This window comes from Amblyomma americanum, chromosome 2 (assembly GCF_052857255.1).
Source record: "Amblyomma americanum isolate KBUSLIRL-KWMA chromosome 2, ASM5285725v1, whole genome shotgun sequence".
Lineage (NCBI taxonomy): Eukaryota > Metazoa > Arthropoda > Arachnida > Ixodida > Ixodidae > Amblyomma > Amblyomma americanum.
In genome coordinates this window covers 171487508-171631686 of record NC_135498.1, presented here as the reverse complement: position 1 = coordinate 171631686, position 144179 = coordinate 171487508, and the positions used below count along the sequence as shown (strand labels likewise).

The following is a 144179-nucleotide window of genomic DNA, read 5'->3' as shown; positions in this document are numbered from 1 at the left end:
ATGAGGGTAATGTTGAAGAGTAGTGGACATAAAACTGAGCCTTGGGGTGTGCCCTTGCTTTCTAGGGGGAAGGGGGAGGATTCCTCGGACCCAAACCTTATCTCCGCCGTCCTGTTGTTCAGAAAGGCGGTTATATAAGCGTGTGTTCTAGTTTCTACGCCTAAGTCAGATAGGGCGTTTGAAAGGCTTCGTGCTGGACGTTGTCAAACGCTTTCGCGGGGTCTAGGGCTAGAAGTGCTCTCGTGCACTTGCCGTGTCTGGGATGCAGAATTTCTTCCCAGAATAGAAGCATAACGTCCTGCTTGGACAGGTTGGTTCTAAATCCCAGTATCGTATGGGGGAAGAGGTTCTGTTTGTGCATGAGGGTTTAGAGACGGCCGAGAATGACGTGTTCGAAGAGATTTCCTAGATATGAAGTGAACGAGATGGGACGGAGGTTCGCCAAGTGAAGTGGTTTTCCTGGTTTTGGAATAAAGGTTACCCTAGCGTGGGTCCATTCCAGGCCGAGGGTGCCTTCCCTCCACTGTTTGTTGAACAGTTTGGTTACGGCTTGGATCGATTTTTCGTCAAAGGTCCGTAAAGTTTTGTTGGTGATTTTATCTCCGCCCGGCGTCGACGGGGTGCGCAATTTGCGCGTGGCTGCTCTCATGTCTCACGTCGATATGTCTTCGTCGAGCTCTGTGTTCAGAGGGCCTGCGTATTGAGGGAGTGGGGTCCTAGCTGTGGTTGTGAGATACCTGTCTTTTAAGTATTAGGTCAGGGTGCTGTCGTCCACATCTAATTCTGAACGAAGCGGGTGACGTTACGTTGTTGGATGTAACAGGCAACGTAGAAGTTTCCATGTGTCTTTCCGTCCCATATTTCCTTCCATGCGGTGGCAAATCTGGCCCCACTGTTGACGGGTTAGGTGGGCTGCATGTGTTCCGATCATTTTTACTAAAGACGCTATCTTCGGTTTGATAGGCCTGTTGTGTTTGTTTTTGAGCCATCTTTTTTGCATACCGGAGTGTGCTTCCCACATGTGGAGAAGTCTGCTGTCCACGATTTCCGTTTCCCGATTGCTCGGGACTTGGGATGTGGCACTTCCGACGCCCTTCGTGAGCGTAATCACCCGTTTTGAAAGGTGTTCTATCTCAGCAGGGGATTCCTTCCGGAGATTCCTGAATTTATCTCTGTCTTTGACTATTAGTTGTCGTTTTACAGAGGGGGTGATTGACTTCAGTGCGAAAGTTGTTTGAAAGCTATAGCGGTAGCTGCCTAGGGAGATCTGCGTTTTGGTCCATTGACATTGCGCGATGTTTTTGGTGACCGTGAGATGTTGGTGACCGGTGGTGTTGAGATGCACGCTGTTTCCTATGCATGTGTGCCGTTGCGTATCGTTAACGAGGGTCAGGCCCTCGTTTTCAGTTAATGTTTAGAGTTGCGATCTTTTTCTTCAGTTGTGCTTGTAGCCCCAGCTTATATGCCTCGCGTTAAAATCTCTTAGGATTAGCAGAGGGTTTTTTGCGCTAGTCTTTAGCGCTTTCCTAATGACTGCAAGGAGAGGGGCTCCGCTGCTTTTTGGTGGGCTGTGCGTGTTGTGGATGCACCAGCTTCGGCTTCTTCTAGTTTTGGCAGATATCCTTTCAATCTCTCTTCGAGCTGAGTTTTGTGCTGTTGCGACTGAAGGAAGGATGAAAAGGAAAGGACGCGGGCTTGCCCACTGGCTCAAGCTTAGCCCCAATCGCTGCCACGTGCAGACAGAGGAGAGTTGAAAGATATGTCAGAGGGAACAGGGAAAGAACAGACGCGCGTCGCAATAAGCGCGTCCGCCGAAGCGACGACGCCGGTTTTAAGATACAACCGCCATCCCTCGAGCTGAGGCGGCTAGTGATGGCGTTTATTCAGCAAGAGTGAAACACGTGGCTAGTCACGTGAAAAAACTGGCGAGAGCGAGTGGTCGGAGTGGCGTCGGCGCAGCGGCCGAACGAGCGGCAACAGCTGCGACAAGTCACGTGGTATGACGTCACAGCCACACATCCCTTAAGCCTCCCTTTAGAGGGCAAATCCAAGCGTCACTGATTCCCGCTAGGGGGCCAACGGCGACGCATGTGCTTCGTTTGGGCTCCGTGTTCGAGCACCTGCTGCAAAGAAAAACACCAGGATACGCCGACTCCGACACACGGACAAGAAGCGTGAGTGTATAAGGCACCTTTCAAGACCTCTTTTAAGCTAATCGGAGCTCGGGCGACCGAGCTGCTGCGGTCTCAAGCCAGCGTCGCCTCGGCGCCCTAACTTACCCGAACGCCAGGCCTAGCGCGGCGCGAACACCTCGGCGGCAGTCATGGAGTACGCCGTAGTTGGGACTAACGCCTCCCCAGTCGCATTCAATACGACCGATTGGAAAACGATTGTTTTCTACCGCAATAAGAACCCCAAAGCTGAGTCATCAACAGCTCAGACGCCAAATAAGCAGACCGAGAAGCCGCAGGCGCAACCTCTCCCTCCACTGCATCCTAAGAAACCGCTTCCCCGACTCCCGGAGGAGGGCTATAAAATCATCTACAGACCAACGGGTGGCGTCGACTTCACGCACTACACCGAGTAGTCTATCAGGCACGCGATCGCGACAGCGAGCGGCATCACCGCGACCGAGGCTGATAAAGACCAATCTCGAACAAATTCTGCAAAAAATGTTTTCACCATATCGGCGCCGGTGCAGGCAAACGCACTACGCTACGTCGCAGTCAAGCAAATCAAGTTAGAAGGCAAAGACGTCGTCATGACGTCGTACATCGCCCCTCCGGACAGGGCCCTGCAAGGCATCATCTATCGGGCTTACGATGGCGAAACTTCCCAAGAAATGACAGAATTCCGCAAAAGAAACCCTGACATCGTACAAGCACGAACCATGGGAAGAACATCGAAGTCCCTTCTGCTCCACTTCGACGCGGACGAACTACCAGATAGCATCGTCTACTTCGGAGTCCTGTACCCAGTCTACCCCTTCATTCCGAAAGTAGAGGCGTGCACGAACTGCAGAAGAGTTGGACACAGAAGAGACGTATGTCCGGAGCCACCGCAACAACGGTGCCCGTACTGCGACAACCAGCACCTAAAGGAAGAAATCTGCGACCCAGTTTGCACTGTCTGCGGAGGAGGGCACCGCACAGGCGATAAAAGTTGCAAGAAACGATTTCAACGACCCCAAACGAAAACATCGGAGCACCAGTCAAGATCCAAATCCCGGACCTGCGACGACCCACCATCCGCCAGAAGGAAGGACCGCTCGAGCTCCTTCCAGTCCTTTGACAGCGGACGCAGCAGCAGCCGCAGCGGACGCAGCAGCAGTCGCAGCTTAGGTGGCAACGGCACCAGCAGCCGGACTCAGAGTCCCGGACCGAAAAAGATGAGCTGGGCGGGAGTGGCCTCTCACGGAAAGGGGACGGAGCTGCAGTCAATACAGTCTAAACTCTTCATATTTGAACAGCGCAATAAAACAACGGGACACAACGAAGAAAGGACACCACAAGCGCTGACTCGCAACTAGATTTTTAATGCCCGTTCAAGCATCTTAAATACTAAGAACGCCAAACACAAAAAAGAGGGAAAAATCCAAAAGAAAAACGACACAAAGCTCCTAATCATGCCCACAAAGGTGACAATCAGCACGAGCGCGAGACTACACATCTTGGCTGGATAAAAACATCATCTCTTTATCAGTTAGTGTGACAGAAGGATCACTAATGCAGCTATCAGGTTCCAAGCGGATGTGAAAAGCCTCCAAAATTTCCCGCGTTAGGCTGTCATTATGTTTTCCTAGGATGACGGTGTTAGACAACAGAGTGTCAGTCTAAACTCGATCAGGCATTCCACCACATTCAAATGCTCACGGACAGCATTAAACACTTGGAACAGGAAAATAGTAAACTAAAAGCCCCTGAAAAATCTAAGGACCCTCTTCCAAAACCACTCCTAATGCCGGAGGTCATACAAATGGAAACTACTGTGGCCGCATCAGTCGAAACACCAGTAAGCGTAGTAAGCAAAGAAGAAACACCTCGCAAAAAACGAACAGTAGCTGACGTAAGAAATACCTCACTGGAAGATAGAGTCCCAAAACTCGAACAAAAAGTGGAAGAGCAAAGCCAGAAACTCGATAATCTAACCCAAATAGTTGACAATTTAACACAAAGCCTCGAACAACACATACAGGATGTAAATCACAAGTTTGGAGTACTCGACACTGTTTTACAGGAAATTTTACGTCGCCTTCCCCCGTCAGCTCAAAGGGCGCCAATCGATCAATCCCAGCAAAATGGCCAATCCTAAAACCATAACAAATTGGCAGTGGAACTGCAGGTTTATGCGCAACAAAAAAGCACATCTGCAGTTAAACATTTAATTGCAATCCGAAAAACCTGACGTAATTGCGATCCAAGAACCCAGAATATGTCGACTAAAACTGCCAGCGCACCGGGCAGTTCTGCCATGTCATATCGCAGAACAGCCATTAACCACTGCAATGGTACATAGAAACCTTACCGTGGTTAACTACGAGATTGAAGACGTAGAGCTCGATTGTATATTTTTCGAAATTCTACCTAGCAAAAGAAACTCCTCTTCTCTGTTCATACTTAACGCATACAGCCACCCCAGGGCACAGGCTAGACCAGCGAAATCCGCTATACTCAAAGCCCTACAAATTGCAGGCCAAAACCCAATCCTAATTGTGGGCGACTTCAACGCTCAACACGTGCAATGGGGACACGCAACAATATCCAGGGAAGGCACGGCCCTAATGGATTTTATCCAGCAAAGAGGGCTAACCCAATATACGGACCCCACGCAGCCTACCAGGATAGGCAACAGCGTGAAGAGGGACACGTGCCCGGACATCACGATGGGCAAAAATCTCCCAGACTTAAGCTGGAGCAACACCAGACAAAATCTGGGAAGTGACCATTATATCATAATGTCCAAAATAGTCATTGGCAATCTCAAACCCCAAAACAGAAAAAAACGTAATCACTGACTGGGACAAATTTAGGACGATGCGTGACCAAAATCAGGAACTGATCGCAGACCTAGCACAGTGGACACAAACCCTCCTATCAGACGTGGGAAAGGCCACTAAAGACGTAGCGCATGACCTAGGAGTAAGTATGATTGACAGCCGCCTCACACACATGCGGGAGGCAAGGCAAAGCCTAGAAAAAAGATGGCTTAAGCAAAAATGCAACAAAAAGCTTAGAAATAGGAATGTCACACTCACGAAAGAAATTCAACACCACTCCGCAGAACTCGCGAGACAGCAGTGGAACCATATCTGCTAAAATATAAATGGCAATCTAGGCATGAGAGAGACGTGGAATCTTCTGCGGCATCTCCTCGATCCGGAATCGAACAAAGCTACGACTCAAAAGGAAATCACCAAAATTCTAAATACAGACCCAGGCACGGATCAAGATATTATAAACACGCTCCAGCAGAAATACTTCTGCACAACCCGAGAGACGCAGTCCCTACCCGATTATAAAGGACAACCTAACCCCATCCTGGACGCTGAGATAACGATGGCGGAAATAAGAGCAGCCCTCCTTAAGATACGCACGACATCCGCTCCGGGAGAGGACTGCATTAACAATAAGACACTCAGAAACCTAGACGACGCTTCCATCACAGCCCTCACGGACTTTGCGAACGGATGTTGGAGGGAAGGAAACCTCCCAGTGTCTTGGAAACACGCCATCGTTAAATTCATTCCAAAACCGGGCAAAAAGCTCGCGCTCGAAAATCTCAGACCTATTTCGCTTACTTCTTGCTTAGGAAAAATGGTTGAGCACGTCATACTCGAGAGACTGCAGTCCCACATGCACAAAGAGAATTTATATCCAAACACTATGGTCGGCTTTAGACCATATTTATCAACAAAGGATACGATGCTCTGACTAGCAAACGAGGTCCTATCTCAGGAGCAAGAAAGGAGCACAAGGGCAATCCTAGCTCTAGATTTAACCAAAGCATTTGATAACGTCAAACACAAAGCAATCCTAGATTCTCTTTCACCGTTGAATGTAGGCGAAAGAACGTTTAACTACATCAAGGACTTTCTCTCCGATAGAACGGCTAAAATTCAAATTGGCACAATCAAATCCGACACCTTCACTTTAGGAGACAGAGGAACGCCGCAAGGATCGGTCCTCTCCCCCTTCTTATTTAATATAACCCTCATCAAAATGGCACGCGAGCTCGCCAAAATTCTAGACCTAGAACACTCCTTGTACGCGGACGATATCACCCTTTTGACCACCAAGGGGAGTATCGGCACGATACAAGATACGCTACAACAAGCGGCAGATGTAGCAGTAGAGGAGGCACAAGCCGCGGGACTTGCGTGTTCCCCTCAAAAATCTGAACTCCTCATCCTACAACCAAAGCGTCAAAAAAAATAAAGCGCCTGAGATCAAAATATACGCGGAAGGGGCAGCCATCCCAGAAGTGGAAACACTAAGAATCTTGGGAATGCTGATACAGTCAAACCGAAAAAACGACACACTAATTAAAAAGCTGAGAAACACCGTCAACTAAATCTCCTTCCTCATCAGACGCATCGCAAATAGGCGAGGAGGAGTTAAAGAAGCCGAGACCAGGAAACTAATCCAGGCCTTCGTTCTTAGCAGAGTCATCTACTCCACACCATACGTCACCCTCACTGTCAGAGAAAGGGACGAAGTGGATTCTCTAATTCGACAATCCTACAAAATTGCGCTGAACCTCCCTCGTCACACCCCAAATGAAAAACTAATACAGTTAGGAATTCATAACACATTAGCGGAAATGATGGAAGCACACCTCACCGCACAATACGAAAGACTATCAGGCACTGAAACGGGATGTTTCATCCTAAAGAAGGCAGGAATACAATATGAAGGAATCCGTGCACACACCTTGCCAATTCCAAGACTCGTGCACGAACACTTAATAGTCCATCCTCTGCCCAAAAACATGCATCCACACTATGATACAGACAGAAGAAAGGCTAGGGCACAAAAACTTCACGAAATATTTTCAGTTCAGAAAGACACGGCGCATGTGGACGTGGCAGAACATGCGGACAGAGACGCCTTTTCCCTGGCAGTTGTCGATCATCGAGGTTCTCCCTTCGTATCGGCGACAATCGATAAAACAAAATTTCCGGAGGAGGCCGAAGAAGCTGCCATAGCTTTATCAATTACCTCCACCACTGCCAAATACATCATCAGCGACCCTAAAACCGCAATTCGAAATCTTTGCAAAGGAAGGGCCCACTCAGCATCCATCAATATATTACAAAAAACCTCCAATACTCGCCAGATCACATTGATCTGGGTCCCCGGCCATTCGGGCCATCCTGGAAACGAGGCGGCGCACCAATTTGCCCGAGGATTCCTAGTTAGCCTGGAGGTGCGTTACCCCTAACTCAGGTCAGCCAAGGAGCGAATGACGACCTACAAAGAAATTACTACCCATTTCAAGAAAGAAAGACAAATCTTCCCAGATCCACATAGATCTCTAAGTAAAACACAAGTCAGTTGGCGGCAGCTCCAAACAAACAGTTTCTTTAATCCGTACATGTACTCCATATGGTTCCCAGAGCGGTTCAGCCCAATCTGTTTTCTCTGTGGTCACCATAAGGCAGACACACCCCACATCCTTTACTCATGTCCACAAGACAAGCCGTCGAACAGTCTGCAGCTCTCTACCCAATCCCAGTGGGAGGCCGCGCTGCTCCGCTCGGACCCTGAGGTTCAACTCCGAGTCACGGAGCGGGCCGAAGAGGTCGCCGAGCGACATCGTCAGTCGGCCACCTGGCGTCCGGCCTAGAAGAGGTGCCCACCGCGGGGAGGGGAACGTCACCCCAACCCGCGCCAAAGACCTTTTCTTTAGTAAAGTTTACCTCCTCCTCAAGCGTCATTTCACCATTAGCTTTGCAGGCGAGAAGAGGACCTTAGCTCCGAAAGTCTATGGATCTCTGAAGCCTCGACCTGTGGCCCTTGACCTTTGAGAAGAAATGACTTGGGTACGGTATGGCTAGGGTGAAGGTCACGTGGTAAGAAAGTTTAAAAGTGACTGTCCTGAAGGACAATGTAAGGCGATGTCTAGGCAAGAGCCAAGCGATATTGAAGGGCAAGTTAAGGCAAAGTTTAGCCTGTAGTCAAGCTAATTCAAAACTAAGCGCTTTAGCACGCCATACTCGCTATAAATATTAATCACTTTTTTCTTCCTTGTGACCTGCGAAGACCACATGCCTTCTTGTATGTCAGGCCCTGGGTGTGAGAGATGGTGGTAGTAGTGGTTTTATTAAAAAATAATAGTAAAAAGGAAGGAAAAGATTTTTGCTAGCCCCGGCATCTGCCATCGATACTGAAGCACCTGAGCTAGGGCAGCGGAAATAAAGGATAGCAGGCAGAATGGAGAAATGAAATGAAAGAGGTGAGGGGACAGGAAGAGAGGATAGGCGGAAAAGTAATATGTACAAACTATTTACACATTAAGAAATGTGTCCAGGTTGTGCGCGTTACTTCGTTTTCGAGGAATTAAATCACACACGCGCACAGCACTGTGTTGGTTAAAACTGGAGTGGGGCGCCCAGTTATTAATAGTTCAAGGTAGAACTCGCGGAGCGTTCGGTCACTGCGTGTAACTACCTGACGGAGAACAGACAGGACGTCAAGCCCGTGTGTTCGAGGAATGCACAGAGGCTCACCAAATTTCGCTCACGAGTGCGCGCACTGACCTGCGGCCACAATAGCGCCTTGATGGAGTCTGAGAGATAGAAATTGGTTTTGAGAGAAAGGAAATGGCGCAGTATCTGTCTCACAACTCGGCGGACACCTGAACCACGCCGCAAAGGAAGGGATACAGAAGGGAGTGAAAGAAGAAAGGAAGAAAGAGGTGCCGTAGTTAAGGGCTGCGGAATAATTTCTACCACATGGGGATCTTTAACGTGCACTGACATCGCACAGCACACGGGCGCCTTAGCGTTTTGCCTCCATAAAAACGCAGCCGCCGCGGTCGCGTTCGAACCCGGGAACCACTGAGCCACCGCAGCGGCTACCGTTCTTCGTTCTCCAATCTCGAATTCCGGGCAACTCTTGTTTTAACTGACCGCAGAACGGTAAGTCTTTATGCCCCAATTTTGTCACAGTACTGCTCTTATCTTGTTCGCATGCATGGGTATGGCTGCATTCTCTTCTTTTATCAAGTTAGTATACAAAATCAGCTTTCGCTTTTGCTAAGAAATTGGCTCACCATGCTTATGTACTTTCCTCACCTTCGAAGGCGAAGAGACTACATAAGCACGCTGAATGAATATCCGGATAGACGAAGAATTCGCGCACATAATATTTACACTGCAATATGACTGGTTTAAGATGTTAACCACCTGAAAACTGATTTTCCACGCACGTTTTCTGCCCATTTATTTCGTTTTGGATAGTTCATTTTAAGAGGTCTTATATATCTGTTTGTGCTACCTGGGTATCATCAACCGCTACCGCTCTAAAGAACACCGCTCCCTGCCATGCCCCACTTTTTATCGCGAGAATGTACTTCTTTATCATGTTTCTAGTGCTGTAACAGTTACACCTCCCATAGGTAGAGCGGTATTTGTATTGTGTTATTATTGTGTTCACGTGGCCTTGGAAGCCGAATACTCTGAGGTAACGCTGACGGCAGTCCGGCAGTCGAGAAGACTGCGAAAAGGCTACCGAAAGGAACTGTTTATTGAGAGGACCTGCGCCCACAAGGAACTGAGTGACTCGGCGGCGACGTATAGCAGCAAGTGAGTTCGCAGGCTCTCGAAAACGCTGCCTGCCGCTCTGGGCTACGCTCTTAAAGCTTGCAAAGAACAATCGCGATAAAGTGCCAAAGCAACTTTAATCCACTGAAACTATGTGGAAGAAGTTGCGTGTGGCTGCTATCATTCGAGTTAAATCTTGCGTCACAAACAAAATGATAAAGCCGAGTTCCGGCGGCTGTCAGCTTGAACCAACAGTGCACAAATTCTTAGCTAAAGTGGTCGCGACTTTCCAGATGATTTTACTGGCTGTAGCTAAGCAAAAGAAGCTGCACGGCTAATGTTTGTCCCCAGTTGGTTACTCTTTACTGGCGACCGACAGTTATCCCCATCCTCGCCGGCTTCCTGCTAAGGGTCGCTTAATAAAAGTTTTTCCACCGCTCACTCCGTCGCACGAGGTCTCGCAAACCGTGCCGGAGAGAGCCACGGTGAAGACCGGGCGAGAGATAGGCTGACGAGCTTCAATGAATTAACCAAAACCTGGCCCGCCGGACCTCCCCTCCGCCTAGCAACAAACTATGTAGAGTTCAGGCAGTCGCCTGGAGGCAATTACAAATGAACACGTACCCGAACCCGCCACACTTAACACATACTCTGAGAGTTTAACGCACACCTAACCGGTTTTAATCCCGAAACCGTCTCGTCCAGGTGGTCCGCCGCCCTGCGCAGCTCCAGCCTCAACGACCAACTCTGGGCCGTACAGCAGGCCCTTGAGGCGGCGAAGAAACAGGACCTCGACGTCCTCACGTCGGAGACCTAGGCCCGGTAGCGCTATACCCTGCCGGATGCTCAGTAAAGTTATTACTCACTCATTCACTCATCACCAGCGACCATTATAAGGACTTCAGTAGGGATGTTACATTCATTCTAAGTCTGAAGCCAAATGTTACGATGAAGAGAGAACAAGTCCCGCATAAAGAGAAAAGCACAGAGTTTGTGCTTTATGCAGATCTCTGCGAGGCGCGACGCAAGAGAACAAGTAGGGCGCGCAGGAAATAAGGAGGGTGCGACATAGTGGCGCCGACGCACAGCGATGGGACGGTGCACAGCAATGACGTCGTGTCGAAGGGAATCTGCACATAATAATGCCTTGAGCGAAGCGCGTTCATTAACTGTAACAAATCGCGCTTAAGCGAAAACGTATACTCAACCAAAGCTGGAGGGCCCCGCGAGGAACGCAGGTGTAAAAAGCGAGAAAAAAAATCTAGGTGGTCACGTGCCGGCTAGCCGCACAACGCTGATCATCACGTTACGCCAGAACATGATATCTCCGCAATCATGCCGCGAAAACAAGACCAGCGTACGCAAATTCAGAAATTGCAAACTCAAACAACGGCATCGTTGGATAAACACATTAGTGAAAGCATAGTCGCTCTGACAATATTTAATAATAATAATAATAATAATTGGTTTTTGGGGAAAGGAAATGGCGCAGTATCTGTCTCATATATTGTTGAACACCTGAACCGCGCCGTAAGGGAAGGGATAAGGAAGAGAGTGAAAGAAGACAAGGAAGAAGGAGGTGCCGTAGTGGAGGGCTCCGGAATAATTTCGACCACCTGGGGATCTTTAACGTGTACTGACATCGCACAGTACACGGGCGCCTTAGCGTTTTTCCTCCATAAAAACGCAGCCGCCGCGGTCGGGTTCGAACCCGGGAACTCCGGATCAGTAGTCGAGCGCCCTAACCACTGAGCCACCGCGGCGGGGACAATATTTAGTGCGAAAACACTATTGCCACCTGCCCAGTAAAAGCAGCATGTGGACGTGAGGCCTCTGAGATAGTCATGAAAGGGAAAGCGCATAACTGGCTCCCTGCGTAAGTGGACAGCTCAATCACGATTTCAGCTATGTGGCGGTAGTGACCGAGAGATGTGGGCTGCATGCATTGACGTTGACAACGTTGTGGCAGAAGCGAGGCACTGGATCAATAGGCCTCCGGTGTTCATTGTTTTGAAGCGAAAATCTTCACTGCGCTAGGTAAAGCAGCCTTCAGGTAAGCAGCACAACGATCTTGATCGACCTTCAGCCCAACCAAGGATAGCTGTGTGTGACCATATGGGGCACAGTTGTGGTGTCCATCCCTTGACCCCTTACCTCTACGCATGACCTTTAGTTGACATTTGATCTTTGACCTTTGACATTTGGTGACCTTTGACCTTAAGAACACCAGATGGGGTGATGTGACTCTATGTGGCATCCGATGGCGGTGTGGTAAGACCATGTGGTACACGTCGTGGCCACGTGGTCGTGTGGTTATGTATAGAACGGCTGTCGCAAGCATGTAGAGGAGCTGCCATGGACGAAACCATACGCTTAGCAAGCGTGCTTGCTATCCGCTGAATTCCAAGGTTAGCCAATTTAAGCCACTGACAATTTTTGAACCGAAAGTTTGAATACGCTACCTCAAAAGGATTTCGCGGTGCTTGCGGATTTGACCTTCAAGTGAGCCAGAGGCCAAACCAAGACTAAGGCAAGATATAACTATGGTGTCCTACCACATGCTAGCCCCGGCACTTCAAGGTCAAGGTTACAGAACAAGGGTCAAAGTATACAAGGTCAGCTACTGCTACCCCCCAGACACTTAAAGGCCAGGTCAAGGTGAAACTACAAGGTCAAGAGTCAAAGGTGAAAGGTCGAATACAAAGTTAAGAGACATTAATGAGATTTTGACGTGCACATTTCCATTGCCCTTCAAGCTGCGTGGCAGTAGCGACACATCTGCTTTGCATGTGTTGGCATTCACAATGTTGTAGCAGAAACGCGGCCCTGAAGCTATAGACCGTCGGCGTTCTTTGTGTTCATTGGCATTAGCATTGCCAGCGTTCAAGATTTCGAAGAAATTAAAGCTCATCACTGGTTCCCTAAGGCAGTGGACGCCTCAAACGGGCTTTGAGGTACGTGGGGATCCGTGGGGATAGAGAGATGTGGGCTGCATGCATTAGCATTGTGGCAGACACGCGCCACTGCAGCAATGACCGCAGCGTTTTTTGGGTGACGAACCTCATGCAATCAGCCATTAATTTATCCGATACCTAGCAGGGCGGGCGTGTTGCCTATCCAGTGTGCGGAACGCACTTGTGGGATGTCATTTCTGCTGAATGACGAATCCCAACATAAAATATAATAACTGTTCATTGGCGACCGCACCGGACGAGCATACCAACGCTACTCTCGTGTCGGTAGCGCAACGAAAACAGCCGTTCTTCCCAGCCAGGCCGCCTGTTTTAAAACGAAAGCTTCACTGGCCGCAGGTTAAGCAATTTCGCGTGATTCCTGGAGAGCCGTGCTGCGCATACTCGAGGAGCAGCGACGACTCAAGGCGCAGTTCTCTCTCTTGTTGACGAGAATATTCAATGGGAAAATACAATTAAAACCTTAGGGAGCGACCACTTCATCCCTAGCTTAGAAATAGCCGCAGGATAAACGAAGAGATGCATAGGGACTGCCAAAATCACATACTGGGAAGCCTTCAGAAACCACAGCGACGAAACCACAGAACCGATAAACAACATAGAAGAGTGGTGCACGGAATTTACGAAGGGCAGACAAAAATACAGAAGATAATCGCTCGCACGGAACAAACCCAGACGTAGACAGCCACTTTCTTCACCTATGGGAAGCACGAAGAAGCCTTATCAGGAGATGGAGGCAGGAAAAATACAACAGAAAACTCAAGCTGAAGATCGCCGAACTAATCAAGAAGGCATCAGAGCACGCAGACAACATCGCCACGCAAAACTGGCCACAGTTCACGGAAACACTTAGAGGAAGACTAGGCATGGCGTGAACTTGGAATATACTAACAGCCTGAAAGACCCAACAAAAACCAAAACGGAAAGCGGCAAGCTCATGAAACGACTAATCCACACCTTCCTCGGAACGGAAGACCAATTAACGCAGGCACTGAGGGAGAAATGCTACGGCACAACCACGCACCCCAAACAAGGCCAAGAATACACAGGAGAAGACAACCCGAGAAGAAAAGCCGATCACCGAGGTGGAAGTAAGGGCAGCCATATGGGAATTCAAAGAAAATACGGCAGCCGGAAAGGACAGAATAAATAACGCTACCATTAGCTCCATGGGAGACACGGCAATCGCCGAACTTACCAACTACTTAAACGAAATCTGGGACAAAGGAACCGTGCCGGCGGAATGGAAACATGCAGAGGTAAATATAATACACAAGCCGGGCAAGAGACTTCAAATCGAAAACCTCAGACCAATCTCCCTAACCTCCTGCCTGGGGAAGATATACGAGAGAGAGGTCAATGAAAGGTTCACAAACTACACGAAGGACAAGGAATATTACCATAATGTCATGTTTGGTTTCAGAAGGGGACTGTCCATGCAACACGTACTCCTACATATAAAGGAGAAAGTTCTCACTGAAATACCAAGAACTGGAGAACACATAGTACTAGCGCTCGACATAAAGGGAGCCTTTGACAATGTGGGACATGTGGCCATCATGGAAGCTCTCAATAACATAAACTGCGGAAACAGAGCCTTCCGATATGTCAAAGCCTTCTTCACGGAACGAACGGCTACGATAGGCATCGGAAACACAAGATCTGAGAGCCTCACGGTGCCATACAAGGGCACCTCGCAAGTCTCAGTAATATCACCGCTACTATTCAATGTAGCAATGATAGGACTCACGAAAGTACTCGATGAAATAGAAAACATCAGCTACGCAATGTATGCAGATGACATAACAATATGGACAACCACAGGCTCCCTAGCAGCAAAAGAAGAGCAGCTACAAAGAGCGATCGACCATACTGACCAATACGCCAGGGCCAGAGGACTATCGTGCTCAGCGGAAAAATCAGAATATGTAAGAATAAAAAAGGTACACAGAAATATGACACCCAAATAACCCTGAAACTCGGAAACGAGACGCTACTCGAGAAAACGGAAGTCCGAGTGCTTGGAATGTGGCTGCAAAGCAAAGGACGATGTAGCAAAACCATCGCCTTTCTTAAAAGCACAACAGAGCAAATTACCAGAACCGTGCAAAGAGTCAGCAGTAAAAAGAAGCGGATGAGACAACAAGACACCCTAAGATTCATAGACAGTCTCGTCACGAGCAGGGTAACGTACAGTCTCCCCTATCACGAACTAAACAAGCAAGAGAAACTACAAATCGACACCATACTATGCAAAGCGTACAAAACGGAGCTCAAATTTCCAATGTTAACATTAACCGAAGAGCTAATGGCACTGGGAGTATCGAACACCTTCGAAGAACTACGAGAACTGCAACGTAGTGCGCAACTAGACCGACTCACTCACACCAGAACGCGAAGACACCTAATGGGAAAATTAGAGCTACCCCTGGGCACACAGAAAGACAAGGAACAGATTAATAATGAAGACAGAAACAACATCCGGGTAATACTCATACCCAGACACATGAACCCCAATATACACCATGAAAGACGACAAGCCAGAGCCCGAGAACTCAGCAAGGAATTCACCGCCAATCCCAGCGTAGTATACACAGACGCAGCAAAGTACTAATACCAACGTGAAACGATCGCCGTTGTAACAGACGATGAAGGGAAAGAAATAACCAGCGCAACGATAAACAACTCAAGCATAGAGGCAGCTGAACAGGCCGCCATTGCCCTGGCAATATCGCACGGCAACGCAACAGCACAGAACCTCACTATAGTGACGGACTCTAAACAAGCATGCAGAAATTACACGAGAGGCAGGATCGACAGCATCGCCAATCAGATTCTACACCCGACGAGAAGACACATAAACACTAAACATAACATAGTATGGGTTCCGGGACCTGAGGATATGAGGAGCAACATGGCAGCAAACGAGTTAGCTCGAAGGTACGTCAACCGAGCAGAATCAACACTTTGCACCACGGGCACCTTTGACCCTGTTAACCCCCCCCCCCCCCCCCGTACTCAGACTTAATCATTACAGGGGTCAGCGGAAACGCTACCCAACCCCACACAAAAGGCTATTGGAAGATGAGGCGGTACACTGGCGTAGACTACAAACCGCTACCTACCCGCTACCTACCCGCACCTGCGCAAACTACACAAGATTTTCCCTACACAATATGTAGACGAATGTCCGTGGTGCCAGGGAAAACCAACACTAGAGCATGTCACATGGACCTGCCCTAAGGCAGACTTAGAGCCTAAAATATACCACCCCAGTGTGACGCAGTGGGAGCACTTGCTGGCCAGCCAGGACGAGGAAGCGCAACGATTCATCGTAAGCCTAGCCATGCTGGCAGCTGTCAAGTTCGGCAACATGGGCCGATGATTGACCACCGCGCCCATTGACTCGTAAGGGTTACGAACATTTCAAATTTGTCGCCATTAAAGTTTTTTCCACCTATCCACCACTCTTTCGTTCCCTAGTCACAACTGCGCATGCGCAACTAGTAGCCCGAGCAACAGGTGTTCCGCCGCTGCGCAGCGCCGCGCCTTTCCTCAAGATTCAACTTTCAATTTTCAGTTTTCTTTTTCTTCTTTACCTCCCTCCTTTATCCCTTCCTTTACGGCATAGTTCGGGTGTCCACCGAGATATGTGAGACGATTTTTTTTATTCGAGAAGTTTCGTTATTTCGTTATTTCTTCTTTCACTCCCTCCTTTATCCCTTCCCTTACGGCGCGGTTCAGGTGCCTAACGATATATGAGACAGATACTGCGCCATTTCATTTCACCCAAAACCAATTATTATTATTATTAGGTGAGACGATTACTGTGCTTTGCGTGCTCGCCGCGTCATCTGGCATGACGTCACACCACGTGGCTCGCCGCCGCCGCCGCCGTCAGCTATGACGTCGCACCACGTTCCTCGTCGTTGCGCTCGCCTCCCGCTCGCTTCGCCAGCTGCGTCGCATGCCTGATAACATGTCGGAGGATTGAAAAGGAGAGCTCGAGTGCGCCGCAACCACAGTTGTGTCGTCTTTAATGCGACAACAAGATAGCTAGACAACCAGACTAACCTGGACTTGCAGTGAAGATTACCCAACGCTAACCATGCTATCGCTTTCGCTACGTATATCCTGGCATAGCCGAACTAAGCCACTGCCAATTTTCTCTCTCTCTCGCTCCCTAGTCACTACTGCGCATGCGCCACTATAGTAGCACCGAGCCACAGGTGTTCTGCCGCTGCACAGCGCCGCGCCTTTCCTGAAAATCCAACTTTCAATTTTCAGTTACCCGCCGCGGTGGCTCAGTGGTTAGGGCGCTCGACTACTGATCCGGAGTTCCAGGTTCGAACCCGACCGCGGCGGCTGCGTTTTTATGGAGGAAAAACGCTAAAGCGCCCGTGTGCTGTGCGATGTCAGTGCACATTAAGGATCCCCAGGTGGTCGAAATTATTCCGGAGCCCTCCACTACGGCACCTCTTTCGTTATTTCTTTTTTCACTCCCTCCTTTATCCCTTCCCTTACGGCGCGGTTCATGTGCCTAACGATATATGAGGCAGATACTGCGCCATTTCATTTCCCCCAAAACCAATTATTATTATTATTACTATCAATTTTCAGTTTGCTCTTTCCCTCCCTCCTTTATCCCTTCGGTTACGGCGCGATTCCGGTGTCCACCGAGATATGTCAGACGGTTACTGTTCCATTTCCTTTCTTCAAAAAACAAACAAGTGAGCCGAAGGCATTCATAGAGTTCATTGGCGTTGACAACTTTGCAAAGACCGTTCAATTTCACAAAAATAAAGCCGCACAACTTGCGCCGTGGGACAGTGGAGGCCTCAATCTCGCTTTCGCTTTGTATATCCAGGATTAGCTGGGCTAACCCACATTATTCTTTTTTTGTAGCCACCGCCGGTGACGCATGCCTGGGGTGACGCAGCGGTGGTGCGGTGTTTTGTCGGTGACGCAGACCTGCGAGTGGAAGTGTTACGCTGGGCCAGATAACAAGGTGGAGGCTGCGCGGAAATATGCGCAGAGTGTGTCGCCACATTACCCCCCCCCCCCCACCCCTCCGCTAAGGGGGGAGCCCTCAGGGCTTGTAAATATCGTCCATCGTACCCGACGTCCATAGCATGTAGTGACAGAAGCAGGCTGCGACGTCGGGGGTCGTGGATGGACGCCTGTGGGTGCACTGGTATTTCTTGGTTCGACGGAATCGATGTAGGCTGGCTTCAGCCAGTCGATGGAGACGCGGACGTCGCTCCCGTTAACGCGCAGGGTGGAGCTTTTGTCGTCACGACGGAGAACTGGGTAGGGTCCGCTGTAAGGTGGCTGGAAAGGCCTGCGGACGGTGTCGTCGCGGAGAAACTTGTGCGTGCACGTTGCCAGATCCTTGAAGACGAAAGGGCAGTCTTACAGCGGTGAGCTGCAAGTGACAGCCAGGGGGCAGCGATGGTGCGTCGGAACCGGGCGGTCACGAGGCGTGTTGAGGCGCGTATGCCGGGACGGCTGATATTATGCAGCAGGTTGAAGAGGCCACGGCGATGGGGAAGGGGCACGTAAGGCCTGCTTCGTGCTATTGACATGTAGCAGTAGATACTCGGTGTCGATCCAGGTATGGGGAGTTGTTGCAGCTGTAGTGAGCACCCGCCCTTAAGAAGCTCTCGCAGTTCGACGTCGATAGTCTGAGCCTCGGGGAGGGCGTCAGGTGTTATCTGCAAAGAGCTGAAAGCTGAAGCACGTGAGAGCGCGTCGGCGACCACATTGTCTTTCCCGCTGATAAGTTGGATGTTGGTGGTAAACTGGGCAATGAACGAGAGCTGGTTCTGTTGGACCGGCGGGAGTTTGTCGCGGCGTTGAGAGAAGGCGTAGGTCAGAGGTTAATGGTCGCTGTAGATCGTGCCGTGATATGCTTCGAGAATGTGATATAATAATAATAATTGGTTTTTCGGGAAAGTATATGGCTCATATCTGTCTCATTTATCGTTGGACACCTGAACCGCGCCATAAGGGAAGGGATAAAGGAGGGAGTGAAAGAGAAAGGATGAGAGAGGTGCCGTAGTGGAGGCCCCCGGAATAATTTCGACCACGTGGGGATCTTTGACGTTAACTGACATCGAACAGCACACGGGTGCCTTAGCGTTTTGCCTCCATAAAAACGCAGCCGCAGTCGTGGTCGAACTCGGGAAGTCTGGAGCACTAGCCGAGCGCTCTAACCACTGAGCCAGCGCGGCGGGTTCGAAGATGTGACGAAAGTGTTGAACTGCTTCGTATATCGCCAGAAGTTCTCTGTAGTAAGCTGGCGAACTCGACGGGGTGGTGGTCGGGGTTTCGTTGGTGGGACTGGCCGCAGAAGGGGTTGTTTTCCGAGCTGACAGTTTCTTGGAGATGAACGCCAAGGGATGCTGCATCAGGTGTTGTCTACGCGTTGCATAAGTGAGGCGCTGACGGCGAAGTTAGAGGCGTCTGTGAAGAGCGCCAAAGGAGCGTCTGGCACGGGATGGGAGAGAAGTGTCTGTCTGTCTGTTGCTATCAGAAAGAAAGAAAGGAAAGTGCACAGGCCTGCTCACTGGCACAAGCCGAGCCACAATTGCTACCACGTGCAGATAGTAGGAGAGTTGAAACATGGGATAGAAAGACAGGATAGTAAAGGCGCGCTAAAGACAAGGCCGATCCCGGAGGCAGTGCAATACCAGGCCAACCGGTGGCGGGAGTGAAGCATCCTTCAAACTCTCCGCCACTCTTCCAAAAATAAGTCCAATTGGACCCGTAACAGATACTCTACGGGGTCCGGACATTCGCGCCACGAGAAGTGTGGCAGTGCAGAGAGCAGTTTTATAATAAATTTTTAAATTGGTTTTTGAGGAAAGGAAATGGCGCAGTATCTGTCTCATATATCGTTGGACACCTGAACCACGCCGTAAGGATAGGGATAAAGGAGGGAGTGAAAGAAGAAAGGAAGAAAGAGGTTCCGTAGTGGAGGGCTCCTACACTCGATGACCACGGCCTGCATTCACGAGTAGACCATGGTCATCGAGGCGTTGGAAACGTAGACTAATTTGCGTGTGGTGTACGTCGGCGTTACAGGAAAAATACCAATATGTCGTCAAGATAGACGGAGCAGAAGTCGAGGCCGCAGTCGACTTCGTTGATGAAGCATTGAAAGGTTTGTCCAGCGTTACTCAGCCCAAAGCTCATGAAGGGAAACTCGAACAAGCCGAAAGGGGTAATGATTGCAGTTTTCGGGATGTCGTTCGGATTGACGGGTATCTGCGTGCAGGCCTTCGCGAATTCTAACATGCGACGGGCGATGGGTGAAGTCCTGTATGTGGTGAACGGGGTGTACCTGTCCGGAATGATGCGGGCGTGGGGAGCACGGTGGTCCCCACAGGGCCGCCAGCCTTCGGTGAAGTGGGGAGGCCCATGGTCCGTCGGAGCGGAGGGCGATTCCCTCACGGAGAAAGGCTTTGAACTCTGCTTTGGCTATGCGCATGCAGTCCGGGGCAAGGCGACGGGCGCGGCAGAAAATCGGGAGGCCTGGGGGGGGGGGGGGGGGTCCGGATGTAGTGCACAGTGTGCTGCACATCACGCGGCAACCAGCTAGGGCGCGTCAAACGGGGAAATTCAGCGAGGATAGCGTTGTACGGTGAACGATTTTCAACATCAGGTACATTGATGATTGGCTGGTGGATGGTGGTGGTAAAAAATTTTATTTTCGTCAAAATGCATTCAAAGATGCTCTTGCGTAGATCTAGTTTGGTCTCCAGTGCGCTTTTCTTCTTTCCCTGCTTCACTGATGGTCGTATGGCGTGGCCAGGAGCCCTTGGCGCTCGTCGACTTCCAAAGCTCGGCTCACGGTCCGGAATTGAGTCCTCGGGTCGGGTCTGAGCACCGAAGCCCGCATTACGCCTGCCACAGCGGACATCAAACGAAAAACTATTAGCCCTAGGGATACATAATATCTTTGCCGAGCTAAATGAGGAAATATTGAGCAACCAAAATCAAAGACTAAAACAAACCGATGCAGGCAGGGTACTGTTAGGAGATACTGCAGCGAAGGACTAGTAAACGAACTCGAGGCCACAAAAGAGATACGTGAAGAATATCGGAGCACAATACATGTCGCGTCGATTGCAAAAAATATGGTTCCTAATCTACATAGGGCAAGAAGAGAGGCTAGGGCCGAACACATGCAAAAAAGGTTAGAGGAGAAAAGCAACGTTGCATACACCGACGCTGCGAGATGCGACCACATCATCGGTGCAGCAGCCACAGTTGTAAACGAGGACCTACAAGAAGTGACAAGCGCGTCACTAAAGGACTGCACGGTAGTGGAAGCGGAAGAGACGGCGATAGCTCTGCCAATCTCGGAAGACAACCGTACCGGCAGATCCCTGACAATCGTAACGGACTCCCACACGGCAAGTCGAAATTACATGAATGGTAGGATAGAAAGCACAGCGCTAAGCATTATAAACACCCACCCAGCCGACAAAGCATTAAAGACACGATTATCTGGAAACCAGGGCATACAGCGGCCAAGGGAAACAAAGTGGCTGATAGAGTGTCTCGATATCATACAAGCCGGTGGTGGTGGTAAACTTTAATAAATATTGAGCCATATCTTAAACTATTCTTGGCTTGGCTCTTAGTCGCGTGAAGTTGCCGGCAGTCGGTGACGTCCGGCAACTTCCAACGCCCAGCCCACCAGCTGCTTTTGGACAGCTGGGTCGGAGCTGGACACCGCGACCTCCCATCGCTCTAGGTCAGTGAATTGCCACTCTGATTGCGGCTGGAACTCAGAGAATGTGTATAGTATGTGATGGAAATCAGCTCTTGGGGCTCCGCATAAGGTACTCTGGAGAAAACAGCCCTGGGTGCATTAGTGCTGAAAGGGCGGGGGAGAGAAAGGTGCGAGATTGTAGCTGGCGCCACGTCACCTGCTCTAATTTAGTGAGTGATTTGTGAGGCGGAGGATAGTAGAGTCGTTGCTCTCTCTAGTGAAGTGAAATTTCGTGGTTTGTGATCATTCGGTCATGGGCGCTCCCTGGCTCGGCGGCTTGCCCTGCTCGGTTGACGTACGCTCGAGCGGTGTCATGGGCGGCTTCGTTGACTGGATGGCCCGCATGCGCGGGGACCCATATTAGTTGAATGGGCCTAGTGGGGGGGGGGGGGCTGAGAGGAGTTGAGAATTTTATGGCGACGGCATGCGTCCGCCCTTTTGCAAAGTTTCTGATCGCGGTTTTTGAGTCACTAAATACGAGTGTGGCAGTGGTGGAGGAGATCGCAAGGGCAATTGCAGCTTCTGCGGCTTCTAGTGAGGAGTGCATTAGGGCCCATGCAGCTGCTAGAGGTGAAAGATTGTGGCCGATTGCGGAAATGGCAAAGGCCGGCTGAGTGGTGTATGCCGCAGCATCTACGTAGACAGCCTCCGTGTGTTGGTTATAAGGTTTGTGTAGTGCCTGGGCTCTTGCTGCGCATGTTTTGGGAGTGGATGTACTGTCAGAAGCTTTTGGGTGGCCCCGGGGGTGGGGTATGTAGGCCGGAGAGTGTTGTTGGGTTAAAATCTAGGTTCTTAACGATGCTGCGTCCTGTAGGGGTGGAGGAGAGACGTTCAAGTTTTGCTGTCTGGTTAGCTTCTGTAAGCTCGGCTAGTGTGTTATGCGTGCCCATGAGTAAGAGCCGTTCGTTGGATGAGTGTCGAGGGAGGTTGAGTGCGGTCTTGTATGCTGGCGAATCAGGGCGTTCATTTTCTCTTCTTCCGCTCCCGTGAGGAAGAGATATGGGAGAGAGTATACTATGCGGCTGACGACGAATGCTTGAACTAGGCGACAGAGGCCATGTTCTCTCATTCCCCGGTGTCGGTCGGCAATTCGTCGTATCAGCCTCATGGTCTGATGGACGGTGTTTGTGAGTTTGGTTATCGTGGCGGTGTTCTTGCCGTTGCTCTGGAGTAGGATGCCAAGGATTCGGACCTTTTCCACTTCTGGGCTGGGGGTGCCGTCCAACGTGAATTTTATTGGAGGCGGGGGGCCTAGGTCCGTCCTACATCTAGGTGGTCGAAGAATGAGTAACTCGGATTTGGTAGGGGAGCAGGCCAGGCCGACGGTTGCAGCATGCGCTCCCGCCAGGTCTGCACCGGCCTGCAATGTTTCTTCTATGGTTCCGGCATTTCCTATGGTTGTCCACAGTGTAACGTCGTCGGCATAGAAGGAGTGCGAGAGATTACGTACTGCGTTTAACGCCTTGGCCATGGGAATGAGTGTTATATTGAAGAGCAGCGGCGAGAGGACTGACCCTTGTGGGGTGCCTCTGCTGCCGAGTGCGAAGGTTGGGGAGGAGAAAGACCCGAAGCAGATTTCTGCTGTGCGGTGTCTTAGAAAAGCTGAAATGTATTTGAAGGTGCGCGGGCCGGTTCCTAGTGCCGAGAGCGCTTCTAGGATGGCGGAGTGGTTGACATTGTCAAAAGCTTTGGTTAGGTCCAAAGCTAGTATCGCTCGCGTGCGTTTTGCATTTCGGGGGTGGACGGCCTCTTCCGAAATCTGAAGCATAACGTCCTGTGTGGACAGATGACTGCGGAAGCCAATCATCGTGTGGGGAAGTAGGTCTTGATCGCCGATATGGTTCTGTAGGCGTTCCAGGACCACATGTTCGAACAGTTTGCCTAGACAGGATGTGAGGGAGATTGGGCGTATGGTTTTTATATCTAGAGGTTTGCCTTGTTTCGGAATAAAGATTATGCGGACGTGCGTCAATTGTGCTGGTAGCGCTCCATCTTGCCAGCACCTGTTGAATAGGTCTGTTATAGCCTGTATGGAGCGCTTGTCCAGATTCCTAAGCATCTTGTTGATTTTGTCTGCCCCCGGGGCCGAAGTGGTGCGTAGTTTCTGCATGGCGGCTTTAACTTCCCATGTAGAAATGTCCTCATCTAGTGTAGGATTGGGGCCGTCACTGTAAGTAGTAAGCGCGGTAGGTGGAGTTGTGGTAAGATATTTTGCTTTAAGAGCGGTTAACAAGACGTCATCCTGTAGAGGAAGCTTGGGCAGAATGCGGTTGACATTTTTCTTTTGCATTGCTTTCGTGCCTCCTGGTTAGAGCAAGCAACGAAGAAATTTCTATATGCCTTTGAGGCCGAGGTTGCAGCTCATACGATCGCACAACTCGCCCCATTGCTGGTGTTCCAGTTGGCTTGCATGGGCTTCAATCTCCTTTACTAGCGCGGCTATGCGCCGCTTGAGTGGCCTATTGTGTTTGTGAGCGAGCCACATTTTTTGAAGGCTGGCATGCACTTCTCAAAGGTGTAGTAAGCGACTATCTACCGTCGATGCATTTGGGGTGTCAGGGATTGTGGATGTGGCCCCAGTTACGTCCTTTGTGAGAGTTTGTGTCCAAGTGTCCAGGTCTGTGATGGTGTCTGGGACGTCTCGTCGGATTTGACTGAACTTGTCATAGTCCACCACCTCCAGGCGCCGTTTTTTAACCAGGGTTAAGGTTGTGAGGTTGAGATCGGTGCTGAATATATAGTGATCACTACCGAACGAGTGCTGCGTGCTTGTCTAATGACTGTTGGGGAGGTGTTTTGAGAGGGTTAGGTCCGGGCTGGTGTTGTGTTGAATACTTGTTCCGATTCTAGTGGGTTGGTCTATGTCTTAAGCAGGAATAAGCCTTCGTTCTGGATAAAAATCCAAACCGAGGTGCCTTTACGACAGTTTTACGGTAGCCCCAACTGGTGTGGTTGGCGTTAAAGTCGCCAGTTATCAGAATAGGATGGTCTGCACTGAGCGTGAGCGCCTTGCGCATTGCTGCAATGAGAAGTGCCGGAGGACCTTTTGGCGGGCTATATATGTTTAGTATGAAGAGGCTGCTGCCCTTGCCTGTGCGGGGCAAGAGTTTTACTAAGCGGCCGTCTAAGTCATCAAGCTCTAAAGTGTGCTTAATTGCGGTAAAGTTACGGTGAACCAGTGTCGCTACTAGCGTTCATGGCAGCACGCTGGTTGACTCATGAACTGTGTAGTTTCAAGGCTTGACATTGCAGACAGTTTCTTGCAATGCTATGACGGTAGGTATCTCGTCTGCTGAGAGCTTTTGGAGGTGAAGTTGCAGTTGTCGCGCTTCGCTCGGAAGCTCCTGCAATTCCACTGCCACACTCGAATGCAGCTATGTTGTGCAGCCATGTTCGGGGGCGGCTGACGGGTCTATGAGATTTGGGCCGTTTGGCTGGGTGATGAATTGTCCTTGTATGTGGGGCTGGATTTGAACCAAAGAGGCTTCATGTGCGCCTTGACGTCGCTCGAGGGCAGTCATCTGGCCTGCAATGTTTGCCATCCATGCTGCAGTATCAGTGCGAAGGGCGTTCATGTTTTGTTCGAGGCTTTGAATTATCGAGGTTAGCTGAGTGAGCGCCGCTATGTCTACCGAGTTGCGCGGGTTATTTTCAGCTTGCGCCTTGCGCTTAACTGGGGGGGGGGGGGGAGGTTGGAAATATGTGACGCAGCGCGTGAGGAGGAGGTGGAGGCAGGGGAAGGAGGAGTTGCTTGGGTGTGATAGTTTGTACTGCATTGGGGGGACCGAATTCTTTGTAGGCTGTTCTCGCCTGAGAAGTAGCTGTAATTGTTGGCGGAGCTCTGCAATGTCTAAACCCTTCTGTCGGAGTTGTGCTCTTAGCTCTTGATCCTCTTTAGAAAGCGAGGGAGGTCCCATTTTCCAGCTCACCTGTGTGTCCATGGGCTGGGCTTTTGGTCCCGGTAGTGGCGGAAAGCAGGCGGACGGGCTCCTGCGCTGGCTTTTCTGTGAGACGGGCCTGGAACCGGTTCTGGAGTTGGTCCGAGGCCGGCTGCGTGATTATCGGAACTGCTGAGTCGTGCTCTTGGTGGATGAAGACCCGGCGTGATTGTCTGTGGTGGTTTTAGCATTGGTGTTGGATTTCGGGTTGACAGCCCGGTTGAACCGGACTGTATTTTTTGGACGGCGTGAAGTGGGAGCCACCGCACAAGATACATTTGGAGTCGCAGGTGGGAGTTGAAGTTGCCGGATGGGTGCCGCCGCATCTGTGACATCGGTTGCTGACAGCTTGCGGGCAGACGTCCGACCGGTGGCCCGGTCTCCAGCAGTTAAAACAGGCCTCTACCTTGGCTTCGGAGGGGTGGCTATAGACGGTTCCGTAGAAGTTGAGCTGCTTAGGTACCACCTTGGTTTTGACGAAGGTGATCAGGATTCATTTAGTGCAGCCCAAAGGGCGCGCGTCTGCTATTGTGTAGGATCGGCTAGGGTTTAGTGCGACGAGGTCGCCGAATATCTCTTCTTAGGTTTGGTTGTAGATTGTATTGTATGTAATTTCACGTACGGCATCGTCGGGCGCGGCGATGTAAGCCTTTACCGGGAATAGCTTATCATTGAGTTGGAGCGTCTGCAGCTGCACGTAGTTTTTGGCACGCACCTCGGCGGGTGTGCTGATTGTGAATGAGTTATTGTGTGGGTTACCTCTGAGTCGGTCGTTCTGCTGGGCGTCATGGTAGTTTATCTTCACAGCCGCGCACAGAATAGGAAGCAGCGCGCCGCCGTTACATTGTCTAAGATCTAATCCGCCACCAGGTAAGAAAATTACTTTCAGATCCGTAGCCGGGAGTTTTAGTAGTGGAACATGACGTTTAAGTTTTGGAGAAGTAGTCTTGCGTTGATTGGGCACCGCCGACGTGGCCGGGTCGGCGGGTGAGTGGGCTTGGGAGGCCGGCTTCAGAGCCGGATTCGAAGTGGCTAGGTTGGAGAAGACCACATTGCGGGCTTCGATTGCGCTCGACCAACGCGGGTCGTTAGCGAAGTCTTCGAGGTTGATTTCTTCGCCTTCTACGCTATAGACCATCATTTCTTAGGTCAATACGTAGACGAGGAAAGTCTAGACGCGCCGGTGGCCGTAGGCCTAACCGGTGGCCGCTGCAGCGGGGCCCTTGTTATGCTAGGCACAACGCGAGGCCTAGCGTTCCGCGCCTGGCTCGGAGCGGTAGAGTCTTTTTTGGGCAAAAATGGTCGGAATCGCACGAATAATTGTGGGAACGGGTGTCGAACACCTTCACTGAGTGATTATGGGTAGTAGCAATTCATTTCACGTCGAAAATCCGCAGTCCCCTGTGAAAATTCACTGAGCCGAGGTGAAGTGCGCCCGCTCTCTCCGCCGGCCACCTTGTGGTCTCCCATACAAGCCGAACACCTTATGCCTAGAGCCACGAGGAACCCGTACCAGTAACCCTAAAATATTCCGACATACAGAATTACTTCAAAGGTGTAAGAACATATCCACCACCCAACGCAAGACTAAGCAGGGAAGACGCAGCTGCATGGAGATTAATCCAGACAGACACCTTCCCCAACCTAAATATCTTAAGCAAAATGTTTCCCACACAGTACGAGGGAAGGTGCCCACGGTGTGGTGACAAACCAACACTATCATAAGTCATGGGCCTGTCAACATATAGAGCCGCCGATCATTATGACAGTCAGTAACCCGAATATGTAACAGTGGGAGGGTATGCTGACCAGCACACACCTGGAGACTCAAAAGGGTCTGATAAACAGAGTGCGAGGCGCAGCCATACTCAGTGGAGCCTTAGAATACGGCCCCAGCCCTGTAACAAGATGAAGTGTCAACCGAAGAAGGAAGACACCATCTGAAGCCATCAAAAACGAATTTTAGAGCTCAATAAATGTTCTTTCCTCCTCTCCAACTCTTCGCGGTTCGAGAGCTCCAGGTCAATCCGCGGTGTATCCCGTGGACTTTCATGCAGTATATGAGCTACGTCGGCCCTATCTTGACCACATAGCTTACACTGGGGCGAGAATACTCCCGGACACTTAATAGAGTTTTTATGAGGGTTGGTGGGTAGTCGTTCGCTGTCTTGCTGAATAATGTCCCGTTGTCGCGTCCATGAGACGGTCGTGGCGGCAGTCCGGAAGGAGGTTGTAGTGCGCCGAAAAGTCTGAGCCGATGATTGGCTCGATGATGTCGCCGATGACAAAATTCGAATGAAAGCCACGGCGTAGCTTTTAAAGTGAATTTGCAGGCGGAGCGAGCCGTAAGTTTTGATTGCAGACCGGTTTGCCGCACTCAGTTTGAAAGACGTAGGAGGACGGGTACCTTAAAGATGGGCTCGTGGGTAGCAGCAAATGTCGGGACCGCTGTCGACAAGGAACCACTGCTTTGTAATTTGGTCGGTGACGAAGATGCGACGGCCACCAGGTTGGCAGCTCGCAGCCGTGTGTACGAGCTACCGTTGGCGTATTCCCTTAATGTACAACGGAGCAGGGTGGTCGACATTACCGTGCTCTGACTCCGAAGCGTCGATGGTAGTAGCACCGGTCGTCGTCACCAGGCTGCTGCGACGGGTGGTGTTACTGTCACGGCTTTGCGGGTGGCGCGACGGCAAGTTTTGATCCAGGCACCATTGAATGCAGCTGGGCTGTCGATTGATAGCGTCGATACGGAACGCAATCTGTGTGGCGTTCAGCGCTGCGGCGACAGCTTGGACGGTGGGCGATAACTGCAGCGGCAAAGAGACCTCGATGACGCGATCACCGATCCCGGAAAGTTGGTCGAGAGGTTGCGTAAGCTGAGCCTGCAGAATTTTCTGGGCGTGCGGCGGAAGTCGTTGAAGCAATAGTGTTCGCAGTAAGGAACCCTGGACTCCCATGTTGCCTGCGAGAGCACGCAGGTGGCGCAGGAGCTGCGAAGGCTTGAGCTCGGCAAGTTCTGCGCATTGTAGTTGTCGCACCTTCTGGTCTTACGAGAGTGACAGGCGGCGGATGAGTTCGGCCTTGAGGTGTTCGTAAAGATTAGCCGTTCGCGGGTTGGCAAGAATATCCCGGACTTCGGTGGCGTAGCGGGAATCGAGGTGGGCGACGACATAATCGTAGCGGTTCCGGTCTTGCGTGATGTGCACGAGGGAGAACTGGGCCTCGACTTGGGGGAACCATACCTCGGGCGAGTCGGCCCAAAACGGCGGAAGCGTGACAGCGACACTCCAGACGTCGTGCGGGGCAACGTGCGGGTCCGTCTGACGGGGTTTTGACGTTGCTGCTGCACGGAAGAATTGGGTTGGTCATGCCGTTCCTGAATCTATTGCTCGTGCTCGTCCATGGCGATGCGCTATTGTCCGGTGTCCGGGTCACCAGACGTGGGATGTCATTTCTGCTGAAGGACGAATCCCAACATAAAACGCAATAACTGTTTATTAGCGACGGCAGTGTGAGAGCATACCAACGCTACGCTCGTCTCGGTAGCGGGAGGAAAACAGCCGTTCTTCCCAGCAGGGCAGCCTGTTTTTGTAGCCTCCGCCGGTGACGCATGCCTCGGGTGACGCAACGGTGGCGCTGTGTTTTATCGGTAACGCAGTCTAGCGTGTGGCCGTGTTACGCGGGGCCGGATGATAACAAGGCGGAGTCTGCTAGAAAATATGCGCCGAGTGTGTCGCCACACACTCAACGTTACAGAGGCCAAGCTGCGTCTACTTGCCCGCTACACCCCAGCTTGCGCTCTCTGACCAGGTTGAGCAGTAGTTGACACGCAGACACTTTTTTACACCTGCGGGGAGCGCAGGTGTAAAAAGAGTGAAAAAAAAATCATTAAAGCGGTCACGTGACGGTCAACCTCACAACGCCGGTCATCGCGTGACGCTAGACCATGATGTCACCGCAACCACACCTCGAAAACAAGACGAGCGTGCGCGAATTCAGAAACTGCGAACTCGCAAAACCCCATCGCGGGATAAACGCATCACCGAAAGCACAATCATTCTGCCATTCTAAAAACGAAAGCTTTTACTACTCCCCACCGTAGCTTCTTTGCCGTGTGCGCGAGTTTCACCTTGAACCGAGGGGAAACCACGTGACTGCTACCACGTTACTGTGCCGCGCCACCAAAACCGAGCGCTCGCATCTGCCTAGTCACGTGACAACCTTGATGCCATTCAACCGCAGCTACGCCGGTGCCGTTCACTCGCTCTTATATCCTCCACTGCCTCTCAGACGGTGCCAACGGATTGCAACAGCTCTCGGCAATTCAACGGCAGCAGATGTCATGGATGGTCCAGGCGAGACGCTTCGTGAACTGACGCGTCTCAGAGTTAGCCAAGGCGACACGCCAAATCCGATCATCCAGTGGTCGTAACTCGCTCAGAGGCTGCCGCACATAGACGAAGAGAGTAACGAGAGCGGAAGCTTGAATTCTAAGCATGGTAAACCTTTGCTAAAAGTAATTCATAGCCACGAAATAACAACGAGGTCTAGCCAAGCTTTACCAGGGTTTACTTTCAAGCTTTCGCTTTGGCTACTTAGGTTTAGCCGGGTTTAACCTTTGTCTATATTTTAGTGCGAAAGCGTTATTAGCCTCCTAACCCGTAAAATTAGCATGTGGACGCCGAGCCTCTGATATAGTCATTAAAGGGAAGGCGCGTAATTTCCTCCCTGGGTAAGTGAATACCTCAATCGCTCATTGACTGGCGGTATTGACCGAGAGATGTGGGCTGCATGCGCCAACGTTGTGCCAGAAGCGTCGCACTGAGAAAAAGGATTCCGGTGTCATTGTTTTCACTAGGCATCATCGTTGACGACACTGCATAATATTTTGATTTGAGTACATCGTTGCTCAGTGGTTAGAGCGCTCGGCTACTGATCCCAAGTACCCGGCTTCGAACCCAACCGCGACGACCGCGTTTGGATGGAGGCTAAACGCAAAGTCGCCCGTGTGCTGTGCGATGTGAGTGCACGTTAACTAGGCCCCAAAACACATCTTCAGTGCATTGTTTTGCCTGTTGCTTGCAAAGAATGAGTTATACTGATGCTATTAGCATCGGTTGTACTGCGTATACTGCGGATATTAATATTTGAATTAGCTCGCAAATCGAAATTCGTTGCGCTGACGCTGCCACAATACAGTGGCAGTTTTTAGCAGCGGGTATGACATCACTTAGTGGGAGCATGATGATTGGAAAAAGAAAGAATAGTCTGCAAATTGTGTTAATAACTAGAGATGTGTATTGTCAATTTTTTGTGTTTTATATTACATTAATGAAACCAACTTGTTTGCCCTAGATAAAAGCACTGTAAAGCAAGTAAAACATAAATACACCACCAGAAGCTCTGGCTACTTTTAGCGTCGAAGGACTTTGCGCCTCTCTGTAAACATCCTACGACCCAGCACTTAGCACTTATGGCTACTCTCTAAGTATCTGAGAGCAGCTTTGCGGAATCGATCCGATCGAGCCATTGCACTCTGTAAGCGTTCGTTTCGGTCCCAAAGAAGGATGCATTCGTTTCACATTTAGCAGGCAGTGCACATCGTCATCTTGTGGAGGATCACAGGGCGGCGGCGCCAGATCGCACCAAGTTCTCGTCAGCAGCGCGCGCTCCTTGCTCGCCGTGACCAACCAGCGCGCTAGGAGCGACAGGCGATGGTTGGCGGTAAACAGTAGCGGTACGCGCTATGCTAAATGTGCCTGATATCTTGCTCAGGCTGTCACACCGTCGCAGTATCTCGCGCTCAAGTTCGGATCCATAAGTAAGGGAACGTCACTGATCAGTGTTCCCTTCTGCGTCGACGTGATGATGAAGCATCGCTGGGTCAGCTGGGTGTTTACATAGTTGTAACCATGCAAACGGCGCTGCCAGCCTTGGCATGAACGAGTTACAGAGAACAGGCAACCACGGAGTGCAAAACTTCCGCAACGTGCTCAGATAGGGTGTTTTGATTCGTCGCACTAAGTGTCGTCATTGGGTGAGTGAAAAGGGAATGGGAAGTTGCGCGAAAATGGAGTTGAGGGCAGCATTTTGTTTGCTTGTACAGTATTCGGAAATTTCTACATTGAATAACTTCCGTTCCTATACATCGATTCTCGTAATTCTTTTTGAGTCAACATCTGTGTGACACAAAGAATCAATCTGAAGTGTAACCAGCATCCGTTCAAGCGGTGTTTCGCAGCCCCTTTAAAGATCCCCAGGGGGTCAAAATTATTCCGGAGCCCTTCACTACGGCACCTCTTTCTTCCTTTCTTCTTTCATTCCCACCTCTCTCTCTTCCCTTACATCCCGGTTCGGGTGCCCACTGTGATTTGAGACAGCTACTGCGCCATTTCCTTTCCTGAAAAAATAATTTTCAAATAAAGGAGGGGCTTAGAGAAGGAAGGAAGAAGTGCCGTAGTGGAAGGCTGCGGAATAAATTTGTCCACATGGGGATCTAACGTTCACTGACATTGCACACCACACGGACACCTTTGCGTTTCGCCTCCACTGAAATGCTGCCACCGCGGCAGGTTCGAACCCGGGTTTTGGCAGCGCTTCGATGGCGGTGAAACGCAAAGGCGCCCTGATGCTGTGCAATTTCAGTGCACGTTAAAAACCCCAGGTGATCGAAATTATTCTGGAGCCCACCCTTACGGCACTTATTCCTTTCTTCTCGCAGTCCCTCCTTTATCCCTTCCGTTACGGCGCGGTTCCGGGTCCGCTTGCACAAAACGCGTTAGTCCAGTCACACTCTAATCTTCAGACTCAATCGCAGCCGATTGGAGTCCTTATCTTCCCTAGCCGAAAAGTCACTTGCCCGAAAGAAACAAGCCTACATACAACAAGGCAGGAAGTCAAGACATAAATAAGGCGGAAACCTATAGGCTGGTTCGGGCGGTCTCAAAGAAAACTTTTGCCAGGCTTCTCCAACATGGCTGGCGTGCGATTAAACTGCCTCGAGTTGCTCACCGATCGGCTGTTGCGCCGCGAACGCGTGTGTCGTGACAGCACCAATCCGCTTGAGGCATTCAGCGAGGAGGTCCGGAGTTCCCGGGTTCGAACCCGACCGCGGCGGAGGCGTTTTTATGGAGGCAAAACGCTAAAGCCCCAACTCGATGCACACATCCTAGGCGTACGGCGGAGCGCCTACGCGTCCAGCGCCGCGCCGCGCCGGGCGTCGAAAAAAGGCATCCACCTCCATGCTCCATGTGCTGGCGCGTTCCCCCTTTCGAGCCGACCGAAGGAATTTCAAGCGTGAAGAAAGGAATTTGGGGGGCGCTGAAAGGACAACTTAAACCGCGAAGAAAAGTTCCAGGAACCTGGGACATAAAGAAAAGAGTTTCCGAGAGCCCCGCCGTCCTATTGTTGTAAACCGGATCCCGCTTCCGAAGCGCGCGCAAGCGCGCGCGCTGAGGCGCGGATGTCTGACATGGACAGATATCTGCCCCTGCTCGCGCCTGCGCGCGCGTCGCGCTTTGCGCATGCGCAGTCAGGATCCAGCGTACGCCCGTGCGCGTAGGCGCTCCGCCGGTACGCGTAGGATGTGTCCATCGAGTTGGGGCTTAAGGCGCCCGTGTGCTGTGCGATGTCAGTGCACGTAAAAGATCCCCAGGTGGTCAAAATTATTCCGGAGCCCTCCACTACGGCACCTATTTCTCCCTCTCTTCTTTCACTCCCTCCTTTATCCCTTCCCTTACGGTGCGGTTCAGGTGTCCGCCGATATATGAGACAGATACTGCGCCATTTCCTTTCCCCCAAAACCAATTATTACCATTATTCAGAGAGGAGCAGCTGCAGCGCCGCTTACGGTTCGGGCGGGAAGGCATAGCATTTCTCGCCGAGCCAAGCCAAGCTTCTGCGCGACCTGCCAGCCACGACTGTTGGAAGACAGCCACGATTGTTTTTCGAACGCTCTGCTCTGCTGGGATCGATCATCTAAGTTTCGGGTGGCTGGTTGTGGCCTTTCTCTCTGCGTCTTTGCGCGGTAAGGCAGTAAGCCCGGGCTATGTCGACCCAGTCTCCCGGCCAGGGGAGCTCCCTCTGGTCGGCTTCTCTGTCCCCTGATCTCCTGCCATTGGAAGCTTTTTCGCTCAGTGGTGTCGGCAATGTCCCTGTCGCGCTGGTGCCTAAGGATGGTGGTGTAATCAAGATGAACAAGCCTGGTGCTGTTCGGGCTGCTCTGCAGTCGGCGACTTCTCATTATGGGTCGATCTCAGAGGTACGCCAGTTTGGACGCGGCGGGATTGTGTGCAGATTGCCAGACCTCGCCTGTGTAAAAGATTTGCTAAACTCATCCTTTGCCTCCCTTCGGGTAAGTTCCTTCATCCCTTCACATCTGGCGTGCACGAAAGGTATTGTACGAGGCGTAGACTCTTCCCTGTCTCCGGCAGAAACTCTTGAGCTTCTGTCGGCTGCAGGTGTTGTTGCTGTGCACCGCTGTAGCCGGGATGTAAACAACTTGCGGATGCCCAGTGAATCTTTGATTGCTACCTTTGCCGGCAGTTCCTGCCCCTCTGAAATCAAGGCATGGCCTCTAATTTTTCGGGTAGACCCGTTATCATCTCGGCCTCTGCAGTGTAACAACTGCTGGCGTTATGGACATAGCGCCGGCGGTAGCAAATCCAACTTGAGGTGTTTCAACTGTGGGGATGGTCATTCAACGAGCACCTGCACTGAGAAGAATGAAAAGTGTTGCCTTTGCGGTGGTGCCCACTCTGCAAACTACTCAAATTGTCCCTCTAGAGCTCAGGAAATCCAAATTCTGGAGATAATTGACAGAAAACGCTGTTCGCGCCGTGACGCTATTTCAGAGGTCAAAGAACGTGCCCACGGTTATGCCGGTGTCACCGCTCGGCAAGGTGTCATGTTAGACTCAACGCTGTCCCAGGCAATTGCGGCTGCTGTGGAGGCTTCGATGTCTAAAATGGTAGAAAAGATTGTCGCAAGTGTGTCGGAGTGCCTTACAAACGTTCTAGCGACTCAGCTTACACATGCCGTGCAGGCCGGTTTGGCACCTCTTTCGTCAGCAATTCCCTCTCCTTTTATCCGGTCTACAATTCCAGTAGCATCACAGCCCCAGGAACAAACTTCTGCCCCTTCCGCTGTACCTACCTCGGGTATTTCGAGGGATGTTGGTATAACCTATGATTCCGAGATGATGGAGCCTGATGCGCGGCTACAAAAGCGCAGCGGGTCCCCCATGTCTCATTCGTTGTCTTCTCTGTGCACCCAGCCTAAATCAAAGAAGCAGCAGGTTGGCACCAAACTCAAGGATACCATTTTGTAGCAGGCAGTTGCTGCTGCTAGGCTTTCGCAACCATAGCGTCGTTGCGAGTTTTGCAGTGGAACTGTCGCTCTATTCTTTCAGCTTCCACAGATTTACACTGCATTTCTACCCAGCTTAATCCGGATGTCATAATTCTGCAAGAAACGTGGCTTTCAACCGACAAACATTTTCATATCAAAAATTACCGTTCATTTCGCCTGGACCGCCAGTCAAGAGGAGGGGGTTTACTAACTTTAGTCTCTTCAAAATTTTGCCACAGGGCTATGGTATCTTTTCAACAAATGTCTCCTGACTGTGAGATTTTGGCACTAGACTGTACTTCCTGGGTGCTCTCTATTTTCAATAGCAAATGGTTATTTCCCCAATGGAGTCCAGGATGTTAGACCTCTGAACTTGTTACTCGCTAACTCTAAAAACCCAGTTCTCGTGGCTGGGGACTTCAATTCTCACCATGTGTCTTGGGGTTTTAGGACTAATACATGAGGCAAGCGCCTTTGGGACTGGGTTTCTGATCACAACCTGATGTGCTTAAATTCAGGATCGGCCACTTATCTTCGCTCACACACTCAATCTGTTTTAGATTAGTCCTAGACTTGGTGTAACGAATCGGTCGACTGTTGATAGCGGCACCTCAAGTTGCCATATACCTATTCATTTTGATATATGTCGTGTAACTAAGGCGTCTTCTCAGTTGCGGTCACATGTAAATTATGACAGATTTCAGACGGCGTTACGCTCTGCCCTTGCTTCAGTGTCTAATATCGCCGAGGCCCACCAGTCAGCAAGCATATGTCTGGCTATAGAGGAAAGCCGTAAAAAGTCGGAGTTCCTGGTGAGGCCAACAAAAGAGAATTCTTCTAACTGGTGGAATGCGGACTGTACAAGAAATTACAGGCGGAGGAAGGCAGCATAGAAAAAGCTTCTTCATAACCAATGCCCGATTAACTGGAGTGATTATAAATTTATTGCAGCCACCTTTAAACGCGCAGTTTCTCGCGCGAAGGAAAATATGACTCAGAACACTTATATTATCTTTCAAAGGCGGGCAACCGATGTGCACTATTCGGTTTTCTACGGTCTAGGAAGAAGCTCATGTCCTCTCATAATTTTCAGTCATTAGTTATCTCACCTGAAGAAGCTATCCAGGCGGTTGAATTAATTGCCACAGGCCTGCAAAAGCGGTTCTTGTCTTTACTACCTTTGCGCCCAATGTTGTTGGCACCAGTCGTGCCAAATGATAATGCCTCAGAAGTAAATCTATCAGAGCTTTCACAAGAGTTCCAGAGATTGCCAGCTGCTGCTCCTGGTTTTTATGGTGTTACTACAAAGATGCTCAAGATTCTCTTTGAAGAGTCTCCCAACTCCTTATTGCACCTAATAAACTACTCTCTCAAACAAGCTTGGATACCTTCTTAGTGGAAGCTGTCCAAGCTGATCCCTTTACTTAAACATCAGGGTGGAGGATATGAATTGGATAATATTAGGCCAATTTCTCTAACATCAAACATAGTAAAGTTGATAGAAAGGGTGTTACTAATTCGGGCGTCAGCCATTGTGGACCGCAACACTATTATCAGCCCGTGCCAACTCGGCTTCCGGCCCCGGTGTTCGATATGGAATGTACATGCTGATCTTGAGAGCAGAATTCTCCTTGCTCGTCGTCAACGCCTGGTCGCTGCTTTGGTTACGTTAGACGTCGCCAAAGCTCACGACAGTGTAGAACACTCCATCCTGACACATAGGCTGCAGTCTCCTCAATTTCCAGATTATATAGTTGCATGGATATCTGCATTTCTTTATAACAGGGAATTCTTTTGCGTCCCTAATGGAGTTCATTCAGAGAGGTACAGACAAACGCGAGGTGTACCGCAAGGAGCTGTTCTTTCTCCTGTGCTCATTAATATTCTGTTGAGCTCAATTCCTCTCCACCGCCATGTACGCACTTACGTCTATGCGGAAGACATTGAGTTTTTTGCTGCTGTGCCGGATATACATTCCCTGTATGGTCTGTTGCAGTCATATTTGAATACACTTGAGCACTGGTTGAGCGCATTACACCTGAAGTTAAATGTTGGCAAGTGCGCCACCCTTGTTTTCCCTCTGTACACTCCTGTAGTGGTCTCTCTCACTTTCCAGTTAAAAATGATATCGCAGGTTCAATCCCTTAAATACCTAGGGGTCATTTATGACAACAAACTCACCTGGCGACCTCACATTGACCATGTCGCGGCGAAAGCGGCTCGTGCCGTGGGCATGTTACTGAGATTATGTCATCACCGGTACGCATGCGCAGAGATGCGCTATTAATGATCTACATAATGTATGTCAGGCCAATTTTAGAATTTTGATCAGTGTTGTTTTCAGGCTCGGCTACATATAAACTTCGTCCACTTGTCCTTTTAGAGAGGGAAGCACTTCGCATGTGCCTCGGCCTTCCAAAATTTGTGGCTACCAATGTGCTGTACCTTGAAGCCCGCATTCCGCCTCTCTTATCACTTCAATTTTAACTGTGCAAACTTACCCCAGGATCTATGAATCCCATTTCCACCGTTCCCAAAGCATTTTCTGTTGTCAGCCGACCTCCTTTTTTGGTGTCTCCTGGTCTCGTTTCAATTCCCCTCAGGTAGTATTTGTGCAAAGATTACTTCAGCCTTTAGATGTAAACATTTATGATATCCTTCCTGAGCTTCGCAATGGGCCCGCTATCCACATTGTTTTCGACGACATATTCCCAAAAAATGCAAAACTTTTGCCACCGAGTATTCTAAATGGTCTACTAGAAGATCATCTGAGGACCCTACCTACAGATATAGCAATAGCCACTGACGCATCGCAATGCAATGAAAAAGCAGGTGTGGGAATATTTTGCTTGCATTTAGACTGGTCGTTTTCACTGCGCCTTCCAGATTTCACCCCTATTTTTCAAGCAGAGTTTCTAGCAGTTGTGCTTGCTCTACGCAAGCTAGACCCCTCTATTACAGCAGTTGCAGTAATTACTGATTCTTTATCTTTGTTTTCGTCCCTCGCTGCACATGTTGACAGTCTCATTTTAAAAACTTTCTTATCCCTACTTCCTCCGCATTTGAGCCTTGTTCATTTAGTATGGGTTCCCGGTCCCAGCAGTGTGACAGTAAATGAGATTGCTGACAATCTCGCAGGCTTCCCTCAGTGGCCCCGTGTTGCCAATCATCCCGGCTACAGCCTATATTACAGGATGTAGATTTCGGCGACGTGCGTTTTTAAGCACGCAGGACACAACACTTTTAACATCGGCGGATTATGAGCACCTTAAATATTATTGGAACAGGAAAATTTGTTGCTCTCGTCAGCTTGAAGTATCACTGACGAGGCTGCGCTGCCGCATCCCCCCTCTAAATTTCTATTTAGACAAGTCGGGTTTGGCGCTCTCTCCCCTTTGTGCATTTTTCCGTGAGCCTGAATCTATAGAACATTTTTGGCTGTATTGTCGCCGATTCAACTCTCTGGGAAGAAGGTTGCTGGAGGAGCCCTTGCAGCATCTTGGCCTTAGTTTGACCAGCCCGCTCTTGCTAACATTTGGCGCCACCACATTTGGGTTCAGCCACAGATCTGTTTGTACCGCTGTTCTAAGTTTCGTGATACAATCTCTCCGACTGCCTTGCTAAGTGTTCCAAACTTCTATTTTCTATCAATTATTACATTTTGACTTAATCATTATTTTTTAATCCCTCTCTTTATTATTATTCTTATAATATTGAAATCAAAACTGTCATCCCTTTTCTGTTCATGAAGAAGAATTCACCGGTGTTGCGCTCCCACGTGCTTTTCCTTTTTATTACCTGCGTTCAGGTGAACAGCCACCCGATTCTTGGCCGATCCCCCAGTGTGGGTATGTGCCATCTTTTGATAAGCTAACAACAACAACGCGTCGGAGCGTTCGGAGTGGCGCTTTGTGCACTGAGCTGCAGGTGATGCTGGCACTGAAGTTTTTTGCCTCCGGCTGTTTCCTGGATTACTGCCGGAGGTGTGATCGGCGCCCACGAATCTACAGCAAGCCACACAGTACGCCGAGTTGCTGTCGCCCTCGTCCGCCGTAGCAAAGATTGGATCTGGTACGCCTTTCTCCAGCCTGCCATCTTTCCCTCTATGTTGTCACTGCCGCTTGCTTTCTTTGGCTCTGCGTGTTCTCGCATGCATTTAACCAGTTGCGGGGCTTGAACATCAGCTGCCGTACGTACGACGTCTCAAATGCGTACCTTTTTTCACGCGAAAGGATTGCAAGTATTGTGTATAGTTGTCGCTGGCCGTGAATAATGTTTTGGTGTTCAAGCGCGTATTTCTTTCGAGTCGACATCGTGCGAGGCTGTGTGATGGTCAGGTGAGAATAATAAAAATGTGACTCCCTTAATATGTGCGCCTGCTAGTGCGTGCAAGCCCACGCATGACATCGGCGTGAAACCAAAGATGACCACCCCCGTTTTCTTTCCACCTGGCCGTCGCCTAGCCAATTGCGGAAAGCCCAAGGCGGCTTCTACGCTGTCGCCGGCTCTCCGGGCGTCGTTGGTGCATTCGACGGCACCAATGTGCGGATACAGGCTCCCGAAGATCATGAAGAAGCGTATGTCAACCACCAAATTTATCACTCGATAAACGTGCAGCTGATGGTTGACAGCCACTGCCGCATCATTGATGTCGCACGGTGGCCGGGCGGCACTTATGACGCGCGGATGCTGGCGAACAGCAGCGTGGCCCAATGCTTCGGCAGTGGTGTATACACAGGCTTGCTGCTGGGGACAGCGGCTGCGGACACTCCCGGGAAAAAGGCGCTACAACGCTGCGCACGGCACAACGAGGGCGATTGTGGAGAGCTGAGTCTTGATGCTTCAGTGTAAAGCAAACGCAGGTACCTATAGCTAGTTACGCTCTATTGCGTATACGCCTTGTCGAGATGTGAGGAACGCATGAAAAGAACCAACGCACACAGCTCTATGTACGCGACTGCACTCTGGTGGCAGTGCGCGAGTACTCGGTCATGCCACTGTTGAAAAATACGGCATAGGTGTGCACTATCTGTCAGTTTTTTACATTCTGATTTTGCTGTTCAGACAATAGGGCATTAAAACAAGCTACGTGAACCTCCCCTTAGCCCACGGACTGTGGATGTCTGCACCGCCCTTATTTTGGGCATAGTATGATATCTAACTTATTCCAACTAACAATAATTTCACTATGGCGGCTGCTCGTAAGCGCACTGTGCTTTCCGCATTTCGTTGGAATATTCTGCGAAGTGAAAATTTACATTACTCAGTACAAATGAGATTACCTTTCAGACTGTTAATGCATGGTATACAGTTTAGAAATAGCAGCTTTCAAGGCACATATCCTGAGGTAGACGCATGTATCAATATTTGCATGCTACTGCCATGTTTGAGGATGACTGCGGCAGTTACCGGTGATACTTTGCTTTTACAGGAAGATCGGGCAGCTGGAGCGGCGTTTCCACTGTCTGCATGGGGAGCTTCGAATGGCACCTCACTGGTGCTCAACACTCATCTTTGCCTGCTGTGTGCTGTACAACATTGCCAAAGAGTACGCATGCAGTAGCGATGAGGAATGTGTGCTATCGTCAGAGGTGCCAGCTCCTCCCAGTGGCATGGCTGATAATGGGAACACAGTGCGAAATGCGCTGGTGCAGCAACACTTTTCTCACTGTAAGTACCATGGTTATTGTCTAATTTCTCAAATAAATAAATGGGAAATATGTTATCCCCGGTGTTACCTTTATAACATATCTTGCCCTGGATTGCACGAATGTCCTTGCTGAATGTGCAGTGCTCGTGCCAGAATTGATGACAAAGAGACGGCGAATAGGAACATGTTTTTATTTTTTTGTGCGCGCTCAACGAAAAACTGAGATCTGTGACAAACAGCTAAAAAGTTGATCAATACATTTTTTTTATGCACACACGAAAAACCTCAATTTCAAAATGCAAACAAGAAAAATAAGTACAAGAAATTTAAACATTATTAAGGCAGACATCTGATTGCTTGCTGCTTCTTATCATGTCATATATGTATTCTGAACTCGTGCAGACAAGATTATCGTTCTTCAAACACTGCTGCTAAAAGTTAGAATGACGTATATTGCCGGAAAAGTGCAAGTTGAAATAAGGAATTCAACCACACCAATCACATGATGAACACATCGACAACCCAATCACTTGAGCAGCACATACTGCTTTAAGGAGTGGTTGAAGCACCACTAGACACATATCACATACAAGTGTGCTTTTGCAGCGGTATGAAATCTAAAAAATCATATCACATGTACTGTGCGATGTCATTGCATGGTGAAGAACCACAGTTGATCGATGTTATCGGAGCCCTCCACAAAAGCGTCTCCCATAGACTAAACCGCTTTGGGTTGTTAATCCCCATAAAAACACAAGCAAATCACAGCTCAGAAGAAGAAAAGGCTCAAAGTGTAATGGGGCTCCAGGAATAACAGATCTGCATCCACAAACTCTGCGGCTTCCTTTGGCACAAGTGTTGTTCAATCTTTGTCCGATTAAGAACATCATTATATCATTTGCTTTCATTTGGTTTTATGAAGCTTAACATTCCATAGCAACTCAGACTACGAGGGGCGCTGTAGTGGAGGGATGCGAATAATTATGGCTATCTGGAGTTCTTTAACGAGCACCGAGATCGCATAGTACATGGACATTGAATACGGGAAGATAGGATCTCTAAAAATGGAATAACAGACCATCTTTGCTATACAGCCGACTGAACTTCAACGGAAATCTGGGGCCACTCAGCTTCTGTCCCCACCATCTGCCATCGCACTGGTCCTTTCCTTCAGTTCCAGCTCTAGTTTTTTTATCTCGAGCCTATGTCTCTCTTTTTTAAGACGAAGTATTTCCAGCTCTAACTCGGCTTTGTAGACCTCTGTTCTCATTTGTGCCTGTGTTGCCGATAAGACTGCATCAGCAACAGCTCCATATTTGTTGATGACAGCAACAGCAGCATTGCTTACTGCCATCCAGCCATCTGCCACATCTCAAAATTTTGCTGCTGCTTCTGTTGCTGCTCTTGCTGCCCTAAATTCAACATGAGCAGCTCTTTTTCTGGCTTTCAGGACGTCATGTTCCAGCTCAACATTTCTTCTGTTAATTGGAGGCTCTGATTCTACTGGGCTGGCCGTGATAGGCATGAAGCCGGAGGCCCCACTGCTGCTGGTGCTTGCTGCACTCTTGTGTTCACGGCTGCTGGCTCTTCAGCTGCTGCTGATGCCTCCGCTCGGGTGGTTACTACTGCAGCTTCCACCACCACTGGTTTTCGGACAGTGTCGTCACGCAGACACGATATGCCATCTTGAAGTGGTGAGCTCCCTTTATTGCCAGCTTCTGAGCCGGCTGTCTCCCCATCTGTTTCCGCAGGATGAAATGTGTAAAAGACGGCTTCATAGACCGCATCCAGTGGGGCTTGCTAGTCAATGTACACTTCGGTCAGGCTGCTGTCATGTAGCTGGTGCTGCTGCCCTGGCTCATGAGCAGTGCCTGGCAAAGCCTGGTCGCCGTCGTCTTCAAGGAGCCTGTATGAATTATTTGTGCCTTTAGTAGTCCTTCACATCAAAAGGAGAGTTTGCAGAACAAGTAACTGGCATGAATGCATTTCTTTTTGCAGCAATAATGCTGCTGTCTACAGAGACAAGATTTGTCTCTTGATGTTTAAGACTTATTTGTACAAGAAGTGCTACAAGATGGGCTTACAATGTGCCAATAATTTTTGGCAGACTGTACATAATGTGGAATGTGTGAAAGTATTTAAGAGTTCTTCGCAAGCAAATAAGTGTCCTTATGCAAGATAGCTGCCTAAAAGTCATGCTTCACAATGTACACACACAAATCTAGTGATTAGTTCCTGTCGTGTGTGTGTATGCTCGCATTTTTTACTTACTACACCCCCAATTTAGCGTATCTTCGCTTAGCAGCAACTGAAAATCATATATTGCACAATTTACACCCCATAACTCTTCCTTCTAGTGGCTGAACATGATGAACAGAGTGAGTGCGGTTCATTGCACTCGGGGAGCCATATTATCCTTACTCATCTTGGTTTACAGCATCAGGTATGCCCTCCAACATTGGGCTGTCTGCTCCAACGACGTCCCTGACAGTCTCCAGCAGGGCAGGCAGCTCATACTCATTACGACCAGCACCTATACACATTAACAAATACTGCATCAGGAATTCGCATAAGCATTGTCTTAGAATGTTTAGCGTTACAAGGAATACTTCACAGTAAAATGCAGCACTCAGCAGCCATCCCCAGCAGCAAACGTTCGGCACTGTACTCTGTATTTTTGCGCAGGACATGCTATTATGCTAATTGCTTTATTTTTTACCCAAGATCCTGTGGTAATAAATATTGTCTCTTCGATATCTTTAGTGCCCAGCGAACACTATTTGCCCAAGTGTTTCATGCGACTTTCCTACTTCACTTCTTTTGTTACATTTCGGTATAAATATTGAATGCTTGTATTTTGCATGTGCGTAAAATAAACTTTCTTGTGCATTGCTACCATTGCCTCTGGCTTGTATCCTACTACATGTGCTATAGCGAATTATACTGTGTGTCTGGACTGGCAGCTGCATACTATGAATTTCAACTGCTGCGCGAATGTGAAGTTCAACAAACCATACATCATTCATAGTAAATAAGTGGGTGTTGCAAGTGTAAGAGCAGCATAGAGAAGAACAATATGCTGAATTACAACCACATTTTCCTTAATACACTCCTTTTCCTTGCTGCAAGATTGGCTTACAATGTGCCAATAATTTTTGGCAGACTGTACATAATGTAATGTCTGAAAGTTTTAAAGGGTTCCTCGCAAGCCAATAAGTGTCCTGATGCAAAATAGCTGCCTAAAAGTCAGACTTCACAATGTACACACACAAATCTAGTGATTAGTTCCTTGCTAAGAAGAGCAAGTTAGTGTCCAAATTTCTTACTTGTGTCGGTTCTAGCTTCATTTCTGTTCATTTATCAGAGTGGCAGTCCTTGTAACCACTTATAGTGAGGCACACTTAACTGCTTTTTTGTTGTTTCCTGACAAAGTCGTCAGGGAACACTGTTCGCTTACTCAGAGCTAGTTGCAATAAATGCTAATTGTAATGATAGAGGCCTAATAGACTGTCAGATTTTAATGTTGGCCCCAAAAAATTTTGTTGAACAAATAAACACGAAAATATCGCACAGGACGCTGCATGCCCGAAAATGTTTTGCACTTGCCGAAATCCATGACCCGAAATTAAACAGGAAGAATGTGGCTTTTCCCGCCTTCGTCGATCTGTTGTTCATAAACTGTCATACGTGCATGAGGCAACTTTTCTGAGCTTTCATAGGCAGCGTCGCTTTCCTGCGCTCCCTAGATAGGATAGGAAAACTTTTAATATCCAACAGAAAGAGGGTAGCCAGAGGGCTACCCGCCTAGACGACGGCCGAAAGGTCTTGACTCTCGGCGGCGGCTTCGGCCAGTCGGACGAGTTGTAACTGAGTCGCCGGGTCGGAGCTCAGTAGTAAGGTCTCCCATTGATCTTTTGTGTTAATGCCTCGTCCCTCCCGGGGAGCATGAGGACATTCCCATAGTATGTGGTCCAAGGTGGCCCTAAGTTCGCAGTTCGCGCATTTTTCTGAAAATTGCCCTGGGTACATAAGACTCCAGAGGGCCGGGTTTGGAAATGTGTAAGTTTGTAACCGGCGCCAGTTGATGGCTTGGTATCTGGACAAGGATCTATCCGCTGGAGGAAGTCTAGCTCGTTGCAAACGATAGTGTTGTGTAATTTCTCTGTAGGTCACCATGCGATCCCTGTCTGTAAAGACCACCTCGCTCGGGTCCGCCCGGAAAGAAAAGCCTCGGGCGAACTCGTGGGCCGTCTCATTACCAGGCAGGGATGCATGTGCTGGTGTCCAGACTAGCGTAATTTTCCGGTCTATTACATGACGGCTTAGAATTGTATTCGTTAGAGGGGAGACCCGGCCCCTGCTGAAATTTAGTATGGCAACTTTGGAGTCACTGATGATGTATCTCGCTTTTGTGCCTACACAAGCCAGTGCTATGGCAGCTTCCTCTGCAGTCTCTGGGTTACCCGAGAGTATGGAGGCACTTATTTTGAGGAGTTGTTTATTATTGACGACCGCGACGGTCATCGTGTTCTTACCATACTCAGCGGCATCCACGTAGACCACGTCCTCGTCTTTGTAGGAGCGGAAGCGTTTCTCTAGCGCCTCTGCCCGCTTGGCCCGGCACACTGAGTGATGAATAGGATGCATATTCCTGGGTAATGGGGGTACAACTATATTGTCTCGAATTTTTCCGAGCATGTCAACTTTGGCGGTTGTTCTGTTATCTCGGCTAAGATTGAGTTTTTCTAGAATGGCCCTGCCGGTTGTGGTCCCGGCTAAGCGTTCGATTTGGGACGTTCTCACTGCTTCCGTAATTTCTTCCAGGGTATTATGCATTCCCAGCTCTAGGAGGCGGTGAGTGGATGTACGGAAGTCGATGTTCGTATGCTTTACGCTCGTCTGATGGGAGCGGGCCACATTCCAGTGGGCCGCGGTCTCATGGAGCACGCCTGCACAAGTTCACTTCGCGACAGAGAGGACCAAACAGACTGTTCTAAGCATTACGACAAATACAGCATCGTGCGAAACCATTCTGCTGAACGAATCGTTTGAAAGGCGCGTACCTGCGGGCTAACCTTGTCCTGAATGCAGGGTGCCACAAACTACAGTCCTTCAGCGAAATAACAAATATCGTTCGAGGTACGTAAGGCTTTTCAGTTGTACAAAATGAGCTGTAGCGATCAGTACCACAGCGGAATTTTTACTACAAAGAGAAGGGGTCATAAGATCACTTACCGGTTTCTCTCTCGAGCTGGCGCACGCTCTGAATGGTCGTCTTCAGCTGCTGTTTTAGATTTTGCCATTATTTATTTTTTTTCTTTCCCTTCTCTCTTCGTAGTGTGGAGCGGATTCAGTTTTATGAAAACTTTCCAAGCTTTGAGCCAGATTTTTTGTCGTCAAAGACGAATTAAATTTAATAAACAATGTGGTAGCTTTTTCGCTTATAATATGCACCAAGCTCATTTTCGCATCTTCGCTCCAGTGATTACTCTTGAATCGCGTGAATTGAGCGTAGCGTACGATCCGCGTGGACGCGGCTAGCGCACGCCGAGGCGCCGACGCCCGAGGACAGTGCACACCAAGGGCTCTCGAGAAGCGGGCCGGCTTAACGAAACGTAGATGTACAAAAGGGATGATGACGCACGTTCAGAGGCAGCAACGACAAGCTGGCGCCGCTTTCCAGATTTTGGGGGGACGCCTGTCAACAGTCGTCCCGAAGACGAGTAGTTCGTTACTCGCGGTGGTAGCGGCTCGGTTGAGATCGATAATTGCCGTAATGCTGGGATCCGCCAGGATCACGAGTTCTCAGGCCAGCTACACGCGAGAGTGTTCTGGTGTATTTTCATGTGTTTCTCTTTTTACTTTTTAAGGGAAGAAGTATGGGGCGTGGCACGTAAACCCTGTGGGCCAATCTTTTTGAGGGCCTATTCCCGTAATGCCATTTTTAAAAAGAAATGTTGATGTTCTTTTCGTCCTGTGTATATTATGGAGAGGGGTTTGAACCTTGAGGAAACTGGAAGACGTGCCATGCCGTTTCTTGACTTGCACCCAACGATACGCGCTTCTGCTGTGCCTTCCAGTCGAGATTAAGGGATTAAGAGCACCTCTTCCAAACCAATGCTTTCCAGAGAAAATACCCCACCCCCTCTGGTTGAAATTGGGAAGGGAGGGTGAAACACAGCTGTGTGAACAACACAGTTTGGATCGTTAATGCTGCGTCCAAGTTCTGCACTTAGGACAGGCGCGCCGCCATAATAAAAAGGATTACCACGATGTGCAGTTTTCAGCTGTTCAAAAAGCGGGAGTGTGTCCGGATGTTGACATTGAATAGCGGTCATCTAATGGACAGCGCGAACGTCTGTCGCCCTCACAAGCGACTTCCGGCAGATTCCCCATCTCATTCCTTGTCGGTGGCTAAATTTCCGGCCTAGGTACCAAAAGTACCTACCGTCTGCAATAAGTCTGGACTGTAGTTCAGTTTTTTCGGTTCGTGCAAGCACACTACGTTTGCAGGGAAGTCCATACTTATCTTAGGTTATAATAAGACGAGATTCGAATTTTAGTCTGGACTTAGAGGCTCGCGTTTGTGCAAGAGGGCCCAAGTGTCCGCGGAGATACAAGAAACAGTTACTGCGCCATTTCCTTTCCTGAAAACAAAATTTTTATTTTCCAATTTTCATGTGGTTCCGCCGAGGTGGCCTAGTGCTTAGAGCGCTCGGCTACTCATCCGGAGTACCCGTGTTCGAACGCGACCGCGGCTGCCTTGTTTAGATGGAGGCGAAACGCAAAGGCGCTCGTGTGCAGGCAATTTCTGCGCACATCAAAGATCCTCAGGTGGTCAAAATTATTCCGGAACCCTCCATTACGGCACCTTCTTTCTATCGCTCCTTTATTCCTTCACTTACGGCGCGGTTCAAGTGTCCGCCGAGATGTGAGACAGATACTGCTCCATTTTCTTTGTTTTTTTAATTTCAAATTATCGGGCAACTAGATACGACTTGGCGTCTGTGACGTTGAGTGCATTCTGCACACTGAATAGGCAGTGCGCCCACCCTGCCACCATGGCAGGTGGCAGTTAATGGTTGATCGCGACAGGTTGGTCATGCAATGAGCACTGCGGACTATTGCTGCAGTGCCGCGTGTCTACCACAACATTGTCAGCGCTAATGCGTGGAGCCCACGTCTCTCTCTCACCACTAACCCGTACAGAAAAGCGCGATTGAGGCGCTTCAGTAGTCCTTCATCATGAACTAATTCCGCGCACAACCTGAACACATTTCTTATTGTGTAAATAATTTTTGTACATTTCCTCTCGCCCTAGCCTCTATTCCTGTCCCCTCACCTTTTTCATTTTATTTCTCCATTCTGTCTGCTATCCTTTATTTCCGCTGACCCAGCTCAGGTGCTTCACTATCGATGGCAGATGCCGGGGCTTGCAAAATCTTTTCTTTCTTTTTTATTATTGTTTAAAAAGAAACCACTTAATACTACGCTTCAGTACCGATGGCAGATGCCGGGGCTAACAATACCTTTTGCTTCCTTGTTACTATTATTTTAATAAAACCACTTACTACGACTACGTCCGCTGCCCCAGCCACCTCTCTCGACCGAACGGTTACTCTGTCGTGGTTCCCTGGGCATGCCTCCATCCCCGGTAATGAGCGCGTTTATGCGCTGGCCCGAGAACTCTCCTCCCGGACCCCGGACGATCAGACACTCAGCCTGCGCAAGATGCCCCATGATTGCTTTATACATATAATCAAATCACCACATTCACCAAACTCAGCCGCATGACAATGCCACCACCCCAAAGTAACTTGTCGCCCTTACCCAGCGCGACATGGCGACAATTACAGACAGGCTGCTTTATTTCACCCTACCGGTTCTCACGCTTTCACGCTACCTTTCCTCCTCATTTTAACACATGTGGCGTGCCCAAATCCACACGTTTCTACTACCTATGGAAATAACCTTCCCCACAGGCAGTACCCCCATTCCCAATCCCACTCATTCTTATTGGGAGCTGCTTTACGGAACGGTCAGCCCGCCGGCCAGATATGCCTGGTGGATCGGGCATTATGTGAACAATGCCGTGGACAACTGGACAAGAAGGGGATCACCCTAGAAGACGTTTTTTTTCGTCTAATAAAAGTTGTTTTCATCCATCCCAAGGAGCCAGTTATGCGCCCTCCTTTAATTGAAATCATCGGAGTCTAGAACTTTGTCCACGCCAACGGCAATGAACACAATGAACGCCGGGCATCGATGCTTCAGTGCCCCGTTTCTGCATCAACGCTGTGAATGCGAACGCATGCAACGCAAATCTGTCACTACCGCCACGCAGGTTAAAACGCTGTTGTGTCCACTGTCCCAGGGGGCCAGTTATACGCCATTTGTAGCGAGAGCTACAGTGGGCTACCAGTCGAGCATTTCGCGGTACATGGGAGAGGCCAGTTTTGCGCATGTTCCGTTAACATGGCAACCGAACAGCAGCAAAGTGCGGCGTGCGTATGGAGGGCGTGCGCTTCGCCTTCGCCGCGACCGCGCGCCCGCTCCACCGTCAAAGCCGAGCGTGACGCCACACGGATGAGCAGTTGTGTGCATGCGCCGATACTATCGTAACCAGATATAGACCCCACAGCTGCGCCGCGTTCTTCGCCGCCGCCTCGTCGCACGCCGCTCTATTACCCGGACCCCGCGTCTCATGCGCGGGATTGTGTATAAAAGGCGGAGATGAGTGGGCGTCTGTATCGATTTAATATTTGCTGCGGGTCCTAAGACCTAAGATATTAAACTTAATTTTGGAATATGGCGGTGTGCTTGGTTTGAAGCACTCTTGCACGGGTCTCCCGGTATTGGACTGCCTCCGGGATCGGCCCGGGGCCTATTAGCGCGGCGGGTCTTTTCTTTCCCTCTTTGCTCTCCTATCCTTTACTTCTCCTACTTTCAGCACGCGGCAGCAAGCGTGGCTGGGCTTCAGCCAGTAGGCAGACCCGTGCTCTTTCCTTTTCCTTCTTCCACTCAGTAACATCAGTCAGTCAGTCAGTCGTCTGTATCACAACGTTTTGAATGCATGCATAGAAGGAGAATTCAGCCGCTGCTAAACGGCGGTATAGATAAGAGAAGACTAACTCTTCCGATTTTGAGGTTGCCGCCTGATTGTTGGCTGTCTGGCAGTTGGCAGTCACCTGGCAGTTGGCAGTTGGCAGTTGGCCTGGCAGTCACCTGGCAAATAAGAACGCTGGAGTCTGTGTGTAAATGAAAAAGGTATTACCGCTGTCAGACATCTCCCTTTGATCCCGGTGAATAATAGTGCAGCCCGCTGTGTTCGGCTTCTGGAAAGCGGCATTATCATTCAAGGAGTCTACGTGACAGCGGGATCATTTGTCAAGCAGACGATTGATTTGGTTGCCACGTATATACCAGCCTACGGCATGGTTTCACAGTTGTGTGTGACTTTGGGTGATTTCAACAGGAAATAGGAATCTCTTATTCAGTGTATCAAAGAAAAGTTCGACTTTAATTTAGCTTCCAACTCTCACGTCCACACAACACAGAGGGGAACTACTATTGAGGTTGTATACTAAAGAGGCTCTACGAAATCGAAATACTCTATCGACGAAATTGAGACCGCTGCATGTTACTTCACAGATCATCGGGCAGTCTTCGTCTCTCAAGCAAAATGTATAAAAGATGTGTATACCCAATGGCTCTCATTGCTAAACATAAAGTGACCGCAACAAACTCAGCCAGATGAACGTACCTCTCGCTACGTATATCCTGGCATAGCCGATCTAAGCCACTGCCAATCTTTTTTTTTTCGAATAAAATTTGTTAAAGCGCGACTCAGGGGTCCACTGTTCCAGGGGGCAGTTATGCTCTTTTCCTTTGCTTTCAAAAATTGATTTGATTGAAAAAAGTTTATTGTCAGCACTGAACCTTAGTGGGCACTATACTCGATAGCTTTCAGCTCATGGCTCTAGTCGACTTTGTGAGCCCACCCAGTGGCCCGGACTTGCGTGAACGTATAGTGCCTAAAATAGATAGTATATTCTGGGCACAATAGTAAACGGGTCTGAGCTGGCCAGTAGAGCTTCCCACAGCTCTAAAGAAGGAATTGGTGGTAGGTCAGCACGTGGCGGCGCCTTTTTGCAGCTCCATAGAATGTGATCGTGCCGGGCTATCTCGCCGAATTCTTTGCGCGTCGGATTGTATGGCGTTGGATACATCAGTGCTAGTCTCGACGGGCTAAAAAATCCAACTCGTTTCCCCTGCTCTTCGAGTGTTCCAGCACCCATTTTTGTTCCACCTCTCTTTGGTTCCATTCTTTACATCTTAGGATTCGTTCTGCCTCGTGGCAGATCATACCCCGCATGTGGTGGGGGATTTTAATGCGCGTCACACGCACTGGGGATACACCTCGGATACCCTCAAAATTAACCTCATTTCTACCGCAATGGCTGATTACTACCTTGTCCTGATCACAAACCCCACCGTACCCACTCGCATTGGCACAAGTGTCACCCGTGACACCACACCCGATCTCACATGGGCCACACCGAACATGATCGTTATATCTCACACGGTGCTCAAAGACAGCCTTGGAAGTGACTGTTTTCCAGTCTCCACTACTATTGCTTACGATTCAAAGATTTTAAGCCCTCGTTTACAGCTCCTCACTGACTGGGATAAATTGCGCTCATACTTGGCAGCTGATTCTACCGAACCCCGTATTGTCACCGACTGGACAGACCGTCTGGTGGAGGATATCCAGGCGAACAGCAAACGCATTAAAAACACCCCTGCGGCACCGCAGGTTGATCCGCATCTGGCTCATCTATGGGAGGCCCGACAAGAACTTCTCCAGCGCTGGCGTCACCAGTGACACAATCGTAAATTGAGACTTCGCATAGCCACTCTTACTCGTGAGGCAGAAGAGTACGCGAGAACCCTAGCCCGCGCAAACTGGGCAACCTTTTGTAACAACCTCAAGGGTACATTAAGCACTGAACGCACGTGGTCTCTCCTACGCGCTCTCTTATATCCAAAAACCACTAAATCTGAGACACAAGTAAGCACACAAAGTCTAATACAACTACAGCTTCAAAAGGGCACAGACGTAATTGGCCAACGGCGGGACACTTATATACCCCAATCCCTTCAGTCAGCAGATCCACCCAATCTACCTCCACCTAACCGGGAACTTGATGCCGACATTACCTTAACCGAAGTCCGCCGAGCTCTCTTTAGTATTCACAGCTCTACGGCGCCGGGGCCGGATGGCATAACGTACATGGCACTACTCAATCTGGACAATGTCTCGCTTCAGGAACCCACGGAGCTCTTTAATAACCACTGGCCAGCAGGGACGCTCCCGTCAGCCTGGGCCCATGCCAGCATGCGATTTATACCGAAACCGGGCAAGCCCCTCACCCTTCAAAATTTTCGCCCCATCTCTTTAACGAGCTTTGTCGGCAAGCTCTTCGAGCATGTTATTCTCAACCGCCTGCAACCGTTCCTACAAACAACAGGCTTCCTCTTCAACGTTCAATTGGCTTCCGTCTAAACATCTCGGCGCAAGACGTACTTCTCGCCCTTAAAGAGTCTCTCTTTTACACTATGCGCCGTACAGCCGCTACGCGAGCCATACTGGCCCTGGATATTCATAAGGCTTTCGACGCAATAAGCCATGACCATATCCTGACGACATTTGCCACCACGGGCTGTGGCACCCGCATATGGCAATATATTCGGGCCTTCCTTCAGGACGCACGGTAAAACTCTATCTTGAGGATGTCGCCTCCCAGCCTTTCCCCCTGCCTAACCGGGAACCCCGCAAGGGGCGGTCCTATCACCTTAACTTCTTAACATTGCCCTAGGCCACTGGCATAGACCCTTCCTGCTATCTCAGGGCTCCACACAGCCGTATACGATGATAATATAACCCTCAGGACAACGGGAGGATCCATTAGAACAGCCCACGATATCCTGCAATCTGCCATAGCCATCACAACCACCCCATTAGCAAACACAGGCCTCCGTTCCTCTCCAAATAAATCAGAAATCTTGCAGCTGAAACAACTGCCCAGTGACCCCCCCCCCATTGAACTGCACATGTATGGGAATCCAGTGCCCATTATGTCTCAGGTGAAGATTCTCGGCCTTCTCATTAACAACACACTCAATGCTACCCCCACCCTTGAGCTGTTGCAAAGACAGACCGAACAGGTGCATGCAATAATCAAGCGGGTGGCAGCACGCAATCATGGGCTGTCTGAACGCGAGACCCTCAGTATAACAAATGCATTAATCATCATCCGCATTACATACCACCTCCCACACCACATACTCACTCAGCGCCAAGCACAACAGGCAGGCATCCTAATATGCACGGCTGTCACTTCCGCCCTACGTCTTCCACGGGCGGTTAGCACGAAACGCCTCCTGGCCAAGGGTACCCACAATACCGTGATCGAATTAATAGAGGCTCAGCGCACCAACCAATAAGTCCGCCTAAGTCGCACGGAAACAGGACAATGCCTACTGCGACCGCTCCGTCTCAATCCACCCATTCCTACCCCAACAAGTCCTACACCTTACATGATTTCTCTGCGCACGCAGGATCACATATATCAGGAGCCCCTACCGCGCAATATGAGCGCTAGCCTCCAGCAGGGTAGGGGGCAGGCTCCAGCGAGATATTACACCAAAACATACAGCAGCCGCTCCGATATCCTTTATGTCGACGTGGCAGAAAATTCTAAAGTAGGATTCCTCACGGCAGTCGCAGCCTATGAAGACGGCGGTGTGGGGGCCGCCGCCACTATTTGAAATAATTTTCCTGCAGAGGCGGAAGGAGCCGCCATCGTACTAGCGCTGGCCCACTCCACCATTGACAAAAACGTAACCGAAATTTGCACAGATTCCCAGGCCGCATGCCGCCACTACCTAAAGGGTGTGGCGACGCCGCCCACACATCATATTCTTGCCACAGCCACCTCTGTCTGTCTGTTGTTGCCAGGAAGAAAGAAAAGGAAAGTGCACAGGCCTGCTCACTGGCTCAAGCCGAGCCACAATCGCTACCACGTGCAGATAGTAGGAGAGCAGCCACCTCTCTCGACCGAACGGTTACTCTGGATTCCTGGTCATGCCTCCATCCCCGGTAGTCAGCGCGTTCATGCGCTTTCTCGAGAACTCTCCTCCCGCACCTCGGACGATCAGGCACCCAACCCTGCGCAAGAGGCCCCATCGGTCCTTTACACATATCATCAAATCACCGCATTCTACAAACTCAGCCGCATGACATTACCACCACCCCACAGTACTTTGTCGCCCTTAACCAGCGCCACATGGCGACAATTACAGACGGGCTGCTTTATTTCACCCTACCGTCTCTCATGGTTTCACCCCACCTTTCCTCCTCATTGTAACACCTGTGGCATGCTCAGATCCACACTTTTTCACTACCTTTGGGAATGTCCTTCCCCACAGGCAGTACCCCCAATCCAAAATCTCACTCATTCTTCCTGGGAAGCTGCTTTACGGACCGCGGAACCGGCCGGCCAGAAATGGCTGGCAGATTGGGCTTTATGTGAAGCTCAAGTTCGCGGACTCCTGGACCAGTAGGGGACCACCCTGGAAGATTTTTTCTTTCCTTTTTTCTAATAAAAGTTGTTTCCATCCATCCATCATACCCCGCGTGAAATTGCTTATAGCCACCTTCGAGTCGCTAATTATAGTGACTGCTTTGGGGCTGGTCATTGCCATGGCGATAGCCGCCTTCTCAGCTGTGCTTGAGTTCTTTGTTTCGACCGAACCGGCAGAAAATTGAAAATTGGTTTTGAAAGTGCCCCGCCGCGGTGGCTCAGTGGTTAGGACGGTTAGGACAGTGGTTAGGACAGTGGTTGCTACCACGCGCTCTCTCTCCGGACATTTCCCACGGGACCCGACGCTGACCAGGACTCCGATTTCAATCCGGCTTAAACTTTTAAGGAAATATGCGATTATTAAAAATCCACGCACCAATCTCCTCCCACCCCTTGCAAAGGGCTGCGGAAGGCCAACGTGCGGGTTCTCCCGCGCCTGCTCACTAACACGATGCTGTGTCCGGCAACTCTAAAGCATTTCAATCCTCAATTCGACGAGTGGGGCTCGCACTTTGGTGGGGTGTGACACCTAGCACATGGTGTGGGCCTGCCGGCAGAACACATCCCAACTCCCTATCCCAAGCCCCACGCGAGAGGGCTGGGAGGCGACCCTGTCCGGCTGCTGCACCCCGAGGCCCAAAGGGCTTTAAAGCATCGTGCCTGGGCTGCGGCAACCGCAATGGGGTGCCTGACTAGGCATCCACCTAGTGGTTGTAGAGGCGGGACCTATCACGTCACGACCCCCAACACCTCTCTCTATGATTGCATGTTTTCACCATCAACAACCACAAAGTTTAAAGCGCGACTGAGGTGCCCACCTTGCCAGGGGTACTGTCATGAGCCTCCCATTTGCTATCGAAGAAAATTGCATCGGTTTTTAAAATTGGTTTTGAAGAAAGGAAATTGCGTAGTAGCTGTCTCATATATACCGGTGGACACTCAAACCACGCCGTAAGGTGTTTGACCTCTGGCTCACTTGAAGGTAAAAACCGCAAATACCGCGAAATCCTTACGAGGTAGTGTAGCAAAACTTTCGCTTCAAAACCCGTGCATTCACTAGACCGCGGCGGCTGCGTTTCGAAACGCTAAGGTGCCCGTGTGCTGTGCGATATCAGTGCACGTTAAAGATCCCCAGGGTGTCGAAATTATTACGGAGCCCTCCACTACGGCACCTCTTCCTTCCATTCTTTAACTCCCTCCTTTATCCCTTCCCTTACCCCGCGGTTCAGGTGCGCGCCGACATATGAGGCATATACTGCACATTTTCTTTTCCGAAAAAAAAACAATTTTAATTTTTTTTACCAGGCGCGCCTTTATGCATGTTCAAACGTAGAGGCAGAAATGTAAGCAAAAATTTAAAATTGTTTTTGGAGGATAGGCAATGGCGCAGTAACTGTCTCACATAGTGGCGGACACCTCAACCGCGCCGTAAGGGAAAGGTTAAAGGAGGGAATGAGAAGAAAGGAAGAAATGGTGCCGCAGTCTAGGTTTCCGGAATAATGTGGACCACCTGGGGATCTTTAACGTCCGAACCTGACAGTGGCGGCCGCGTTTCGAAAGAGGCGAAACGCAAAGGCGCCCGTGTGCCGTGCGATGTCAGTGCAGGTTAAAGGTTCCCAAGTGGTCGAAATTATTCCGGAGCTTTCCACTATGGCCCCTCTTCCTTCCTTTATCCCTTCCGTTACGGCGCGATTCAAGCGACCGCCGAGATATTTGGCAGGTACTCTGCCATTTGCTTTCCCCAAATACCAATTTTCATATTTTTATCTTCAAAGTGCACTGACATCGCACAGCGCACGGATGCGTTTCGCCTCGATCGAAACGCGGCCGCCGCGGTCTGGTTCGAACCCGTACACACCGGATCAGTAGCCGAGCGCTCTAACCACTTAGCCACCACGGCGGGTGGAGAAATCTCAGCACGCTTAGATTTCTTTTTCCGCCACGACGGCTCGACGTTTGTACATGAATAAAGGCACGTCTAAGGAATGCACGGGTTTCATAGAAACGTATCTTCGAGAACTGTACTGAGGCATACATCAGTAATTATGAGCATTTAAGTTATAGATGTCAGAATTGAGCGAGTACCATGCGCTTCCAGTGGAATTCCTCCGTTTTCGGAGGAACTCGAAGGAATTGGAGGAATTGAAAGAGGCTTGGAGCTCTTTCAGTTTCTCGCACTCTTTTTCAGCGTTTGTCATTTCAGCGCCTCCCAAACCCCTTTTCTTGACACCTTGAAAGTCCTTGCGTCGCCTCGAGAGGGGGAGCGAGCCAGTGCCAGAAGCACTGTGGTGCCATGGCCGGGCTAAAGGGGAGCGGCACGAGAGCGCGCGCCGCTCCCCTTTAGCCCGGCCATGGAGGTGCATGCCCTTTTTCGACGCCCGTCGCAGCACGGCGCTTGCGCGCAGCCGCTCCTCTCTAACGCCGAGAAGTGTCCATCGAGTTGGGGCTTCAAGGCGGAGCTTAAGCGTCTCCCCGTTTTTTTCTTCTCTCGCTCAAGTGTTCGTTTGGGTAGAAGATAAGAATCTAACCGTAACCATGCATCTATACAAGGTCTCCATAGCCACTGTGCTATGTTGGGAGCACATGAGAGGAGCGCCAACGTGTCTATGTCGTAACATTAGGCGCAAATTTCAAGGGGTCATAGGTTGCTACTGTCCACGTTACGGAAGTTCCAAGGGCATTTAAACATTGTTCCATATCAGTGGCTGTTTTATTGTGGCCTGTGTTGAGGCTTTCCAGCATTCGCGTAATGACGACGAGCAGCTTCGGTCGTCAAAGCAGGCGAGGGACGCCACTGCAATTTTTTTTTTCCTTTCAACTAAAGCCGTTCTTACTTTCACTTCCACATACCGAATATCAATGCTCTCTAGCAAACCACCTGCTTTTTGCGATGCTTTCCTGTTTGAAAACACAAATTTCTTTCCTCATCTTTCTTTCTACTGAATGCCAGAATATGTGCAAAAAATTTCTGTAACCAAAATTATTACCGATTGTTTTATTGCTTCCTACCTATTTCTGTTGGCCATTGGGACTGAGTCGTGACATTCCACAGGGCCACGACTGAAGCACTGATAACTGCTGAATATGTGCTAGCAAAGTGTTTTTCTGTCACACTGTTAGTAAGGGAAGCGTTGTACGAGGTATGACGCCACTTGCCAAACTGAGTCTTTGCAGCACCTAAGCGCCTACGGCGTGGCACTGGGCCACTCTTGTGACTTTCATTCGCACACGGTCAAGACGCTCAACTTAGGCGCTCAATCTTCGGGTCGCATTCTGGGGCATCTTTGGTCTCTTCGCCACTTTATAATACATGCGTCATCCGGTCATGCCTTTTGCTGGCTATCAGCGTTGGCCTCACAGGAAGGCTGGGAGAAGAAATCAAGGAAAGAGTGATGGTAAAACACGGCTTGTACTCTGCATCTGCGTTCAGGAAGGAGCAGATGACAAGCAACGAAAAAGGAAGCATCCGCCATTGCGCAGCGTCTGAGCGCACCTGTCCCCCACCAGTTCCTGCAGCGAAAGGTGCATGGCTGGCGATCTGTCGGAAACCTACTAGACATGCTACTTCAACGCCAGTGCAACGACCCAAAAGGCACGCGCCGTGTTTGTCTTGTCAGATGGAGACCGTTTGCAGGAATTACTGTAGGTGCGAACCGCTGCTATATCTCCCGCTTTAGTTTTTAAATTCTTGTGTGCTGGATTTTATTACTCCCACTTGGTCTGCAAGGAAAGCCTGCTGGCTTATCTTTAGCACATATCGTACTCCAGCTTATAGGTCAACCGCTGCAACCACGTGGGCTTTTTCCGGTGGCAGCTGTGCATCCGCTGCTTCATACAGGAGGCTGTTCTCGTTCTCTGCGCACACAGTGTTTTGAGAGCGGTTTTCACAGTAGACGCCGCCAAACTGGATACCTGCACTCTTCCTGATACAAACACCGTAAGAATGAGCTTTTGCTTTTGCGATTAAACAAAGCCTGCTGTTTTAGAAATGACTTGCTGCCGTAAGACAAGATAGCGCCTTGCACTTTTCTGGCGGAAGCGCCCCTGTGAATTTTAAGGTACAACTTTGTGAATATTACAAATGGTTTCCGAAAGTGCGCAGCTATTACCGAGTATATTAGGATTACAGCAGCAGAGACTCTTCAAGCGTACACAGCTTATCGTTTTAGTGATGCTTTATGACCACCAGATAAAAAGTACAATTCCTGAAAGGAACCATCAGTAGAATCAGCAGGATCAGTTAATTGCTACTTGAATCAGTTATTGTTATCGCCTACTGACGCTTCATTGCCAAAATTATCAAGAACAAAAAAAATCGTAACCTCCACATTATGCTAGCTAATGTACCGACATTCTTAAGCCACTGTCGAAGACTTGATAGCGCCGCTTAAATTTTAGAAATAGGCATGTCGCCTATCAGCAACAAGTAGATTTTTTTCTATTTTGTGCTGCGATTTCACGTTCAGCGAAAGACTAAACCAGACGTCTTGATCCAGGTAGATGGCTCAGACATGGTTAAGTGCTTTTATGCAACAAATAACTTCTTATTTTCCCCGTAACATTTCTCACAAAAACGAGAGACGAGAAGTTATTGAACGCTGGCTGCAAGTAGTACATTCACGCCCTCTTTTTCCGCACCTACCTTGCTCACACTGACGGCAAACATTTTTAAGGGAATTCGCGACGCCGGGCATTGAGCTGGCAGACCGCCTTTAATGGTTCGCTGCGGCCCAGGCGCTATCTTGAGGCACGATTGATTGCCTTTACGCTGTTACCACTCCATCAAGGATATTTTTCGCTCCAGTGCTTTTCGTATAACGTGTTTACCGCCATCACTAGCGGCGAAGTTTGCAAGCACCTAAATTTGAGGTAAAGCATGGATGACATCATTTTAGTGCAGTCATGAATTACTATCACACAGCGCTTAAGAGACATACGTGGATATGGTCTGGCCACATCAATGTGCGCACAATTTTTCTCGTCGTTGTAAAACGGTACCTCAGGAAGTGCACCTTAACGGTTGATGGATTCTTTCACGCATAGAAATCAGGAAATGGAGCAGTTTATCTACCGGGTTATTGCGCTCTTACAGCGGTGACCTTACGAAAGTCCCGAGCACAAGCGATGATTCTCACAGCAACTGGATGTTAACGGTTGCTCCGCTTTGGCGCGTATTACGTCACTATCCTGGGCTCTGCTGCTCATCCGGCACGTTGGTAGCGACAGCGTCGCCTACTGCCAAGTATGAAAACTGCGAGCGACGACTCGATCTATTCCGGGTCGACGCTCAACCAGCACTACCAATTCTTTGACTCCTGTCCGAGAAGGTTTATTGTGCACTGTGGTGTGTCACCGCGACGTAGGTCCGCTAGAGTTATTCTGCACCTCAGTGAATGATCTACGTTCCCTAAGGATTGCGTGTCTCGTCGCAATTTGCCTCGCAGGCTCATGGGGAAATGCAGCGCGAAAAGAACTAGGTCCAAAAGAAGAGGCCTTGTCGTATCTTGTCTCTTGCTTTGGTCCTTGTTCTATTCGCTCTATTTTTCACCATCAATCAAATTCGACTCGCCAAAATTCCCGCCTTAATACTCGCGGGTTCTCTCTTCCCTAAACGCTTCGAAAATTCATTTTAACGCGATAGTGCTAAAGACCCCGTTACGCAGATACTCCGGCGGTGTAGGCGTTGTGGGCGAAAAATCACAGGCATGGCTCTGTCAGTTCGTTACCAGAGAGCAGCCTGGTACGTAGGTGGGCCACTTAGGTCACGTTACCTTGCGGCGTCACCACAACCTTCCCACCGGTTACTGAACGAACTGCCCACCGTGTCACGTGGATGCTAAATTAATGATTGGTCGCTCAGGATCGAGCGACCAGGGCAGAAATCAGGCCCATCGCTGGGAACACCCGCCATCGCAGGGCAGTGGTGCATCGCTTCACCACTGCAGCACAGCGCCAGGAGTGGCCTGAGGACTCCCAGCTATCAAAGGATGTAAAGTAGGGAATGACCTTCTGCATATATAAAAATCAACCAAGCTCTCACGTCATACTCTAAAGGCTGACGTGAAGGGTCCCCTCCAATTTTTTGCTACTGCCGCTGCCATTTATTCTTATTTTTCAATTTAATGTCTGAGCTGTGTCGTCTGATATTATTTGCATGTAGCAGAAACCTGATACCTTGATTTATTTATAGATTTATAAATTTGCGTCTATTCTAAAAGTGTTTTGTGATTAAAAAGTGTGCACTGAAATCATTTTATCTTCCTCTCGTGTGTTGTACCCTTGTGATGTTTTGTAAATAGTTAACAACTATTTCCCTCTAGCTTTTTGTGATGCCTTAATTTTTGTGTAAGTTCTATGCGTTTTGTTTAATCTGTAAGTTTTTAGTTTATATAATCTGTAATATATGCGTTTCTTTTGTTGATACTCTTACAAGTGTTGAGAGTGATGTATAGCCTTTTTTTTTACTAACTTGCTTACTTTATTTTGGTATATTGTTGCCTGCATGCTTGTATACATTTTCTCTATTGGACCCGTTACTAGCCGTTGGCTATGGGTCCGAGAAGTGTTTGCGTACAATTGTAAAGCAACAAAGATCAATAAATCAAAAAAAAAATTCTTCTTTTACCCTGTAGGCGGTGTGCACTGCTGTTTCTATACTCCCTTGACGTTGCTATGCACTTTTATTCTTCCTACCCTGAATCTCATGCTGCTCAGTGGAGTACGTGGCATGTCAGGGTTAGTTTTTCTTTCTTTTTGCCCTATTTAAGGCCTCAGTCTGGCGGAGGCACTGCTTGTCCTTCCTATGCCAGCTGCGAAACGTTGCCCCCTTTTTTTAATTTCTTTGGCTGCAAGTCCTCAGACCCTACAAAAGCGATAAAATAAATCACGCTTGGAGCGGTTACGACAAGTTAGCCTTGTGTTTAAGAGCAAATTGTGGTGGCATTTTTTGACAGTTCCTCTACATGATCCTTGTACATGCTCCTCTACATGATGTTATTGCAGGCTTTTCTATATTTGGCTAGCCCTAGTATGCAGTACTTCGCGCGAGTGTTAAAGGTACGTCCTGGAAAAGCAAGCTTTGCGGTTAATCCCGAAAATGTACCAATCTTGTCGACGCTTTTATACTGTCATGCGTCGAGCTCTGTGCGCTGAGCGAAACTGGGGGTGTTTTACTGCCATCAAACGCTTCAAAATATATTGCGCTAATCACACTGTTCCGCAATGTTGATTCTCAAGTCGATACCACAGTGACATCAAGAAGGCAAAGTAGTCTACTTTAGCGTTTCGATAGTACAAACTCATTATCGCTTTTCTGTAGCTTGTACGCAACACCGCCTTTGAACAAATAGCGGGTTCTCTGTCTTTGCTGCGCTTCGCACACTACGCACTAAAGGGCATGCTTTGAGAATGAGACATCAGAGACGCCTGCCTTTTACAACATTCGGAAGGCACATGAAAACACTACTGGCTGGCAGGATACGACAGCATTTACCTGTTGGCTGTCGGCGTAGGAAGTAAGTTGAACTCATGCGAACCGGATATCGCAGGACAGTATCACTTGAGCAGCTAAGTTTATTTTCTTAAGTACCTCAAACGCCAGGAGTCACCATTGAAACTCAGAATATCGTCCTCACTCAGGAAACACTAGCAGCAAAGGAACTTTCAAAACTTCCGCGTGTGAGCCGCCGCAGTGACTGAGTGGTTAGAGTGCTCGGCTGCCGGCCCGAAAGACGCGGGTTCGATCCCGCCCGCGGCGGTCGAATTTCGATGGAGGCGCAATTCTAGAGGCCCGTGTATTGCGCGATGTCAGTGCACGTTAAAGAACCCCAGGTGGTCGAAATTTCCGGAGCGCTTCACTACGGCGTCTCTCATATCCTAAGTCGCTTTGGGACGTTAAACCCCCATAAACCAAACCAAACCAAACCAAAACTTCCGCGTGTACATAAAAATTATTAAAGGCAAAGGAGGACGAGCTGCAGAAGCAGTGACATCAACATTGGTTGACCTTAGGATGCCATATTTACGGCGTAACGCGGTATGTATATATGAGTATGTACGCAGTAACGAAAGAATAAAAAATGCTTTAGGAGCAACGCCAAGGGGAAATGCAGCTTGTGAGGATCAGGTAACAGCAGACCTATTGAAGGATGGAGCGGAGATTGTGCTGGAAAAAGTAGCCACCCTGTATACGCAATGCATTATGAGCTCGACTGTATCAGAAAGCTTAGAAGAACGCAGACATTACCTTAATTCACGAGAAAGGAGACGCCAAGGACATGAAAAATTACAGACAAGATCAGCTTACTGTCCACTGCCGACAAGGCATTTTTTATGGTAATCGCTAATAGACACAGGGAAACCTCGCGGTTCTATCAAACAAATGATCAGGCAGGCTTTCGTAAAGGATATTCCACAATAGATCATATTCACACTATCAATCAGGTGATAGAGAAATGCACAGAATATAACCAACCCATTATAGATAGCATTCATTGATTACGAAAAAGCATTCTACTCAGTGGAAACCTCAGCTGTCATACACGCATTGCGGAATCAGAGTGTAGAAGAGCCTTATGTCGATATACTTTAAGATGTATATAGCAACTGCATGCTACCGCAGTCCTCCATACAGCCAGCAATAAAATTCCAACAAAGAAGGGCGTCAGGCTTGGAAGCACGATCTCGCCAATGCTATTTACCGCCTGTTTAAAGGGAGGTATCCCGAGGCCTGAATTGAGAAAAGTTGGGCTAAGATTTAATAGAGCATACCTAAATAATCTGCGATTCGCCGATGTCATTGGGCTGCTAAGTCATTCAGGAGGTGAACTGCAAATCATGATCAATCAGTTAGACAGGCAGAGCGGAACTGTGGATCTAAAAATTAACATGCAGAAAACGAATTTAATTTTAAACAGGCCAGCCATAGAACAGCAGTTCACAATTAGCATCGAGGTGCTGGAAGTGGTAAAAGAATACGTCTACTAAGGGCAGGTAGTCACATCTGATCCGGATCACGAGAGGGAAGTAACTAGAAGGATAAGAATGGGGTGGAGCGCATATGACAGGTTCTCTCAGGTCATGAATGGCAATTTACCAATATCCCTCAAGAGAAAAGTGCTCAACAGCCGTATCTTACCGGTACTCGTCTACAGGGCAGAAACGTGGAGGCTAATGAAAAGGGTTCAGCTTAATTTAAGGACAACGCAGCGAGCCATGGAAAAAAATGATAGGTGTAACGTTAAGAGACCGGAAGCGGGCAGAGTGGGTGAGGGAACAAACGCGGGTTAAGACATCCTAGTCGAAATCAAGACGAAGAAATGGGCTTGGGCAGGACATGTAATGTGAAGGCAAGATAACCGCTTGTCCTTAAACGTAACGGAGTGGATTCCAAGAGATGGCAAGCTTAGTAGGGCGTTGCAGAAGGTGGGCGGATGAGATTAAGTTTGCAGGCACAGGGTGGGCGCAGCTGTCAATGAAGAGGGTTTATTGCAGAAACATGGGAGAGGCCTTTGCCCTGCAGTGGTTGTAGTCAGGCTGATGACGATGATGATGATGATGATGTACGCATATGACTGATGTGTGGCTTTTCTTTTGCAAGCTTCCTCACATGCGGGAGGTGAGGGGTTCGATCCTCAGTGCCGCCGGATACCCTCCGATGGTACAATGGACACAAGCTTTCCGCTACCTGGTGCTCTGCTTCTCTGGGGTGAAATGCTTGGTAAATGCGTCTTTGACCCCACCTTGAGTAGAAGAAAAAAAACTTGTGTAATGGCACTCGTTGGCCACAGATGCCCTAGGGCCATAAAAATTAAACATCTTTTCCAAGCTTTCTGTAAAATAAATGCTAGAAAGAGGTTAAGCATTACGGTAGAAAAGCCAATTTTTTTGGTATTCATGAATACAACCGAAACAAACACATAAGCAGTAAGAGGGGAACTAGCACCTCTGGGCCTTTCACTCGTCACGTTTTTCCACTGCTTTAGGCTTGTGAGAGTGATACTTTTTCAAAGCTATACAGAATACAAACAGTGCAGCTTTGTTACCGAAACGATCACGAATGATGCACCCATAAAGCTAATCGAATACGAGTGGAAAATTGAGATAACCGAATAGAATATGAATCGAATATTCGTGCTAATATTCGCTACTTGTGCAAATATTCGTACATAAGGAACAATCGTGAGAAACGTTGACGCGCCATCGGCGATGCTGTATTGCGCTGCTATTACTTACGAGTCAAAGCTATAGCCGTTAAAAAACATCAATATCAATCTCGACTAAGAGGTCGCAACACAAAGTCAGTATCTTAACTCTATGACTGTCAAGTTAAAAGCACAGGAAAATTCTATTTTGCTAGAACAAACTAGGGCCACACCCCCGGACATGAGACGGGTGACGGCTACGTATGAGCCATGGCGTGGGAGACCAGGCATAAAGTCTGAATTTACTAAACATATCTAGGCCCTGCCGCGTCGTCCAGTCTTAAGGGGCCATATAAGTGCATTATGAAAGAAGCCGCATGGAAGGGCCGGGTCATGACGCTGAACCCCGGACATGCTGCTAGCAGCAGGAAAGTACACCGCATCAGTGTGGGTGGGCCCTGTTTCGGAAACAGTCGTCGAAGAACAATACGTCAGGTGTTTTTTGAACCTGTTGTCACTTATTCAAAAAGTTTACAACGTATTCTATTCATTTAGAATAACTTTGAACATTCACTGTTCAATTTGTTTGAATAGTCCAATAGGACAATATTTGATTTGCTAATCAAAATTTTTTTAATATTTGCACATCCCTGCATTACTTTACTATGCGGGTTTGCTGTTCGCGCTTAGGAATAAACGCCGTTAATATATGTCCTTGTTTAGCCTGGCTAGTAACCCACTTAACCGGGAGACAGCAAAAGAGTTAATATTCAAGCCAAGTTACACGGTTCTATGCTGCACGTGGAGCTTACAAGCAGAATGCATGTACGCATTGTGTCCTTCCTTTCTAGCGGCACATCCATCTCATTGTGCCCTAATGGCGCAAATCTTTCGAAGCCGCTGTGGTGAGATGCGGGGAGGGGGTGACTTCGACTGTTAAGTTGCAGATATATAAAAAAACGTCAGCTCTGTTTTCAGTGAATCCCATAATTCCGAAACAGGGCCTTGGCAAGAAATGCTTTAGTGGCCCTGGGAATCGGTGTCAGTATATTTTGCCCCAAGCGACGCAGAAAAGTGACGTAAAGACTCAACAGTGCGTAGGCTTTTGGTGCGGATTACGAACAGTTCGTTTTTTTTTTGTTTCAAGATTCCATAGTCGCACCTCTGCGTCATAGCTTTCAACTATAGTTCCAATGGCCTTTGATCCAACGGCAGCTTTTCGCACTCTTAATTGAACCATGTTGTCCCTTCTACCCACTGCATACCGGTCTGAGTTCGCAGCATCTGCAGCTAAAGACAGTCATGCCTACTGATGACTGGACGCAGTTCCCAGCTAGAGATTAAATGGGACCAGGTGCGGCAGTAACAGAACGAGAGCAGATAAAGATGCTGGAAGAACACAACTGTCATGATACGCCCGCCTTCGCAGCATATCATAGCTAAGAAGCCAGTAGTGACAGAACAGCAACCAGTGTTGGACGAAAACTTTGCAGCACGCACATTTTATCTCTGCATTAGATGGATCCTTTCCGCGACGGAGAGGGGAGCGGGTTGAGGCTGACAAAACTTTATTGTGCGCAAGCTTAGGCGATTAAGGCAAGTTAGCTAGCGTGCCGCAGGCCGGGGAGACCTTTGGCGACGCCGGCCCATTCGATGTCCTTGGTCTAAATGTCGGGGTCATCGCAGGATGTTAGCTTATCCCATGCTTCTTTGGATGGATCAGGCAAGACTTCTGGGGGAGCCTTACGGATTTGGCATGCCCAGATCATATCGTCTAAGTTATCTTTCTCTCCACAAAAGCGTCAGAAAGGATTGATAACCTTATATATGAATTTCGATATGTAGGCTGGTTTAGGGAGTGTCCCCATCTGTAGTTGTATCCACATGACCTGTTGTCTGGTCAGTGTTTTAAGGGGTGGTGGGAGTATTCTTTTTAATGCTTTGTAATGTGCAGTGAGTTCGTGTATGTCACCGAAAAACGGTTGACGTACTCAGAGCAGACCGCGACGGTGTCTCTCACACAGTCTCGGTGCGACAGCAATGGGAGGCAGGACAACAAGAGTAGTCGCATGTTTCTAGCGTGCGGTGTAGACACGCGCGAGGGGCTAGCAGGTGGCACGGCTTCATCCGGGCGACGTGGACAAGTTCAAAGGTCGGCCGCCTGGAAGAGCGAACTGTTCCCTTCGGGGAGAGCTTCGTAGGTGACTTCAATGAGCTGGCGGAGCACCTCGTAGGGGCAAAAGTATCGGTGTAGAAGGTTCTCGGGGCGCCCTAACATGCGGATTGGGTTCCACACATAGACTTATTCGCCGGGCTGGTAACGCACATTTCGATGGCGGAGGTTATAGCGCCGAACGTCGTGGATTTGATGGTTGCGGATGCGCTGTCGAACGAGTTGGCAGGCGGCCTCAGCGTAACGAACAAATTGGGCAGCACCCATAGCAGAGGACGTAGTGCTATCTGGAAGCAGCACTGCATCCAGCATGGCTGTGGCTTCGAGACCGTGTACTAAACGAAATGAAATGAAGCGTGACGTTTCCTTTACCGCAGTATTATAGGCAAATGTGACAGTATGGGGCCTCAGTACTGGTCTGCGTCGACATACATGGAAATCATGTCGGTGATCATCGTGTTGAGCCGTTCGGTGAGGCCGTTAGTTTGAGGGTGGTAATCGGTTGTTTTGCAGTGACTGGTGCCACTTAGGCGCATAACATGGTTCGTAAGGGCCGAGGTGAACACTGTTCCCCTGTCAGTTAAAACGACGGTGGGTGCACCATGAGGAAGCACAATGTTTTGAATAAAAAATTACGCAATTGCGTCAGCAGTACCACGCGGAAGAGGGGTTTAGTCTCATAGTATCGGCTGAGGCAGTCATTGGCGACCACAATGTAGCGGTTACCCAGCGAGAACTCCGGAAATGGGCCGAGTAAGTCCATACCGACTTGATCGAAGGGGACCTGAGGCGGATAATTTGGCTGCAGTAGGCCGGCTGGCTATGGTCGGTAGCGTCTTGCGACGCTGGCACTCGCGGCAAGTTCTTACGTAACGCTTCACAACTGCTGCAACCCTGGGCCAGTAGTACTTTTGCCGTATTCGTGCCCAAGTTCGACAAAAAACCCAGCTGACCAGATCATGAGTCATCATGGCATGCCTGCAGGACTTCTTCGCGAAGGGTCGTAGGCACGTCGAGTAGATATACAGCTTCCGTCGGGCCGTAGTTTTTCTTATACAGGACGCAGTCGCATAAAGAGAACGACGACAGTCCGCGCGAGAAGATTCGCGGGGAGACTGAGCGGTTCCTTCCAGGTACCCAATGACGGGCCGTAGTTCACTTTCGTCTCTTTGGTGTTGAATGAGAATGGACGTGTAGGTGGGACCAAGAAAAACAGAATCATCGTCGGTGCCAGCGGGGGGGGGGGGGGGGGGGGGGGTCCTCGATAGGAGCACGAGACAAACAGTCGGCATCACTGTGCTTCCTACCGGATTTTTAGACAATGGTGACAACGAATTCCTGACGTCGAAGGCTCCAGCGTGCAGGCCGCCCCCGAGGGATCTTTTATGGTTTCCAGCAAACACAACGAGATGTGGTCACTGACGACCCTGAAAGGGCGGCCAATAAGTACGGTCGAAATTGTCGAAATTTGGTCACTGCCCACACAATGGCCAAGCATATTTTTTTTTGCTTGTGGAATAGTTCGCACTGCACAAGGACCGCATCGGGCTCTGGCGTCTGTGTGCAGTTCAGAGTCGGCTGACTCGTCGAAGTGTCCAAGGATGGGCGTACTTCAAAGGCCTAATGTTGCCCCAGGCCCCAGAGGAACGGTTCGGAATTTTCGAGAGTTAGGTGAGGGGCTCAGCGATGTGGGAGAAGCCCTGAACAAAACGCTTATAATAGGCGTATTGACACAGAAAGCGGCGCACACTCCGCTTATCGGTGGGCACAGGAAAAGCAGCCATAGCGGCTGCCTTAACGTGGTCTGGAATGATCCCTTTGGCACTCATGATGTGGCCCAGAAACTTCAACTCTTCGAAAGCGAAGTTAAACTTTCCGGGCTTCAGGGAAAGACCGGCCGACCAAATTACTTCGAAAACAGCGTGCAGGCATCCCAGGTGCTGATCGAACGTGTCAGAGAAGATAACAACGTCATCCAAGTACACGAGACAGGACTGCCATTTTAGATCGGCAAGAACGGTATCCATCATCCGCTGGAAGATTGCAGGAGCCGAGCACAGGCCGAAAGGGAGCACCCGGAATTCGTACAGACCGTCCGGTGTAATAAAGGCGGTCTTTTCCCGGTCGCGTTCGTCCACCTCGATTTGCGAATAGCCGCTGCGTAAATCTAGCGATGAGAAGTACTTGGCGTGGCGCAGCCGATCCAGGAAGTCATCAATGCGCGGCAGAGGATAAACATCATTTTTTGTGACTCTGTTTAAACGCCGGTAATCAACTCAGAACCGTAGGGTTCCATCTTTATTTGCTACTAGAACAACAGGTGACCCCACGCACTCATCGAAGGCGGTATCACGTCGTCCTGGAGCATTTCTTGAACTTTGCGGTGAATGGCATCACGCTCCTTCGAAGAGATCCGATAAGGTGGCTGACATAACGGCCGCTGGTCGGTGTCAACTATAATTCGGTGCTTTAATTGTGAGCGGTGTCTGCCTAACCGTAGAGGTCGAGGCAAAGCAGTCGCAGAAAGACTCGATAACGCTTTCCAGGCAGCGTTTCTGATTAGACGGGAGATTCGGGTTCACCTCATTTTATATAGGATTGGTCGGTACCTCCACTGATTCCGGGCCTTCGGACAAAGCGTGCTGTCCAGCAAATTCACTGAATTCATCGAAATATGCAATAGCTGTTCTGCAAGGCAAACACTGAGGTACACAGCCGAAACTGGTCACCATGAGTTGGGTTCGGCCATTTTTCAGTTCAACAATTCCGCGAGGAACACAGACTTGCCGACCAAGAAGCAGCGACATGCTGGTTTAAGCGATGCCATGAGTTCCAGTGCTGTTACCGCAATCTAAGGTAATAAACATGCTGGCTCTTGACGGGATCAATATGTGGTCGTCACAGGCGCGTAACTTAGTCCTGCGTGGCTCGGGATCGCCGTCAACAGAGGGTTGAGTAGAAAATGACACGACCAGCTCCTGAAGGTTCATGACGGCACTGTACTCCCAACGGAAATTCAAACCGAGTGTCAAGTCCTTGGAGCACTCGGGCAGCCCAGCAAAGAAGCCACAAAAAGTAGCACCGCGGATCTGTATTCGTGACGTGCAGATGCCAGTCGGCGTAACCACATGGCCGCCGGCGGTGCGGATCTGCCGGCCAGACAAAGGGGTAAGAACCATTCTAAGGGCCGCGAATAACCGACTGCGCATTATCTTTTTAGGCAAGGTAATGGAGGGGTTCGGGGAAGGACTGCAACGCCCCAAGCACAACAGGAACAAGGGCTACAATGTCCTGATAACAATACAAGCTGATTTGTTAAAGAGGGCGCCATAAGTAAATAAAAAATAACATGTTAATACGTCACGTCTCTTCCCAATGATCCACAGAGCATCTTGATACTTTAAATTCTTTTAGTGGCATGACATATAAGGATTTCTTTATAAGCTTACAATATTCATGCTTGACTTCGGTCTCCTAGTCGGTCTTTCCGATATCAAGCTCTGGCCAAGGGTTTTGGAGAGCGTGTGGGTTTTTGTTTGTCGATCTGTTTCAGGTAACCACCACTACACTGCGCCGCACTCAACGCCATCGTTGAACCTTAGAGGCGGTCAAGATACCTCAATTTTTGATTTTTTTTCTCTCAATCGTATTGCGAACCTCTTCTCTTCCTCAACGTTATCTCCGTATGTCGTAAACTTAGGCGGCTCTCCCTTGCTCTCTCCGCACGTTTTAACGCTCTCGCATTAAAGGCTCCGTTCTTCATAAAATCCGGTGTCGAAGTTGTGAGCGGAAAATCCCAAGCATGGCTCTGGAAGGTGGTCCCAAGAGAGAAACCTAGGAGGCAGGTGAACCAACTAGGTCACATGACCTTGCTGCATCATTAAAACCTGCCCATCGTACAGTGAGATAACTGTTCACCTGAGGGTGGCACTTAAATTAATGACTAGTCGCACGGGAAGAGCAACCTGGTTCGCACCAGGCCCACAGCTGGGAGCACCTGCCATCGTATGGCAGTGGTGCATGGCTTAACCGCTGCACAAACTGCACCAGGAGGGATATGAGGACTCCCGGGGATACGTGAATTTTGGGGTCTGCAATGCGGTCTGACATAGGACTACTCCGATAGCTTGGACCACAGCTGCGGCCGCGAAGAATAACACAGCGAGTAGTAGCCGGCAAGCAAAGGTGTTTATTGGGAACACCCCAATTGGTGGCCTCCTCAGTACAGCACTGGCAACTGGCGGGCGAGCAACGTAAACGGAGCGGCGTCACCTTGACAGCTGCGGCTCCCAGTGTGGTCCAGACCCGTCTGCCCTCATCGTCGTCACTCCGTCGCCTCTCACACAGCCAACTAACTTACTGAAAATGTGTGTATAGGTTTGAACAGATTAAGAAACCGGGATTATGGAACAGGACCTATATCCTAGATTATTCGGTGGTCAGGATTGGGGCCCCCGAATTTAAAGGGGCCCCCGACTTCAATGGGGCACCCGAACTGAACGGGTTTTCGGAACATCTGTATGGGACTCGTCTAAATCATGGCCAGCTTTGTGTGCGTTTCACACCGTAGAACAAGTGATCTAGATTTAGATGCCTTTCTAGAATGTAGAGCAAACTTGAGCTGGTTAGTACATGTTTAATTCAAATTTATTTGGTAACGCCACAATGGCATTGTGCTAGCATGATACTGTGCAGCGTCAGTCGACAGCCTCAGGCAGACAGTGCATCTACACACACATAAAACATATGCATTAGCATGGCGGGAACATGAATCAAGTTCGCAAGGAAATGCATAAAGCACAAAAAATAAGCCTACAGCAGGAAAGTGAAGGTCCTACAATGGACACAGCGGGCCCAAGAGGCAGGGTTTCATGAAAGGTACTATGCTCCAGCTAACTCCGTGCTGACACGCTACGCGCTAACCTTAGCTTTGATCATCACCCTTTCTAGACTCCTCAAAAGCAACTGCTGCAGCCTCTCTTCCTTCCCTTCGCATCTGGCTCTGGTGCAGGTGGTGCGCGTATGAATGCACAGTGCTGCCCAGTACCCGCCGGTGATGAAAAGAGTACAGGTTTTCCACTGCCTTGGAGGAGGGACGGGGAAATACTTCGAAAATGGGTTTGTGACCACAACTTGTGTCAAAAAAAAAAAAACACTCTCTGACCAAAGCTGCTGTTGCGCCATTAAAATTCAACATCATAACCTTTCCTTCCCCACCCTCTTTTGAACACTGCCTCTTATCCTCACACCTCTGCTTCCCCACATCCTCTTCTTTACCCCTCGCGGTTTCCGTGGCTAGAAGTGTCTCGAAGGAAGTCAGTGTCAAAAGGTAACTAACCCCTTCTCTCTCCGTCAACGTTGCTGCTTACCGCCATGCCCCTCCCACTGCCTTGCTCGCCTCACTTCATCCCACCCCTCAATCTTCGCTGCACCACACTACTGCCAAAGCTATCTGGCTCTCAAGAGCAATGCTGGTTGGAGCAGTCATCGCCTGTTGCCACATGTGAAATAGCCAGTGTGTGTGCAGTGCTGCACTGTGACATCCGCACGTGCATCAGCACAGGCTGTTGCCACGGGTGCTCGTGTGTAATCATATTATTATTCAAACAAATGCGTTATCAGCTCCCTTAGGCATCTCCCATGGCCAAGCAGTGAAACACAGCTCAATGAGCTTAAAAGTTTACCCCACCCGTGCGTCCCGCATGTGAAATTTGCCAGTGCATGCGCTTAGCTCACGTGTACGCATTGCCATTTGTGACTAGCACTTGAAATAAACGCGTTATGCATACATTCTGCTTTTTATTCTTGGTTATGCAGAGCCCCATTCGGTTTATTTCTGAGTCACAAGCGATAATAAATGTATGTGGCGGCAGCAGGTGCCACTACCGCGAGTAGTGTCGCTTGTGGCTTGCGAATAAACTGAGTCGAGCGCTGCCTAGACAAGAAAAAAGAGCACGAATGTACAAATAATGAGTTTATTTTAAGAAACAGATGCAAACATCACCACGTACATACATGCTGGGGCCATGCACCGGTATAACGCTTGTGAGCGTGGCTGGGAAGTAAAGCATGACTGCATCAGGACAAAGCCTTGCATAAAAACACAAAAAAAGAAAAGATAATACTGAAAGCACATAAATGCTCAAAAGCAATAAACAAACACATGTATGTCACAAAGTAGCGAGACTCAAAACACGGTATTAGTACTGGCATCGTATATGAACAAGATTGTATTTTCCTCAATGCACATAAAAAAGCGAGACAGGGCACTATCGCAACTGAATTATCTTTTGAGCACTACATATAGAGAAAGAGCATTGTTCCAAATGAATTGTCTAACAAGGGCAGCATACGAAAAGCACATGGTGCCATTCATTTGACTGCACAAATGACCGTATAAGTTCCTTAATTTTTCGAAGAGAGGTGAAGGCGTTCTCTGTTTCAAATTTGTTGAAACTTGAAGGTACATAAAATGTGCGAGTTCTCTTTTCATAATTCGGAATACTAAATTAATCTATGTGGCTTAAGGGTCGTGATTTTATATTTTCCCCTTTAGAGGAACATCAGAAATAATGTTTGTATAAAATATCAAATAAAAACTGCTTTTCCTAAGAATAACATAATAAAACGATTCATTCTAAATAATACATGTTCACTATGAAACTGTGTACCATAAGACAGGCTGCAAGCAATTTTTAAACGCTATTTAATACATTTAATTTGTATGTGGATGCAGAACCATAAATAGACCATATCTTAAAACAGATTCACCTAGGCTCTTATACACAGAATTTCGTATAGGGAGTAGAGATGTGCACATACCATTCATAGTTTCTTTGAAAATTCCGCGATATGAATATTCCAAGATAGTGCGCTGTCGAATGTCATTCCTAAGTACTTTGCGCTGTCTATTAGTTGTGCTCGGATACATGAACAATTCTCGCAACAAGACTTATGTAAGTAAATTGGCTTGGTATTTGTTATGACTTGATGAGGATTGCGGAAACATATAAGGTTTGTTTTGGCTTTGTTAACGACTACTGCATTGCTTGAAAACCAAGACATCACGCGCTCTATATCCGTTTGAAGTATACCTCCGAGTCCGTTATAAGACGTACCTGGTAGTACAAGGGCCGTGTCATCTGCGTACAAATATAGCCTCGATTGCAGCTGTAAACTGGCAATTTCATTAATGTAAATATTGAATAAGAGGGGACCTAGTACCGACCCTTGAGATACTCCTGATTTAATATCCAAAAGTGTACAGTAACAGTCACCTATTTTTACACACTGTTGCCGATCTTTGAAATAACTGTAAAAGAATGACTGGTAGGTCCCCCTGAAACTAAAATTATCTATTTTATGTAGCATAAGTGAATGATTAATCGTATCAAATGTTTTTTGAAGGTTAAGAAAAAGTGTTAGAGCATTACGGTTCTGGTAAATTTCGGAGCAAATGAAAGCTTTAAAGTCTTCTAAAAGGCGAGTCGTGTTGTATCCTGGTCGAAAGCTGTATTCAGCTTGGCTTAGTAATTTATATTTCTGAGAGAATGACACCATACTAACATGCACAACTTTTTCAAGGATGCAGGCAATAGAATAAAGGATAGCTATTGACCTTTATTTATCGTAAACACTTCGTGATTCTTTTTTAAAAAGGGGCCTTACTACTCTTATTTTCAATTTATTATGAATATTGCCTGTCTTTAAGGTTTTGTTGATGACGTGAAGCAACACTTCTCTTAGTTTATCAAAACGAACAACAATATTTCTTATTCTAATTCCACCGTAGCCAGGTGATTTCGTGATTTTTAATGTTTTTACTGTGTTCCAAAGTTCAATTTCTGAAAATAGGAGGCAGGTAAGCAGAATGAACATTTGAGTTATTTCTTGCGTTGTGAGAACCACACAAAGTATTATGCGCAAGTAATTTCGTCACCGAGTCAATGAAATGTCGGTTAAAATCTTCAGCCAGTTTCTTGCTTTCAACATTCGGGAAAGCTTGTTTTATTGTATCATCTATTGTACGCCTAGGTGATCTTCCTATAACCGTGTTTACATACTCCAAATTTTTCCGGAATCGTAGCGAGAAGCAGAGAATTTCTGCAGGTGATAACGTCTTTTAGCTACTTTTATTTTCGCTATTATTTTACTTCTAATTTGTCGAAATTCTTCTTTTGTGCCCTTATCAACTGGCTTTTCCTAGAGCTTTTCTGAAATTTGTTTTTAATGTAGCAAAGTTCAAGAATTTCTTTGTCTATCCATGGACTGCGGGGGTTTCATCGTTTTAGCTTAATTTCCCTTGGGAATTGCGGTATATATAAGCAAAACTCTGTACCAATAACACATAGCATTGTAAATGATCAGCACATATGAGCCTGTCCCTGTCAAAAGATCTTATTTGTTTATCGACATAAGCATTGTTCAAAATTAACTTCTCCTGGAACTGTTGGCCGGAATGGTCAACATTTCCCAAAACTGCCAAGGCCACAATATAATGGTCCGGTACTTTTTCCTTAATTACACACCCAAAATAACTGCCTTTACACAATTTTGCACTGATGTGGTCAATACAGCTTTGTGTTAAAAAATTGCCGAAAATTTCTTCACGTGTATAACTTTGAATTTTATTTTGCAGTCCGAAGCTTGCTAGTAAGGTCAGGTATTCTGACACTCCCGTTTTGTTTACGTTAAAGATATCGAAATTAAAGTTACCAGCCAGAATAACTTGTTTTGATCAATGGACATGAAGGAAGCTCGAAAGCGCTTCAAGAAAACGGCTATGTTTTTATTTCGTGGTCTATATCTGCACGTACTAAGAATTCATATGCACCTTTTTGTAACATTTAGAGCAATCACTTCTGCTTTGACAAAATCAGTTTGCACCTGTTCGCATATCCAATCATTATTTACAAACAGGAGTATAGCGCAACCTCTGGTTTTTTATACATAATGAAAATGACTGAAAACCCATAAATGAGAACTGCAAGCATACAGGTTTGCTAATATTAACCTCCGTCAGGATAAGAGTCTGCAGGGATGGCAAAGCTTTTTGCAAGAGTACCTGTTACGTGTCCCAATTTCTTCGTAAACTCATTACATTGGCGTGTATTAGTTCAAGGACGACATCATTTAACATTTCACTCGCCCATTCTCTCTTCCTCTTCTCCCAATCACTTACAAAGTTCACGCTGTCAGCCATTTCATATCAGTTCGGTTAAAGCTTCTTCACTGTCGATTCGGATCACGGAATCACTTTCTTGCTATCTAACAAATATCCGCCCATTGCGAGCCCAAACGAAGCGGTATTGTTCGTCTTTCGCCCTTTGTTTGGTCATCCAGAGCAGCTCCTTTATGAGCGCAGTAAGATTTTCATTAATGAATTATCTTCTTCCCTTAGGTTGGTTCTTTTCTCAATCCATTTATCTCTTACTTCTCTTCTGGCAAATCGCACTAGGATTGGTTTTAAACTGCTGAATTTTGTTTTAATTCCGTGTATTGCCTCAATGTCCTCATCCATTGGTATGGAAAGTTCAATTTTCTGAGCTATGGACCGCAAAACTGCTCTTAAGTCTTCATGAACATTATCCTTCGCACCGTGTATTTCCAGGTTATTTCGCTTGGAGTACAGTTCCAGTCTGTCCACTTCTTATTCCACTATCGAGAGGCGAGCATACTTTGCTATTAATTGTTGTTCTAGATTACTAGTATTTTCCTTAAGTTCTTTTATTTCAGTTCCCTGGGCTTCAAGAGTTACTAAAATGTCGTCGTATTTGGATGACAGCATTTCAAGGAATGTCTCAATTCCTTGGATTGCAAATGCTTGTGCTTCAAGCTTACTATTAGTTGCCTCATGCTTCGCCAGTTCTTCCTTTTTAGTCAATGATATCAATGCAACTTAGAATGACGTCAAGCTTAGCCATGATATCAGTCAACGAGTGATCGTCCAGACTGCCAGGATTTCCATTATGAGTTTTTGCACAGGCCAGCTCTGATTTTCTAGAATCGCAAGTTGAGCAAGACTACTTTTGCAGCTTATCAAGATTCATTTGCTTCAAGTTGGCTTTTAGTACGCACGAGCACTTCCCAGCGTGATACGTGTGCTTGCAATCGGCACATTGTAAGTACTGTTTTTCTGACGAGATTGACGACATACAATCAAGACACTCATGGTCAGAAATTTTTTCAATCAAACACAGGTGCAGTCCGGCGGAGCAATAGGCTAAATTATGAAACAACAAAAGACAATCTTACCTAGAGAGGCAAAGTAAAATGCGTCAGCTCAGCCCGATGCACTCCGCCGGACTGCAACTGGTGGCCAGAAGCTTGCTTGTTTTAAGCGCAGTCGAGCAAGGTGTGATAAACTGGTTCACTGCTCTCCTCATGACGCAATTCCATGCCTTGATGTCGTAGCGTCTGCCTTGGCTTGAAGGTTCCGGTCAGGCCACGGTGTGTCCGCAGCAGGCAACTTCAAATCTCGACGATCTAGACAGGCAAAGTAAAATGCGTCAGCTCAGCCCAGTGCACTCCGCCTGACTGCATCTGGTGGCCAGAAGCTTGCTGGTTTTAAGTGCAGTCGAGTAAGGTGTGGTGAACTGGTTGGCTGCTCTCCTCATGACGCAATTCCATGCCTTGATGTCGTAGCGTCTGCCTTTGCTTGAAGGTTCCGGTCAGGCCACGGTGTGTCCGCAGCAGGCAACTTCAAATCTCGACGATCTAGACAGGCAAAGTAAAATGCGTCAGCTCAGCCCAATGCACTCCGCCTGACTGCATCTGGTGGCCAGAAGCTTGCTGGTTTTAAGTGCAGTCGAGTAAGGTGTGATGAACTGGTTGGCTGCTCTCCTCATGACGCAATTCCATGCCTTGATGTCGTAGCGTCTGCCTTTGCTTGAAGGCTCCGGTCAGGCCACGGTGTATCCGCAGCAGGCAGCTTCAAATCTCGACGATCATTTTCCGGCACTGACAGGCGGGTCGTGGAAGGCTGGCTTGGAGAACGCCTGAGTTTACTATCCGGGCTGGGATCGCGCTGTGGCCGACTCTACTGCACGCAAAAGAGGCCTGTGTCGTGCCTTGCGCGGTGCACACTGAAGCAGTACTATTACGGTTATACCACATCACGGACGTTCTTTTGCTTTGGCAGTAGGTGAAAACAAAAGGATAGTCCTCAACAATTTCACTATCGTCGTTTTTGAGAGTGACGGAGCAAAAAAACGAGCGGTGATGGTACATGGGAGCAGAGAGTTTGAATTTGTGTAGTCACTGAAGACGCGAGGTCACTGAAGGCACAGAACTGCAGGTACGTACATGGCGACATGAGCTGCTCACCAAGAGCAGGTGCGTGCCCAGTGCGGTCCCTCGTTGCTGGCTGACGTGAAAACAGCACGTCATGTAGGTTACGACGCAACCTGAGCGTTTCATGCAGCAACACCAAATCCTAGCTGTAGCGTCCAACCGGCTAGTATCGGAGCTAGCTATTCGAGTAGATCCTGAGAGGGACAGGTAATGTTCAAGTGGTGCCACAGCCAAGGTATTGCCAGACAATTGAAATTTAGTTGTGATGATATGGGCTATTTGCCAATAACGGGTGCCTAAAGCAACAACTAGTTTCCTCTCGAAATGGAAATAGCAAGGAATGTGGGCTGCAGCATAACGGTATTGAGCGGCATGCCCCGAGCCGAAGAACTCAGGTTTGGACAGGGTCACAACAAGAGTATCACCAGGCAAATAAGGATTTACTGGTTGTGACAGAGAGGCACTGTCACCAATGGAAGTGTTTCATGATTCCAGCCACAACTCAGTGCGCAAGTGCGTGATAATCAGCTGGTACCGCTGGTTATCATGAGCTTCCAGAGCTGACCGGATGATGCAAGATGAGGCCCATTGCGCACTGGAATGCTATATTTAACACAGCAGCATCCAGCTTAGTCTGCAGCATGCCAGCAGAGGCTCTGAGGCAGAAAGACTACTGTATGAATTGAGCGTCGGCTTTGCGTGACACTAACTTTCGGCAAGGAGGACACAGCTAAATGTAAGCCAAACGGACTATGGCCACTCCACTCCCGACTGCGTAGCTAGGACAGAGACGTGATTTATTTGTAACCTAGCCAGCTTTTGTAACAAGTGCCGAGGTTGGCATGAAAAGCTCAAGCATATATGGGGAATCACCGACATCTAAGAGTTAAGACACCATCATTATGGAAAGACTGAACATGAACTGAATGCACATGTGCACAAATGCATGTTATTGACTTGCATGCTTTTCATTCATGTAACTAACTTCTGTCACTGTATACTGTGCATGCGATAAGACTTGCATGTCATAGGGTTGAAGCACAAGTGTATTGTCAAAGCTGCTTAAAAATCCATGCTCTTGGTCATTCTGTTTTGCTAGTGCGGCAATTCCACATTCTGTGTGCTGTAGCGTTATTCCGCAGCAGCGCAGTTTCTGACAATGTCCAGTATTTGAGCTTTCCACTTGGTGGAAAGTACTGCCTTCGCTGTTAAAAGAGCTTTCCATCGCAATATGTGCCGACCTTGCGCACAGTTGAGCTGTTGGCTAGACTCATGCCTCTCCGCCTCATGCCGCCTCATCCCCGCGTTCTCCACTGCTGCTCGGAGGGAAGATGAAGGCGAGGGGGGGGGGGGGGGGGGAGTTGCAGCCACGGTGTGCCGCGAGAGAAGAGCCGCCCCGGCGGCGAGGGAAATGCCGATTCCCACAGAATGTTAAGTAGAGAATGACCTACTGCATCGACAGCAATCGACAGCAAAACGTCACCGTCCCTGGCACTCGTTATCTGCACAGCGCATCGAGCGACGAGAAGAAGCCTATAAAGCCAAGCCGTCACTGCCCCCAGCTTCCCATGGCAGTGGCGACGACGTGAATGCACACCGGCTAAACCCCGCTCTTCTGCCTTGTTGCAGGTTAGTGCTTACAGCGTACTGCTGCCGCTTGATTAATTATCTACGTCGTTTCCACTGCCAAAGTTGAAGTCTGTTGTTGTTCAAAGATGTCGAAAGAGCTGGCTAAAGTGAAGGATGAAATGCGAGCAGAATTTCTTAAGCTTAAAGAGGAGCTCCGACAATAAATGAAGACGATGAAAGAATCAGTTGAGCGGAGTTTAAGGAATGGAATTCGGGAAATACGAGCTGATCAGATTGAAACAAACAAAGCCCTTACTTATGCGATCGAAACACTTGAGGAACTACAGAAAAAACTGGGCAATGAAATTGAAAAAAATCTCTAAGCTGGAAAAAGAGAATTAAATTCTTCGTTCCAAATGTGGGACCCTAGAACAAAACGCTGCAGAACTAGAGAAACGCCTTGTTCGTTTAGAAATGTACTTGCGAAAGGCAAACATTGAAATCCAGGGTGCAGAGCAGAAGGAAAGTGAAAGTGTACTGGAGATAGTTTCCGAACTTGGGAAGGCTATCAGTGAGCCTATTTCCGAAGCTGACATAGAGAGTTGTCACCGTTTGCCCGCTCGACAAGGAAAAACTCCAAACATTCTCGTCCAGTTCAAGTCACGAGCGAAACGCGATGAAACGCTCAGACAAGAAAAGAAAATGCGTCTCACAAACACCGATGTAGGAATCGAAGGTAGTGACCCAATATATGTAAATGAACATCTTTGCCCGGTCTTGAAACGTTTGCTTGGCCTGGCTGCCAAAAGGAAACGGGAGCATCAGTGGAAGTCGGTCTGGTCGGTTAATGGAAAGACTTTCGCAAAGCAGGCAGACGGCACTGATGCTCTGCAGATAGAAAATGAAAAGTACCTTGAAAAGATCTGCTAGGCAATGTTTAGAGCAGCACAGCGATACCGCATCAATCGAAAATGCGCTATCACGAATTTGCTTTTCCCCAAAACATAAAACTTGAACAGTCCACACAAAACCCTGTCTTACATATCAACGCACGTTCTGCTTGTAACAAGGATGAGTGCATTAGTAGTTTTCTAAATGAATTTAATTTCAAGTTTAAAATAATATTGTTGACAGAAACTTGGTATTAGGAGAATGTAATATGATTTACCTGGAGGGCTATAGAAACTTTTTTATTAATCGATTTGGTAGACGCGGCGGTGGTATTGCTATATATGTCGATTCTGCCCATGACTACGAGATAGTTCCAGAGATTTCAAAATCATGTAATGATTTTGAAATATTAACGTTGAAATATAAGCAGGAAGCGGTTACAGTTGTGTACCGGCCCCCGGATGGCAAGGTTTCAAATTTTCTTACCTTCTTTGACATAATTCTTGACTACATGCGTGTTACACACCTCAGATTAATTTGCGGGGGTGATTTTAATAGTAACATTTCTCAACATAATACTGCGGCAAATGACCTTATCACAACGCTTCACAGCTCTGGTTTCACAAATGTAATTGAAACATCAACTCGCGTCACGTCATCTAGTACGTGTATACTTGATTTACTGATAACAAACATAGATACGGACATTTCCGACGCTGGTACTATTACATCAGATATTAGTGACCACTGTCCAGTCTTTATGATCTACAAATCAGAAACAAGAGCTAAAACTGATGCTTCTTGCCCGATTACATTGCAGTACATAACAGACCTCGCATTGCAGTCATTTAAACATGATGTCGCCGTTTATGATTGGTCGTTCATATTTCGCATTAAAGATGCAAGTGATGCCTATACCGCATTCATTCAAATCTTCGTGCAGATATACATGACACTTCCCATTTAGGAGCTTTAAGAAACAAGGAAAGATAAGGAAACCATGGGTCACAAGGGCTCATCTAGGCATGATCACAAAGAAGAATACTCTTTATCATGTCTTTCTGCGCACGCGCTCGCCTGCCGATCTAGATGGTTTAAAGCAGCCAGAAAGAGGCTGAATGCTCAACTAAGGCGGGCCAAGAAAGTGTACTTCCAAGAATTATTCTCTGATATCGCGCGAAAGAGCCCAAATATCGTTTGGAAAGTAGTAAATAAGGTCTTAGGTCGCGGAAAGAAAAACACAGAGCCAAACAGAATTACTGTTTAGTTTTAACAACTCCGAATTGACTGGAAAGGCACTCGCGGAACATTTTAATGAACATTTTATTAAATCTATACCAAGGGACAATAACCCATTAAGTTTGGATATGGCTATTCAAAGCGTTCCCGAAAGTATGTTTTTGAAGCCAACCAATGAATCAGAAATCTACAGAACATTTATTCATTTGAATAACAGTACAGCATTAGATGTAGATAATATGCAAGTAAAGCCTGTTAAATATGTTTTGGGGGATATTCTTCTTGTTCTAACTCATATCTATAACTTGGTCCTTGAAACGGGTGTATTTCCAGTTGCCATGAAGAAAGCTAGATTAACTGCAGTTCATAAGGGGGGCGATAAAAAATTGGTTTCAAATTACAGACCAATATCTGTTCTCCAGATATTTTCAAAGGGGCTAGAGAAACTAATTTATGATCGGTTAATTCTTTTTCTAGACAAGCATAATGTGCTAAGCAATGCCCAACACGAATTTCGGAATAATAGATCAACAGAGACAGCCTTATTGACTCTGAAAGAAAATATACTACAAAATATAGAAAATAACAATTTTACCATAGGTTTATTTATTGACTTCACGAAGGCCTTTGATTGTCTTAATCACGATATACTGCTGCATAAACTTTCACTCTACGGAATTCGGGGCACACCACTGGAACTGTTTCGGTCATATTTGAGTGGCAGAACTCAGTGCGTATGCATCGATAGGGAACAGTCAAATTTCTTAACAGTTACACATGGTGTGCCACAAGGAAGTGTTTTGGGGCCTTTATTATTTAATTTATATATAAATGATAATGTTAAACTAGACCAAACAGAGAAGTTCATAATATATGCAGATGATAGCACAGTCTTATTTTCTGGTCCAAGTGTACACAAATTAGTACTAAAATGCAATGATATGCTTGACAAGCTCTTGCTCTGGTCGCAGCGCAACAAGATAAATATTAATGCAGCAAAAACTAAAGCAATTATCTTCCGGGCAAAATATAAACCACTTCAAATTCAACACGCAATAAGATATGCTGATAAAGAAATTGAAATTGTGCATGAGCACAAAATTCTGGGAGTTGTTTTCTCGTCTAATCTCAGCTGGGATACGCCGGTGAAAAACATCTCTAAAAAGCTCGCTGCGACAGCAGGAGCACTGTCACGATGCCGAACGCTGCTGCCCACAAACGTTAAGCGACAAATTTATTATGCACTCTTCGAATCTCATATTGATTACTGTAGCTTAACATGGGCAACCACTACGAAAACAAATATCGCGAAAATTCTGCGTCTCCAAAAGAAAACCCTTCGTCACATCGCAAACGTACACTGCTTATCCCCAACAATCGTTTTGTTTTTATTGTATCACATTGTCCGCATTGACCATATGTATGATTTCCGGATGCTACATTTGTTTTCTTTCTCTAACAGTTCTTACAAGGCCTTTGTAACTGAAACAGCGTCCCTAAAAATTAAACATACTTCTGCTCATACCCGCAGCACCGAGGCTTGGTTTGTTCCTCATTTTAGAACTAATTATAAACTCCAAATATTGCGACACAATCTTCCGCATGTACTTAACAAATATAAACATACCACAAATTTCTGGTTCAAAGAATTGCGACGGTATTTCGTAGAGTTATGAACTATTTTTTTTTAGATATGTTACTTCTGATTCCCTAGGTGGCCTGTGATGTACAGAGATAATTTTGTGCATTTCTCTAACATTTTGATAATTTCATACAATTTGATGCGTGTATTCTGCTTTTCATGTGTGTATATGGGTTCGAAATGTTTATAGGTGAACATTAGGTGCGTCTTTGAGATTCTATTACATGTGCATTTCTTAATTACGTATTATTTTTGCACTAGATGAGCCTAGAAGTGGCAGTTTTAACCATACAATTGCATGTAAAAGTGTATTCATTGTTTGTATTTGATAGTCTGTATATTTGTTCTCCTTTGTTGTATCTCTCTTATGTTCATTTCCATCAGCTGGTATGTCGAAGCCACTGCTATGTAAAGGTTTTCCGGGCCCAGTCAAGTTGCAAAAGCAGCTTTTTGCCTGGAAATCCTTCCAGTTGTTCTGGAGAAATAAATTCAATTCATTTCAATATATGGGAATTACACCGTTTATATATGACGCCATTGGTGATTTGGACGCGTATACCACAAGGCATCTCTGTGTTACTTGGGCCATGAGGTCTGAGTTTATTTCGCGAAGGTTTACTTTTTGACAACACTGAGATGAATTCAAGCATGTCGTTAAGTTTTCCCATTCATTGAATTACTTCTAACAACACTGCTGATACATAGGCGTTAGAGTAATCTATAACCTTAAAACGAACCAACAAATCTGGATCCTAAACCATAAAATGAACCAGGAAATCCGGTTTGCTGCTCTTGGTGCAAAAATTTAAAAATGAGAGCGCTGCTGCGGCCCGAGTGCTCCGCCAGCAGAAAACTCCAAACATGCAAAACGCAGAGGCGAAAATTCGAAGTTATAAGACAAATTTGCCTGAGCGGTGTTGGTTGTCCTCTTCCCTTTTACACTAAGCATCTGTCTATGGTGTCTGAAACTGATTTCGCCGTGGACTCCTCGAGGGTGGAGCGTTCAGGTGGTTGGCTGGGTATTAGGTAGAGGCCTGTTGGAGGATAGAGTTGTGCCAACAGGTGGGTGCCCCAGAAGCGGCACTTTCCAGGTCCAGAGAGTGTTTGGAAGGTGGAGGCTTCACACAGACTGAGAGCGAGTTTGCGCAGAAATAGGACTTTTTACTGCTCACGCAATATGGGATAACAGTGAAACAAAATTGCTTAACGTAACACAACCTCTAAAATATTGTGCAAGACGCGGTGCGCTAATTCACTAAGGACCGCACCCGGCTGGAGCAATGCAGGCACTTTGCAAAGATCAGCAAAAGTTCCGAATTAATCACACCCCTTAAACTCTCAGAGCCGATCAATTAAAACTTAACTTTCCTTCTCAGCTTCTTAACTATGACAGTTCAACGATGGGACCGAAAGATTTCGTCGAACTTAAGCTTCATGAAGTCAACTTAGGAAAGTATAACAGTTGATGTCATGATGGTCACTCTGAAGAACTCTCCATACAGTAATATTCCCCATAAAATGTTGATTCTATTCGTGGAATGAAGGGTAGAAGTTATTTTGCGATTAAGATTGTTCATCTAAATGTTCATGAGGCGTGTTTATTTCGCAGTTTTGCCTCCTAGAATACGTAGGTATGAGCGTCTCTGAAGCTCTTTAGAAGACCAAGTGAGTCGGTATTCGGCCTCTGAGCTTTGTTAAACAGCCATACTGAGTAGCTTCCTTGTCAAGCCGTGCTATAAGGTTGGAGAGACACTCTTGGCCAGCCATTTTCCTGGCCATGCGCTGAGCAGCAGTCGTCAAGAACTTTCACTAAATAATTCAATCTGTTTTTAGCTACCTATGAGTGAAATGCGCAACCAGAAGCTGTAATTATAGCTGACAGAGGCTCCTTTGCTGTCGTCATCAATGCCTCCTGACAATGGGGCCGGTTCTTTTATTACATTAGTGTTATATACCGGATGCTTAAAACTATTTCATTCATATTTTATTTTTTGAAAACCTATGACAGATGGGACAATGTGGTATGCCGGACAGTGCGTTTTGGTGACTATAATATGGTAGACATTACGTGCACGCTGAAGCTGTATAATTAAACGATTAAGCAAATTTACCTATTCAAATTCATTACTTTTGATTGGAGGAGGCAAGATTATATTGAGACATTAAATTGCTAGCAACATAGCAGGTGAGCCCATTTTTTAAGTTTTCATCGGCGTCGGAATTTGATATATCGAACGTTAAAAATACGCATTTTACTGCTAGTTGAGTTGACTTTCCCATACTGCAGATCTATAAAATGCTGTCGCTGCGCATAGTATTATAGCGGAACTCACGTCAACTCATTTTACGCCATAAAATACACAAGCGGCATATGTACTTGCTTCGTTAGAAATGCTAGCGACGCCTTTAAATAAATGTGCAGCGCAAAAAAGCGAACTCAGTGAGCTTTGAAATGAGTATTTTTGAGTATCTATGCTTCGAACTACATTGCTGATTAAGAAATTTAAAAAATTGGACTTACTTTCGATGTCGACGGCCTTCGATTTCGCGTATAATCTTGCCCCTTAAAATCAAAAATAAAACAAATGATTAGTTAAATTAAGTTGTTTGATGGTTTATAGGGCGCAATCAGGTTCATGATGTCCGCCATGCAGTAGAATCCGCCTGTATAAATCGTAGTGTTTTATATCTGATGGCTTTCATAAACAAAGTCTGTATTGAATAACTTGAAAAATGTGGCATAATTTGTACATTATGTTGTAAACTTGTAAGCTTTATTTTGTTGACGCTACGGTGTTTTTACATTTTATGTTTATTTTTGGTTCCTTGATAGCATTGTAGAGTATTGTGTTCGTTAGTCTTCATCTTTGCTATAATGCTAGAGTGCTGCAGGCTTTGCTTTGTATAAATAAGTATTACCGGTGACTAGATGACCAATAAACCCGCAACCCCGTCTGAGGGCGAAGTGTTCACAAGATGCAAACACGACTTTAGAAACGACTCGTTTAAATGTCCCTTCAATATCACCGTGAAGCTTTGGCTGTTCGTTCATGCTTACAAACTCCAGCACGCAGCTTTATCGCATTTCGCTCCGTCTGTGACGTGAGATACGACCAGGCTTATCTCTAGTGCTCGCACCTACACAACTCCATTGATCGAGATGGTTGTAGCTGCTTTTTGCGCCTTATCTAGAAGGTTCCTAGCTTTAAGTTCAGCACAACCGACATTGGCGGTGATTCTGTTCTTCCTCGACAGTTGAGTTCACTTGCTATCGCCGCCGCCGAGTTGCTCAGTTTTTTGTGCGTGCACGTCAGCTCCAATGAAGAGCTGACGTTGGAAGCCTTCCGGCGCATTCCTGACTTCCGGAATGTCATCCCACTACCTCACAATATGAACAGGACCAACCATTTTGTTTTGAAAACGACGAATTCTTTGGTTTCTTCGCTGCCAAAGTTCGAAATGAATTTTCGATATTTCCTGTGAAGAGAATTATTAGTTTAAAAACAGGACAAAGGGTGCTGGTCACACATAATTATAGACTAGGCGTAAATTGATAGCTCAAACTTTGTCCTTTTGTAGGGATAGCTACATTATTGAAACATTTCGAGCCTTCAGCGTGGCGGCGCCGCCACGCTGTCACGTGGTTGGTCACGTGGTGCAGAGCAGCTTTCGGCAGCGCGGTGCCGTGGCTGATCAGGTGGTTCGTCACCTGGTTGGTCATGTGGTGCGGAGCAGCTACTGCTGCCGGCGGCGCGGCGCGCTGGCGAAACCTAGCTGCCACAGCTGTGCGCATGAGCCGTGTCAAGTGGGACGAAGATGGAGAAGGAACGCCCAGCGAAACGGAGCGGCGGAAGACTGACTTTACAATTCAACTGAGCACGTTCCACTTGGCCAGCTGTAGCTATCGCGCCATCCCAGGTTTAACCAGCGCTAAACCACCACCATTTTTTTAAAGGATACAAACCGCATTGCTACAAACTTTGCCCTGGTCTGGTGCTCGTATTTTTAGGGACAAAATGCTTTGGAGAAAGAGCCTTTGATCTGCGCCCGCTTCAGCAGGTCGTTGATGCATCAAAGCTCTGAGTACACCTTGTGCGGTGAAGCTCATTTGTACACTGTTTTGCCAAAGCGGTGTTCGAGTTCTTAGATCCTCAGCCTCGCATTCGGGCGGTGTAGGGTTTAGTCTTCATACCGCCGGGTAATAATAATAATAATAATAATAATAATAATAATAATAATAATAATAATAATAATAATAATAATAATAATAATAATAATAATAATTATAATAATTGGTTTTTGGAGAAAGGAAATGGCACAGTATCTGTCTCATATATCGTTGGACACCTGAACCGCGCCGTAAGGGAAGGGATAAGGGAGGGAGTGAAAGAAGAAAGGAAGAATGAGGTGCCGTTTGGAGGGCTCCGGAATAAATTCGACCACCTGGGGATCATTAACGTGCACTGACATCGCACAGCACACGGGCGCCTTAGCGTTTTTCCTCCATAGCCGGGTACCGACCGGAATTCACAATGTGTACATGCACAAAACTTCCCCCGGCTTGATGCTTGGCTCTTCTGGGGTGAAATTCTTGGAAAACAACATGTCCAGTCAGTGGAAACTGTCTGAAAAGCCGACGCCAGAGCAGGAAATCGGAGGCTTTTATTTCGACACCTAAATTTGATCGTCTACAGAAGGGAATTTGAAGTGATCTTCGCGTCGTTCAAGGTGTCCGGACGTCGCAGTCCGGGAAGAGGCTAGGCTGGCTGCCCTTAAACGGAATAAAGGGCGGAATGCAGACACTACGGCGGAGCAACCAAAAGAAATCGAAAATAAAAGTCTGGCATCGACAGAACGGAATTCAGGCTCCCCACCTGTTTTTCGAGCCGCCGCGGTGGCTGAGTGGTTATGGCGCTCGGCTGCTGGCCCGTAAGACGCGGGCTCGATCACGGCCGCGGTGGTCGAATTTCTATGGAGGCAATATTCTAGAGGCCCGTGTACTGTGCGATTTCACTGCACGTTAAAGAACTCCAGGCGGTCAAAAATTCCGGAGTCCTTCACTACGGCGTCCCTCATAGCCCGAGTCGCTTTGGGACGTTAAACCCCCTAAACCATAAACCAAGCCTGTTTTTCGAGCTCGAAATACAGGCCTCTATCGTTAACGTGAAAACCAGCAGCAAAACGCCAATAGTCGCCGCCTGCTTACGATGCGGCGGAGAACTGCCGACCACATATTTGAACCCCTCCCGCAGAGTTGATGTTGGTGGCGACACGTAAAAGGCCTGCCGTACAGCTGTGCAGCTTTGTTTACATGCTGTTTTACTTCATGATTGGCTCTGCGCTCTGGACACAAATGCCGGATGAGCTATAACTGCGTTTTTTATTGCTCCAAATCTGCACAGGCAACTACAGAGATGTAGACAAACAGTGCCAAGCGAAGCAGGTTATAAGCTGCGCCTTTGCAGTGCATGAAGACGCAGCATCGATGTAGGGACAGCGATTTCAATACTTAAGAACTGAGGCTGTCAAGAATAGTAATGTGACAAAACAAACTTAGAAAAACGGTGGGCCTATTATTGCTGTCACTATCACCTGAAAGCTCTGCAGGAAGAGCAACGAGCCAGGCTTCTTATACTGTCGTTAAATTAACCATTCTGGCTACTAATAAATATTCCATTGGCATTTGGGGCATACATGTTTTTTACTTCATCTCATGGTTTTGATTTTCAGAGGCTTCAGGCGCCAAGGACTTGAAAAATTACAGACCGATAGTCACTCTCCGTTGCCTACAAGGTATTTACTAAGGTAATCGCTAATAGAGTCCGGGCGACCTTAGACTTTAATCAACCAAATGATCAGGCAAGTTTTCGTAAAGGATATTCTACAATAGATCATATTCACACTATCAGTCAGGTGATAGAGAAATGCGCAGAATATAACCAACCCTTTTATATAGCCTTCATTGATCACGAGAAAGCTTTTGACTGAGTGGAAACCTCAGCAGTCAAACAGGCATTGCGGAATCAGGGAGTAGAAGAGCATTATGTCGAAATACTGGAATATATCTATAGCAACTGCACAGTTACCATAGTCCTCCATAAAGTCGGGGATAAAATTCCAATAAGAAAGGGCGTCAGGCAAGGAGACACAATCTAGCCAATGGTATTCACCGCCTGTTTACAGGAGGTATCCCAAGGCCTGAATTGGGAACAGTTGGGTATAAGAGTTAATGAAGAATACCTAAACAATCTGCGATTCGCTGATGAAATTGCCTTGTTGAGTCACTCAGGAGATGAACTGCAGTGCATGATCAATGAGTTAGACAGGCAGAGCAGAACGGTGGGTCTAAAAATTAACATGCAGAAAACCAAAGTAATGTTAAACAGTTTAGCAAGGGAACAGCAGTTCACAAATGGTAACGACGTGCTGGAAGAGGTAATGTATACGTCTACTTTACCACTTCCAGCACGTCGTTACCAATTGTGAAGTGCTCTTCCCTTGCTGTACGCTACGTATACGTACACGTCTACTTAGGGAAGGTACTGACAGCTGATCCGGATCATGAGAGGGAAATAACTAGAAGGATAAGAATGGGGTAGAGCGCACATGGCAAGGTCTCTCAGATCATGAATATCCGGTTACCCACATCCCTCAAGAGTAAAGCGTACCACAGCTTCATCTTACGGGTACTCACCTAGGGGGCGAAAACGTGGAGGTTAATGAAAATGGTTCAGCTTAAGGACAACACAACGCGCCATAGAAAGAAAAATGATAGGCGTAACGTTAAGAGACCGGAAGCGGGTAGGGTGGGTCTAAATCAAGAGAAAGAAATGGGCTTGGGCAGGGCATGTAATGCGAATGCAAGGCAACCACTGGTCCTTAAGGGTAACGGAGTGGATTCCAAGAGAAGGCAAGCGTAGCAGGAGGCGGGAGAAGGTTAGGTGGGTGGATGAGTTTAAGAAGTTTTCAGACATAGGGTGGGCGCAGCAGGCAAAAGACATGGAGAGGCCTTTGCCCTGCAGTGGGTGTAGTCAGGCTTATGACGATGATGATGATCATGATTGATGTGGAAAGGAATATTTGCATCCCATTGCATATAAAAGGCAGCTCATCGGATGTGGTTCAAACGTTCGCGTTGAAACGTCCGTGCAATGCAGCTCCTACTGTGCGCACCCGGCAGAATCTGCTTTGAATCTGGGCGCCTTAACCCATATCCTGCCTTAGCTATTCCGTCTAACAAATAATGTTCGGAGGAGAGAAAGGCAAGTGATCACCTAGGCACTTCACAGCCGCGTCCAGATATACCAGGCGGCTACGTTCTGGCTACGCACGAAGTAGGTTTCTGTATACCTTGGCTGCATACGTATTTCCAATCGCACCACTCTTGCGCCACCGTATCTGCTGCGCCTCTTCACGCGAATGCTTCCCCTTCAACGGATGCTGCGAAGGGCGGTGGTAAAGACCTGTTGTACAGCTCTCGATCGATGCCTTTCAGCGTGCCTCATTGAACAGAACCTGGGGCTTTGTGCTGTGTACCAGGGAGCTCAGATCAATCTGGAGAAAGCTCAGTGACCCTATGCTCCAATTCAGCTGGAATAAATCTCCAGCTGCCGCTAGACTGTGTTGCTGAAAGGTCACGTTTTTTTCCAACTCTTCTCGTTTTTCGTAAGAGGCGGCATTGAATTTTTGTTCTGGGCTCGTGGCTCACCTGTGGTCATGGAATAAAAGAAATCCTAAGAAACAGAAGCACATAGCGGCGCCTCGAAAACTAGCATATGTCATAAGCCATGTGGGGTGCCACCACCTCGTAACCCCTCATTCCGAGCTACGCCCACGACGGCAGCAAAACGAACAGCTGGATGAGCTCCCATTAATTCATGTTTGTATTATAAACATTCTTTTATTATATTATCAAATAACAAAAATGAGGGGAGAGAAAAAGACATAACAGTGTGACCGTCTGGTCTGTTGAAGCTAGCGGTAGCGACCCCTGTATTAAACATTCGTTGAAGCTTTATAGCACTGAGAGGGTGCTGGCTCTGGTAACAACATATATGCGGTCGCGACCCCACGAATGAATGACTGGGGCTCGGTGAAAGTGCTTTCATAGGCTGGGCAGTCCAGTCGTACAGCCAAGCCCACATGTAACGGCCGCCGTCATAACGAACGCTAACTTAAACGAGCGAGGGCGGTTCTATCGTTAAAATATGCTCCAGGCCTATGGCACTGTGTCTCCGATACTACGAACACCTGTGGCTGCAAACCTCAGTTACAGCGAACGGAGAGGTGCTGTAAACTCGGCCTTCCAGTCAAAAAATTGCGAAAGGCGCTTGTCTACACTTACAAGATTTGAATGTGAAAGCATTGTTTTTATTTCCATTTTTCTCTTTCTAATGACACTCCTCATTAGCACACCGTCCTAAGCTATCGTATGTACTAGGTTTCCCTTTGTTCACAAAGATGAAGCGCGCTTTTATTGCCTATAGGTTGCGAGCTCGCCTCGCAATCTGACTGTGCTGGGTTAAATACCCCGCAGATTGGGAAGGAATTTTTTTTTATGTACCACGCTTTTTATACCAGGTCAACGACGACCGCGCCGGGTTTCGTAGCCGATGAGACACGTAGTTTTCGCATTAAAAAAACTGCTTCTTACTGGACAGATAGGAAAGAGCATCTCCTAGCTTCCGTCCCATCCCCTCCCCCTTTACAGCGAAAATAACGCGGCGACCCAAAAAAGCGAAAATAAAAATAAAACATAAGAAATACGAGATGTATGAAATGCCGACCAAAGTTTTTCCCTTATTCGGCTGTCAAAAACGCATGCCTTGAAAGGAGGCGCGTAGCGCTTGTGGGAGATGCGGCAAACTTCGCGTTACCGGATTTGTGTTCACGAGTATGAAAAAGGCAGCGACCGGTGTTCACTGTTTCAAAGCGCATCTTTACTAGCCTAGCGGCGCCGATTTCGTTGTGGACTGCAGTTTGACCTGCACCGCTGCGATTCTGCACCGCTGCGATAGCAACGCATCACGTGACTTCACACCGCTGAGCCGATCTTCGCCGTCGCTGCACCGGTCTCCACAGCCGCGGAGCGGCTGCTGCCTGACCACACGATCTAGCCGACCTTACGCGGCTTGGCGTCTATAACGTTGAGTGCATTCTGCACACTGAACAGGCAGCGCGCCCACGCTGCCACCTTTGCAGGTGGCAGTTAGTGGTTTATCGCGAGAGGTTGGTCACCCGATGAACGCTGCGGATTATTGCTGCAGTGCCGCGTTGTCTGATACAACGTTCTCAGCGCTAATGCGTCCAGCCCACATCCCTCTCTCACCACCGCCCCCATACCTCAAAGCGAGATTGAGGCGTCCACTGACCCCGGGAGCCAGTTATGCGCCCTTCCTTTCCTCACAATAATCGCCATCCAGAACGTTGGCAACGCCAACGCCAAAGAACACAATGAACGCCGACAGCTTTCGCTGTGTATATCCTGGATTAGCTGAGAAAATCCACTTTCATTTTTTTCCTCGGCAAGACTCGCAAGGCGCAATGCTTTGAGAGCTACGTTCCCGTATGCTGCATGCACGACAGAAAGACCTCAATGACATACGGCTCTTTTTTTCAACGGACGAGTGTGCCACTAGGCTAAAGTTTAGAGGGGGCATTGGGATGACATGTGACTTGTTGGCCAAGTGGCTTGTTGAGTTCGACCATGACATGACGAAAGTTGCTAACCGTGCGGCGCACCACTTGCTGGCTTCTCTCATTGCGATGACCACGCGCTTCTGTCAGCGAATGCGACCAGCAAGACCAGCCACTTCGCATGAGTGGAATTAACGCGCCCAGATATCCTGTCGGCGGCGCGTCACCAGTGCATAATGACAGCAATAGACCAACCAGGTGCCGCGACGTCTCAGTTTGAATTTCTCTCCTCCCCACATTGGAGTGCTAAGGTCCCAAATATAGAACTGCCTGCAGAGTGCCTCAAGAATTGCTTCTGTAAGGCAGCGCTTAGAGGTCATAAAAAGATAGAAGACGCTGTCGAGCACCACGTTATCGAAATCTTGTGGGTTTGCGGCGACGCGTCGTGAATGCGCAACTGGTCCGACCTGATCTCGCCTGCGATGACTTCAGGAGGTCACACATTGACATCAGGAGGTAACACACTGTCGAAAATAATTGTACGTGAAGTACGAGAGCCCTCGCACTGCCAAGAATCTTATGGGAACAATGACGAGGAGGCCGGCCTACCACCTGCTACCATGAGCGCTTCCAGCGTTCATGGTAGGTCTACATAGTTCTTCGTATTTTGACTGTAGATCCACTTCATTCGTAATAAGCGAGAGTTCGTTGTAACTGCGCCTGTTATAAGTGGGCTCGACTTCATTGTTTTTCCTCTGCACGTGCGCCTCGAAGATTAGTCACCGCGTGCCTCACTGAAAATTCTTCCAAACTAAATCCCTCATCCGTGGCAGCAGAGGTCATATGTCCCGGTGCATAAGCACGGAACAGCCGGATCTTCAAATCCAGCATATGCTCATCCTGTGCGGCGGAAAACATTACAACGACGTCGGTCTGCGGAGAGCGCAATAAAATAGTTTCGTTGCCTCGCTGTCCTGCGGTGCGAGCTTTTAGTTTTACAGCCGTGCTTGCGAGGCTTCTGACGGGGCTACATTGGCTCTGAACGAGGCACATTCACAAAGGCATCTCCAATGGACAGACGTATGCCGAGCTGCGACGCCATGAAGTGAGCGCGATTCACCAGCTCACGAAGAACGCCGGGCATGGTACGTACCACCACTTATCTCTCTTTCTTCCCTATGCTAACCTGCTTAGTGTGATGCACTTCAAAATGAGGCATATCTTCATAGCATATGGCTTTGCATTGTATGTTGTACAAAGGAGTGATCCCTTAATTCGGCACAGGAATGAAAGGTTGCATGCAGTCCTAAGGAAGCTTGTTTAAGCCGGCATCACACTCAGTTGTACTAAATGTTATTTTGGCGTTCTCGAAGTAGAGTTTTTGGGCTGCGTTGTGGACTCAACTGGCATCAAACCGGACCCTGAGAATGTACACGAAATCAAAGAAATGGATGCGCCGTCAGCGGTACCGGACGTGCACAGGTTTCTGGCATGATCAATTATTTGGGAAGATTTGTTCCAAACTTACCTGAACTATCTGCGCCGCTCCGTTAACTGCTCGTGAAAGGCGAAGAGTTGCATTGGGGCCAACCGCAAGAGACAGCGTTTGCTTTAAACAGCTGGCGTCGTCAGAAAAGTGTGTTGCAAAATTCGATCTGACGCTTCCCGTAGCCTTATCGGCTGACGCATCTTCGTTTGGCAAAGGAGAAGTGCTGCTTCGAGTGCAGGCAGATGGACAGAAACGGCCTGTTGCTTTTATCTCCCGTGCCGTGACGCCAACTTGGCAGAGGTACGCGCAGATTGAAAAAGAAGCACTCGCCCTCCCCTGGGCGGCCGAACGATTGTTACTTAAGAGAGCTTTACTTCTAGTTCTAAACTGATCACCGGCCCCTCGTTGCTCTTCTAGGAACATTGCCAATCGACGTCTTACCACCGAGAATCCAAAGCTCTCCTATGAGGCTTATGAGGTTTTCCTTCACCATTGTCTATGTCCCTGCTGATGCCTTTTCTCGGTCACCTTGTAAAGAAGTCAGTCCGATGCGGGACCAGTTGTCCCCTGATGAGGTTTCAAGTTTTTTTCAAGGCTCCGTCAACGAAGTTACGTCATCATCCCAGCTAAATACGGTGCGGCTGGCGCAACAAGGCGACGCTACTTGCCAGCAGCTACTGTTCTACAGCGGGAATGGTTGGCCGCGTTTCGCAAATGTCAACAGTTGGTTGAGGCCTTTTTGGTCCCAACCGAGCGCACAATATAGGATGTTACGGGGCGCTTATGTGTGATCACCGCCTAGTCATCCCTTAGGGGATGAGAGCGGAAGTCCTGGCAGCGTTGCATGATGGCCATCAAGGGAACGTACGATGCCGTGCTCAAGCTCGCGAATCTCTCTGGTGGCCGGAGATTAGCTCAGAGTTGGTTTCGGCGGTGAATAGCTGCTTAGAGTGCGCCAAACTGAGGGTACAAAGGGCAGAACCAATGGTCCAGTCCATGTCGCCTTCTTTTCCCTGGCAGAAACTAGGAGCGGACCTGTTTTATTTCAACCAAGGGAATTATCTTGCAGTTGTGGACAACTTTTTGCGCTTTCCGGAGGTTGCTTTGTTACATTTTTCCAGTTCTAGTGCTGTTATAATACAGCTGAAAAGCTTTTTCGCCAAGCATGGCATACCGGAACCATTAGTGACTGAAAATGGCAGCCAGTTTTCGTCACAAGAGTTCAAAGAATTTGATAAAGTGTACGGGTTGACACATGTTACGTCAAGCCCCAGGTATCTACAATCTAACGGTGCAGCTGAGCGCGAAGTTCAAACCATCAAAAAGTTGCTACAATAGTCAGTAGATCCATGCTTGGTGCTGTTTGCATACAGGAACACTCCAGGTCCCTTGGGCCTGAAAACGGACTGGAACTAGAGAGGAATCGGTGTGCATTGGTCCTTTATAGGTCAAAAACCAGAGGAGAGCTACGAGCCCTCGGGGGAAATCCCTGAGCTTCCAGGAACACTGCAAGCTGTAGAGCAGAGCCCCCGGAAGTAAGCAGAGTGTCAAGGGAAACTTCCAGGACGGCACATTCAGTCCCCTTTCCTCCACCCTCCCCTTGTACTGCTGCTCTAGCTGCACCAGACAATAGTAAAACGTCTGGGGCTTATGTCACCCGTTATGGCCACGATGTAAAGAAGCCGGAACGTTATGGCATCCCTTAATCCGCGACCAAACCAGCTTCTACACGTTCACGTGCATCTAAGAAACATGGCAGACAAGCTGCGCTATATTATCTTGCTCTTTGCGATTAATGGTTTGCACTGTTTTTCATCTGTTGCCTTTACTCTGTTGCTTTTCATCTGTTGTTCTTTGCAGTGCATTTTCGCTATTGCTTTTGTTAGAAAAAATGAGAATGTGGGGTCATTCTGACTTGTGCGCACACGGTCATGCGCAACCGTGATAAGGCGGCGCAGGTTGGAAGCTGATCACCGCATGTCGGTATATAAGGAAGCGGAAAATAAAGACGGGGGTTCTTTGCCCCTCATCTGTCAACCGGCTTGTCTGTGTCTGCTCCTGAGTCGCGCCGTTCCCTTGACGCGACAGTGGGCCACCTAGGGGACGTGACCTTTCGAAATCATCCCGGCCTGCCCATCGCATTGAGCGAACTGCCCACAATGGCAAGTGGCAGTTAAGTTAATGATTGGACGCTCCGGAAGAGCAACCTGGGTCGCACTGACCCACCGCTGGAAGCACCTGCCATCCCCCAGTGCAGTGGTGCATCGCTTAACCGCTGCACTACAGCGCCTGGAGTGGTATGAGGTCTCCCAGGGATCTATGAATGTAAAGTAGAGAATGACAAATTGCGCATTATATAGAAATTAACCCATTTCGCTAGGGTTTCATACCCATAAGGTGGAGCCTGAGTGTACCCTCTAATTTTTTTTTCGAAACCGGTACCAAAATGGTCATTTATTAGCCATGCTGCCGTCTGTCGGTAAACGAAAATGCATCCTTTGTACGAGCCCTACTGGCCTTAAACCGGGCACAGAATGCCAGCAAAAAGCTACACAGGTCATGAGCCACAAATGAGAGTTTGCTTATTGCCAGCCTGGCCCGTCCAAGTCCGTTGGGGAGTTTAAACAAACGTATAATAGTGCATGCATCAACCTGATGCCTTGTTCATATCGACCTCGCACAAGAAGAACTCTGTTTCAATCACTGACTGTAAGATTAGCCGACGCTGAGGCAGCGATCGAATCCCTGCCGCGAGCTATGCTCTATCTAGGAAATTTATGATACACGTAACGCTGAATCGTATGACACCATCCGGAACATTCTACGGACAGCGGTCGGCCCACAAGTTTTACACGAATGCCGGAACTAAGTGGCCCGACCTTGACGCCTGCCAGACAGGTATATATATACCGGAACAAAAAAATCTGGTCTCGAGTTGTGGGGCTCGGGCAACCACTTGGAGGCCGTCATCTTGGATTCCATTCGTGGAATCAGCATAAGATGCTGGCTCAAAACGCGACCAGTAGAGCTAACGCTCTAAAAAGTCTGATACAGACGCATTTTTGTCATGCTGCACATGGACACCTTTATGCTGCCCGTACCTTATGTGAGTACTGTGCATTCAATTTTCATGTACCGAAATCTTTGTAAACATGTACCCAGCACCTTTTCAATGGTTTTGTCAACGAGGTGACGTAGTACATTTTATTCTTCCGACGCTCTCATGATAGGGACAGTGACTGCGTCCAGCTGCTGGAACTATTTGTGCCATTGTGGCCGCACTACCCATGCGCTTCGTGCAAAGGGAAATACAATTTGATAATATATGATAGCATATAGTTTGAATTCCTGCTTCAGAAGTCTGTTCAGTGCCGTTAATATCATGTTTTCTATTTTCGCCATTGCACGTATCCTTTAGCTGTAATATCTAAGAGTGTGCTGATGACAGGCAGTGCAGGGCGGCTACCATAAACGTTTTGAGAATGACTACATGCTTCGATTCACTTTTCACTTTCAGGAAACGCTTCCAATACCGGCCCCTTTATTGCTCGCCCGAAAAGTTTCGACTAGCCCAGATATTCTCTGTTAGTGTCGGAACTAAGTTTGTTGCCATCTGCTTGGTTCTTGGTCGCCGTCTGCAGTAGAGAAAACAGAAGAGAGCCCATTTACGGGATGAATGTGTAAAATAGCCCCTGCCAGTGTGAAGTCACTAGCGCTCGCAGCGGGTTTTTGAATGCCATGATTCTTACATCGCATCTAGTTCCTTTCGCTTTCAGGAGGTTATAAACGGCTGCACTTTAGTGAATGACAATGGAAAGAAGCGGGTTCCGGTGTCCGCATTCCGTGAAGTCAGCATCGCCGCTGTGGAAAAAATGTAAGACTAAAATAGTGGAGGGAGAGTTAAGACACATCAAGTGGTGCTATAGCCTGCATTGACGGTGGTGTGGAAAATCCTGCTCGAGCAGACTCCAGTGCAACCAGTTTCATCCCAACATATGATCTACGTTTTCCCAAATGAATTAATGGTGATGATAGTGAATTTTTATGGCGCAAGGGCAGCTATGGCCAAAGAGCGCCATGTCAAAAGGTATTTTTGTTTTTCTCAAGGTGGGGTCAAAGACCCATTTCCCAAGCATTTCACCCTAAATAAGCCGAGCACCAGACCAGGGGAAAGCTTGTACCATTTGTATAACCGGTGGGTACCCGGCGGCACTGGGGATCGAACCCCGCACCTCCCGCACCAATGAATTAATGTGCGTCTGCGTTATATTCAGGCACGAAACTATGAGCACATTTGGCGGAAGCAATTCGTGGCGCGTTTTTGACTTGGTTACGAGCGATGAGACACCTATTTAAAAATTCGAATTAGAGGTTAAGCGTCCAGCCGCAGTATTCCAAGCAGGCAAACGCTGCGACTTTCTTCGACAAATGCCCTCACGTCGCAACCGCTAATCGGAGAAAACAACGAGCTGTTAATATGGCCTAATACGCAACGGTCTGCCTACCAAAGTGTTCTGCAAATCCAACCACGCCGGTGGAGAATAGCGCGATAGGTTGCCATTTTTGGGCATGGCTGCCGGTCTTTAACACCAACGAAACTACGCTTGTTTCCTTCCACAAACGATAAATTAATGTCACGCCAAATAGTAATCTCAACGTCTTCAGTGTCTCAGCACTCCAAAGCTAGCTTAGAAATAAATCTAGCCTATACCTAACCTTAAGCAGCATGGTAGAATTGAAAGACAACCTTTGTACCATAAAATGCATCACACTTCACCTTACAGCTCTTCTATCCAACCTGCTCATTGTTTTTCAGCCAGCACAAGTCACCTTAAAGCCGTTTACCGGCCTTCAACTTGCAACCATGACCCACCTTCACTCCTTTATCCAAACAGCTCGGGACTAGAATTTTTCCCACAAGTGTCATCCTTCATGGAAGTCCACACAATCTTGAAGAAAGCCATCGAATCACAGCTTTGTTAATACCATGTTGTTAACTCGTATTCATGTAAAGCTATTAAGCGAAGGCCCTTGAGTATATATCTGAAATAAATAAGCGAAGAATGCGCCAGCGCCCGCATGCCGCCTAACCGTCCATCTCCTACGGTCTGCGGGGGTTAAACCTCTAGTATACGTCGCAGCCCTGAACTGACATCGCGTAATATTTGCCGAGTGCTGAAGTGAAAATTAGCGTGCCAGGTAAAAGTTATTTAACCCATGAAGCATCTGTTGAGGTCTGCGAGCCTTAGACTACAGCGTTCGAGACAGCATTCGGAGAAACATTTCTGTGGAAACATAAACACGTGAATAAAATTTTGTCAACCTTGCTTTCGAAACAAAAATAAATATCCGAAAGCATGCGCAGGCTGCTCATTTTTATCTCCAATTTTCGTAGTGCCATGCACTTCAAAACCTGGCGATGTGCTCCTGTGCATATGCGTTCCAAATACCTCTTCGTACATCGTACCTGTTGTACCTTTAGAGTGCTGTATGCTTCATAATAGCTCCACATACTGGCCCTACCAGCCTGTTCGGGCTTTTTTATGTATGTCTCGGATTAGTTTTTCCATACCTCGAGATATTCGTATTCTGAAACCCTGTGGTATATCATGGCCTTGTATCGCAAGCACGCGATCAGCAGTAGCGTTAAGTATCATCAAACCTGACTTACCTGCGCTGAAAGTAAAGTGTAGAGTGCCTCCTTCATCCCCAGAAATATTAACATGAGACTGCTAATCTTCTTGGCTACCAGGTGGTTTTACAACATCGTCAGCATACATAAACCTGGGAGCCGCTGGTGTACGACAGCTCCGCCTTGTTCATCCGAGATTACATTCCATATTGCTTTCTTCTTACCTTTTGTACACACCTGCGCAAAAGTGTAGAGACCACAAGCACTCACATAACTTTCTCGTGGTGCAGCGCCTGTTTTCAAAATATGCATAAAGTGCCTGACCAGATGTATTTACCTGTCAGCCCCCACACTTCTGCTAGGAACCTTTGAACACAGACAAATCGCAATCACCGCCATTCGTGTGGTATCTCTACTTTTGCGCGCGACTGTACATATTTTTTCACGTAAAGTATGTAAAGAAATTGTCATAAGGGTCCACACTGCCTTAATCCTTCCTGGTCCCCAACTGTTTCCGCACTCCTTGTCCCTTCCATGCAGTTTGAAGCTTCTTATCTCGATAAATTTATTTTACAACTGTATTACTTCCTGACCTGTACCTTCATCTGTGAGTATTCTCTACTGGAGCACACTCTGTACGTGCTTGTACTCGCCCCTGACGCCCATGAGGGCTAAATACAGAGGCCTGTTCTCGCCCTATCGGTATCTGTATAATAGACCTGGATGACCCGCCACCGCGAGAACTAAAGCGCCGTTCATCGGCGTGACGCGAAACTAAACTGTGCAGACGGAGTTACGCGACATTTCACACGGTTGTCCTCCTAGAAACAGCTGCCGCTGCAAAAACAACGGTGTAAATGCTTCTTGAGCATCTGGATGATGAGCTGCGTATGCCGTAATAGGTGCAAATGGTGTGTCATAAAAGGTAAGCGAAGGAATGGTAGGGGTGCGCAGCTTGTAAGAGGAGTTGGCGAGTGAAGTGTAAAAACGATGGAACCGCGCCACGCGAGCCTAGAAGTGTGTCGGACTGGCGGCAACGTGCCACTTAGCACAGCAGTCGAGGGAAGTTCAAAGAGGACTCGAGCGTTTGAACTGCTGCCATGAGGAGACATCGAGGCTTAGTCTCTGGGCAATGCACAGCCTTACTACGCTCTGAAAATTAGTGGCGAGACGGTAGTCCTCCGGCGACGCTTCTAGCGACAGCAGACACCGACTAGCGCACGACAATACCTACTGGACTGTAACATTTTCTTTTTATTCTTTGCCGGTCGGACTAATCTTCTCTTCAGTTTCGTCTCTGATTCAAATGTATAAGCGAAGCAATTCTGCATATATGGGCACTAACCCATTACTTATCGCGCCATACCCTTAAGGCGGAGCGTGGGCCGCGGTACGGCAGCGACTGCCTTCACGAATTTAGCGCGGCTACCTAGAGCCATGCAGAGGTAGAATTGACAGCTGCATGACAACGGGTTACATCTGGCTGTAGCGCGCGGCAACTGCGTTCACAAAGTAGGTGGACGGGCTCCCGCCTTCTCACACGTGCCCATTTTTTAAGTGTCTTTGCCGACTTTTCTTAATCAAGTGAAAAATGCGGCCTTTGTTGCCCAACAAACGTTAATATGACCACAGTTACACAACTGATTTTTGCTCGGACCAGAAATTGCTTGGCGTTGTAGTAAGTGTCACGTTGAGCAGGGGCGGCTCCGGTGAATTTGGGTGCGGAGCAGTTGGGTGGGGAGCAGAAAGGGGGAAGCAATTAAGTTTTAGATAGGTATGATGCTTCATTGGCATTGCTGTTTATAATTACAAAATAAGTAAATCGTTACGGTAGGAGCATCATGCACTCACTCTCCACATAGGAAGCCTAATACGGGCTGCATTACCAGGTAACGTCTTCTTTGTCAGCGTCTAAACTCAGCGTTCGGCTAGTTTTTGTGTGGCCCAGCAATTTGTTGGAGTCGTGGCCGCCACGCCCCGCCTCCCCTTGAAGCCATCACTGCCGATGAGCTTTGCTGGAAACACTTCTATGTCATCTTCGGAATGTGCTGGTAAACTTAGTTAAAAATGAGCGTCAACTCTGGTTTCTCCCTGGTGCCAGACCAGCTGCTTCCCGCTTGTCGCCGGCGGTTCTTTCAATATTCAGCATACGTTGTGCTGCGTGCATTGCGCACAGCGCTCATTCTCCGTCATCCTATTCGTCTGTCGTGCACGAAAGTTTTGCGCAACGCATGTCGCCATCAGTGCCATAAAAGAAAAAGCTAATACAGACACGTGCCCAACCGTAAGGTATCCAGAACGCAGAGGCCAACGTTAGCTGTCGCTGACGCCGAGCGGATCCCTCTGCTGGAGCACGGCAGTCAAGTGTGCAAACGTCGGTACGCGTGGAGTTTTTCTGTAGCCCCTACAGCTCTGACATACGGAGCGAAAAGATGGTATGATACCTTCACCGTGCATTCACGTAATCGACGTTATATCGTCCGTGCGCCATTCGCAGCCTTTAAAGGGTAAATGGGGTGTTTTTAAATTTTCGAGTTTAATGTGCGTGCTTTCTTTCTAATTATTTCTTTCTTATTACGCAGCAATGGAACGCTTTCTTTTTTTTGGCTCACATTTAAAGCTGGACGTTTTTTTTTTTTACCTCAATTGAAGTGGTTGCTGCTGGCTGCATTAATTCTGTGACGTCACAAACGTTATTCTATCACACTGTTCGAAAAGAAAAAAAATAATTACAAGGAAGTGTCCCTTGCGCACAGGACCAAGTGCATCTTTTTGCTTGTGTTTTTCTGGCTTCAAAAAGTATGAACGTATAACCATTTGCAAGCTTTCAATTCTAACTTAATGACATGGTCGTTGACCCATATCAGACATTTCGTAAAAACATCGTTTCACAATCGCTATTTAGCGATTTGTCGCCCGTAGTAAGAGCTTTACCTGCGATGTCTGTGGCGTCATCGCTGGGTCGCTATCAATGCTGACAAGGCCGCGCCTTTGTCAATGCCATTGCGTCTCTGTTTCGTTTAGCGTTTTCTTTAACTGCTTCAATTGTGTTTTAATTGGTATGATAGAATTAGTTTGATGCAAGGAAGATACGGCGCTCTGAGTAATATATAGCGATCAGCTCCTTCACTCGCATTTTGACTATTTTGAGAAGCAGTGAATCAGAATTTCATGAACTCGCTGTTTTTTCTGCAGGCTGAATCCTCGATACCAACGCTGATATTGAACAAATCATTTTTACTACTTCGCCTCCACGTGTAGAGGGCCGCATGGGCTTATTAGATATTTAAGAATAACCCGCATAGTTTCATCAAAAGCAACTCTGCTTTGCCCTGCAAGCCGTCACTTGCTATTGCGTAGGATACGTTTACAGTTAACTACAATCTGCACCCGGGACTTGTGCGGTGTATTTAGGTTGTTCCCCGTCTCCCGGAAAGGCTGTTTTATTGTTAGCGTGGTGGCTTTATTCAAGCAAAACACCTGCCCTGCAGTGCACTGCCCTCCTCTTCTAGTGGCATAGCATTGCAGTCTATGCTGTCCTCAAAGTGCTTCTGGTGGCGTCATCTCCAGAGGCTGAAGGTAATCAGCTGTATGCCAATATGCTGTCAACAGTGCAGTGTCCGAGTCGGAGCGTAAGGCACTTTCTCATAATATAGCACCAAAGCGCAGTTCCGCTTGTATGCCATTCTTGCTGAGAGTGCCTTCGTATGCACCGGACAAATGTATAGTGGTTACCACGGGGGGGGTCTCAAACACGTGGCCCGCGAAACCTTGTCATCCATTCCACTGACCTTAAAGGTATCAGCCATTGTTGCGGAAGCGCCATGCCAGTAGCATCAAGGTTTATTTTAAATCTGGATCGCACCTATAACGCTGTTCAGAGTTTGACGCAGGCAGATTGTTATGGTCATCGTATTTTCAGCTCCTAATCCAAATCAAGAAGACTAAATAGGTGTGGGCAGAGCATGTGATGCGAACGCAAGATAACCGATTGTCCTTAAGAATAACGGACTGGATTCCAAGACAATGCAAACGTAATGGGGGGCGGCAGAAAGTTTGGTGAGCGCATGAGATTAAGAAGTTTGCGGGGATTGAGTGGCCGCAGTTTGCACAGCACAGGGTTAGAGGAAAAGGTATGGGAGAGGCCATTGTCCTGCAGTGTGCATAGTCAGGCTGATTATGTTGATGGCTAAATATAGGGGAGGCTAGAAAAAACGTGACAGGGGAAAAAACATGGCATTTTCTTATTTAGCGCCCCCTAACTTTAAAGCGAGCATTTACATTAACTTGATATTTGGATGGTAAGACCCCCCCAACATGACCACTATATTCGGGTTTTGGTCGACCAGGCTGGCCTTTTCTAAGCAGAGAAAAAAATGCTAAATGAGCCTTGATGAACGAGAAAACGTTCGAAAAGGCGCGCAATTCTTCGCGGCACATTTTTAAAAACGGTGCAGGTCAGTCAGCCTTGCTTTCTAGATTAAAGCAAGTGTTTAGTTAATACAATTAGTTATTGTTCTTATCTCATGCAAATTTTAGGAATTTGTTCTTATGGTAATGAGGAGATAGCTATTTTAGCAGCAGGAAACTTATAGTACAAAAGCCGACGTTATGTTCTATGTGCAATGTTTTTATTGCTTGCTCTAAAGCTTCACCTGTGTTCTGCCGCTCTCTAGGATTGTCTGAAGCTACAGTAGGAAAACAATGAATGCCGACTAGCGTGCAAAAAACATAAAGAAAGATCTGGAGAGAAGCAAATAGCGCCGGTGCCATCAAGCTTTTGGTGTTCCTAAAGGTTGCCACCATAGACCAGTAAAATAAATGGCAGAATCTGAAAGGCAGAAGCTGTATAAAACGAGTGGCGAACATCAGCGTCACACTCTGTCCGCTGAGTGGCAACAGCTATTTGATAACAAATTCTGACAATTGAGGAAACTTTGTTCGGTCCGGCCCACAGTGACGTTCAAAACATTCTATTCACGCGCTGGGATTCGAATCGAATTGCACATCCCCCTTGAAAAAATGTTCTACATAAAGTACTTCTTATAGACATTACTTTTTTCCTATAGATATTTCTCTTTCTTTGTTCATAGTCTACACACTGTCTATAGACAGTCTACTAAAATGTATAGCCATAAATTTATAGGCTGTCTATAGCATTTGTGTTTTCTATAGACTGTTCTTTAGGATTTGTCTATAGACAGTACATTATAGAATGAAGTCTATGGCCAGTCTATAGGCTGTCTAAAAAACATTTTATGGGCCACTCAACCTGGCTGAGCGAGAGAGCAGCAGCTGTGACATTAAAGCAGAAAAAAGTTGCGATGAAAACACAAAATAAAAAATCGCTGTGCCAGGCTACACGCAGAGCCTTGAGGTAGAATTGCGTGGATTGTATAGTGAGCTAGCCGTTGCGGTGGCCCAGTGGTTATGGCGATCAGCTGCTGACCCGAAAGACGCGGGTTCGGCACCGGCATTGGCGGTCGTATTTCAGTGGGGGCGAGACGCAAGAGGCCCGTGTGCTGTGTTATGTCGGTGCACGTTAAAGACCACCAGATGGTTGAAATTAGCCGGAGACCTCCACTATGACGTCCCTCATAGCCTTTGTGAGCTTTGGGGGCGGTAAACCCCATCAACCATAAACCTTATAGTGAGCCACTGAACAATACAGTACCGGGTTCGCTCATCGTATAGTGTATTTCATTCGAAAAGGTTCGCAAAGATTGTCTGCATGTCCATGCACCCCGCTCACCAAATATGAAAATGCCAGCTGAGCAGTAGAACAGCGAGCATCAGAATGTCCCGTTTTGCCCCACACCATGGGGAAAATGGAGACAGTGCACAGGGGCAAAATGAGACGCCGTACCAAAATAACACATTAATCATCCTTGGAATGAATGCACATCAAGTTTGTTTCATGAAGCAAACACACATGCAGGCACACAAAGTTTGCTCCATGGGGCAAACTTTGTGTGCATTCATTCCAAGGATGATTAATGTGTTATTTTGGTACGGCGTCTGATTTTGCCCCTGTGTACTGTCTCCATTTTCCACATTTGTGTGGGGCAAAACGGGACATTCTGAGGTTTCAAATTTCATTACGGCTCGCTGTTTTCCTGCTCAGCTGGCATTTTCATATTTGGTGAGCTTGATGCCTGTGCTATAGGAAGTAATACGGTTGTACTTGTTTTTTATATCTGTCAATAAAGAAATTTACCGATGAATTGTATTTTACACTGTAGAAATTGCGGGTATACCTCCATTGTCGCGACTTAGCTGCTATTAGACCTTCGCGACTTCCCAGGCGGCATAAGAAGCTGTCATAGACTTTTCCGGGACCCTCGGAGCAGCCGTGTTTTGGGAAAGCAAGGAGAGTGTGCTGGATCTTCACACGTCAACTATTTCCGGTTCTACGAGCAGGTGTTCGTCGTTGCCTTGCACAGCGAAGTGTAGACTATATCGGTACTCTTCGAAATTTTTTTGAAAAAGTAACGAACGCGCTGCACCTTCTTCCCGCTGTCGCTTTCCTCTTCTCCTCGTTCCGAATTCCCGCTGGTGGAAAAGAATACTTTGCCACTGGGGCCTGCTAAATGGATCGGGCTTGACTCTCCTTCTTTACGGCATCTAACACTCCATGCTATACTGGGGCTGAAGGAGACATCTTCCGCGGTTTGATAGCCGGCGTCGCCACGCCAGTGATTAGTTTTCTACCGCTGCTGCCTTCAATCCTGCGTTCCTGGGGTTTCAGGTGGTGGGCATATGAACGTCTAGTATTTATTGGCGCATTTTTTTAACAGTCTACAACTGACAACTAGCAAACACTATTCATTTATCAGAGGACGCAGTTAAGAGCATCGATCGTTTCTCTCATCTGAGAGCTTCTCGCAACTGCGTCAATATCTGCCGCAGTGCTTTTAAATTGCAGTCTTATATTGGAAACGGGAAGAGTACATTTATCTCTAAATGAGGTGAGCTTAGCACGTCAGCGCTGCAATACAAAACTGAAAACGCGCATAAAGCCAGCAAATTGTCAGTTTAGGGGGGGGGGGGGGGAGGCTTAATGGTGGTACCCTACAAGCATATCACAAGGCTGTGAGCTAGATGGTGAGAATTGGGACTGTACACTCCAAGGCTTTCATAGAGGTGGCACAATGGACCCATAGTTTCGATTTTGTTCCTAACCCCTGTTTGACGCCTTCTTGCTTGGCCATAGTCGATGATCAGGGGCGCATAGAACAAGGATTCGCCACGTACAGTACATGCACAAAAAATTTGGAAGGGCACCAAGGAAGCTGCGAAAACCTTGTTCCTCGTCCTTCAATCTGCTGGTCATTATGTCTCATCTTCGAAGCAGATCTCCCCTACGCAGACCTCTTTCTTTATTTTCGCTGGCTACGTAAGCTGAATATTCACTCTAGAAGCTTGTAAGCTCACTAACTGCAGGACATGAGAGCAAACTATTTTGTTTTCCTTGCGGCTAGGTACCCATTGTCACTGCAATAAAGACACCGTTCTTTTTTGGGGGTGGGAGGGTGGGGGGGGGGGGGTGGTGGGGCGCGCGGCTGTAACAGCCTCATAAAGCCATTAGCAGGAAATAACCGACCGCATGTCGTCTCCATTAAGGCGCCAGACTCAGATTGTCACAATACTATCACTTTCAAAGTGCAGGTCCGTGTGATACGAGGCTTTTTTTTTTCAGGCATGCATGTGACATCCTTCTTTCTGTCAGTAATACCTGAGGGTCACTTACAAAAACTTGTCACCCGAAATGAAATACTTAATAAAACTCTATGTGAAATAGGGGTATGCTTAACTCAGTAATTGTGCCAAATTTTTTCTAGTTTTATAGGCATCGTAGGCCGAACAATAAAATTTCTGTGCTTGCTGCTTGCCGAATCCCTTATATGGTTTTTTAGGGGTGAGGCACAAATTATGTTGTCGGATTTGCACTAGTCGAGTACATGTGCACTGCTTACAATTAAAAAAAAAGAAGTAGAACAAGTTACCAGTAGTCAATTACTGAACAAAAAACTGGATTATCGAGAACATCGCACCTTAGAAAATCTAATCAATAAATTATAAAGCTGGAAATAAATGTAATTTATTAGAAATAATCAGTTCCTTGAAACCTCATCGGCGACATTACAGAGTTAGTGGAAAAAAAATAGTATAAATAGGCGCCGTTTTTTGAGAGCTTGATTAATTGTCACCACGTGGGGTTCCCTAACGTGCACTGGCATCGCGCAGCACACGGGAGTATTTTTTAGTACGCCTATATCGAAACTCGGCCACCGCCAGCGGGAGGATTTGTTCCAGTGTCCTCGTGTTGAGCAGCCGATCGGCCTATCCGCACAGCCACCATGGCGGGTCACATTCTTTCATGTAAAGATCTTCCTCGAAGGGAACTCCACCCGCCATGACACACCGCTTACAGCGTCCCCACAAAGACGCGCTCTGGGCTCTGAAGTAAAGACGGGGTAAAGCGTTTCCTACTGTGATTGCTGGATTCCATATAGAGATCGGTGCGGGAGTACGGCCTGTCACACTGTGAAGGACGGGCTGGCTCATGCCACCCGCTCGCCCGGTCTTGGCCTTACAGCGGCACCGGCTGTTCTCTCTGGGGGGAACACCAATGCTAACGCGTACTCTACCGCACTAATCGCATTGATCGTCTTTAACTTTTTGACTTCGTTCTGCCTTTTGCTTACCCAGTATGTACAGTCCTAATCAAAGGTCTTGAGGCCACAGCGTTCAGCTGAAGAGAAATCAATGTTCCTAGAATGCTCCTTGTAGCGGATCGTTCAAAACACAAGTCAAGCAGGCAGCTCGTCTACTGAAAGAAGAAACCTGCTAGCATTTCAAGGTCATTCAGTCCTTTAGAGTACCATAATGGCTTTTTTATGCGGCGGAAGCGAAAAGCCTTTGGCGTTAATTTTGACCGAGACTACACTTCACTGGCACTATTTTGCCTATTGATTTTGCTCTCCACTTTCATCTCTTTTTTTTTACTTGCTTACATTTCGTGCCGCATTGTATCTTCCGTAATGTCTGTTTCTGTATCCTCTGCTCAATGCCCTTTTAGTGGCTACAAGGTCATGTTAATGAATTAACACTGAACATACTTGCCTACTTGTGCAGAGTCAGCACCTTGAGCCTCTAAAACTGCGAATGGACCGTGGTTGGGGCGTGGCGGGGGCAGCCGGCCTTGCTGCATTTTTTACAGTGGTGATGATGACGAATGCTGGCTTCTTCTACATGTCTTTCATTGAAGAACTCAACGTGGACAGAGCGTCAGCATCGTGGCCAGCCAGCGTAATGTCGGTCGTCTCACATTCTGCCGGTTAGTCAATTCGTTCCGTCATGCAGGTCATTTACTTCTGTTCATTTCTACTATTTTCTCGAAGTCATTTCTAATAGTTCTTAAATGACTCTCATAAGGAACGTCACTGGCCTGCTAATGTAATACGCACAGATGGTTATACTCGGCAATTTTAAGTTGGCAGAAGTCGGACCCCGGATATATCGAGCTCCAAGGAGATTGCGAAATAGTTCATTATATCGATAATTCCAAATATAAAAAATTGCACTATGTAAGCTTATCCGCAACCAAGGTACAAGCTTACATGAACCCATGCTAGTGACGCGCGCGTTGCAGCGACATGCAGCAAGCCAGCGTGCTCACGGCGCACCACTCGCTAGTAGTTTTTAGGCCTAACCTGCTTTGTACTAAAGCCGCAGCTGGCGGAATTTTTGAACTTGCCCCTGTCTCTCATACGATGTCTAATCCTGCTAACACTACACGATAAAAAGAACAATCGCTGATTGAAATTAAGACGCAGATGCTTCCTACAACTCCTTCTGCAGGGGAGCGAGCGAAGCACGCTAAGCTAGGACCTTGGTTAGGCTTTAGTTGGTCAGATTAACAAAAGGTACTGCGCGCACACCAAGTTGAGAGGGGTACACAACAAGCGCAGTACCCCTCTCGTCTATGTTTCAGTGTGCGCAGTACCCTTTGTTATCACTCACCAACTCGCCCTGCAACGCACTCTCTCAAACTTATATATGCTGGCTTCATTGTACGACAGCGGCGTGGCGTTGATAATGAATACAAGGGAATAAAAAGGACCGTCAAATAAGCGCCACATTCACCTCGTCTCCGCGGACTCTTGCAGACGAACACTGACTATGTGATTTACCCACGCGGCATGTATGTTTTTTTATTAGTGCCCTCCGGTCATTACTTGCAACTGCCATCATATTTGTCGCTATTTCCGCAGCTCAGACATTTGTCGAATAGCCTACATGTTTAGACCGTCTAGGGGATATCACTAAGAGATATCCCAAATATTTCGCTTCAATATGCTGTGCCTGTTTTATGGTAACTTCTGTTTCCAGGGTTTGTAGTAGTTGTGGTCCATGATGCTCAGCCTTACCTTAGTGGGGGAGTATTGTACTACTCTAAGTAAGAGAGTAAGAGGCAGCAATGGTCTAGTTCGTGAGGTGCTGGGAACGGCTTAGGTTTGCCGATGCATGCAACGGTTTTCTCGTTCGATGTTCGGTTTCCCGTCACAAGGGATGCATGGTAGTAAGGCCACCAACTCCATGACCAAATTCAGCGCTCAGTGCATGGGTGACAGGTCATCGCGGTATGCCTTTCCCCAATAGAAAAAGCAGTCGATACCGGCTACGGAGCGACTGCATCACTTCTTAAGAGGCCTTGAATCGACTTGCGGTCTATGTGATTATTCAGGAAGCTTAAGGCGGCTCCGGAATAAAGGCATAGTCTTCGTTTCAACTTTGCCAGGATGCCCAGTTCCCAGAGCTATCAAATAGGACATCGTCCATCTCGGTGTGGTCCGCTCCTTCGCAGGCCTTCTTCTTTACGTCGCCCAGCGTCATCTGTCCGTCTTTCATATAGGGATGGCCGGGAGCGTCCTCCTCTGGAGCGGACTACTCGGCGCCGTCTGGGCCCCCAGCATAGCTTGGATGTCTGTGACACTCGGCGTTGTTCATGGTAAGTTTCTGACTGGTACGTGAGCGTAATTCTCACTGGTAGCTGAAATTTTCTTAATCAAAGAGAGGTATGCTTCAGCTACAGACTGTTTCCTGCAAATTAATCACTCAGCGACTGCATTCGCCCGAATACGCATCCTATGTTCTATCTGATTTTGTGAAGAGTACAATGCGCAGCGATGCTCTGTGACCTTGCCTTCATCTTTGTCGAGGTTATGTAGTACCAGCACATGTGCTTTCGTTTTCTTTTCTCTGCACTGATGTGACTGTGTGAAAAATAGTAAAATTGTATAAAACTTATTTGTGCGTGATTAAGTTAATGCAGTTGTTATGTGGGCGAGTGAAGCCACACTCACGCAGTAACTAGAATAGCGGCGGTGCTTTTTCGTAGTTTATTAGCTGAAGTTAGGGCACATCATATAAGTAAACACATACGATATTCTAGCATCGAAATATTTCTGCGAAATCAGAAATGATACTCCCTTGAAATATTACTGGGTAAAGCAGTGATATTGCCGCGTTTTGTTCTTAATGTTATTACCTTTAAGCTATTTAGGTAGCAGAATTCTATACAGGCAAAGCAATAACCAGCATTCCAGGGTCCGTAATCTCTAGAAAGAAGAAAAAAGGTGCCTCAAAGCTCAGTGTAACTACTTTGAAAGAAAGTTATGCGAAAGCGAAGGAGACATTTGGAAAGCAGGAGGTCATCGCACGAAAATTTAGAGCCTCGCATGTGTCCTAAAGCAGCGCTTGAGAACTGAGCACGGATCATTTGTTTGTGCAGCCTGCTTTTACAACGCAGGCATAATATTTTTCATGGTTGCTTCCGATAGCTCTGTTGAACATATCTTGTTTGCATAGACCCTAGTCAGTATGCTTTAGAGATTTTATTTGCTCATGCTATGAGCATATGCCATTTTAAAGCATTACGCCAAGCTGAAAGAGCGCATAGTGATATGCCTCTTTCTACCTTTCTTCTTTCACTCCCTCCTTTATTCGTTCCCTTGCGGCGCGGTTCACGTGTCCAACGATATATGAGACAGACACTGCGCCATTTCCTTTCCCTAAAAATCAATTATTATAGCGATATGGGAGTGGTATTGCTAAGTAATCCACTTTTTTTTAAAAAAATGAACTAAAAGCGAGAACAACAATGCTGAAATTCTGATCGAAACTTCTTGCCTCTCCGCAGGTGCGGGCGTCGGCGTCGTCGTCGTGAATCTGATCAACGTTGTCATGATGTACTTCGACAAGTACCGTGGCATAGCCAGTGGCATCAAGTTCGCCGGCTACTCAGTGTGCTCCTTGCTCTACCCCGTAATACTCAGCACGCTCAAGGAGGCCTACGGTTTCAGGGGAGCACTGCTCGTGTACGCCGCTCTCAGCATGAATGTGACGGCGCTCACTCTCCTCCTCAAGGAACCACCGTGGCTAAGTGCTCAAAGCACCAAAAGCAAGGAGGAATCACCTGCACCCGAACGCCATGGGAGCCCAACGCCTTGTGAAGCAACTCTTCGCTCAGTCACTTCTATGGACCCGGTACAGTTGCGGGTTTCCGCAGCTCAGGTGCCAACCTCGAAAGGTGATTTGCTCCTTTTCCGCCTCGAATCGTCTTCACCAGCAAACACTGCCACCTACTTACGTGACAGGGCAAAAAACCGAAAAGCAGTGCACGCATATTTGCCAGAGAATGATGACGTCCTTGCCGGGAAAGCATCCCACTCAAAATTCTTTCCCGCGAATGCTTACCTCAAGCCGAGTTTCTGGACACTCCAGAATGTGCAGGAGGACCACTGTACCACGCAGACAACCAGCTTTGAAGAGACAACGACATCAACCAAAACAGAGAATAGAAGTGACACATGCATTACAGATGACGCCGCAGTTTCCAGTTGGAAAGAAAAATCCATTACAGACAAGTCCCACAAACACTCTCTATTCCATCAAGTTTGCCATCTTCTGTCATCGCCTCGCTTCTATGTCTTTGTGCTAGCAGTGGTGGCGGTAGACTACACGTTGGCCGTCTTTCCTACCACAATAGTCGACTACGCTCTTGACAAAGGGTCGGCTCGCGCTCAGGCCGACCTGGCCGTAACCTACTGCGCGCCGGCCGAGTTACTAGGCCGGGTGGCGCTGCCTCTGATCGGGGACCACCGCATCGTGAGCAGGACGACGCTGGTGTCTGCGTGTTTTTTTCTGCTCGCCACAACACTGCTCGCACTGCCTGCCACATCTGCCTTCGTATCGTACATTCTCGTGTGCTCGTGCGCCACAATGCTCGTAGGGTGTTTGATGAGCTTGAAGCCGGTTGTTATTGCAGACCGCTTCGGCATCGAAGCTGTTCCCGTCGGTTATGGAGTAGCCGGAGTCACTTTGCTACCTCTGCTGTTGTGCAACCCGACTATCACCGGTAAGTACCAATGTAGGTTAACTACGAATTTGACTGATAATTCAGTTCCCTACACACAAGCATACCACTTGTTGCGTGCAGTAGCCTACACATTACACGAAGGATTTGATAGAAAGTATACGTAAGCACGTAAGAAAGCAACCGTTTCGTGTATACTGAGCCACCTGCTTACCACTCCATCCAGAAAAGGTCCAGAAAGGCCGCTTTGTCTTGGAAGAGCTATTTCTTGTTTTTTTCGAAAACGGGCGCAAGTGTTGGACTTATCAGCCGCAGGCAAGCTTTAACTTTCCGTACTATTTTCTCACATGCAGCCTTCCACGCACTTATCGTCAAGTTTTCTTTAAAGAATTGAGTCCATAAATATGGTGCTGCTCTAAAATAACCAATAAAAAACTTTCTAATATGCACTTTAGTACAACTGAGAAAGGGCCCAAAGAAGCCCAAGGTTTAGTAAAGAGACGCAATGTTTTGGAGTCAGCTCGACTCCTTCATAAAGGACACGGCGACCGGAAAGATGCAGGCTAGTTAATAGAGTCTAGAGAGTTTTAGAACAGCGTGCACACTATAACGGGCACACTATAGCCTCGGGACCTTCTGCGTATGAGCATCGGAGGCTCGCTGTACGTGTTAAGGGGTGGCGGTAGTGGTATAGACATTGATAAATCTAATCCTCCATTAGCACAATTTCGCTTACACGCATAGCGAGATTCTTGGGGTTGCCTGGTTACCGATCTTGAATAGTACGCAAACGCTGGTGGGAGTATTTCAAAAGAGCCTTTAACATTGCCCAGCATTTCACGGATATGGCAACGCTCAGGAGCAGTGTTCCTCGGAGATTCATTGCCGTCTACAATTCTAGTTTTAGCATTTGCAGCACATGTAGTGGAAGGTTAATAGTTCTTGGAAATTTTGAACCAGCGCTACGAGACGAAGACCGAAGAAAACGCAAAGCACAAGATGGGTGCTGACTACCAGCTCTTTATTAATTCGTGAAAGCAGCACACTATATACCCATACCCGTTGGCCCCGGGATGCGGTTGACCATGTGGAGGTCGCCCGGGAAGGCAACGGCGGCCACATTGATTCAGGCCTGCCGAGGAGGAGACAGCAGCGGAGCAGCGGTGGCAGCGTCCAGCCCCGGCCAAGGTCCCGATCGTTTTCCCCAGCACGAGTTGAGGACACTTCGTCATTTTCGGCATGACGTGCACTGCCATCCGCACGGGTCGCTACAGGGCTTTCCCCCTAGACGATCAGTCGGTATGTGTCAAGAGTCGTGCAGGCCGTCCGGGGTCCGAAGGCGAGTCTCAGGCGGGCTACTCTGCCTGTGGCGCTCAGGCCGAGCTTTCGGAGGGCGTCGAGGGACGCGTAGTGCCAGTGCAGGGAAGTGGTAGGCCTGCTGTGTGGACCAAGCGCCGGTGGTTCTGGTGCAGTAATCAACGGCTGACGCATGATGGACGGCGCTGCAGAGGGAGCTAGGCGTGCCGCAGGTTGTGAGATTCGCGTAACTGTCGCCGGTTGGAGCTGCCCGCCTGGGAACTACACGTCCGCGGGCCTGGTCAGCCGAGGCAACTTGTAAGACGGCGGCTGATGACGCTGCAATGTGTGTGTAACCGGAACCTGCTGAGTACGAGAGGTTGTGCGCGGTGGGCTTCCGTCGAACTGGCGTTTGGCGGCGGCCGAGCCAGTAGTGTCAGTCGTCTTTGAAGATCCTAACACAGCTGGGGACCAGAAGAACCAACAGCAGTGGCCGGGGGTGACTTGAGGACGGGCGCTGGCACGGGTTCAGGGCAGGGGTTCAGGGCGATCGACAGTGCAGACGCCACCGGCTGCGGTGAAGGAGACGCACGGTGGTGTCTGGACGCTTCACGGTAAACAGGAGCTGCAGTGGCTGTCTCGGCTCTAACGGTGGGACAGGTATGGCGTACGGCGTCAGATGTACAGCAAGCGGCGTGCCGTGACTCAAGCCGATTGTCCGGTGCAGCTGAGCAGTGTTGAGTGTGCGTGTGGCGAGCGGCAGGAGGCAGAGTGGGCAGCGCCGGAGGCAGGGACGGAGGTGCCGACGAACTGTGCGTGGAATGCGATTGGGATTCACGCGTCGGAGAACCAGTCAAGGAGATAAGGCGCTCGGCGAGCTGTACCTCATCCAGTATTAGCGCGAGAGTACTCATGGGAGTATGCGAGCAAGGCTGAGCTGGAGCCCCTGTCGGACGGGTGCTTTTGGCTGTACTGGCTTCCGTTGCCCCACTGTGTGGCGGATTGCTTTGAGCGGGGTGGTGGAGTGGATTGCCATAAAAACGAAAAAAGCTTCTTTCTGTCCATCGAACAGGTGGTCGTCCGGCGGCTGAATGTCAAGCTGGCCAAAGACGTTGGCGTGCATCTTCCACTTCACGAGGAAGAAGCGCTATACCTGGGACGACACCCCGTTGACGTATAGCTGTGCCTACACTTGCGCGAACTATGCAATGGGGCTGTGCGGGCGGAATGGCCACCGCTGTATTCGGTACGGGTCCTGGGGTGGGATCGGGCACCACTTATCTTGCGGCAGGTCAATGGCGAGGCAGGTACTCGAAGGTACAACAGCGGTGCTCCGGTTGTGAGGGCGTTCGGACTGTCCCAGGTCAGCAACTATGCGGAGATCGCCCAGGAAGGCGACGATGGCCGCATTTATTGAGGGCTGCCGAATAGGAGACAGCAGCGGCAGCGTCCAGCTGTGGCCAAGGCCCCGAGTGTTCTCCCCAGCGCGTGCTGGGGACACTTCGTCCTTTTCGGCATCACGCGCACTGCCAGCCGCACGGTTCGCTACAACCACTTACCTTGTGAGATATCGCTAAGACACGCGCCACAAGCATGACAAACAAGTGTGACTCCTTATTTAATAGTTTTATCAGAATACTCCGTTAGACCTAGGAACCAAACATATTTGCGTCCAATCTTTTCTTTCGATTTGGGATTTGTTAAGCTAATTGCATTCAGAGCTCTTTTTCGTGAAATAATACTTTTTAATCTGAAAGCAGCCTGAAAAAAAAACAGTCCAGCTGTGCAAAAATGTCCCCAACTAGCTCATTATGCAACCTTTATAAGGCTTTACCAAAACAGTTTTGCAAATAATGCTACTGAGGAAAGCCTAACCACCAAGTTGTTGTTTTTTTCTTTTTAGGTTACTTTCGTGATATTAAAGGGAGCTACGATGGACTGTACCAGTTACAAGCTGGCATTCACGGTTGCGTCGGCTGCCTTTTTGCTCTCTTAGCAGTGCTGGACCAGAAACGGTGGAGAGAGTTGGCGACCAAAGAAGTAACCTAGCACCTTGTTAGGTACATCTAATGCCACAAGCATCAGGACGTGACATCAGGTCTGCCGAAACGTGAACATCTAGGAGACTAATTTTCACTGCATTGTTTGCTGAACGCCAGCTGCATAACTTCCAACTTTGTATAATGCATCCCCTCCTTTAGCAATTGACGAAGGTGTCACAATCGTTCTGATAAACTAATAACATTTTTGCGTGTAGCCCTAAGACTATAGATATATACCTTGCACGAGGAGTGAACACAATATAAGTGATTGTTCTGTCGATTGCGCGCAAACTGTCTCCTCCGTAAAGTTGCGGCATTTATTGTCAGAGTTGAAGACATATAAAGCGCTGTCGTTCAAGAAAGGAAAACCTAGCGTATAAAAAAACTCACTAACCTTTGAATAGCGCAAAAACTGGCAGTTAGTTGTGAGCTGCGTGTGGCACATAGTAGAAAAAAAAGCCACCGGACAAAAGGCAGACAAGAAAGGTGGGCTCAAGGTATCATGCATGGCACGCTTCATCCAAGAAAAGTGCTGCGGTGCTCCTCTATCCTTACTAAACATGGACACCACAAAGTGCTGGATTTGGTCGCACCCGTAACAGCAAGCGGACATTCTGTTCATCCGCTTAAAGAACGCAAGAACATAATTCCTCATACATTAAACACCTATCTATACTTAACAGAATTGTCAGTACAAAATATGTCCGAGGTCAGATTTAGGAAATCTGTTCATGAATTTTTTTTGTTATAGCTAGTTGTGGTGTATTTTTACCTAATCAGTTTTTGTCTTTGTTATGTTTTGCTCTTAGTTTTGTTGTGCTTAGCTCTGTGCATGACTGATTTCTGTTTCGTTGTCAATATATCCGCTGCTTTTCTAGTTTCTGTTACTTATGGAAATTTTGTATCATTGCCAAGTGCCACTTTGTTTTATTTTTGTTTTTTTAGATGGGGAGGGCAGGCCTCTGTCAGGCGCTACTAGGCGCCTTTAGCTTGCTCTCCCTTGTTTGCAGTCTCTGTACTGGCCAAACAAAACCAATAAATGAAAAAAGTACTGACTTCAAGCGGTAGAGCCCCTGTACGATGATACAAACGCACTAGTTTCCTATACATGTGTGCGCAGGCCTGACGCGTGGCTATAGCCTGCTTGCTTGGTAATCATAGTATCCGTGCCTTCATTCTGCGTTTATGTTTTAGTCGATGTTCTCATCAGCCATTCTTCGGCGCATAAGCCATCTGTCACCAGCGGTGCTAGAAATTCCTATTATTTATATGCTGGCTGAAGTATTGGGGTCGCAGATGTTCCTTTCGTACAGAACTCATCTCGATTTTCTGGAACAGCGTGCGGCCTCGGTCGTACCTCCATGCTCGTTGTTTGCAACTGGCGCCGCATGTTTGAGAATGAAACCGGATACACTGTATAGCGACGAAGGTTTCAACACGTATGGGCCACTGTCAACAAGAACACAAATATTCGCTTTGCTTTGTTTACCACTTGTCACTCTCTATAGCTGTACACATTGAAATTTGCCCTTTCGCGTTTTAAGTTATGCTTTTAGCACATGTACAATACCTGAAAAGCCCACGGACACCATTGCTGAATATAAGCAAATTCATCGGAGCTCTGCGCTCTGAACACAGAATTCAGGCTGTCAAAAAATCAATTGTTTCATGCTTCTGGCAAACGTGCCTACAACGCGCAACTTCCATCTGAAAGTCGGACATTCGGCCCCAAACTAGATGCTCATTCGCTCTTCCAACAGTGTTCATGCCATTCTTGAACCATCGCTTCAACCATTCAACGGAGTGAAAGATATCGGACTAAAAAAGAGAAAAATACGTGAAACCGAAGCTCACTCCTCCAGTGGCGTTCTGTAAGGACTTTTCCATCTCACCGTCCAGACCACACCAGAGCTCGCATGACGGGCCCGAAGTGTTCCGCTCCAGTGACTATGGTGGATGTTCGCCATCGGTGTCATCGCCCCCCCCCCCTCCCCTTCCTAAGAAGTAACGCAGTCCCGTCAGCAATACTAAGTGGTGAGATTCATGGTTCTATAGCCGAAATGGAGCGCGCGTTTGATGAGGGTGTAATTTTGTAGGGCACGTATGGATCGCGCTGTAAAGTCAGCCGATGGGAGCTCGTCTTAAAGGTCAAGCACACATTGGCTTTGATTAGTCAACTTGAAAACAAGCAAATAGCGTTATCAACATATTTTTTGGCGTTAGAAATTAGGCTTGCAGGATTTTTTAAGAACACAGATGATGAACAGTATTTAAAGGGTGCTCTTCCACATAAATTATGGAACCAGGTGAGCACAGAGGCGGTCGTATTCTTATGCTATTCCTTTTCGTGAAGTTCTGCATGGTCGCACACTCCTCCTCCGAGGTATCCACCCTTTCAAAATTTGAAATCAATCTGTGCAACTATTCATGCTAGACAATGCCGATCGGCGCGAAGCTATACCCTTTCGTAACGTAGCTGCAGGCTGTGTTTTTTTTCGTTCTAGTTGCCGAAAGTGAACGAAGGAACGATATACCAGCTCCAGGTGTTACTGTATACCATTTTCAGACGAAGCGATGCACTCACTCAAAAACTGCAGCGCCTACAAAGTTTGCATCAAAGATGCATCTTAAACATAGTGAATAAACGTTAATAATTGATATTAGTTAACTACCAGCCTAAGGATGGCAGCGATTTTCTCACTTAGCGCCCAGCAGGTGGCATAACCTACGTCTGGAAACGAATTTAGTATAGACCTACTGCTGCCGATTATTTGGAACGAAAGTCGGGAAACCAAATTTTTGGCTATCGTGTACTTTGGTAAAAAAATCGTTCCTTTCTGATAGCCACAGGAAGAACGACAAATAAGAAACGCGCTACCACAGAACTGCGTCATTTTCATGCAGAGCGTTGCTTTTAAAGTGAACCTGAAAAAACGAGTTGCTGTGGAATGCTTTCGGGGAGGCTTTCAGCCCTCGCGTATCAACGTAGCTCTCGCTGGAATACCATGTGACGCAACTCTGTTATGTAGCAACTGACAAAGAAAAATGCGAAAGTTCTACACGTGTCGAGGCCAAAGCAAAACGAGCACAGAATGCCTCTACCCTGTAACCCTCTACCTCGTATCCCATTCTCTAAGCGCAGCTGAGAGCCCCGGAGTTTCTGCAGCCCTTCCTCTAGTTGTTGCATGTGGTTTCGTACGAAAGCAACTAGCGCATGTGGAAAAAATGAGGGCAAATGATCGATCACTTGACAACACTGAAGGTTGTCTACATAAACTGGAAAAAAGACTCTGGCGAATATACTCCCCGTACGCTCGAATTATGACCTTTCTTTATAACCAATTCGTAGCCTGTTTTTTTACGTCCTTTTTCATAACTGTTGCCTAACCTTACCCAACTGTTCGCGTTACTCACTGAATCGGCGATCGCTTTTGCTTGCTTACCATGAAAACATTCATCTGCGTTTGACAGAAGGCACCGCGTTGCGCGGAGCACTTTTTACTACTCGTTTTTTGCCGGTATTCACAGGCGAAGAAGCTGAAGGTGTACGTCTCACCTAAGCCGTGCGTCTCTACACGACTTGAATGCTCCGCCAGCTGTCGCGCGCACAGAGAAGTACACAGGAAAGAGGTCTAGATAGTCAAGGTGTTTTCTAATCATTGCCTATAATGAGTGTTTCACTTCAGATGTGCTGCAATTTTAAAAAATAAGCATTAATAGTTATAAGAGCGGTTTTTCGCCATAGCATTCATTGTCAGCGATGTGGCGCATCCGAATACAGATAAGACGTGCTAAGTAGTAGGCGGTATTAACATTGAAAACCTAAATTTTCAACTGTTGTTGTAGGTCTCTTTATTTAGAGGTGCGTAGCTCACCGTAAGTGATCTTCATATCGCTTTTCACAATTTCAAGACCGAAGGTGCCCTCGACACTTTGGCGTAATAAATTTTGCCTGCATCACGCCAAAATACGTGTGCTTTCTAAAACTTGCAGGCATAGCAACCCTTCCAGTGCATGCAACTGTTCGAAATAGCAAAAATTTGTTGGGCCACAACGCCGAGGGTAACTGCGTTTTCAACATTTCAAAAACTGATATGGATAATACGCACGGTGGTGTACACCACTTCCGATAAATAAGAATACTAACAGTAATAGTTGAAAAGTTAACTTCTCAATATCAGTTGACCAATTCCTACCGTTAAGAACGTCTTACCTCCATTCTGATGTGCTACACCGCTGGCAATGCTATGCCGAAAATTGCGCTCAACTCAAAAGGCCAATTTTTAAAGTTACCGAACATATTACCTTAAACCCACGGTATAACTAGGCTAACCACCGTAACCACAGTAACATCATCGAACTAGCAGCAGCAATTGCAGGAAGTAACTCTCTAAGAATCCCCGGTACCTTATTTTGTAACAGTGAGGAGAATAAATGGACATAGAACAGCCTGAATGGGGAGAACATAAGGCTCAAACTGACGTTAGAATGGACGTCCTAGCCGGCGTCTTGCAAGATACGAACGTCTTAGGCTTGGTGCGGTAATCGAAGCCTGGTGGTGTCTAGGATTACCCTAAATTTAAAAAGGAAACAGGAAATATCAGTGTGGAGACAGCGCGTTAACGAGCTTGCTCTAATCTAGACAATAGAGAAGTTCAAGTCATTTCCAGAGAATATATATTCGACTTGAACCTGTGACTACCCTTGTTCGCAGAGCATGAACACAGAGTCTTACTAATAAAATAATGCAGTATGCGAACTAATTAGGGGAAGAGTAACTAGGGAGGATACAGACAAACATTACGGAAAAAGGAAAATAAAACCGGCGAGCACGCGCAGCACACATAAAATAGGGAAGACGACAGGACACAGGACCCCAGCCTCTGTCCTGTCGTATTCCCAGTTTCCTGTGTGCGTCTTCATTTAGCTGGCCTTATTCTCTTAATGCAATGCACCAACTATACGAACACCGTGTTTTGCTAGAATACAGGCAAGCTCTCCCAGGAAGCAGAATTCTATTTCAAAAAACATCCAAGCAATAAAACACCGGACCACACATATACGATAGCACTTGCAGAGCAGCCAGAGATAATGACTAAGTATAAGGATATGATATGAGGATGCAAAATATGCAGAAGTTTGAGCAAGCTCTAAAGTATGGACGTAATCTCAAAGTAGAAAAAGGAAAAGTTAGGCAGTGGCAAAAATCAGATGCACGCATTAAAGACAAGGCGGTGAACATCATCGGAAATTTGAATTAGTTTTCGTTAGATATCACTGGCCGAGGCCTCATGCACGGATCTGTACAGATGCCATAATAATCATGAAAGTAAGAAGCGCGGTGCTGAAAAATAAGTAATGTCACAGGTGTTAGGAAAGAAGTAAATGTTGCTTACAAGGACTGAATACGGTAAGAGTGGCAGGTGAGTAACAAAGAACTAAAGATGTGTTGATAAATGGGGATTGAAAAATTGCTATCATGTGCACACAATACCTTATGACCTCGTGAGTATCACAAGCATGACACCATCTATTAACTCGAATATCGTATTGCCCTTAATAAACGGCATGTGAAAAACAAACAGTTAAAGACTGATTAGCATACTGTCCATTTTCTACAAGGCAAGAATCATGACAAAAAAATCTCAGCTCCAGTCATCCGCGATCGACCTAGGGCTGAGCACGAAACCTTGGGATAAGCAGCCGGACATCAGAGCATCTGAGCCACCACAGCGAGCCACAAAAAGCACAAATTTGAAGCTGTGCACTGTGCGGTAGCGCAAAACTCAGCCCAACATATCCTCGATATCATATTTATTTATTTATTTATTTATTTATTTATTTATTTATTTATTTATTTATTTATTTATTTAAATACCCTAAAGGCCCAAGTGGGCATTACATAGGGGGGAGGGCATGAAAACAACACAATACAGATTATTGGCACACAGTAGTTAACAAATACAAAGAATAACTACATATACAAATTGCATGTACACATCACTGCAGTCGCTGAAAGATACATAGGTTGAGCGTATAAGACTTAATGCTTCAACAATACTGAAAATATCACGGTGAATTTTGTAGGCCAAGGTGCGATGAAAGTTTTGTTTGGAAATGTGATAACTCAGTTTCAGAAACTATGTCAGCCGGTAACGAGTTCCACTCTGCCATAAATAATAGTAAGGGTGATGTTTGATATTTCAGTGTTCGTGCGAAGATGGGTTGCACTTTGTGGGAAAGATCAGACCGGGATGAAACATGATGGGCAGGGGCGATGCAATCAGCTGTGAACGGGGAGCCATCGTAGTACAAGGAATGAAAAAACGATAAACTAGAGAACTTGCGTCGAGTGATAAGGTCGGGAATACTGATAGTTTGCTTCAATAATGACACGCTTTCATACGGTGAGTATGAAGAAAGGATGAACCTCACAGCTTTATTTTGCACAGACTCAAGACGGTTAATTAATGAAACGCTACTTCGACTCCATATTAAAGATGCATATTCTAAAGCTGACCTTATGAGTGTAGTATACGCGCGAAGCTTTGTCTCGGGGTTGGCAAGATATAGACGACGTTTGATGAGTCCCAGTTTCTTAAATGCTTTGTTTGTGATGTGATTTATGTGGGTGTTCCAGCTTAAATCAGCACTGAGATAAGCACCTAGGTACTTAAAACAATCCGTTCTTTCAACTGTATTCTCATTAATTGTGTAGACATTAGAAGGTATATTAGTGCGCGTGGAAAAGGTCATCAACATTATTTTTTTATATTAATTTCCATCTGCCATAGCTGGCACCATTCATTTAGGCGCACTAAGTCGGTCTGTAGAATAACTTCATCAAGGGGGGTGACTATCCTTCTATAGATTACGCAGTCGTCAGCGAACAGTCGCACGTTAGATGATATGTTAGATGCTATGTCATTAATGTAAATTAAAAATAGTAATGGCCCTAAAACGGATCCCTGTGGGACTCCCGATATGACTCGTGAACTGCTCGATGAATACTCTTAAATTTTGACGCTTTGGGAGCGATTACATAGGAATTCTCCGATCCAACGGGTGATATCGCGGTGCAGTTGTAGGTTGTTAATTTTCTTCATTTGTCTTATGTGGGGAACGCGATTGAAAGCTTTTGAAAAATCTATAAATATGGCATCAGTATATATTAATTCGTGTACCGATTCATGAAGATCTGTTAAGAGCTCAAATATCTGTGTTTGACAGGACTTTTTTTGCCTAAAGCCATGCTGGTTAGCAATAAGCAAGTTATTGGCGTTTAGGTGAGCCATTATGTTTGAGTAGAGGATATGTTCAAGCAACTTGCAACAAATCGATGTTAGTGATATGGGGCGATAATTTTCCGGTGACGTCCTATCACCGGTTTTAAAAACTGGGCGGACGTTTGCGGTTTTCCAGTCATCGGGAACGCATCCTGTATCTAAAGACTGCTGAAATATTAAAGTTAGTAAGGCAGCCGACACGTGCGTGGTAAGTTTAAGAAGTTTGGTATTGATACCGTCTGGACCAGGGCTACAATTATGTGGAAGTCGCTCAATAGCTCGGGCAACACCAGCTGCACTAATGATGATTGGTTCTGATGGATGAAGCACTAACGGTTGTTGAGGTTCACGGTAATTAAAAGGCACTGATTCGGTTGTAAAGGTGTCTGTAAAATGCTTGTTGAATAGGTCAGGCATTGCCTCTGGAGGTGCCACACGTCCGTCCGCATCTTTCAATACTTGTATCTCATGGCTGCCCTTAGGGTTTATCACTTGCCAGAATTTTGCAGGGTTGGTTCTTAACAAGTCGGGTAAAGTGTGGTCAAAATTTTGTTTATAGCCTTCTTTATGGCGATTTTGGTCGTAGTAGATACGTCTTTGTACTGTTGCCAGGCGCTGTCAGAGTTGACTTCCTTAGCTCTACGGTACACTTTTTCTTTTTGTTTAGACACTTTTTAACATCTTTTGTGAACCAGGGGGAGTCAGTTCTTGTTTTGATGTGTAATTTTGGGATGCAGGCATGCTCGATTTCCTTCAACTTATCGCGAAATAACAACCAATTTTCGTTTGCCGTGCGAGTTACAAAGGTGGTTTGAAAAATATGCGCAAAGTCTCTTAGCATGCGGTTTATTTTTTCATGATCGCATTTCGGGTAGTTTAGGATGCATTTGGTCGTAATATGCTTGGCAGGAACGTACATGGGTACTAAACTGTGGACGAATCTGTGATCGCTTATCTCTTCGAGTACGTAGGTGCGGGAATGAGTAGGAAGGTTTGTAAATAACAGATCTAGAACGTGATCACCTCGGGTGGGCTCCTGTACCAGCTGAGTTAAATGAAACGCTGTCATTGTATCAAGCAGGCGGGAACATTCATGGCGATTCGATCCGGAAGTGACAGATGACGTTTTCTAGTTAATAGCGGAATAATTGAAGTCGCCTCCTAACAGTACAATGCTTTGGGGGTATGTAGCGAAAATGTATTCTAGTGCATCCTGCAGGTGATCGACAAAATCGGGAAGACTGTTTGGAGGCCGATAGCATGCACCTATGATATATGTGACACCTTTGAGCCGAACCATGACCCATAGCAGCTCAAGACACGTTTCAAAGGCGACGGCACATGGCTGATAATCGCTCCGTATGGCGATCACTACGCCTCCTCCCCTACCCTCTTTCCTGTCTTTTCGAAAAACAGTTAGGTCCACAGGAAGTGATAGTTCGCTGTTGGAAACGTCGGGCGTTAGCCATGCCTCGGTGCCAAGAGTGATGTCTGGAGAGCACGTAAAAATTATGCCTTTCACGGTGTCAAGTTTGGGAACAATACTGCGGAAGTTTGCAAGAAGCACAGAAATTTCTCGAAGCTTGCCGGATGACCACTTGCTTTGAGTTTCCGGTCATTTAGGACTGCGCGCTTCTTGTTCGAGTACGTTCACAACTTGTTCCAAAGCGGGGTCATATTTGTAGGTTGCACCACGCAACTGCAGCTTATTAACCCGAATAGTAAATCGCTCATTTTCCTTCCGAATACTTTTTGCATAATCCCTCAGTTTTTTTCGTTGTAGTTGGATTTTGGGTGAAAAGTCTTCTTCCAACCATATTTTGGGCACGACATCTTTTAGGTTGAATGCATTCCGTAGTACTTCTTCCTTTACCTTGAAATTTAGGAACTTGATGATGATTGGACGCTTGTAATCATCGCGACGCCGGCCGATGCGGTGGGCTCGTTCAATGTCGTTTGCATCCAGTTTAACTTTTAGGGGGGTGGAAATGAATTCCAGTATTTTACTTTCGGTATTTTCATACTCTTCGCCTTCTGTTTCAGGCATGCCCTTTACCAACAGGTTGTTTCGCCTCATTCTATTGTTAAGATCGTCAACTGAAGTCGGAGGCCATTGTTTTGTACAGGACTCCTGCCAGAGTTTTTCTAGCTATAAGATGACGTCTTATTTGTCGCTGCTTGCAGTTTGTCTGCACTTAACACCAAATTATTCGGAACAAGGCCGGAAACACTATAAAGCTGCATATATTTTGGCACGAACCGGCATATTCTCCTTTCTGGTTTCATTACTTATCAATACTGACAGCTATACACATAGGAGTCTAACCGCTAGCCTATGCACAGTACATGCCAAGACAATGGAAGCCAGTACTAAATATAAGCAAAAGAATCAGAGCACTGCGCTTTGAACCCACGTTTCCAGGTATCAAAAATAGGCTTCACGCCTCTGGTTAACCATCCACTCACGCGGTGACCTTCGTTGGAATGTTTCGATTTCAAACTGGCCACTAAATAACTTTTCCAAGTATTTTCATTTTACTGGGCTAACCTCTCATAAACAAGCAACGCCAAAGAGGTATACGATATAAAGGACTGATAAAAGTAGAATGCATCTTGAAACCGCGCAAAAAGACCAGGGACGAGGAAGAAACCAACAGTACAGAGCGCGAAACTTCAACTGGTTTATTACAACGGTCCGTCACATTTATACAATCATCGCAATCACACTGTAACCTGACAAGCGATCATCACGTAACACTGGTGCGCAGGCGTATACGGGACATCATGCTATCCAGATATGAAAACTCTCTTTATCAGAAAAGTTTATCGAGGCAGTTGCTGACACACGAGCCGGATTCCTCCTTAATACAGTAAAATGCCTCGTACACTTCTCTACTTAGTTTAGACGCAAACTTTTGAAGACTGTGGTCTCGCGAAACCAAGGCGTGAAACCACGGCAGTGGCGACAATGGTCGGCTGCATGCCCTCCCCCGCCAGTGCGCCTACTCCGCCATGGTGCTCCTGAAATGTGACGTTTGTACAACGTCCAGTTTGTCCAATGTAGCTTTTGCCACAGGACAGGGGTATTCGGTAAACGACCCCCCTTTTGAACGGGACAAATCTGTCTGCGTGCTTTATAATACATTCTTCCTTGTGCCTTCCCTGCACCTTATTGCATAAGCCGGTCAGATTTGGGATGCGCTGAAGACCACCGACACGTCACCTTCTGTGAACGGAATATCTTGGCAGAGACGAGCGAGAAAAAATAGGAAGACGAAGACGTTGTTCCACCTACTGTCGCGTTAGCTCTCGTTCTTTGCCTAATTTTGCCTAATTTACCTAGTTTTATTTGAATATTTGAGGACGGCTGCATGTTCATGGCGGTACTGTCCCTATGGGAAGAGTACGGCTGCTCCGGCGCCGGCATGTCTAAACCACGCCAATCTAAGGAGGCTGGCTCGAAAGAGGCGGCCATGGCTTCCCAGGCCGTGGAGCGACCAGAACATCGAGACGACCACCCGTCCAGCAAAACATCGTCGCTCAGTGGGGATGAGTCAACAATCATGGACGATGACGAGGAAGTGGCAGCTATGGCTGACGTGGACAACGAGGGCTTTAAATTGGTGAGTCATCGCAAGCAACAAACGGCCGGGATCCCGATAGTGGTTGAGCCCACACATGAAGGGGTTTATTAAGAGAGAGGAATCCCATCTTGCTTTTCGCGGCCATTCAATTACTGCTTGGATCAGCTCCGATTCGTAGTCGATTCACCATGCAAGGGGCTCTTCAGCTGGATGTCTCGATGGAAGAGCAGGTCGACAAGCTCTTGCGGCGCTCTCAGATTGGTGACATCAAAGTTAACGTGCGGTTGCCCCGTTCCTACATGAAGAACGTCTGTGTTATTAAGAGTGTACCAAAGTGGTATTCAGAAAGTAAGCTACTTGATTACTTGAAACCACAAGGTGTTTTGCACGTGAAACGACTCCTGCGTCGTGTGGAGTCTCAAGAAAAAGAATGGGCTGTGAAACCCGCCAACTCTATCGTGCTGACATTCGCTCCCAACTCAGAGCGCCCCGAAAATATTGATGTGGGATTCACAAAACACGCAGTTGCCGATTTCACTGAAGCTCGTCCCCGGTGTTTCAGATCCCAATGGTTTGGGCATGTGGCCAAGGTTTGCACAAAGGATCGACGCTGTAAGCGGTGCGGTGGCGACCACGACTTTAAAACCTGCAAGGCCGATTTTGCATGCGCCAATTGCGATGGTGATCATCCAGCGGGTTTCGGAGGCTGCCCCTTCCGTGTGAGCACTCTGCGCCGTCGAATATCCTTTATTGCTTGTCCCAAAACCCAACCGACTGAGACGCCTGTGCCAGGATTAGACGAGTTCCCAGTGTTAAAGTCTGATGCTGTTGCGTTACCCAACAATGTCCATAAGAGATCTGAGCTGAGCAAGACGCCAAAGTCCATTGTGTGTGAGTCGGTTGTTCGACCTCCAGCAAAAAGTGTTCATGTTCCTGAGCGACCGGGTCACAGCCAGACTATACAACAAGGGGGAATCTCTTATGCAGAAGTGACAAGAAAACAAACTACCGTGGCCAAGAGTGTGTCCCCGTCGGCATCTTTTCTCGATGTAGTAATTGAGTGCGTTGCGCAAAATAAGGACCTCAAAAATCAAGGTATGTCTGATCTTCATGTTTTGTCTGAGGCTCTGCGTTCACACGTTCTAGCAATGCCGCCTGGTAACCTGAAGAACTTCCTACAGCTGGTGCTTTCTTTTGAGTCCCTAATTACAACCTTCGCAGCGAACTTCCTTTCGATCTAATATGGATGGCGTTCAACCTCATGGATCTAATATCCTCCGAGAAGTGCCGTTTATATTGCAATAGAACTGCTCTGGGATTTTAAGTCGGCTACCTCAACTAAAACTATTCTTGAAAGAAACTCGTGTTCCAGTATTAACCCTGTCGTAAGCTGGCCTGCCATGCGGGACATGTTTCACTAAATATGTCGCCCATAAAAACTACAGCATGCAGTCATTTCCTGCAGTAAATGTCACGCTTTACATAAGAAAGGAAATTCCACATGTTTCTCTAAGCGTTGCCGATCTTTGCACGGATGACATTGATGTAGCGGCTGTGAGAATACAGCTCGGCTCTCGAACTCTTTCTATTGCATCCGTGTACGTGCACCCGCAGACGAAAGTAGCATTGCAATTGTTTCTACAGCAGCTCTGCGACTGCTGCCGAGCTCATTCGAATCATCTGCGGTTATTTCAACGCCCATCATGCCACCTGGGGTGACAGGAACACGGACTCCCGTGAACGAACACTCCGAGACGTTATTGACTGTTTGGACCTGTGTGTTGCCAATGATGGAAGCCCCACCTTCTTCCGGCCTCCAGCCTCAGCGAGAGCTATATACCTGACTCTGCACTCACCTGATGTCCGAGTGAGGTGGTCAACAGCGCCTGACCGGGTGGGAACTTCCGATTTTTGTGTTTGGTACCGACTTTCTTATGCGTGGTCCTAAAATCAGCAATTCGCTCAACTGGGACAAGTAAAGAGAGCACCCAGAACGTTTCTTCTGGTGCTGTTATTGACAAAATTATTTCTAGTAAGTTGGCAGCACCTACGGCGCTCAAGTTAACTGATTATTTTCCGGCCCCGGATTTAAAACTCAGGAACCTTTGTGCAGCGAGAAGGGCGGAACGCCAGCTCATGCGGAAGAAGGGCGACAGGCACTTGAAGGCGACCTTCAATAGGCTGAATTCTGCAATTCGACAGCACACGAACAAGCTCTACAGGTTGCAATGGGCCTCATTCTGCGCTGGCGGAGAATCTCACCCTTGGAAGCCTTTTGAAAAGCTCTTGCACTACGCAAGGAAAAACCTATTGCGCGCTTGACACAGAAATTTGCAGACGCACTTGGGCGTACTAATTCTGGAATGAATACACATACACCACCTGCTTCCTCCAGGTCTATCATGGACGTCCCGTTCACGCTTCGTGAGCTTCAGAATGCGCTCAGTGGCCAGCGGCGCCGGTGTGCACCAGGTCCCGAAGGCATCACCAACAAAATGCAGCATATTCTGCCCTTGGAACTCAGGAAGGAGCTTGGGGGACTGGCGATGTTCCTCCCTCATGGAAAGTGGCACATCTAGTTCCAGTACTGAGGTCTGGAAAAGACATGACGGACCTTGCCTCGTATCGCCCTGTGTCATTGACCTCCTGTGTAGCTAAGTTGATGGAGAAGCTGGTAAATGAACGCTTATCGTGGTGGCTTGAGGGCAGCAAGGGACTGCCAACACGTATGAAAGAATTCCGCCCAGGTCTTAGTGTCTAAGATAGCGTCTTACACTTGGTGAGTCACATTGAACACCAGAAAGCTTTCGGCCTTTCCACCTTAGCTATTTTTTTTGACGTTGCAAAAGCTTATGACAACGTGCTTCAGGACTCAATTCTGAACAGTTTGCAAGGCATGAGCATACAGGGTCATATGTTAAGATTCATTTACGAGTATATAAGTGAACGTGCTGTTCGTGCACGGTTAGGGAGTACCTGAAGCACCGAAAGGGTTCTATCACGAGGTGTGCCTCAAGGAAGTGTTCTTTCGCCCACGCTCTTTAACGTCGCAATGGTTGGCCTTTCCTATTCACTGAAAAAAAAATCAGGCAAGTGCGTATGTCAATACATGCTGACGACATCCGTATTTCCATTACTGGCTACCAACACAAGCGATTAGCCCTGATAGTTCCACAGGCTGTACCTTCAGTACAAACTTACCTTCAAGGTGTGGGATTATCTCTGTCATTGGAAATATGCGGATTTGTTCTGTTTCCAGGTGTAGGAAGATGTCCAGCGTGGTTGAAGATAGACTTTGGTCACTCTTGCATCCGCCAAATCTACCACACGCGTTTCCTGGGCGTCGTTATTCACTCCCGTCTACTGTGGCGGAAAGCTGACGACGCGATTGTTTCATCTCTATCTTCGCGTCTCAATCTGATCCGTAGAATTGCAAGTGAGCAATGGGGAAACCATCCTTCTTCAATGGTCAAACTTCATGAAGCGCTGGTGGTCAGTCGCATAATGTCAAACAACTTTAATTTTCCCCTCGGCATCACAACTTGGACGTCTCGAAGTTGTAGACAGAAAATGCCTAAGAAGAACAACTGGTGTTCCTCAGGCGGCTGCGAACAAGGCAGTACTTCATGGGTCTCTATCGAAACCTCTTAGCCTTGTCGCTTCTGAGAGACTATTAATGCACCTTCGCCCCCTAGGAGAGACGGTAGCTGGGCGATCCCTTCTCCAGAAGCTCTGCAAGAGATATGAGTCGAAGGCCTGCTTGGCACTTAATACTCTTAGTTCTTTAGGCCTTAATGTCCGAAGGCAAAGGGAACGATCGAAACCCCCCTGGTCTTTTCCGACCCTCGACTGTGAGGCAACAATTTCCCATGTGAGCGCAAAGCGCAGCTTTGCTTTGGCAGCAACGCGTTCGCTCGTACTTGAACATTTGGAAACAGAGTATACCCACCATCTTCAAATTTTCACGGATGGTTCTGTAGACAAGGTTAAGCAAGCTATCGCAGCGGCTTATTACATTCCTTCTTTGGACTGTAAGTAGTCTGTACGCTTTACAACGGCCGAAACAACGGCTGAAAGTGTTGCTATTGAGGCGGCTTTACGGAAGTTAGGGTCTTGTCCGGCTCAACCTCTTGTTATCCTAACTCATTCAAAATCTGCCCTTCAGAGGTTGGAGGCCCGCAGATTTCCTACTGATGCCTTGTCTATAACCTCTGTATGCTTGGTGCAGAATCTGCACAGCAAAGGCTTTACTCTATATTTCCAATTGATGCCTTCTCACATAGGAGTCAGAGACAATGAGGTGGCAGACAGTCTCGCCCAGAAAACTCTGTCAAGAAATCCATTACAAAAAGTACCTCAAGGTGAAAAAATCTCTACAGGAAAACGGTGCTCGATCATTTTAGTACGCTGTGGAATGCGCCCCACAAGCCATGTGTTACCAAGGGACTGAGAAGATCCCAGGCCATTTTAATACATCGAATTCGCACGGCCTCTGCTCGCACTCCTGCCTGGATGTATAAGACGGGAATGGCATCGTATCCGCTATGTTCTTAATGCGGTGTGTGCGAGGGTATCGAGCATTATATTATGTACTGCCCAGAGTACCACGCGGAAAGCTATGGGATGTTCGCTTCCTTCAAGAAGACAGGAGCCCTTAATAGTACAATTCAGGACATTGTCTACCCCAATGGAAACAAGACATGCAGAACGGAGGCTGCACGCCTTCTTTTAACATTTGTGCAGGACACTGGTCTTGTGTATAAATGGTGACAGCAGGAACGGACTATGATCTACTGCGATTGAATGTCTGCGTAAATGGTGTCTTCTGGAGTGGACTATGTTATACTGGGAGTGAATGTATGCATAGATTGTGGCACTGCAATGGACTACGTTCTACTCTGACTGAATATGTGCATAGATGGTGACTTCTGGAGTGGACTGTGGTGTGGAGTGTGTCGAGTGGGTGTGTGCATGGCTGGTGACCTCGGGAGTGGAATATGTGTTATTATAAGTGACTCTGCGGATATCGGGGCAGATCCGACAGGTTTTAGGACATTAGTAGTATAGAAGTGACGCTACGGTGGAGCAATTCCCGGCAGAATAAGCAAGGCTAATCCCACCTGTACCATTCAACACCTCAACTAAACACAGCCCGCTCGTCTCTGTCACTCTTTGTGAAGGATTTCTCATCGGTGCTAAACATCCTGGTATGATTCCTGCAGTGGGTGCAGCCCCGCCGGTGCCACACCCTCACTCAACACCTAACTGTTCACCTGGCATTCCATCAGGCCTAACTCAGCGTGCCATACTTGCTGTGCAGGCCTTACCTGCTGCCTCAAACTTGATGCCTTGCACTCACTCTTCTGCTCCACCTGCATCAGGTCTAGCATTTCCAGATGCTTATGGGCAACGCACCCCTGATGCTTCCAACTCGAGCCGCGATCTGCCAGTACGTTCAGGTCAGGACGATTTCTCTGATTCGTCCGATTCTCCTGCTATCATCGACATGCACACTACTACGAAGTCCGGAGAAGGGTCTGAGAGATTTATTCATGTGCCTTTAAACCGCCGTCGCAGCACAAAGTGGTCGCTTATGAGTACAGATACTCCGAAAATGCCTCAAACACCAAGTGGCTTGATTCCGGGCACCGCATTACCCACTTCAATCAACTGACATTGAGACAAGGGCAAGAATCTGTGGTTCCAGACGGCATTCTTCAAGTTCGTCCCAACGAGCACCTTCACCTTCTGGCAGTTGACACCCGTACAGCGCCCGCAACTGAACGCCTCTCGCAAATAAAAAGCATAGCTGGAGTTGCAGTTCAAGCCTACGAGCCTCGTCTCAGCAACTGCGGCGTGGATGTCATTAAGGGTGTCTGTCTGGAACCTTCTCAATAAGATATCTACTCAGCGCTGCTACAGAAAGCTCTGATTAAGCCTTTCCGCCGACTTGGAAGCTCAGAAAGTATTCGCATTGTATTTGCGACAGAATCTGCTCCACAGTACGTTATTCTCGGATATACAAGGTACCGTATGCACGAGTACATTTGTAGCGGCGCTGGCATCGCCAGCGGCGCTGATGAAGATGAAGTTGGCGCGACCTGCCTCGCGCACACCAGAAGCTCTCGCTCGTGCAACAGAGTACGGTTAAGTGGCAACCGGCCTGGCCAGAAACGTCAGCAGCCGTCTCCACCGTCTCAGCAGCCGCGGCTACCGAGACGTCAGATAAATGTGGACTTCATCATGTGGACGCCAACTTCATCTTCATCAGCGCCGCTGGCGATGCCAGCGCCGCTACAGAGCCCCCCCTCCCCCCTAGCGCAGTGCGCGTTAAAGGAAAAAAACGGTATGCACAAGTTTGTACACGTTAATCAAGTCCAGGACACGGTTAGGTTCGTGAAGGCCGCCGGGTGGGTGAAAGAAACTCAGGCGGTCGAGCCTGGCTGCTGCGCAAAGGGCGAGTGGATCCAAAGGATGAGGATGATGACGTGAGGAACAGGCGGCAGAACTCGAGGAAAAAGAGGTGAGCTAGGCGTGCCGCAGTCGGAAGGTATACTGGCGGGGCCTCCAGTTTGGTTGAAGCAGGGCGGAAAATGTCATTGCAGAAAATGCACCCGCGCCGGGAGTTACGGGAGATACGGGCTTTGCGCCGGCCCAGCGGGTGCAGACGAAGGAATGGCGTGCGGAAACCGCAGCCGTAGAAGAGGAGGGGATGCCGCAGCCGCTGGCGACGCTGAAACGACGGCACACGATACTGGGCTGGAGGTCTGCTGCGTGGGCTTCGGGCTGCCGCGTAGCGAAGTGGTCGAAGTGGTCGACAGGGAAGGGCGGCTTGATGCAAACCCGAGCTCACTGTGGCAGTGGGACGGGTGGCTGGGGGCACAAGAAGCAAGTCCGGGGCGTAGTTGTCGGAATGGCAAGCATACGGTAGGGCTGTCTTGCTTGTCGCGGAGGCACAGGCACTGGTGAAGGCGCCAGGTAGACAGGGATATGTGGCAGGCGTTGCGGGTGGCGCGTGCGGTGCGACAAGGCCCTCGGGTGGCGTGCATGCGGGCCTCGCGACAGGAATGACAGTTGTGCTCACTGTGGTCGGGCTTGAGGGAGCAGGCGAACGTGGGACTAGAAGAGAGTCCGGGCCCGGGTCGAGAGAGCGTGCTGCTGGTGATGGCCGAAGGGTAGGCGCCACAGCTGGGAAGCAGGGGCTGGGCAGGAGGCGCCGTGGGACGGGAGATCACAGGTGGATGGCCGTCCATAGGGGCCGGTGAAGCAAACTTGAGAGATATCGGGGTGTAGTTTGAGGCAGCTGGTTGAGAAGGTTGGCAAGAGTCTGGCGCGTCCTCGCGTGGCACTTGCCGAACCGTGAGTGGGGGCTCATCCGGTGGCGGCAATAGTGGACACACCGGTGTGGGGAGCGGCTTCGGTGCACAAGCTGGCGGAGGGAAAACCGAAGCAGCTCGGGTCGAGAATGCGGCCAGGGGCGGTGAGTCGAGTGACGCCGCAGCTTCCGAGTCCGGAACAGGAGCGCCGAGAGTCGGTGGGAGCTCTAAGCCAAAATATGCCGTCAAGCCCTTCGAGAAATCGGCGTATATGTCCGGACCGGGAGTCGGCAACCGCAGCTGTGCCAGGAGACCGGGTGGTAGGTAGTTCGCGGCTGGCGTGCTGATAGCGCAGCAGCTGGCTGGACACGTTGTGGACATGAAAGTGCTAGTTCAGCAGCGCCAGCTAAAAAACGGGGTCCCTGGCATAAAACGCGGGCAGGCCGGGCAACCGAGGAAGGAAGGGGCGGTGATACGGCTGAAGGAGCTCACCTGATGCGATGGGAGGTGCTTACATGGCGATGAAAAGCTGCAGAAATCCGGGTGCGAACAGTGGGCGTGCAGAGGCAATGCCAAGTGGAGGGACAGAACGGGCAGAAGCGCAGAGCCGGTGGAAGCGGCGTTGCGTGCGTCGGGGCTGTCGTCCGGTGTCACCAGATGTGGAATGTGTTCCCCATTCATTAGAGGTCCCGCCAGATGTGGTCGCGAATGAAGAATAAGCGGCTCTTTTTCGGGGTGACACCACTTGCCCCCTCTAGTGGTGTCGTGGGAAGTTTCTTTGGAAGCGACAGGGAGGGGTACACCGATGCGCTGCTTCGCCAAAGGTGCGGTGATACCAGCACTCGCTGGCTTGAAGAGGTGGGGTGGCACTACGTCGGGAAGATGAGGCCCGGCGACGGGAAGGCGAAAGAGAGCGGGTGGTCGACAGTGCGGCGATATTGTCGGAGAGACGTGTGATCTGTGCTTGGAAGTCGTCACGGAGGCTCTGAAGGTCCACGTGGGAGGGAAGAGATGATGGCGGGGTGGGAGGCAGGGATACTGCGTCGGGAGAAAGTGTGGAGCAAGGAACGTCCATGACGGAATCCGCCAGCTCAGCGAGCTTCTCCAAAGACAACCCCTGGGCGGGCACAAGCACCAGGCGGACCGACGACGGCAAAGGCTGAAGGAAAAACTCACGCAGGAAGGCTTGGTCGAAGGTGGTAGCCTTGTCGCCCAGGAGCTGCTGGAGCCGCCGCAACAACTGTGTTGGTTTGCGGTCCCCCAGTTCTTCGGAGGAGATAAGCTGCTGCAGGCGGCGATGTTCCGAGACGGCTGTTCGCTTGATGAGCTCTGCAGCCAACGTGTCAAACGGGGCTGAGGCTGGTGGATTTATGAGGATGTCGCGGACCTCGGTGGCAATCTCAGGTGGTATCGACGCAGCGACGTGATGAAACTTCTGCGCCTGGCTGGTGATGCGGCCAATAGTGAACTGGCTGTTGACTTGAGCGAGCCAGAGTTGAGGATCGTCCGGCGATAACTGGGGAAGGTGAAGGGACAGCGCAGAGACTGCACTGTAGGGTCCGTCACACCGGGCATGGCGGAGGCGTTGTCGTCGGCGTTGGCCATGTTGAGGCGGGTGTTCGACGGACGTCCGGAGTCACCAGTGTGTGGTAGGAAGTCCTAATTTATTTGGTGCCTCGGTAGCCGCGGCTGCTGAGATGGTGGAGACGGCTGTTGACGTTGCTGGCCAGGCCGGTTGCCACTTAACCGTACTCTGTTGCACGAACGAGAGCTTCTGGTGTGCGCGAGGCAGGTCGCGCCAACTTCATCTTCATCAGCGCCGCTGGCGATGCCAGCGCCGCTACACATTCAAACACCACGGCAATGCACCAGATGTCAACGCTTCGGCCATGTGGCGAGCGCTTGCCGACTTGCCTTCCGCTTCTCTCGTTGTGGTGGCAGCCATGGCCGAAATGAATGTGCAAGTGGTAACCCCCTTGGTTCTAACTGCGGTAAGTAGCATGAGGCGACATTTTTCCGCTGCACTGCCTACCAAAAGGAGAAAACCGTCTACAAGAACTCAAACAATACAGACTATAAGTCAGCAAAAACTGCTCTACTTGAGCAAGACCAAATCCGGGGAAGTCGCCGAAGAAAAATTCATCGCCGGTGAAGAAAGCTCCTCAACCGCCGGACAAAGATAAAGCCAGTCACCTGCGCATTGAATACGTGGTTGAGTTCCCTCCTCTACCCCCATGACAAAGTGTTGAGCCACCTCCCGTTGCGAGTACACAAGTGAACATCCACGGCAGCCACAGTATGCAACCTAGAACCACCCGCGCGAAGGATCTATTCGTCAAAACTCCGATAGTACCAGTTCCCTACTGTGCTCGCTTGTCGAGGATGTCCGCGCTTTCTTTACACCACACTCCTCGTCGGTGGCGAAGGCCATCCTTACAATCCTTGATTTCACCTCACTTCTTCGCGCACAATGGTGGTAGCAGTCAATAGACCAGCTACTGTCTCTAGCGTGCAACACATCCGTAACAAGGCCACCATCTTCCAATGGAATGCCTGCAGCTTGGTCCACGACTCTCTGATTCTCGACAATTTATTTCAAAGCACCGTTTCCCGACCATTTCCATCTCAGAATCCCGTCTGCGTAGCACTATCTGTCTTTCAGTCTATACCGTTCTGAACTCGATGACAGGTGCTGACATCAGCAAAGTTCTTTTAGCAGTCCAGAAAGGCGTCACCTCCATTCATCAACCCATATCTGCCGACTCACGGAATGTATATGTTGCAGCCACCGTCAAGATCATGAACCTGTCCTTCACAGTGATCGTTGGGTACATACCCCCGCGTGTCAACTTTGACGTCGACCGCCTTCAGGATATCATGCGCAGTACCCCTGCGCCGCACATTATAACTGGAGACTTCAACGCACATCATCCTGCTTGGGGAGGCATCAGATCAAAAGCCAGAGGACGGCAGTTATTTGATTTCGCACAGTGCAACAATTTCACTTTCCTCAACAACGGCCAAGCTACTTTTTATAAAGGTACAAGATTCAGTAACCTTGACATTTCGATGATTTCTGCGTTTTTGTCGTCTTCAACAACCTAGAGTGTCCACATAAAATATCATGGTAGCGACCATCTACCTACGCACATTGAGGTTGGTGGTGCTTTCTTAAGTTCACAGCGGCGTGTGGTACGCTACACGAATTAGGGAGTTTTCGCTAAAACAGTTGAAAAACTGGACCTCTCAAACCATCGCTATGAAAGCTTCATTGCTGCTCCAGTCCGTGCTAAAACGTCAGCGCTAAGGCTACAGCTCTATCAAAAGTGCACTCAACTGCAGATGCTGAATATGAACGACTTCGAGCAATTCGCAGCAGAGCAGAGAGAGGAGCACGCAGAACGAAATATAGAGAAGACATCAGCGTTGCTCGGCGCGCACAGAAACATGTTCAACGTCATTTGGAAGAGCTGGCAAGATGGCAATGGCGATCTATTTGTGCGAAGCTTGATCCCAGAAAGCCTCTTTCTAAGGTAAGGAGCATTGTACGCAGCCTCAGTAGTCAGCCCGCCCCACTACATCCTTTCGACTGCGTAGCTGTAAATGCGAATATTTCTCGTCTCGATGCAGCGGAGACTTTCTGTTCTAAGATCACTGCACGATTAACGGCCATATTCGTGCCATTGCCTCTCCAAAGCTTCACACCTTCACCAAATACTGCCCTCCTTGATGACCCGTTCATTATGGAACTTCTTGCGGCTTTGGCAGCTACAAATAAAAGATCGTACCCAGGACCCAACAATATAAGCTACGCTGCCTTTTCTCATATGAAAAGGAAAGCCAAACCTCAGCTGCTCGCAGTTTATAACACCTCCTGGGAGACCGGAAGCCTTGAAACATATTGGAATCGTGCGCGTGTGTTACCTATCTTCAAGCCTGGAAAACCATCAATTGTCTTAAACGCTTACCGTCCCAATGCGCTTCTAAGCTGAATTATAAAACTGATGGAGAAGATGGTACACTCCCGCCTTACCTTTGACATGACGAACAGGGGAACTTACCCTTCGGCCATGTCTGGTTTCCGAAAAGGCCGGAGCAGCATTGACAACGTTATTTCCCTTACCAGTTGTGTCAAACGCAGCAAGACAGAGCAGTCTATGATCATCGCCGTGTTTCTTGACGTGAAGGGAGCATTTGACAACGTCACACAAGAAGCAAATCTCTTAGCCTTATAATCCATTGGCATTGGTGAACGGATGTAAAACTGGCGGTTTGACTATCTGCCCGAAAGATGTATTTTCATGTCACCAAGTGAAGGTGACACAGCTCTGCATCAAATATCTCGCGGAGTGCCTCCGGGGGGAAGGGGGGATTATAAGTCCCACCCTTTTCCATATCTCACTTGTTGGCTTGGAAAAATGCTTGCTTCCTACAGTTGAAACATCCCTTTACGCCGGTGACATCTGTATATGGTGTTCCGGACGCAACAGGCGCATTGTGCATGCCCGATTGCAGAGAGCAAAAGCGTCGAATCATTTTTAAGTAACTGAGGTCCTGTCATGTCACCAGATAAAATCTCAGAAATTGCATTTTCGAGGCGTGATCTTTCACGCTATGTGCTGAAAAATGCTGGTAGCCCAATACCATATGTCACAAGCCATAAATTCCTTGGGGCGACATTTAACGGGTCACTGTCAAGGTCCCCACATATACAGCAGCTTAAAACCAAGCTCTGCTCTTACGCCGTATGCCGTATCTTCCGTATGCTCTCCGCCACCAGAAGAGGCTGCTCTACACCTTCATTACTACGGCTATTTGTTTCGCTCTGTGAAGACTTCCTACGCTAGTCTCCCAGCTCTTCAGAGTATCTCACAAACAAATATCAAACTCATTTAAGGTATGCAAGCTAAGGCCTTGAGAATCTGCCTCGGCCTTCCCAAGACCACCTCCACAGTGGGTACTCTAGCAGAGGGCAGACGTTTATCTCCATCAGTACCGCCACCCCAGGAGTTGCTTCGTGCCCAGATGCGGTTCGTGGCTCGTGCACCTCACCATCCACTCACAGCGTACTGCACAGAGGAAGTTTCTGACCTTCTCCCACCGTTCTATCAGCGCCCTGTTACGACCTCCACCCCACCTTGGAGGTACACAGCATGCCAAATCAATACAACAGTTCCTGGCATAAAAAACACCCCAGGCTCTGCACTTAAATATTTTGCTCTTCAACACATTTATGGATGCTACAGTGCGCACCGTCACATCTATACTGATGGCTCTGTCATATCCGTCTCAGCGATTGGCGTCTGGGTTCCGTGAAAGCTCACGTCAATTTCGGTGGCTCTCCGTCACCGCATCTCGACTACGCTGCTACTGAGCTGGCTGCTCTGCGAGCAGCATTTACTTACGCTCTCCAACAACCGCCAACAACTTGGGTTATTTTCAGTCACTCTTGTGCTGCATTACAATCTATAAAATCATCAGGAAGCTTTCAGGAGCCGATCGTCGATGACTTGAACAGATTCCACTCCAAGGCCCGTGAGCTTCGCCAGCGTGTTGCGTTTTAGTGGTTACCCGATCACTGCGGCCTTGCAGGCAACGGCCACGCTGACGGTGCAGCGAGTTCGGCGCATGGCGACACCTCCTTGCTCCTAATTATACTATTTTCTCGCAGTTATGGCACGAGGCTTCTAGCTAAAAATCCTGGCAGACGCAGCGCTCTTTTTGGTGTGATCCGCAGCGCCAATATAGACCCTTCTATGTATCGACCCCACTTGTGGCTTCCACATGCCACGCAATATAGACAGACGTGATCAAAATTTCCTCCTCCGAATTCGCCTGGACGTTGCCTTCACTAAACCCTACCTACATAACATTGGTGAAAAAAGTAGCCCTGTGTGCCCCACATGTGGTGTGCCCGAGGATATTCCACATTTGATCTCCCGCTGCCAAGTCTTCAACAATCATCGCAAGGCACTTTTAGCTTCTTTAGGACTCCGACAGGATGCCCCCCGAGCCCCTGGAGCATGTCCTTAGACCCTGGAGGGACGGGGCTTCGGGTGTGCGCGGGACAAATTTTTTTACTGTTTTTAAGAGACACGTGTTTGGTGGACATTCTTTGACAATCAGGTGTGCGTTTGTGTTTGTGAGTGCGTGAGAGTGCTTGATTTCTCTATTCGCATTTTGTTTTTCTCTTTTCCTCTTCTCTAATCTTCTCTTCTTTCACCCTCACCGAGAGTAGCACGCCAGGCCGACAACCAGGCAGACCTCTCCAGTATTCATTAAAGTCCCTCTCTCTCGTTTAAAGATTCAACTCCATCTGTGGAATGACCGATGCAAAACAGCGACGATCTGCATCAAACTTCCTCCTGATGTTATGCAGCTGTAGCCTAAAGCGTTTGTCTGATATCCGCTGCCGAAAGTTGATGTTGGCGGGACGGATTAACAGCCTCAGGTGCTACTGTATCCCGTTGACAGCGAACCTTTGGACACAAAAACCACGCCGCATAGAACGTTTTTAATGCAAATATCCACGCTAAATGTAGAGAACGAGTGTTAATACTTGTTTTCATTTTTCACGATAGTGCGGACGACAATTATCCGCTGATTTTGGGGCCCGCCGGTCGCAGAACCGACCTTCGGAAACGCCTTTCATGTACTGCTGTCGTTTCTTTGTAAATATAATTTTTACCATCCTGAATTTTCGTGTTAAACTATCACATTTTGACAATTGCAGGAAGAACAAAAAATCAATAAAACATAACCACAAAACGCCGACAATTTCATGCGCAGCTGTGTTGAGTATTGCGTTTAATATGAGCCTAAAGACACGAATAGTTGTCAAATACTTCTGGGAGGTTTTCAGCACTCTCCTAGCAGCGCAGCTCTCGCCGCAGTCACAATCGCTTTTGATGAGATTCCCTTGCACAATAACAGAGGGAAAAAATGTGAAACTAAACACGTATCGAGGCCGAAGCGAAACAAGCGCAGTATACACGCGCTGTTAGCTCTCAACCCCGTATCCGTTTGCGTAAGCGCACCTGACAGCAGAGCAGTTTTCGTAACTTTCCATTGGGCGCTCCACACGTGTTCCTATCAAAAAGAGGGAGCGGCTGGTCAACAAAACGAGGAGAAAAAGATCGAGCACATGACAATGTTAAACGAGGCCTAACTAAAAGAAAAAAAGAATAAAATACACTGCGTACGGCCAATATGCTTCCGTTCGCTCAGACTCTATGCTTTCCCTTCTGACCTCGTTGTGTTCTGTTTCTAGGCCTCCTCATATTTCATCAGCGTTGCTTGCCCTTAGCGGAAAGTTAGTGTTGCCTGTTGAAAAGGCGATCACGTGCCCTTGTTTTTCAATGAAAGATTCCTTTGCGCTTGACAGCTCTCGGTGCATCGTGCAGCGAAGAGTTTTCAAGTACACAGTTTTCACAAGTAGTCACTGCTAAAAATATCTGAAGATGTTGATACAAAAGGACCACCTCTAAAACGGTCATTCAAATACGCCACTTGCACTGCCACCCACAGTGAATACAAGTGAAAGATGTCTGGATCTTCAATTTGTATGCAAATTTTGGGCACTGTAGCTAAGGCAGCTATGGGGAAATCAGCATACAGTACTCATGGGCGAAATCAATAAAAAAGTAGAAATAAAGAACCCGGGTGAGCAGACTGTCAGAAAATCTTGGATAGTTACCACAATAGCAGAGGAGAGCTATTAGCAGAATTTGCAGAAAGTGTCTTACAACCACAAATACTTTCATAACAGCAAGAAGGGGAAATGAAATGGAAGCTCCGAATGAGGAGACTGAAACTCAAATCGACTTCATATTGTCCACCCATTCCGGTATTTTGAAAGATAGAGATATGCTAGGAAATGTGAGGTAAGGCCCACAGGATAGGTATTTCTGCGGCCGAGCAGAATGCCGGCGAGGGCGGCAATGGCAATGCTCGACAAGCCCGTGACCTAATTTCAGAATGTGGAATACGCAGACACAAACTATAGATTTTAAAGTGATTACCCACAGCGGCAATGCTCCTTCCCTAGTAAACACGGGAGCAGACTACTGCGGTTATACGCGGACTATTTACCGCTTAGCTTAAAAATGTGATAACCTTTCTTGAGCCATTTCGCAGATACGTGCAGCTGAAGTCCACCTTATCATCCGGTTAGGACGGCGTGCTTCAAGAGAAACAGTCAGTTGGCCCATATAACCTGCGAAATTTGCAGTGAACAGTAGTGCGCTCGCGACGTGATTCTAGGCATAGGGGTTTGGAACTTCGCCAAGCTTGAAATGTTTTTTTCTTCTCCTCACCAATGTATTTTGCTTAAAAATAAACCTTAAACCTTGAATTTCTAACTCACACTTGAGTGATTTTTGAGCGCCTAAGATCATCAAGCTTGCTTGGATGAAGCCATATACACCAACACGACACTGGAGAGAGAAATAGAGCGAAGCTATAGTTTCTCTATAGCAATTGCTGTGTCTCGAGGTCGAGTGCGTGGGGCACTTAGTCCCGTGCTCCAGAAACCTAAGTTGTCGAACGAGACAAAGGCGTCGAGAGTGTAATAAACTGGAACGCACAGTTGCTGATCGATCGAGGTAAAATCTTAGCGAAAGGTATCCCCTAGTTCCGGAATGGGCACAGTAAAGGGTTCGTCACGAGCAAGAGCCAGGAGTACCGACACCTCCACAAAAACACGTCCATTGCATTCTTGGATGATATTGAAGTAATCTGTACGTTTGCCTTTTTAGACACGTTCATGGTACACAGAGGTTGGTTAGATGGTTCTAGATAATCACGAAGTGAACCAGGGAAGGAAACCCTCATGGTGTTTGCCAGGGTTTTGACAACAGGATTTGTCTTCTTCGGGCATGATAGACAGACACCTGGTCTATCATGCCAGTAACTGAAGCTCTGGAACCCACTTCAAGCGCCTCCTGGAATGTTATTCAATTCAATTCAATTCTTTATTCACCAAAAAACTGGACGGTCTCCAGGGCTAAAAGTTGCTGCCTACAACTTGACTGGGGCCCTGGAGCCGTTTACAAAGCGGCAGCAGACATTGGTGGCAGAGTATGCTAATATTAATTACAAACACTGAGTAGCAGAAGGCATCAGAAAATACAGACCGGCTGCATGATTTATCACAACAATAGATTCTTATCAATTACAATTGAGAAAAGTGTACTCGTAGCTCTTTTGGGGATTTGAAGGCTACCTGCTTGTGTTGATTTAATAAGACCAGCATATTGTGTTTTAATTATTGCAATTTGTACTGAGTGCGAAAGTATGGGACTAACCAGGGTTAGGAAATTCGAGTTAAAGAAGGACTAGCTCTAGGTTGCAGCAATGCCATCGAGCGAAGGAAACTCTGGCTGTCATGCTGAGAAAAATAGAAAGCATGTAGCAATCGGTGTTCATAGTGATAGTCAAAACTAATAATTTTGTATTTTGCAAAGAGA

At 47.9% G+C, this 144179-nt stretch overlaps 2 protein-coding genes and 1 pseudogene across 8 annotated transcripts; 1 reads left to right on the top strand and 2 right to left on the bottom strand.

The window, feature by feature from the left end:
* Window positions 1-19393: 19393 nt before the first annotated feature.
* Window positions 19394-19550, bottom strand: LOC144122238 (U2 spliceosomal RNA; annotated as a pseudogene).
* A 38406-nt stretch (window positions 19551-57956) lies between these two features.
* Window positions 57957-118022, top strand: LOC144121999 (monocarboxylate transporter 9-like). 7 transcript variants are annotated; one of them, XM_077655493.1, is made up of 7 exons: window positions 57975-58039; window positions 63701-63820; window positions 108946-109147; window positions 110678-110821; window positions 112013-112402; window positions 113141-113230; window positions 116388-118019. In XM_077655493.1, the coding sequence occupies exons 2-7, from the start codon at window positions 63710-63712 to the stop codon at window positions 116531-116533; spliced, it is 1083 nt and encodes a 360-aa protein (XP_077511619.1). In that variant the 5' UTR covers window positions 57975-58039; window positions 63701-63709; the 3' UTR covers window positions 116534-118019. The 7 variants fall into 7 exon arrangements, with proteins under 7 accessions (XP_077511618.1, XP_077511615.1, XP_077511620.1 ...); XM_077655489.1 differs by having other exon boundaries at window positions 57968-58039; window positions 110726-110821; window positions 112013-113230; window positions 116388-118020; XM_077655494.1 differs by lacking the exon at window positions 113141-113230 and having other exon boundaries at window positions 57971-58039; window positions 116388-118022.
* Window positions 118023-135466: 17444 nt separating this feature from the next.
* LOC144120233 (uncharacterized) lies at window positions 135467-137143 on the bottom strand. The gene is made up of 2 exons (XM_077652636.1): window positions 137066-137143; window positions 135467-136228 (listed from the first exon to the last, which is right to left on the bottom strand). The coding sequence occupies exons 1-2, from the start codon at window positions 137141-137143 to the stop codon at window positions 135467-135469; spliced, it is 840 nt and encodes a 279-aa protein (XP_077508762.1).
* Window positions 137144-144179: the final 7036 nt, after the last annotated feature.

Coding starts and splice junctions, on each gene's coding strand:
- LOC144121999 (XM_077655488.1), top strand. CDS start 63,710: ATGCGGGAGGTGAGGGGTTCGATCCTCAGTGCCGCCGGATACCCTCCG. Junction 63,821..108,945: donor TCTCTGGGGTGAAATGCTTG/GTAAATGCGTCT, acceptor CTACTTGTGCAG/AGTCAGCACCTTGAGCCTCT. Junction 109,148..110,677: donor GGTCGTCTCACATTCTGCCG/GTTAGTCAATTC, acceptor GCTCCTTCGCAG/GCCTTCTTCTTTACGTCGCC.
- LOC144120233 (XM_077652636.1), bottom strand. CDS start 137,143: ATGGCCTTCGCCACCGACGAGGAGTGTGGTGTAAAGAAAGCGCGGACA. Junction 136,229..137,065: donor GCGAGCACAGTAGGGAACTG/GTACTATCGGAG, acceptor CACCTTCCCCAG/TTATCGCCGGACGATCCTCA.